General features: G+C 36.7%; 2 protein-coding genes across 5 annotated transcripts in view; both read left to right on the top strand.

Moving 5' to 3' along the window:
• Positions 1–22,823: 22,823 nt before the first annotated feature.
• Positions 22,824–104,669, top strand: LOC131079058 (uncharacterized). 2 transcript variants are annotated; one of them, XR_009113904.2, is made up of 8 exons: positions 22,824–23,190; positions 23,287–23,351; positions 23,449–23,478; positions 23,676–23,885; positions 23,974–25,099; positions 25,338–25,532; positions 82,616–83,822; positions 86,933–87,003. XR_009113904.2 is itself a non-coding variant. In XM_058016946.2 (8 exons), exons 1-8 carry the CDS (start codon positions 23,104–23,106, stop codon positions 104,217–104,219), a joined length of 1,881 nt encoding a protein of 626 aa, XP_057872929.1. In that variant the 5' UTR covers positions 22,830–23,103; the 3' UTR covers positions 104,220–104,669. The 2 variants fall into 2 exon arrangements, 1 of the variants encoding a protein (XP_057872929.1); XM_058016946.2 differs by lacking the exon at positions 82,616–83,822 and adding an exon at positions 104,121–104,669 and having other exon boundaries at positions 22,830–23,190; positions 86,933–87,001.
• A 37,932-nt stretch (positions 104,670–142,601) lies between these two features.
• The window catches only part of LOC131079111 (nuclear transcription factor Y subunit B-1), a 2,950-nt gene continuing 1,372 nt past the window's right edge, over positions 142,602–144,179 (top strand). Inside the window, exon 1 of one of the 3 annotated variants that reach the window (XM_058016993.2) lies at positions 142,602–142,769. Coding sequence is in view for 1 of the 3 variants with exons in the window: in XM_058016992.2 (XP_057872975.1) it covers positions 143,352–143,373 (22 nt within the window). In the remaining 2 variants the exon portion in view is untranslated. The other 2 variants (XM_058016992.2, XM_058016994.2) reach the window with 2 other exon arrangements.

The following is a 144,179-nucleotide window of genomic DNA, read 5'->3' as shown; positions in this document are numbered from 1 at the left end:
AAAAAAACAAGTTGAAAGTTGACCTTTCTCCTAATCACGTCTAAACCCCTATTATTAGTCTAATCACCCTTTAATGGGTTGCACATTCCTAAACCAAAGGTTGACCCAAAACCCATCAACTCAAACCTTTAATGGCTTCCTTTAAAGTCTTCAAGCCTTTAATGGTTTCCTTTTAGAGTCTTCTTAAGCCTTTAATGACTTCCTTCAAGTTTTCCAGCATTTAATGCTTTATCCCCCTTTTTCTCATTTAAATAAATTAAGATTTATTTAAATAAAATCCAAAATGCACATTCACATTCACATTTAAATAAATTAATATTTATTTAAATATCTATCCAAATGCAAGTTCCACCATTTAATTGAAATAAATGATTTTATTTTAATTGAAAATCCCAAAATTCCTCCCACTTGCATTCTCCTACAAAATCCATTTGCACACTAATCATTCTTCTAGAATCTCCTAATCCTTCTTAATTAACCGAATCCTATCCTAATCATTGTCACATTCTTAAATAAAAGGAAGCCACTTCTCAAAAACCTACAAAGTCTTCAATAACCATTAAAGGCTTTATGTCTTCAAATGGTTGACCTCTAAAGTCTTCCAAACCATCAAAGGCTCTTACATAACCATTAATGGTTAACTCACCTTTGACCTTTGGTTAGAGACTTTCCTCTAACTTAACCATCCTTTTAACTCACGAGTCTCTCCAAAGCATTTATTGCTTTGACTAAGGTAACCATTTAACCCTTGCACATTCATTTATCCCTTGGATAAAAGGAATATCCATTAACCTAACCCTAACCCAACCCCCTATGGTAGCCATCATGTCCCCTCAAGCATTTAATGCCCCTTCTCTCTCCTCTCAACCCTTCTCATGTTGACACTTGTCAACATGTGATTGGATTGAAAGTATCACGTGGATTGAGGATCATACAATCCTAGCCCTTGTTAAGATAATTCAATCTTAACCATTCGATTCCCTACTTCTTCTATAAATAGGACTCACTTATTCATTGTGAGGGATCATCCAAGTTATTGTCTATCAAGAATCCACATTTGTCTTTCTTTGCAAACTTAAGCATTTAGGAGCATTTTAGCATTAGCATATATTATGTTAGCATAATATCCATATCATAGCATGTTTAGTTTCATTATCATAGCATAGTCTTTACCATAACTAACCTTTCATTATCATATCATAGATCTTAGTTCAAACTTGTCAACATGGGACTGGGTTGAAAGTCTCACATGGATTGATTATCCTTCAATCCTAACCCTTGTTAAGATTATTCAATCTTGACCATCCAATTGCCCATTTCTTCTATAAATAGGCCTCATTTCTTCACTATCATCATCCCAAGTTTTTGCATCCAGCTTATGTTGTTTTCTTGTGTGCAAGTTATCAAGGAATCTCATTTGCTTCTCTTTGCAAGTTTGATCACTTAGGGGCATTTTAGTGTTGAAAATCATCATGTTAGCATAACATATCATGTTAGGGTAGCATATCATGTTAGCATAATCTTCATTTTAATATCATCATCTTGATCACATCATAGCTTCATCAATATCATATGAATAGATCTTAGTTGCGCTTGCATTTAGATCTTTATCAATTCATCCCTCGTTCTTTAGGTAGTCATTCTAAAAGATCAAGTGCTCAAGTAATCTGAGAACAACCTTGATTTGAAGAATCCTTGGAGATATAGAACAATGAAACGATTTTAGGAGACTAATGATTTAACTTGTTTTGTTCATTTGATCTCTTTCATGTAATGTTTCATTGGTATGCAGGTTGTTTGTGTTCTTGATTGACTAACCCTTCTTTCTCGCATACAAAAACTATAAAAAGCAAAAAAGAAATATGATTCCTAGATGAAATTCGAAGAATTTGGAATGAAGGTTCTTGTGCAAGTCTACAAAAATTAAAATTTAGACTGAAGAAGGAAATCTTGAAGTGTGAAAGAGACTAAAATTTTGAAAATATACCTCCAAATCTTCGTAAACCTGAAATTTTTTGATGAAATTCCTTGAATTGCCTAAGGGAATTACCTTGCACTTGCAAATTTTTCAAAATTCACCTTGAAACCTGAAAGAAATTCCATCTTGCTCCAATTTTCAACTATTGAGAAACAACTTGTGAGTTGAATGAATTCCAATCCTCAAGTTTATAGAGAAGTTGAATCCTTGCTTTGCTTTGTTTTTTTTGTTTTAATGGTTTATTAAAAATGAAACCATACATGTTTTGAGCATTAAATTGAACCTTCCCTTTTTCTTTCTTTTTGTTTTTTTATTTTTTATCCTCAATGGCAATCTTTTCTTGCTTTCTTCTAGAAGCTTCTCCTTTAGGTGAAGTTCATCTTGTTTTTTTTTCAAATCCAACTCTTAGCCAAAAATTTCTCTTTTCTTTCCAATACTTAGGCGAATTTCCTTTTGCTTTTAACCTTTTTCTTTAATCCACCTATGCCTTGAAAACTTTCTTTCAACACTTAGACAAATTTTGTCTTTGCTTTTGACCTTTTGCTTTAATCCACCTATGCCTTTAAAACTTTCTATCAACACTCAAGCAAATTTTGTCTATGCTTTTGACCTTTCTTTAATCTTAGCTAAACTTTTGCTTTATCCACCAAGGGCGGACTTTATTCTTGGTTTGGAATTCTTCCCTATGGATTGGAGGGTAGACTTCACCTTGACACAAGGAATTTTATCATGGAAGGGAAGACTTCACATGATCTTGTGGAAAATCCTTGCCACTTGGGCGGACTTAGCCTGCCTTCAAGGATTTTTCTTAGTCTCCAAAACACATCCAAATTTTATGAAATTTTCTCCCCTAGGTATCAACACTTAATCAATTTTTTGATTTAATTTTCTTGGGTGTACTTCATGCTTGGTTGGAGAACTTTTCATATTCCTTGTAGTGGAATTCACTTCTAGCCAAGGAATTTTCTTCCTTTCCCTAGGTTGACTTCATGTTGGCACAAGGATTTTATCTTTCTCCCTAGGTGGACTTTCTTCTTGATTGGGAATTTTCACTACATTGCTACACTTAGCCAAATTTTTCACCCTTATCTTGGACAGACTTTGCATGCTTTCAAGGAAATTTTACTCACCCAGGGTGGACTTGGTGCTTGATTGAGGAATTTTCCTCATGCTAGAGGGTGGACTTGATCATGAGACAAGGAACTTTCTTATCTTGCCTAGGGCGGACTTCAAGTGGCTGAGAAATTCTTCCATGATCCCAAGGCGGGCTTGCTATGGTCTTGAGGATTTTTCCCAAAGCATAGGGCAGACTTGCATTGAAGACAAAAAATTATCCCAATGCTAGATGATGGGCTTCATGTTGACTTAGGAATTTTCATATTTGCAAGGTAGACTTTACTAAGAGACAAGGAATTTCTTGCTCATGCCATGGGGGAACTTGCTATAAGAACAAGACATTTCCTCATCTCTAGGGTGGACTTAACATGCAACCAAGGAAATTTTCACATTTCTAGGGCAGATTTCATGTGAGGATAGGGAAATCTTTCCATGTTTAAAATGGACTTCATCTAGAACAAGAAATTTTTTCCTTAGTCATTTTTTGTGATCTTTCATTAATATTCCTAACTATGAACTCCCTTGACCTAACATTTTATCTCATTTTGGAACTACCATGGCCCTAGAAAAAGAAAAAAACAACTTTCTATATTTAGAAAAAAAGTGAAACGAAAAGGTAGGTTCCCAGATTGGCCCCAAAATGCCAAAAACAAAACTTTCTAAATTTAGAAAAAAAGTAGAAAAAAACAAATTTCCTAAAAATAGGAAGTTGTCAGAATTGATCCTCAAAAATTGTGATTTCACTCCCTTTACTTGTTTGAGCACATTTGTAGCATTAGAACACTCTTTTGACCATTCTTTCCTCTTACTGATTTTGGTGACTCCTCCAAATTTTGAAAAACTTGACTCATTTACAGAGGCTAGAGACCGGAGACAAAACCCTAAGACGCCAAAACTACCCTACAAAGCAAAAACAAGGGGGTCCCCATTTGCAATGGGGTGATGTGTGATTAGGTCACAACAGGTCCTCAAATGGAAGTACAGTTATTTTATATGCATTTGAAATCTATGGCCAATGACAATGTTGCCTAAGGCATCCTACACACAAATAACTCTATATAAGTAAATTTAACAAGTCTTGACCATGAACTTTAGCATTTTCATGTTTGATATATTGATTGAACTTTAAATGAAGAGTCAACCGATCATAGATCTTTGAAGTCTTGCCCCATTTGTTTTCTTTCTTTATGCATCAACCTCTTCTTGACTATTTTTTTCTTCAATAATAAATTAAAGTAGATAAAATTTTTTATTAAAAACAAACTATTTAGTACATCCTTTATTACACTTTTGATTGGATATATTTAATGTTGGCTAACACAATTTTAATGGGAAATTTGTGTAACTTTGGGTAAAGTTCTATATCTTAATTTAATTTCGCCGAAGGCGATCCTTATTTGAGAAGGGCGACCTGACTTTGGCCATCAACGACGGGCAACGAACGAAAGGGGATGCAAGACCATTCGAGCATTGGTAGTCGTTAGTTTTTAAAAAAAAAATTCCTATGCCGTTTTCTCCTTTCTGTGGCGGGTTGCACTATTACCACTGTTGCGAGGGAGTTTTCAGTTTACTATGCTCACTTACCGAGGAAAGTCCATAGACTAGCGTGCTAAAAGGAGAGCACTTAAATAAAACATTTTAATTTTTAACTTTTTAGATTTAGAACTTTATATTATTTTACATACGCATCACATTTTTTTTTATCTTCTATGAACACGGAAGGGATATATTTAAAAAATAATAATTTTCAAGTTTGAGAGTAATTTATTTTAAATCTTTTAAAATTTTTTGCTATTTTTAAAAGCTTTTATTAGTGAAGTAATAAATATAATATATTAATATCCGTTTTATACTTCAAAATTTTAAATAATAAATTAAATGTTTAATATTTTAAAAAGTATATTCTTATTTATTTTAATGATTATTATACAAATAATTAAGTGATTGTTACATAAAAAAATTATATGTTTTAGATTTTTGAAATTTTGGTTTTTATTCATTTTAATAATTATAATATTATAGCATCTATAATATATATTTTTATATTGCATATAAGGAAAGAAGATTATTACAAAGACATTTACGGTTTTTCAACCTGGACAACAGGTCCAACCTTCACATGTTCAACAGTTTTACCAAGAAGTACAACCAGATATGTACAAATTTATACATATAATACGTTAATGCTTAATTCAAAAAATGAGCCATTATACGGAGCATCCATCCATGAAGTATGTCAGTTATCCTTGAAGAATTTGCTCCTGTGGAGCATCCATCCATGCGGTCCAACCCCTGGGGCCCTCCATCCACATGGCTTGTTTTCCGTCAATGAGTTTTGTGAGCATCTAAATCTAATCTTGGATAGGGTCTCGTGTTCTGACCACTTCTTCTCGCAGGGTCTCCAGAGCTAGGTCCACCTCTTTTTTCCCTTTGAGTGTCCTCTTCCATTTATATCCATTCTCCAACTCATGAAGGAACATCTTTGCATTTCCATCATTTATGAATCTGAAAAACTTGTTCTTTTCTACATGAATCGTTACTGATACCTGCAAGAGAATTCGATGAAGGGTGAGTCCACGAAAAGACTCAGTAAGGGCCCTACTTGATCCCTGAAATTTATCTTCATTTCTTAATTTCTAAATGTGCCATAAAATCTCAGAAGTAAGAACATACCAAAAAAGGTTAGTGTCCTTTTTTAGATCTTTAATATATCCAATTATAACATCAAGAACAGTAAATTGAACAGGAAATTGAATACCAAATAATAACCAGATTTCTTTAGCTACGCTACAATAAAAAAAAATATGTTTAACTGAATCAAGAACCCTGCAAATATTACAAATATCACTGTTGTTATGATCTTTTCTGATTGGTAACCTGTTTAAAATCAACAACCATTTAAAACGTTTTTCTTTAGGAGCAACAGGGCTACTCCAAAGCCTATTGAACACCTTCTGCCATTGTTTAACTGAAAAATTTGCAAGCGACATCTTGTTAGCATGAGAAATTATTGTTTCATCATAGGTTAAAGTCTTATAGATAACATTAGTTTTAACATTAAGAACTGGAATGGCATTATTCCACAAAAGATCCTTACAAAATTCTATATCATTATTGCATTTCTTGGGCAAGAGCTTATCACAGGCTTTCTGTAGCATACTATATGTGCGTTTATGGGAACTCAGAAGGTTAAATTTATCCCTAAGGGTATCCCAATCCAGAAGCCTATCATCCTTAATAATATCTTTAAAGTAGCAGATGCCTTTTGCCGCCCATGCTTTAGCAGAGCACCCCTGAGTAAGAGCCAAGGGTTTGGATGAGTGTAAGAGGTTCCACCAAATGGATCTAGTCCCATGGATAAACTCCATTGTTGCTGACTCTAAAGTTGTTGATGAGGGGTTTAACACTACTCCAAGCCTTCCAGATAGATTTGAAGACATTGGACCCTTGTACCGATACCTTGAAGTCTCCAGCCACGAGGTCACAGAAAGGGAGGGATTTCCAAGTTTTGGCTTTCTTTGGTACGACCGTCAGTATATTATTCCTAACCAGCACTTTCCATGGTTCGTTCCCATCAAGAGCCTGGGAGATCCACTTTGCTGCAAGAGCAATCCCTTGGATTCTCAAGTCCTTAAGTCCTAGCCCTTCCAAGCTCTTGTCCTTATGGCACCATTCCCATTTAACATAGTGCATCTTCTTCTTGCCTTTACCATCAGACCACAGGAAGTTCCTGATGGTTTTCTATATTTCTAGGATCTGGTAATTAGAGAACATCCATACTGAAGAATAATAAATGTTGTAAGAAGATAGAACTTTTTGGCAAACCTGTATTATCCCAGCAAGTGAAAGATATCTATTATCCCATCTGTTAAGTTTTTTTTCTATTTTGGTTTTAATCCATTGCCACATTTCTTTGAGGGATGGGGATATTGCAAATGGAATTCCTAGATACCTGACTATCTTGTTGGGTCCTCCCCATTGAATCCCAAACTGCTGTAACCAATCCGGGGGCTGCTCCTCCCATCCAAGCATAGTAGATTTGCTTTGTGAAACTTTATCTCCTGAAATCTCCCCTAGAAATTTGATTTTACCTTCTAGGGCTTCCAAGTTATGTTTACAGATATCTAAAAAGAGTGTTGTGTCATCAGCAAATTGTGCATTGATCAATTCTTTCCCATTTGGAAGTAGTATTCCCTGAACTTTAGGAGAGATAGTAGAGTCTCTAAGAATGTAGAACAGGGCATCGGCTGCAATAACGAAGAGAGCAGGGGCTAAGGGGCAGCCTTGTCTAATGGACTTGCCTAAAGAAATGCTTTGAGTCAGGGATCCATTAACTTCAACTTGAGCTGAAGCATCTTTGAGCAAAACCATAATCCATTTACGGAATTCTGTTGGAAAACCAAAAGCTTCTAACATAGTCAGAATAAAGCCCCATTCTACCCTGTCATAAGCTTTTTTGAAATCTAGGAGAAACATGGCTACGTTTTGTCTTGAAGTCCTCACCCATTCCATGGCCTCCCAGCTGGTAATTAAATTTTCCAATATATATCTTCCTTTAATAAAGCTTGTTTGAGTGAAACAAATAAATTTAGGGAGAATGTTTTCCAATCTGATCGCTAGAGTTTTGGCCAAGATTTTGTAAGAAACGTTAAGGAGTGTTATCGGCCTCCAGTTTTTGATAAGAGACTTGTCCCCGTCCTTAGGAAGTATTTTGATAATCCCACTATTAATTTGTTCCCCTAGAGAGCCAGTGCTAAAGGCCTCAGTGTAGAGCTCATGCAGGTCATGACTCACCCAATCCTCATTGGTTTTATATAATTCTATTGTCAACCCATTCGGGCCTAGAGATTTGTCATTTTTCAGGTTTTTAATGGCATTTTTTACTTCTTGTAAAGTGATAGGTCCTTTTAATGCCTAAGCATCTGCTTCTGAGATTTTAGGAGGAACAATCCTTCTGCACTTTTCTCTTGCTTCCCAGGAATTAGCAGAGTCTTCGAATGAGAAAATACCTTTAGAGAATTGGAAGAATGCCTCCTTGATATCTTCCAAGTCCTTGAATTCTTTGTTTTCTACCCAAATCTTACCAATTTGTTCTCTACATTGCTTCTGCTTTAGCATATTAAAGAAAAATTTGGATCCTTTGTCCCCAAATTGCATCTAATGTGCCCGAGCCTTGATTATGGCCCCTCTGGTCTTAGTTTGCAGATGTTTTCTGAGTCTATCCCTGACCAAGGCTACCTCATGGGTGAGTTCAATAATGTTTGGGTTGTCTTGAATCTTGGCTTCACACAAGTGGAAGTTTTCAGCTAGATTTTTCTCTTTCCATCTAAAATCCCTTGCTTTCTTTTGCCCTATGGTTTGAAGCAGCACTTGCCAGCTATCCACATTTTGGTTCCATCTTTCCACACAAGATTTCAACAACTTATTCCTTCTGTTAAACATCCTAACAATCTTAACCGCACTCAACACATCTGCATCTAAGAGAATGCTGGAATTCAAAAAGAACTTATCCTTTGGAGTTTCCTAGCTCTCAGGGTAGTCCTTGAGTCTAACCTGATAGATGATAGGATGATGATCTGAAAGAGTGGTCGGAAGAACTGATACAGGACTACTATTATTGCCTAGGTCAAAGGAGAAATGGTCTTTATTAGCATAGAACCTATCAAGCCTACAAAAGATCCCATGTTTCCCGCTTTGGAAATTACACCATGTATACCAAATTTCAGAGTTATCTTTCTTTTTGCAGAACAGAGGGTCAAACAATTTTTTCTGTTTTTTCATTCTTTCCCAGTGAATTTTTTCCATCCCTTTCCATTCCAAAGGCTTACCTCCATACTTATCTTCCTGAGTTTCGACCATATTAAAATCACCTCCTACCAACTAGGGGATATCTGGCAATGTGGCTATCCAATGCCATAATGCAGTTATATCCCTGTAATCATTGGGGGCATAAATGGAACAAATTCCAAATCTGAATCCATTACTATCTAGGGACACCCAGACCACTCAGTTACATGGTGAGCATCCTTGGTTTACTATGCTTTCCTTCCATCTGGGGTTGATAAGAATTCCAACACCTCCTCTACCTCTGTCATGATTTGAGGAGATCTTGATAGAATCTTTCCATATAAAATCTAGGTTGACATCCAGGGTAAACTTTACAGCCTTGAGTTCTTGTAACATAAAGAAGTCTAAATTCTTTTGCTGATTAACAAACCTTCTGACCAATTGTTTCCTATCTGGAGATTCCAGACCCCTAATGTTCCAAGAGATGCACTTCAATCTAATATTAGAGAATTGATTTATTCTTTGGAAGCTTTAAACTTGTTAAAACATCTCGGGAGGTCTTTTTTCTCCTCATTAATCCTTCTGTTAATGGAGCCCCTATTTTTGGATCCCAGAGGCCTACCCCTTCTTCTCCTAGGGATTTCCTCAAGATTTTCAGAATTCGAATTCCAATCTCCTTCATCTCCTAGACACTCTTCTCCCTGATCTATCTCAATTATTTCAGACTCCTTCCTAATGATCCCCTGACTGGGGGTCTCCGGGGTCTCAGCACAAGACTCCAAAGCCTTCAAACTAACTGGGAGGTCTAGAGTAGCAAAATCACTAGATATTGGATAATTACCATCAGCCTTAGGGTCAACAACAATGACCTCGATCACACAGGACTCTTTAAGCTCTACAAACTTCTTAGGGGGAATGGCAAAGATCGAATCAAGAATGGGCTCAGATTGAGAGGGGAGCTCAACCTCGGAGGTGAAGGGAGGATCTTTTGATGGAATCTCCTCGAATGAGACATCCATGTTTGTCAAACTTCTGTGAGAAGTTAAATTCATCAACCCGATCTGGTCCCCTCTCAAACTCAGCTCACTACTCATACCGACTCTAGCCTTAGGGTTATGAGCACCAGGGTTATCACCACTAGCAGTTAGGCTAGAGAACTTCATTTTCGGGGGGACCTCAAGACCATCATCTTCCATAGGAGATGTTATGTTGCTGTCCATAATAGTCTTATTAGACAAATTACTAGGACCATTTGCCCTAATTTTTTCCAATGCTAATTGTTGTGCATTTTTCCTCCTTCTTTTCTTAGGGTTTTTCCCTACAATCTGAAATTCCTCATGCAGATTCTCATTTATTTGCTTTAGAGCATTTGAGATTGCAGAATGGGGGGTGGGGGGAACACTAGAGCTACCAGAATTGAACATTTTTCCATCTTCCAGGGGTTTAGAATTTTCCCCTTATAACAGATTATTGATTTTTTTACTGATACCTCTGAGTTTATCCATATCCGAGATCATTTCATGAACAGGTGGCGAGTTGTCAGATTGATTGCGAGGTCTATCTGAGCCCTTAGTTTTATTAATAATCGGGCAATTCCTGCGGATATGCCCTTCTTTCCTGCATAAAAGCACGCGTTCACCCCACCAAGGATTTCAATAGGGCAAACAACGACTTCGTTTTCAATATTAATATTAACCGTTTTGGGGAAATCACACCCAGGATTAAGTGATATCAAAACCTTAGCATCTAAATGAGGAATAAGTGAGGATGAGTTATCAACTTGAATAGCTTTGCCTATCGGTTCCAATATTTGGGGTATGAATTTCCATAGAAGTGGAGGCACCTCTCGGATTAGAACCCATCTAGGGCACGAGAGTGCAAGAATTTCTTCATTAATCGCTTCCGGTGTCCATTCTAGGGCACGAAATGTGCATTTTCCAACAGTCTAGTATTGTTTATTAAGCACTTCTTTCTGCATTTTATGATCTTTAAAAAAAATAACAAACAATCCTTTTTGAATGAGCCTACAAAACGATACCAAATAACCTAATTTAGTATTCCAAACATTCCTAATCCAATCATACATGAATTTACGAGCAAGGCATTTATCCAAATCCACAGTAGCAAAGAAAATTGCAGTATCTCTAAGTCTATTCTTTTCCATATTAGTTTCTTTACACATTAATTCATTAGGAGAGATGGAGATAGATTCCCGGGCCGAGTGAGGGTCCTTACCTTCTCCACAGGGGCTGCCATTAGAGTTCGAGACAAAACTCGCACCTTCGATGACAGAGGAAGAAGATGAAGTAACCGCATCCTTGAAAGACTTAGGTTTAAATGGGACATTGTTGTTAAGTTTCGCATCGCCACCAGAAGAGCTCTCCATTAACTAGCATTAATCGCTCACACAAGGGATGGCAGAGAGAAGCGACAATGAGAAGGAGGCCCTGCACACAAGACGATTAATGAACTTACCTACGTGGGAGGCCCGTGTACCACCCCATGTCAGCACCTACGACTCTGCATCCGAGGTCCAAACCCTAGGTCAAGACAGAGTTGCAGAGCGCCTTCTTTTCCCCCATAGAAATTTTTAAAAAATCAATCACATCTATAATATATAATTAAATTATTTGAAGATATATATATTATATGAAAATATTCAATAAATATAATATATGAATATGAGTTTATTTGGAAGTGAGGATTAAGATTAGTGAACTTATCTGGCGAAATGCGAAATCTCTGTCCTGCGAAATTGCCAAGGTTTGCGGCGGGGGGGTGCAGACAAGTCTTCGCCTCATGTCCGCAGAGCATTTCAATCTACAGTCCGCAAAGCAAGAAAAACCCTGTAACAAATGAAGTTCGGTTTTCGGTTGGCAAAGCGGGCAAGTTTGGGGAAAATGCAGTAATTAGGGCAAAAATGGATGATGCCTTGTCACTACCCTCCGACGGAAACTGGCATATCGTTCGCTCGAAAAAGGCCAGGAAGAAGATGGGCGTAAGTAGAAACAGATCTTTCAACTTCGATTGGCATAAGTCCGCAGCCTCAAACCTTTATCCGGCCACCAGGGCAAACACGGTGCCGCTCGGGAAAGTGAGGAATTTTGAGCCAAAATCCAGAATAAAATCGAGGCGAATTTGTAAAATTCCGGCAAAATTAACGGAACCCCAATTCAATTTATTTAGCAAATGTGGGGTTTTTGCAAAGTGGACGGGAATTGGAGAAGATACTGGTAAAATTATTGAGTGGTGGATGGCCCTATACCCGGGTCAGGTAAGTATATCTATCCTGGATAATAATTTTCTGGCAATTTTGTGTGATAATCAAAATACAAAAAATGATATTCTCTACGGTTCGGTTAAATTATATAAAGGTTATGGTTTTTTTCGTTGTGATTGGAAACCGAACTTTGATCCTCAATCCCATAATTTAAACAAGTACCCTAGATGGATTAGTCTGGGTACATTACCAGTTGAATATCTGAATTTTGAAATCCTAGAATATATTGGGGATCAATTCGGTTCTTTTTTGGGATGTGAAGGTCTAGAAAATGGGGTTGTAAAAATGAATATCAAAATCTTAGTTGAATCTGATATTAATTCATTGGACTTAGAACCCATCTCGCTAGTATCGAACAGCGGGGAGTGGAACATCCAACCCACTTTCTATTATGGGGCTATAATTGAATCTGATGTTAGATTGAAAACATGCCCAGCGCTGGTTAAGAGTATCGAACAAATGGATAACTCTTTCTCAAATCAGCATAAAAAAACTCCAATAAATACATCCCCTGGTCACGACAATAGTCTGACTGTGGCTTACCCTGATGAAAATAGAAACTACACCTACAACAACATTAATGATCTTGATAAAATTATAGATGAGGCAAACTCTATAAAAGAAGATGCCTTAGTGGAGATGACAAAAAGAGTCTCAAATTCGGTGGACTCATTGAAACTTCCATCTAACACAAAATCAGACGAAAAATTGGAACAAGAAAATGAGGCAGATCTAGAAGAAATATCTTCTAGAATGGCTGCTGTTCTTGAGGTATTCGATAATAAGGTAGTTGAAAATCTTTCTCCGGAAGAGGAAGCTGAGAAGAGGTTCCTAATTCAGGAACTCTTGGCATCTATGGATGAGGAAGAAAATAATGAGAATAGGTCTGGAGATAGAATAACTATTCCTGTCAATGACTTTTCAGTAGCTCAGCCCCAACTGGGAGAGGATAATGGTGAGGGAGTGATTGTGCCCCAGCAAACCTTAGGAATAAAAAACATATATGATGGGAAAAACTGTCCTGACTGTGCTAGAGAAGCCAAAAGTAGAGGCAGAAAATCTTTGAGCGAGTTAAGATTGCAGGATGGTAATGCTAAAGACCAAGGCAAATTGACAGCCTTCTTTGATGCTGGGAAGGGGAAGGGCCTTCCCACGGCCCCATGAAAATCTCTTCATGGAATGTTAGGGGCATGAACGCCCCTAACAAACAGCGTCTAATTAGACGCAACATTATTAAATGGAAACATGATATCGTTCTCATACAAGAAACTAAATTAGCCCAGGTAGAAGCTGAGGCTTTTAAAAGGAAATTAGGTCTTCTTTGCGGGGAATTTGTGGAAGCCAGGGGCGCCTCTGGTGGTATTGGAATTATTTGGATTCCGCGTAGTATTAATTTTTATCCTATAGCAGGTAATAGAAATTGGCTATTGGGAAAGGTTATAAGCAAACACAACAAATTTACTTTCACCCTTATAAACATTTATGGCCCAATCCCGGATGCCGGCAAGCGCAGAGTTTGGTCAGAACTCTCGGCTATGATGGGGCTAGATACCTCTTCCCCTGTTATTCTCGGAGGGGACTTCAATGCTATCCTGAATTTATCAGAAAAAAAGGGTGGTATTCGTAGGGAACCGCAATCCTTAAAAGACTTTAAAGAGTGGGTAGCTTATAACAATCTTATAGATATAGAAACCAATAATGGTGTGTATACCTGGTATAATAGAAGATCAGGCTTTACACAAATCGCGGAGAGACTAGATAGATTCCTTTTTAGAGGGAACTTGAGCGATCTAGCGGTTAACCTCTCTGCCTCACTACTCCCATCTTCAGGATCTGATCATTACCCTGTCATCCTCAATATTGAGGGAGAGGCTACACCGCGGTGTTGTCCCTTTAAATTTGAAAAAATGTGGATGCAAAATCCAGACTTCTATGACCTGATCTCCAGGTGGTGGTCTGAGGTAAGTTTCTAGGGATCAAAGATGTTTTGCCTTGTAAATAAATTAAAACATATCAAGTGCAAGTTACTGAAATGGAATAGTGAAGTTTTCGGCAACATTTTTGAATCCAAAATGTCATTAGAAAAAGAAATCACAGACCTTAATGAAAAAGTGTTTAGACTTGGAATGGATCAGGATAGCTTCCTCAAAGAAAAGGAGCTCCTCGGGAAATACGAGGATGCGTTATCAAAAGAAGAAATATTTTGGAAACAGAAGTCTAGAGAGAATTGGCTTCAAAATGGGGATAGGAATACTAAGTTCTTCCACAGTAGTACAAAATTAAGGAGGAACACTAACGGTATTCACAAGATCATGAGTAATAATGGTATTCTACTGGAAGATCAAACTGACATAACTACAGAAGCGGTTAACCATTTTAAAACCCTGTTCAGCTCTGAATATTCTCTTAAAGATGCCAATCTTACTATTCTTAGGAATATTCCTAAGATCATAACTGAAAATCAAAATAAAGCGCTTTGCAACAAATTTACAGAATCAGAAGTAAAAGTTGCATTGGGGCAGCTTAACCCTGATAAAGCTCCCGGCCCGGATGGATTTCCTGCTTGCTTTTTCCAAAAATGTTGGCACATTATTGGTAAAGAGGTTGTGGAAGCTTTGGAAGCTGTTAGAAACTCGGGGAGTATTTTAAGGGAAATCAACAACACTTTCATTACTTTGATCCCAAAAAAGGAGGAATCAAGAAATTTTGAAGACTTTCGCCCTATTTCTTTATGTAACACAATTTACAAACTTTTTACTAAAATTTTAGCAAACAGATTGAAAAGCATCCTTCCGTGCATTATTTCCGAGGAACAGACCGGTTTCGTACCAGGTAGATCTATCTTTGATGGCATTATTATAGCTCAAGAAGTCATACACTCGATACAACAGAATCGATCAGCTGCGATGATGATCAAGCTTGACATCAAGAAGGCTTATGACAAGGTTGATTGGAGATTTCTGTGTAAATGTTTAGAATCCTTTGGCTTTTCTAAACAATGGATCAATTTAATCTTCGAATGCATTTCATCGCCCAGGATATCATTGCTTATAAATGGTTCCCCAGCAGGCTTCTTCCAGATATCTAGAGGGATTAGACAAGGAGATCCTCTATCCCCTTTTTTATTTATCATAATGGCAGAGGGCCTTGGGAGAATCATTTCATGTGCTCGAATGAATCAGATTATCAAAGGTATTAAAATCACTAATGGAATGGAGGCCATTTCCCACCAGCAGTTTGCTGATGACACAATGCTGATGGGAAGTGCGAATAGGTCTGAAGCCATGGCTTTCAAAAGGATTCTTGACATCTATGCATTAGCCTCTGGTCAGGAAGTGAACAGGAATAAATCAGAGATCTTCTTCTTTAACACTCCGCAAAACATAGAGTCAGATATTTGTAATATCTTAGGGTTTGATAAAGGGAAACTCCCTTGTAAATATCTAGGGATTTCGATGGATAAGGGAAACAATATAAATTCATTATGGAAAGGAATCCTTGAAAAGATGGATCTCAGGTTGAATTCTTGGAAGAACAAATGCCTATCTTCGGCTGGGAGATTAACATTACTAAAAGCTGTAATGGCGGCTATTCCGATATTCCAGATGTCCTGCCAGCAATTACCTAAAGGTGCACGTTTAGAAATGATTAAAAAGATGAGGAAGTTCTTTTGGAATATGAACTCTGAAAAAAAGAAATATGCTTTAATATCTTGGGATAAAATTAGCCAGCCTATCAGTATAGGGGGTGTTGGCATCAAAGACTTGGGAGTTCAAAACTTGGCTCTGGGGGCGAAATTAGTCTGGAAAATGTACACGGACCCGGATCTTAAATGGGTAAGGATCCTCAAAGCTAAATATCTCACTAATTCCAACCCTGATAGTATTCTGAGGACGGAGTTACTTCCGAAGGGATCCAAAGTCTGGAATTTTATGTTAGAATGTAGAAAGGTGATCAAAGACTATTTGTCTTGGGATATTGCGGATGGTTCTGAGGCATTGTTCTGGGAAGACTCGTGGGGGGGTTATTCTGCCCTTGACAAATCTGGAATAAGCGTAGAAGGTATTGAACATTGTAAATCAAATAGGGGCAGGTATGTCAAGGATTATATCAAGCTGGTTTCCAATGACCCCGCATTGGGTTGGGAGTGGAAACCCCTTGATGAGATGAACTTGTCAAATGCAGACAAGGAAATCCTCTGGAATAATTTGAGGAATAGGCATTTCTCATTACATAATGGGAAAGACAAGATAATTTGGGCTGGTAGTTCTTCGGGCATTTATAAAGCCAAAGATGGTTACTCACTTTTAAAACTCATAAGAGCTGTAACCAATCCTAATATTCCGATTAGCCTTTGCTGGAATAACGTGGGTCTCCCCAAAGCTGGCATTTTCTCATGGGCAGCTTCCCAGAAGAGGATTCTTACTGCAGATTGGTTCTTGAAATTAGGATTCATGGGACCATCGAGATGCCCTCTATGCGAATCCGAGGAAGAAAACGTGGACCATCTGCTTCTTAGTTGTAGTTTCAGCCAGAGGTGTTGGGATTGGCTTTGCTCAAGCCTCGGTTGGCCGACTCCGAGACCGAGGGATATTTCAGAATGGCTGATTAGCTGGCAACCTCCCTTTACAAAGGATGTTTACCACTTAGTATGGCAAATAGCACCGACTATCCTCATATGGGAAATATGGAAGGAGAGAAACAGGCGGATCTTTAAAGATTCAAAATTGAGGGTAGTATCCCTTCTTAATAAGATCGAGGCTTCAATTGTGGAAAAAATCAATAACAAACTAAGACATACCCAGGGAAAGACTAATAATTTAACCAGATGGGATGAGGTTCTTCAATCTAAATGAATGGGTTTGATTATTCCCCCGTTCATGGGAAGTGGAGGTGAACAGTCTGTGATAGAAAGGAAGCTAACAAAGTGGACTCCCCCCCGAATGGGCTGGGCTAAGCTTAATTTCGATGGTTCCTCTCGTGGAAATCCTGGTATAGCAGGTATAGGGTGTGCAATTCACCAGGACAACGGTGTACTAATTGCTAGCATTAATAAGCCTATTGGCTGGGCCTCGAATAACTTGGCTGAGTTCTCAGCGTTACGGGAGGGATTGATTTTAGCCAAATCACTTGGGATAAAATATCTGGAAATTGAGGGGGATTCATCGTTAACTATAAATGCAGTCAGGACTAGGGTAGTGTCAAACTGGAAATTGCAAGCGGAACTAAAAAGTATTTTGGACTTGATCAAATATTTTGAGGAAACTTCGGTCAATCATATTTATAGGGAAGGAAACACTATTGCAAACAAGTTAGCCAATTTAGGGGCAGATGGGAATTCGTATGTCTTTAGAATGGTTTGACCCATGGATATTTTAGGTGATGTACGTAATTCCCCTTCATATCACTCCTCTCCAAATCCTCTCCTGGTCCCTCATTTATAAACTCTAGAAGGGTGGCCATAGTATCCTTACTACAGCATTTTGGTATACTTAGATTCAGATATATATATATATACACATATATATATATACATATATATATATATATACACACATATATATATATACATATATATATATATATATATATATATGTGTACATATTCATAGACAGTCCCATTATAAATATATACACATATATATATATGTCCATATATATAGATATGTGTATATATATACAATAGTATATATATACATATATATATTTCCTCATATATATATGTATATGTGTGTGTATGTGTGGGTGTAATTAGAAAACTTCTGAATCACACACATGCACATATACATATATATATATATTCGGAATCTATATATATTAGAGTATGTATATATATAAATATATATATATATTTATATATATCTATATCTGAACCTGAATATATGATTGATTTCTATTTTCCGAGTCCTTAACTACCATTAGGTAGGAGGTGCTAGGGGTGTTTCAGTCGTGGTAAGAGGTGACTGGTAAATGTCTGATTTCACTCTTCTGACAGCAGCAGGCTAGTCCTCCAATGCATGAATGCAATGCATGTAAACGGTGATAAGTCTGCCCTGGACAGCGAAGGGATAGAATTCAATGCAATTTAAATCTCTTCTTGTAAGGATTAGCTGGGACTGCCAGGCGTTATGTCCTGGAGCCATGGTGACTGGTTTTTTAACACTTGGTTCTCTAGTTCCTTCATTTCGGTTAGAGCTGGTATCAACTCTAACTATGGTCATCAGCCTTGTTTTTAAAATGGGACAGTTTATGCTGGTTTCTGTATCGATGTTTGCATGTTAGTAGAGGTTGTAGCAGAATTGCTTAGCATCCCACATAGTTTGTTTTTGAGGTACCCTGGATCCTTTGTGTGGTTTTCTTTCGGGTTTCTTCCAATTGTTTGAGGTATGGGTGACTGATTTATGGGGTGGTTTTGAGGAGGGCAGTAAAGGTAATCCAAGATTTAGATATGGATTCAGATTTTAGCTGGTTCTATTTACAATAAAGCTCTGGACCATTTTTCGGTTCTTCTGTGGTTTCACTTCTTTTCCCAGGCCTATTTTTTTTCTATGTGCATCTATATACTCTCAGGATCATGGTAGTTTCAATGATAGATTATTGTACATATTGGCTTTTAAAGACATAGACATATGCATAAGAAAATATTGTTTTTTTATGTTCAGGTTTTGGTGAACTAATTTTTGAAGAATTTAATGTATTTAAGTATCTGATAGAAATTGATTCTTTCCAGATGTAGGCAGAATTGTAGCCTGGATAATCTCTTAATTTGAAACCCAACGGGTTAGGAGGGTTCCAAGCTAAGGGATATCCAGGCTACAATCCTCTAACATTATTTGAAAGATGTTATTATTCTCTGAATGATCGATACAATTTATTAAGTTTACTATGCTACTAACAATTTGGCAAAGTATGTCGCTAAGATTTTGCAGATTCGGAAAACAGGACAAAGTTTATGCTCAAAGCATATGTGGATTTGCCACATATGAGAAGTTGGATCCAGCCGGATTGTGCTGAATGATATTATGTACGGACAGAATCTTAAAGGTCTTATTATGTCTGCCTACATCCTCAGATGAGGAATTGTAAAAATGTACAGTTATGTATAATTTCTGATTCCAGAAGGGATCTGGGCTAGACCGGAGGTTTTCTTATCTCCATTCTTTCCTACCGGTGCCCACACTGAATGGAGATGTAATATTTTAAAAAATAATAATAATAAAATGTTGGCTACGGCCTTTTATCGATCAAAAAAAAAAATATATGAATATGAGTTTTATATTATAAAAATAATAATAATAAATTATATATTTAATATTCTAAAAATATATATTCTTATATATATATATATAATATTATTTTTTAATTTTTTAGAAATACATATTTACGTAAATAATTGTAAGTTTTTATTATATATATTTTTAATTATATATTTAAAAAATAATTATTTTTTAGTTATATGAATAAGATTTTTGAATCTTTTTATTTTTATTTATTTTAATAGTTATAATATTATAGCATATATAATATATGACTAAGTGACTTTATATATATATTCCAATAATAATAAAAAAAGAGTGACTTTATATATATATATATATATAAATTAGTAATATTATTGTTTCACTTCTAAAAATACAAATGGGTAAATAATTATAAGTTTATAAGAAAGATAATTATTTTTTAAAATAGTAATATGAAAAAAAAAATTATGAATTGATAATTTACTTTTTCAATAGGTTTCATTTCACTTTTAGTTTTTTAAGTATTTTGAGTTTACTTATAATTTTAATATAAAAAAAAATAAAAATTGGGTATACTTGGCATATGAATGTTGACTACTACACCTTACATCTATTTCCTCCCTTATTATCATTGTTTGATGGCATCACAAGGAATTATGAGTTAAAACATATTTTAGTTATTATGAAAAATAAATATTATTTACATTCTATCTAATATTATATAATAATTTATAAATTATATTGATGTTATTTTATAATTATAGCAACAATCTTGTTGTATATAATGATATTATATTTATATTATTCATCTATAAAAAATACTATTTAAATTATATTTAATATTACATAATAAATAATAAATTAGTTTAATACTATTTTGTATTTTTCTTTTCTTAACTCAACATCATTTGTAATATTAAAAATGATATATACTTTAGTTAATTAAATATATGAAAAATAATGACATAGTTTAATTTAACACTCCCAAAGGTGAGAAACAAGTATAAACAAGAGAAATGAGAAAGAAGATACAATAGATCAATTGCAATGAAGTAAAACTTATAAATAATTTATGACATCATACATATTCAATGAAAAATGACACCTCCTATGCAATTTCTAAGTAACTTCCTTCCTTGGGCAATTTCTTAGTAGCTTCCTTTTTTGGCACTCTCTCTATACAATCCTTCAAATGAATTACGTCTTGAAAAGTATACGTGGATAAGGGCATTGAAAGATAGTGCATATGTGACGAATAAAATAAAATGAGGTTATGCATGTCAATTCAAATATTTAACAAAGGCATAGCCACCATACTACACAATTGATTTAAATCTATCACTTCCTGGACCATTATTATATAAAACAACATCATTTTCTAACTTCCTACCAATTGACCTCATGTACTACATAAATGTATGAAAACAAAGACTATTTTTGTTCCTAATTTACCTCCACAACTCTTCGGCGTATCCATTGCACACCAAGGTGCAATTGCTAGTTATATTATATTACTAGCATATAAATTGCCAATTGCTGCCTCATCAAGTTATTTATATTATATTGCTGGCAACAAAAATTAGAATACACTTTATGCTTGAATCATTTCTTTTTTGTTTAGTAGTTGGAAAGCTATTATATTAATATTAATACGCTGCAGGAAAGCTTTCTAAAATAAAAAAATTTAAAACTAATGTACATAGTGCATAAGATGGGGCCCCACTCAAATTAGTTCGGGAGTCTTCCGATGGGATTCGAGGTAGGTTATATTATTTTTTTCTAATAACACAGTAAATTATAATATTGTGGTTGTAAAATTAGTTAGTATTTAATTTTTTTTTTTTTTTTGTGTTTATATTTATTTGAATGTTTAATGTATATAAATGTATTTGTGTATTAATATTATTATAATTAAAATATTTATAAATTAATATAATGATAATAAAAATAATAAATCTTAGAATACTAATGATAATAAAAAATAATATAATAAAATAATAAATCTTATAATTATTATTATAGTATAATTATTTAAATTAGTAAATGTTCCATCTAAAGTTGAGAGATCATGTTGGGTCTAAAAAATAATTTTTTATATAAGAATATTCTAACATAATTTTTTATTGTTTGATTATATGTAAAATAATCAATAATATTATCTTTTATTTTATGTTTTGGATATGAATTTCTTATAAAGTGAAGATTATTAAGAAAATAATGAAAATTAATCTAGTTAATATAACAATCACTTCCAATATGAAAAATGCATATACAAAATATTTTAGGAGTTTCAAATGATCATCATAATCATATAAATAAATATGCAATGGAGGAGCTAATATTTTTCAAAAAAACATTGATTATATCTATCATATATATCTATAATGGGAAAAATTTGTTTGCCTTGGATGGCTTTATTTTTATTTTCCCATGCTAGATTTTGACGATGTACTTTATAAAATAAAATCAATAAACATCAACTAAAAATTTACACAATTAAATTTCAATAAAATATCACAAAAATTAATATACTAAAAAACAGAAGAAGATTTTCCCATTTGATCGTGGATTGCATGTGACCACCTTTTCCATTGAAAATAATGTGATTTTGTATATATGAATAAGATTTTTCATATATTTTTGAATGAATATATTTATCTTTTGGTATTTGTTTCATTGTATATAAAGTACCATATTTTTAACACCTCTTTACAAAGAAAAATACCTCGTCTTCTTAGGGAAACATTAACTCTGTATAACTAGATGCATAGTTGATTTGAAGTTATTGCTTACCCATTGAAACTTTTGTTGCACAAACAACATCATGGTCCAAATTAAGAACTTTGATTTTAGTGTATTTTAGTATTGCACTCTTTAGAATTTGCAAAAACTATTACATTCTTGATGAAAATTACTGCTACTTTATTACGAGTAGTTATGAAATGCATTTGACACATACCAATGATTATACACACTCCTTCCTTCTACATTTCTTCTTGGAAAAACCATCAAGATATTGTTGTTCATTACCATTATACCAAACATGTACATTAACCTTCTTACCTCTCCTCTACCACCAATACATTTCATATTCTCCTCTACCATCCAATTTTTAACTCTTCCAAGAACAAAACCTCTCTTGTTTTCAATAATAGCTTTATATCAGATTAGAAGAGGAAATTAACCTTCTAAAGATTAATTTATTAACAAGACTTCTCTTGTTTTCAATAATAGCTTTATATCAGATGAAATTAACCTTCTAAAGATTAATTTATTTTCTGGAATAGCTTATAATATCAGATTAGAAGAGGAAATTAACTTCACCTTGTTGACGGCGCCGCCTCTACTTCATTCCCATGACGAGAGGCGTTTACCCGGATAAATTATATATATTTGAAAATTTTACCACAATAATATATATTTGGAAAATTTTCCTCAATGATATATATTTGAAAATTTCACCTTCAACCCCTACAGCCATGAATTAAAAACTAAATCGTCAATATTCATAGTTCCCTCAGAGGTCTGTCCCGTTATTTTGAACCAGGCAGGAGGGAGAGCTCATTTCTACGCAAGGAAGAAAGAGCAATCGAGGAGAATGGACGCGAATTTTTTTAATCGAGTTGAGCACCTACTGCAGAACCCAAATGCAGATATGGTGAAATGAAGGTCAAATCAGCGAAATACGAGCTGCTGAAATAATGCAGAAATTCAAAGTGGAAACTACCAAGGTGCCGATGCCTCGAGAAAATGTTCGCAAGCCCAAGCCCGACAAATGGGCTTTCCTGGTTAGCCAAAATTAGAGAGACGTTTTTGATCTATTTTAGATTTCAATTTTCAAGAAATGGGTGCATAGTTTTTATGTTGTTTTGGGGTGTTAACAGGAGGAAATAGATGCCCCTCAGTGGGTTGATTTTGCTTTGGAGAGAAGTTCCCATTGCCAAGAACGGTAAAAACCCATTTCGAATTCATTATTGTTTTGTGAAATGTCAACCATTCACGGTATATTTCTAATTAATATTTTGGTGTTACCCAAACGTGATCAGGGATGATAGCTGGTTCGACACTGTGCATTCGTAAGATTTTAACCTCGTTTTGTTTAAACTTAAGCTTATTTATTTGAAAAAATAGTTGTTAAAAGCAAGGGCATCTTGATTCTTTGGTTATGGAATTTACTGTTTTGATCCACGATTTAGCACAATGGTGGTGGTTGCTCTCTTAATTATTTGAATTTATAGTTTATTATATACACAATGCTGGTGATCCCTGTCAGGTTTCATCAGAAATCATTCCATGACCTAGTGTCTGCTTCTACACTTGCTGGACAAACGAAGTGTAAGGTCAAAAAACCAGTTCATTTTAATACAGGCCTTGTTAACTCTGTTTCAAAAACAAGGGGCAGTAAGCAATTGCCGAGGAACAAGGTGGCAGGAATTTCCATAGATTTATCAGGAATGGATAAACCACACAACTGCCAGACCAGGTGAAATGCTAGTTTATAGTTGTAATAGTCTTCTTTTGTTTCATCTGTGTGACATTTTTTAATTATTTTTTCTGGATTCATCTATCAGGATAGCAGAGGATAAACCTATGCCATTCAAATCAAATGGTAATATTAATAGAGGTAGGAGTGCTTTTCTGCAGAAGTTGAGTGATAACACTGCAACCACATCTCGCTCACAGATACCTATAATTGGAAACGGACTGAAAAATTCAAGATATGAACAAGCCAAGTCATCAACGGTTTATCGTCTCAAGAATCAATCAACAACTTTCTCACAGATACCTGGTAAGGAAAATGAATCGAAAGATCAAATGGACGATCAAGTTAAGCCATCAGTGGCTGCTGGCCTTTCCAATCAATCAGACGAAGCTTGCTCACAAATACCCAGTAAGGGGATTGAAATGAAAAACCAAATAGATGAACAAGTTCAATCATCAACAGTTGGTACCCTTTCTGATCAATCAGCTGAAGCGTGCTCACAGAGACCCACTGAGGGAAATGAGTTGAAAGATCAAATAGATGAACAAGTTAAGTCATTAACAGTTTCTGGTCCGATCAGTCAATCAACTGAAACTTGCTCGCATATGTTCAGCATGAGACATGAATTAAAAAATCAAACTGACGTACAACTTAATTCATCAGAAATTGGTGACCTCAATAATCAATCAATGGCTGTTGAGATTAGAGCTCCAATGTCTAGAACTTCTGGACTGCTGTCGATGCTTAAAATGGCTAGCCTGAGGAGAAGCTGTGGAATGTTGCCAATGAGGGTGGAGGTGAAGGATGCAGAGGAACCAAAAGACAGGGATTCTTCTAATAAGGTAAGCACTGGATCTTTGGGTGGGAGAAGTAGAAAAATATCCAGTATTGGATCAATCAATAACAATTCACAAGAGGTCAAGAAAGAGGGCAAAGTTAAGATATTGAAAAATCCAGTTCAAGGTAGCACTATATCTCCAATTGAGCACAATGGAAAGAAGTCAAGCATTGGGTCATCTAGTACTATTGTAGAGAAATCCCAAATAGGACGTGAAGCAGCAGTGACTCAAAAGAAAACCAGAGGAGCTTTAAAAGCAGTTGGAAGAAAGCAAGGGCAACCAATCAGGGATGTTTCACGAGATTTGGCAAGAAGTCAAGGGCAGTTGATTGGAGGTAGAAATTGTGATGGTGTTCTTTCCACGCGAACAAAAAATGTAAGCAATCATTTATTCTGAATATCTGATCATTTGAGTTGAAAATCAAGTAGTGAAGAATATGATATTTTTTGATACTTTTGTTTTATTTCTTAGAGTATAATGCTAGCTTGATGTATCTGGATTCAGATGCTTGTAGTTTGACATTTCTCTTAACTTTGTTTCTTTCCGTTCTCTTATTTTTGGTAAGTACTTATTCCATATGTTTTCCATTTTGAACACTTTCTTTTCATGTCAGGCTTGTAGAAAACCTCTACAGAATGTACATAATGCAGTACTGTCTCAACGCAATGTTGGCATGCTTCAAAACCAGAGATTTGCTGGAAAAGAAAACAATCATTTGGGAACCATCCAAATGTCGAAAGTCAAGAGAGTAGAAGCAAAGAAGCCTCTTACAACGATCAAGGGCACTGTGCACCGTCAGATGGGTCAAGTAAATATTTTTATAACTTGTACTACTTTTTGACTAGGGCAAATAATATGGACTAACCGTCAAATCTTTTCTGACTCCTTAAGGGTTCTGGAATTTTATAGAAAAGCTTATCAATGCTCGATCATTTTATTTTTTTGGAATGGGATCTAGGAACTTTACTTTCAACCTTACACTCCATGGTGTTTCCAGGATGGGGATGGAAGCCTTTGTTTGGGGATGACAATTAAAAAAAGGGAACATTTGAAAAATAAAGGAAATCCAAATTATTCATTTTATAAGGTTTTAATCATATTCATTATAGAACCATATTACATAACATTAGAGTTGAATTGAGTTCACATGAGAGTCAACACAAATTAACAAAACTTTACTGTCTTCGATGCAAATGTGCATATCTAACAAGTGCAACAAAAGTGATGCAGGCACATCACTCATTTTGTTTTATTCCTAGATATTTCTAGATGACATGATTGAGAGGTTGTAATCTCTCCCGAATAAGTTTGTTTCAACTAAAATGTAGGAGGTTAGAATAATATGAGGGATTGTTATTTAGTTTTCTAAGTATAAAAGACAGGCAATATCATATCCTGGGGGAGAGAGAGTTTCGGTGCATTCAGCGCACAATGAATAAACTCTCAATTGTATCTGTTAGGTATTTTTGATTTGTTCTATGATATTGCTGCATTAGTTTGTTTGATGTTGCTTCGCATCAGTTGGTATCAGAGCTGTAAAGTCCTGGGACACTTGAAGTGAGATGTTTCACTAAAGTGTTTGCTGCTGCTCCAACTCGAGCAGAGGTCGCAAGTGTAGAAAAAGAATCACCCTCCAAATCAAGGAAGCCACAAAAAGATTGGAAGCTGCGTAAAAGATTAGAAACTGCCAAATTCCAGGTCACGATTAGAAGCTGTGTGAGAGTTATTAGAAGGAGAAATCGCTGAAGATTGTGTGCTGAAAGATTCAGAAAGTCACAATGATTAACTCGAGGCCATAACTCCTGGTGATTATGTGGTCCTCACCTGAACCGAAAAGATGGCAGTGGCAGGGATAGCTTGAGGCCTTGACTCAATACCATCACCCATACCTGTCATGTAGCTGCTGTGCTGAGTCACCAAAAGATAAGGTCGCTGTGCACTGGGAGACGTTGAGAAGGAAGGCCCTATTTCAGCTTAATTGAATTTTAATGATCAGACTGAATCTGTATAGAGCATGTAGACAAGTAGCCTGATTGGCATTGATGATCAAAGGGTGCAGATTTCTTATTTCCACATAGGAACCCTGTCTAATAAAGACAACATCATGGCTGCAGTGCTTTTGCTCACAAAGGTATGGAGACACTGCTACATTGAATTCAATATAATGGCATAAGATTTAGCTGCAAGAATTAGTGCGGGGAGTAGATAAAGAGGGTAGTGAGATGTGCAATATTTGTGATGAAAATAGGTTGGCGGTGAATGATCAAATTCTTGATCACTGATGGGACAAAATAGAGCAGAATATTTTCATAATGATTCTGTTTGGCTTGAAGAATAGTGCCTTTATTCATGCAAAGAGGAGCACAGCCAGCATCACAGTAGGAGGAAATTATCACTGTGAAGAAAGGCGTTGCATTGAATTAAAATTTTGGTAATGGTAAATTGTAGATTAGGCGTTAATTGTTAAACCATATTGTAGCCTATTTTACCAATAATTAGCAGCTCCTTGCAATGGCAAGAATAATGAAACAAGGGCACTAAAAGGATAAAGGACTGCTGCGTAGGTTATATTGCCAAATTGATGAACATTTATCTGCTTAAATGGGTGGGATTGCTTATGTTGTCAGAATTAATGGAGAACAATTGTTAGTATTTTTCATATGCAAGCTTAAAACTTTTCATTGGTAGAAGCTAATCTCACCAATACAAGTAGTGCATGGAAGGGTTTAGAGCTTGGTTCAAGGTTGAATTTTATTGCTTGTCAAAACAATATTTGTTTGATTGAAATTTTATACTGTTAGAGTTATCTTGTATTAGCTAATAATTATTTATTTAATTATTAGTCTATTATACTCTACGCTTAAGCTAAACTTAGGCATTTAATAATATTGTAATTATTTCTAATTATTAAATACTTTTTATCCCTTTAGGGTTGCACATCTTTAGGGTTTCTATTCTCCTGTCATAAGGATTGTATTGTAACTTTTCTTTTTCAATTCCCTCTCTGAAATGATAATCTTTTCTTCAGAGCCTTTTTTGTATTTTGTCTCCAATCTTCTCTTGTGACAGATATTTCGCTTGCAGATGCTCTTGGGATCTCAGAAGTTGTACTTTCTCAACTTCTTCATGGTATCAGGGCCATCATCTGCTGCTGCTTGTTTCTGATTTCTTTTCAGAAGATTATCTCTGGAGGCAAGGGTTTCAGTTCTTTTTTAGAGTTTTTAGTTTGGATATGGGGTATCTTTTTTGTTTCTGGGCATTTTGAGCTCAAAAGTACCTCACCATTGAGCTCAGAACACCCAAAAACCCCCATTTTCATATAAAATTTGTCCAGTTTGGACAATTTTAGCTCTCGGAATTTATTTTTTTGAGTTTGACCCTTATAGGCACGTTTTATATTTATATTTATATTTTTTAACCCTCTTTATGCCCCCCAAGAGGGTTTTTTTCTTTTTGCCATAACTTGGGCAAACGGAGTCAGATTTTCGAAAACGAATAGGCACCAGAAAACTCTTTTCGAGCCCTACTTAGATCTGGTGGTGAGATTTGCTGATTTTTTCATTTGGTACCTGTTTTTTGCCGTTCAAGTTAGCGCTCTTTTTTGCATTTCGGGAGCCATAAATTGGGCAAACGGATTCCGTTTTTGGAAAACGAATAGGCGTCGGAAAGGCCTTGGAGAGTTCTTCTTAGATTTAGAGTTGTTTTTTTTTTCAAAAAAATCACCAGGTACACAAGATAGTGTTTGTCGCATTTTCTTTGCTCTTGTCTTCTTTTCTAGCTATCAGATTCTACTGGGTTTTTGTTTTACATATTGTGGGGAGGTGTTATATTTTACTATTTTTTGTAATTTACTTCAGAAAATCAGAACACCTAAACTCAAAACAAACAAAAAAAAACCCCTTCTGCATCTTCTGTCTAGTTTGAAAGATCACTTAATTAAAAAAATCAAGAGCAAGTCCAGGTTCAGGTACAGGTGCCCATGGCAGATTCTTCAGTTGAGCTTCTTACATCCTAGAACTATCACCTTTGGAAAGCTTGTATGACGAGGCTTCTCAGATCAAGGGGGTTGTGGTCCTGTTTGGATGCGGATCAGTCGTTGTTGCAGCGTCCTTTTGAGATGCTTCAGCATCGGAATAAGATGGATGAGGCTATGGGTGTCATCTCCTCACATGTTTCAGACAACTTGCTTTTTCACCTTGATGGTTTGCTCACTCCTCAGGCTATGTGGTCCAAATTTGAAACTCTCTTTGGTACTGTCAATGAGTTTAGAGCATTACAGATTGAGACCAAGCTCTCTTCCTTGTTACCTGAGTCTTTTCCTCACATTGAGGACTTTCTGAACAAGTTCAAAACCACCAGATCTATCCTTCACAGTTGTGGTAAAAATAAGACAGACCCAGAGTGTATCTACCTGATTCTCTCTAAGCTTCGAGGTCCCCATCAGATATTTTCTTCCACCTTTTATTCTACTATGGATGCATTGGGTACACGCTTCACCATGCCTACTTTTGATGTATTCTGTGATCGCTTGACTTGTGAGCAAGCTCACCTATCTCAGTTGGACACTCTCACAGGATCACAGCCGAAAGCATTGGTTGCTTAGACATATAAAGAGAACAAGAAGCAGATTCCGAAACCTAAGAAGGATTTAACTGGCAGTGAGTGTTCCTCCAAGCCACCACCTAAGTCTGATTACAAACCGAAGTCCTATCCCAAACAAGAGCACTCTTCTAAGTCTGGTGAGTCTTCCTCCAAGACTAAGAAGAAATCAGATGAACTTTGCAGTTTCTGTGGCAAAGGTCATCTAGTTTCTCGCTGTTGGAAACGATTAGAGGCCTTGGAGGCAGCCATGCAATAACATCATATTTATCCTCCTCAGCCTCCATCTTCCTCTTCTACTAGGAAAGGACATGCTCTTTTCAACACGAGCTATTCCTTCTGCATCCACTTGGATTATTGATTCCGGGGCTTCTCACCATATGACACACTCACCGCAACTTGTTATCTCACTTGCTCATAGTAATACTTTACAGATTGCAGTTGGTGACTTAGCACAACTTTCAGTTTCAGGTTTAGGTTCAGTTTCGTTGACAGGTGGTTGTTTTCAAGATGTTCTTTTGGTTCCTGACATTTCTACGAACCTCCTCTCTGTTTATCAGATTTGTCATTCTGGCTTTGGTAAAACGCTTGAGTTCTCACCACATAATGTGGTTATTCGAGAGCTCCATGATCCTGATTCGATTGTGGCTACTCCTGATTCTTGGTTATATCGGTTTGATGGCTTTGAGAGTCCAGATGGTTTAGGTGTTTCTCTTATAGCACATGTTGATTCAGTGAGCAGACTGTGGCATGAGCGTTTTGGCCATGTCAACTATAGATACTTACAACAGAGTAGCACACAGGCACTTGTTATTGGGCTCTCTCAGATATCCTGTACTGATGGTGTATGTCGAGGTTGTGCACTTGGCAAGCATCACCGTGATCCTTTTCCTACAGGCAGAGCCACCCGTGCTAAGGCACCCTTGGATTTGATTCACAGTGATCTTATGTTATTTCTGACTCCATCTTTTTCAAGGTCCAAGTATGTGCTCACTTTCATTGATGACTTCTCCAGACACACATGAGTGTACTTTCTTAAGTACAAGTCTGATGTCTTTAATTCATTTCGATTCTTTAAGACATTTGTAGAGAAGCAGTCTGGTCTTTCTATAAAGAGGATACGCACAGATAATGGGAGAGAATATGTGAATCAGACTTTTACAGATTTCTGCACAGAGCATGGTTTGCAACATTAGTTATCAGTTCCTCACACCCCTCAGCAGAATGGTATTGTTGAGAGAAAGAACAAAACACTAAGGGAGATGGCCAATTGTATACTTTAGTCACGGTCTATGCAGCCTGCCTTTTGGGCTGAGGTAGTTAATTGTACCACTTATATTCAGAATCGGATGCCTCATAAGGCATTGTGCCAGTTGACTCCTGAGGAGGCTTGGTTCCATGTCAAGCCTGATGTTTCTTCATTCCGAGTTTTTGGTAGTGAGGCTTGGGCATTTATTTCAGATGCTCAGAGGAAAGCCATGGAGAGGAAGAGCCGACCACTCATTTTTGTTGGCTATTGTGAGGATGTTAAGGCGTATAGGTTGTTTGATCTTGATTCTCGAGAGGTCTTGTTTAGGCGGGATGTCCAGTTTGATGAGCGCCTAACTCAGATGGATTCTCCATTAGCAACTTCTCCCTCACTGCCTCCTCCCTCTTCATCTTTTGAGAATTCCTTCTTCCTTGAGGATGATGCAGATGATGGTCCACCATCACCACCACCATCCCCACCACCACCACCACCACCACCCGCTGCTCAGCCTTTGCCCAAGTGGGCCCGGTTTATAGTTGATGTTGCTGGTTCTCTGGCAGGTGATCCTACTGACACTCGTCGTACTCGTGCACAGACATCTTGGTCTAGTCTTCTGAGTCATGCTATTTCGGATGATCCTCATAAATTTTTAGAGGTGACAGGTCACCCAGAGTAGGATAGGGCCATGGATGAGGAGTATTCTTCTTTGATGAAGAATCATACTTGGGATCTTTGTTCTCTGAAGGGCAAGAAGTTGGTTCGGTGCAAGTGGGTGTATCGTATCAAGTATGCTGCAGATGGTTCTATTAATAAGTACAAGGCTTGTCTTGTTGCGAAGGGGTTTTCTCAGGTGGAGGGTATTGATTACTTCAAGACCTTTGCTTCAAGACCTTTGCTTCTATTGCCAAGAGGAATTCTATTCGTTTTGTACTTTCTCTGGTAGCTTCACAGGGATGGACCGTTTTTCAGATGGATGTGAAGAGTTCTTTCTTGCATTGAGACTTTCGTGAGGAGATCTATATGGACCAGCCTCAGGGATTTGTGCAGGATTCCTCTTTGGTTTGCAGACTTCGACGTTCATTGTATGGTCTCAAACAGGCTCCTCGGGCCTGGTATGAGAAGATGGACTCTTTCTTGCTTTCCACACTCTTTACACGTTGTCATTCCTATCCTACAGTCTACATTCAGCGTCAGGGGGATGATATAGTCATTTTTATGCTCTATGTTGATGATCTTATCATTATCGGTAGCTCATCCTCCTTGTTCAGGATATTCAACGAGCCTTGATGGAGCAGTTTGAGATGACAGATCTTGGCCTTCTGCACTATTTTTTGGGCCTACAGGTTATTCAGTCTTTTGATGGGATTTTCATACTTCAGCAGAAGTATGCTCTTGATATGCTTCACAGATTTGACATGCTTACTTGCAAGCCTGCACCCACACCATTTCCGTCAGGTGTTGTTTTGTCTCCCACTTGTTCTACACCTTCCGTGGATTCTACCTTATATTGATAGTTGGTTGGTAGTTTGTTGTACCTGACACATACGCCCCCGGATCTTTCTTTTGCGGTTGGTCTTGTCTCTCGGTTCTCCCATGATCCTCATGAGAGCCATTGGCAAGCAGCCAAACGTATTTTGCAGTACATTCGGGGCACTACTCAGTTTGGCATTCACTATACTTCAGGATCCCCTCACATTGTTGGCTTCACTGACTCAGATTGGGTTGATGCTCAAGATCGGAAGTCTACTTCTGGCTTTGTTTTTTGCTTTGGTTTTGGTCCTATCACATGGTCTTGCAAGAAGCAGTCTGCTATTGCATTATCATCTACAGAGGTTGAGTATCGAGCAACAGTGTTAGCTAGTCAAGACGTTTTATGGCTTCGACAATTGATGACTGAGTTTGGGTTCCCTCTTGATAGTCCCACTAGTCTTTGGTGTGACAATTAGAGTGCCATTCAGCTTTCCCACAACCCAGTGGAGCACCAGAGGTCTAAACACATTGAGCTTCACATGCACTTCATCAGACAGTTGATTCATGATGACTTTCTCATCTTGGAGTACATTCCTACAGAGGAGCAGGTTGCTGACATCTTCATTAAACCTTTTGCATCTCCGCGCTATCTTCAGTTGCGCTCTATGTTTGGGGTGAAGGAAGTTGTCCTTGGGGGGTCTCATTGAGGCCTTCCTTCCTTCATGTTCTTTTTTGCATGCTTTTCCCATCTCTTTTTGGAGTAGAGTTTTTTTCCATGTGGTTTTCTCTATTTCTCCGTTTCATAGAGGTTTGGTTGTGATTGGGTACCTCATCAGGCCTTGTTGCCGGGACCCAAATTTGCCTTCTTCTTGTAGTTGCATTTTGCTTTCCTGCATTTAGTGTTTTTAGCTACTTCCTAAGTTCATCTTAAGGGGGGGTGTTAGAGTTATCTTGTATTAGCTAATAATTATTTATTTAATTATTAGTCTATTATACTCTACTTTTTATCCCTTTAGGGTTTCTTTAGGGTTGCACATCTTTAGGGTTTCTATTCTCCTGTCATAAGGATTGTATTGTAACTTTTCTTTTTCAATTCCCTCTCTGAAATGATAATCTTTTCTTCAGAGCTTTTTTTGTGTTTTGTCTCCAATCTTCTCTTGTGACAGGTATTTTGTTTGCAGGTGCTCTTGGGATCTCAGAAGTTGTACTTTCTCAACTTCTTCGGATGCTATAGCTTTGATTCAAGAAAGATATTTTGGGCATTTCATCCTCCCCAAAAGCAAAGATAGTGTCCAACCTAATTGTATTAGAAGAAGATTGTTTTTCAGTTCTATATTGTTAGTGGTATCCAAAAATGAAATAGTTCCTGTAGGTGAAAGAGAAAACTTTCTTTGTCAAGAAATGGCATTCAAAGTCTGTGGAAGAGGACAAGGTTGGGGATGGCAAGCTGCAAATGCAGAAATCTTAGAAGAGATGAGACACATTCAAGCACGATTGTAGGCAATGGAACTTGCGCAAAGAAGAGGTATTGACATGGAAGATGTCAGTGACAGAGAGGAAGAACCTCAAGAAGAAGATGTAGAACTTGAGGAAGATGGATTTGAAACAAGAATCGTTAGAGTAATTCTAGGAGCAAGTTCTAAACCAAAGTTGGAAGTACCTATGTATGAAGGTAGCTTGGATGCTGAGGAATTGATTTATTGGATCAGTGCAATGAACAAATATTTTGAGTACGAAAATGTCGCTGATGACAAGGTGAAATTTGTAGTAACCCAATTGAAGGGTCTAGTGGGATGGAGTACAAGATGAAAGGATACAAATAGGCAAGCCGAAGATTAAGAGTTGGGACAGGATGGTAGCCGAGCTAAAAGGTAAATTCTTGCCCAAAGATTATCAACTTAATCTTTTCAAGAAATTGCAAAATCTTAAACAAAAAGAAATATCAGTTAAAAATTATACAGAATAATTATATAGGTTGACCATTAGAGCTGGTGATAAAGATGATCTTGAGAAAGTGGCTAAATATCTCAATGGATTAAGATACAATAGTCAAGATGAAATGAACCTTTTTTGTCCAAGAACAGTGGAGGAAGCATACCAATATGCTCTCAAAGCATAGGAGAAACTATCCAGAAAACAAACATAGAGCTCGAGAGGGAAACATAGAAGTTTTAGAGGAAGAGGATCACCAAGTGGTAGAGGTGTTGATATGTTTTGTAGGCACTTCGAACACAGAATAAAATACCAAAGTATTTTACCCTCACTTGAACAAAATCACCTCAGATACTAAATAACTGATCAACTAAGACGATTCCAAGGTTTCTAATATTAGTTCTTGACATGTGGGTAATTCAATGGCGAATGTGATTTTGTTGTATACACAAAGGAACTTACACAATTGTTCGAAAGATTTCAAACTTATCATGAATGGAATGGGTTTGCCGATAGTTTCAAATAACTTTAGATTTTACAATATAAGCTCTTGAACTACTTCTAACTAAGATTTTCAAATAAAATGCAAAAGAGGAAGGGTTTAGAAGCTCTATTCTAATCCTATCTTAAACTTAGAATGCAAGAGATAGCGAATGATTCAATGAAATTCAACTAGGCTAGGTATTGTCATCAATGAACAACTCTACACAAGCTTAGTGCAATCATTTGAGGTAATTAATAGATGTTCAAATGCATACCAGCAACACTAACACCATCATATCAATGAGCAAGTACAAATTGAAGTTAAGTTCAAATTTGATTCCAGTTGACCACACAAGGCAAGCTTACAATTAGCAAGAAGCTAGTGGTATGGATAAAATGAATTTCATATGTATGCACTCAACAATTTCTTTCATTCAACTAAAAATACTTGAAAACAAATTCTAATCTAAATTTGGAGGTATGAGAACCACACAATGCTTCAATATCTCAATAAAATCACCAAGTTTCAATGATTAAATCAAATCTAGCAGCATATAGGCGACAATTCTCAAAAATCTCTCTTACAAATGAGAGGAATGGGGTTTATATAGAGTCTCCAATTGAAATGAATGGCCAAGATTCATTTAGAATCAAGGGTCGAAATCATGTCAACATTGCCCTAATTAGGGTTTACGTAAAAAAGTGGAATAAAAAAAGGAGGTCCAATGGGATAGTCATCAAGTAGGGAATCTTCTAGGAGATTCTGGTTTGCATCCCACTCTCTAGCTGCATACTCAACTAATCTAGCTAAGATTGATTTGAGTTCCTCCATCGTTACATTTGGTAGACCTTGCTGCAAATCAATCACATCCAAGGCATTTGAGCAAGCATCGAAAATGTTTTCCCAATCCGGCATCAACTTCTGCAAGTTGTTGATTTGAATCATGAGAGAAACTGAATCATCTAGCTGATTCTTCCTTATGGATTCCAACTGTTTGAAGTAAATAAACTTCATCTTCTCCTTAAACTCTCCCAAACTCAAACTGCTGGAAGTATGGACATCTTGTCCCAATAACTCTTCAATATATGTGATTTCTTAGATTGTATCTCCTGAATTGATCCCTCCATCTCCATGCACTCTTGCTTTGCATGATCAAACATTGACTTTCTCATGGCCAAAGAACAATACCATCCATGAAAATCATACACATTACCTTCCTAAACAACTCCCTCCTGGATCAATGTAGAAGTAGGAATCCACTTTGACACCTTGAGGTGAGGAATAGTCTTTTCTTGCACCAGTTGGAAATCTTCCCATACTCCCTCCAAGTATTGCATCTTGAATATGAGCAGCGCTGCCTTATCATATGCTTGGACGAACTAAGCTAGGAAATCATCCGCTTGTCTTGAAACATCTTCTATCCATTTTCCAACCTCTTGATATGTATTCCTCATTGTCTCATGATCAAAGGGAGATCCATGAGCAACAACAATAGGTGAGACTGTTAAAATTATAGCATCGACAGATAAAGAATCAACAATGAAATATATCCGTTTACCACCTCACTATTAATTATCATGACCGAATAAAGAATGCTTTCGATCTGCATGAATTAATATCATATTGATTTCATTATCGATCGAGTAATGATCGATCAACATTGCTTACATTGTATATACGTTGAATACCTTTCTTATCGGCATATTAAACATATGTTAGTGACTACTAAACTAATAGTAAGTGACCGTTCATAAAATGGTATTCATATTACTGTTTAAGTGCCATCGATGAGGAGGCACGTCTTGAGCGGACATGCCTCCACTTTGTGGAGACATGTCCACTCAAGACATGCCCCCCCGATACAAGTATATATGCAGACACGATAAAGCAATATTGAGCAATCAAAATCGAACATTCTCAGCTTTGTTTGAACCTGCAAAACACAATCTTCATTAGAATCATAAATCACATATATTCAGAAATATTAAATACAATCTATCAACTATCAAATCTGAGAGGAGTACAATCTGCATTTACATGGTATCAGAGCCAGGTTAAAGAGGATCCAAACAGCGATCAAACTTGAGATATTCAGATTTAAATCTAAGTACATCACATTCCTCTATGGCGGGTGTAATCAGATTCGAAGATAGGCTAGAAGGAGGAAATAACTTCTCATCATGGAAGTTCTGGATTATGATGATATTAAAAGAGAATAAAGTTGAGTCATTTGTGAAAGAAAATAAAGCAGGACCGAAGAATGATCTCGAGAAGACGACATGGATTGAAGGAAATGAAAAGGCCATGAAAATCATAGTTGATGGAGTTAGAGATCATATCGTGCCAATCTTGACAAACCATGAGACTGCATATCATATGTTTAAGTCACTTGAAAGCAAATACGAAATAAATAATTCCAGCAGGACCTTGGCTCTAAGGAGAGAAATCAATCATATAAGTATGAACAAAGGAGAATCTATCAACGCATACTTTATGAGAATATTTGCACTAAGGGATCAGCTATCAACACTTGGATACCAAATTGAAAGTAAGGAGCTAACACTTATTGCCTTAGATGGTCTACCAAATTCTTGGGAGACATTTGTTCAAGGCATTAGTGCAAGGTCTAAATTTCCAAAGTTTGACCGGCTAAGATCAGACTGCCTTCAAGAGGAATCGAGATAGACAAAGAAAGGATTCAATCAGAAGAATGTAGATGAAGATCTCCATGTCTTGAATGCTAATTCTCACAAGAAAGGAAAGAAGAAGCACTTCAAGAAGAGAAAAAGCCACCATGGGAAGGGTTCATCCAAGAAAGATTTTTCACAAATCCAATGTTTTAGATGCGATCAATATGGGCACTATGCAGTCAGATTTCCTGATAGAACAAAGCAACAAGCATCATTTGCCAAAGTAGGAAAGTCTAAGACAGAGCATGAATCCGAGAAATATGTATTCTACTTTGCACTTTCAAACCAAGTATCAAATAAATCCAACACTTGGGTTATAGATAGTGGATCATCAAGACACATCACTGGGTTCAGGGAACTCTTAGACTCCATGGTAGAAGAAACTGATGAGGAAGTGACAATTGGAGATGACTCTACACATCCAGTCAGAGGTGTTGGAACATGTATCATCAAATTGAAGTCCGGTATCTCTATTCAACTCACCGGAGTATTGTTTGTACCAGGTATCAAGAGGAACTTGGTTTCCATATCTGCACTTGAAGACAATGGATATAGGGTTACTGTTGACGTGTTTTTTATGACCGCGTCTAACACAGAATAAAGTTGCCTAACGGTCACTTCACTCTCTCTTGATCAAAGTACGATTGCATGCTAATATTGCACGAAGTTCAAACAATTGACTCCAAGGTTCCTTCAATGCGTGGACGTGACTCGGTTGGTTGATGTGATTGCTTGTAATCCAAGGGGCCTTACGTGTGCATCGTTCTTTCACTTTTTTGTTGTGGCTGGAACTCCATCATCGGATATGACAATTTTGTGATGCTGCTGCTTCGAACGGACTAAAATGAACTGAAAGAAAAGGGAAAGGGTTAGAAGGATCTAAATCTACTCCTAAGGGCAGTGATAACAATGAATAGTGCTCCGGTGGACAAATTCCAAATAAACCAAGCTCTGCTTTGCCAAGATCAACTACAACTCCGCAAGAACTGGTGCAATCTTCTGAGGATATTGAAGGATTTTCAAATCAGGAAAGTGCATTTGAATACCCAAAATGGCGCAATCCAAACAACTATCCACAACCGAACTTAGCACAAGTTTAGTGGCTCGGGCTAACTTTACACTGCAACTTACAATCAGCAAGATACAAAAAGTATGAACCATGGAAATTCATCAGACACCATTACATTCTCTATTGAAATCAAAGCACTTTACTACTTCTAATCTAAGTGAGGAAGGTGAAACCATGCAAGTTTTGAAAAAATAACTCAAGTGGACACCATCAGAGAACAATGTTTCACTATTATCTTCTCAAAAACTTATCGCAACAATTTCATACAAAGCTCCCTCTCTTTTTCAAATGAGGGGGGTCACCCCTTATATAGGCTTCAAGCCCTGGCTACATGCAAAACCGTAATTAGGGTTTGCCCAAAAGATTCTCCACACATGATGCAACAAGGTGGGAATCTCCAATTAATAACCCATCATGCCCATATACAATTAATTCAAAAGTACCCAAAATAGCATCCATTGTGCATTAAATGCACCGCCTCTTTCAAATTCGTCCAACATGCGTTGAATATTAATCCATGCAAAAATCACCCCACTATGTCATAAATGATCCATCATTTCCACATGCGGCGGCTGCATGCAAAAAGAATCTGCCATAAATTCAACATGCAATGACCGGGTCGCCATTTGGTCAAATATTCCGGTAATGAATGCGCCACTCTACTGCCACGTGTTCAATAGATCCTCGCACATTTTCTTGAAGTCTCTTCAACTTTCCTTGCTCAGAGAAGGTTTTTCATCAATTCTGCACATTTCCTATTTTTTAGGAAAATTTCCAAATTAGGGTTCCATGGTCCAGGAGAGAAAATTCTCCTACGAATTCAAATCTGTAAAACTTTTGAAATTTGGATGTGATTTGATTCCCGAGAATGGATTTTTCAAATTTTATTCCCCGGAGGGGAAATTTCTTGTTCAGTTCATCCCTGATTCCTTCCTTGCCTTAGAAATTTTATGTTCAATTCATCCTTGGGTGTATTTCTTCCTTGCTTGGAATTTTATCTCGAAGGAAGGAATTTCCAATACTTAGCCAAATTTTCATCTTTCCAAGAATTTCGTCGTGAAGGAAGGAATTTCAACCACTTAGCCAAATTTTCACGTTTTTCAGGAACTCTGTCATGAAGGAAGGAATTTCCAACACTTAGTCAATTTTTCACCTTTCCTGGAATTATGTCCTGAAGGAAGGAATTTCCGACACGCGGCCAATTTTTTCACTTTCTTGGAATTTCTTCTTCTTGGGCAAAATTTTGACTTGGTGGAGGATTTAGTGAATTTGTGAATCCTCCATGCCTCCTTCTATTTTTTAGGGATCCTCCTAAAATTTAGGAGCTAGGTTCATTGGATGAAGAATTTCACCCCGATTCTGAATCTATAAAATTTTCCACATTTGATCGGGATTTGGTGTCTAAAAATAGGATAAGCGAAAATTCGCCCTAGCGGAATTTTGCCTTTTATTCCTCCTTGACTCCTTGGATTCCGTGCCTTCGGCAAAATTTCAATTTTTAGCTTGGGTGAAATTTTCACCATGCCAAGGATTCATGGATTTCCCTCCTGTGAATGCCTTCTTGAATTCAGCGCCCCAGCCCAGTCTTGGGCACATCTTAACCCTGTCCATGGATACATGGAATTTTCCTCCTGTGAATGCATTCTTGGTTTCAGCGCCCCAGCCCTGACTTGGGCGCATTTTGGAGATGTCCATGGAGAGGTGGAATTTTCCACTTGTGAATGCATTTCTCATTTTGGCGCCCCAGCCCTGACCTGGGCGCATTTTCAACATGTCCATGGAGAGGTGGATTTTTCCACTTGTGAATTCATTCTTGGTTTTAGCGCCCCAACCTTGACTTGGGCGCATTTTCAACATGTCCATGGAGAGGTGGATTTTTGCACTAGTTCCAGGCTCTTCGTCAGGATATAGATATGAAATATAACATTATTGAAGATACCACTTATACTTTAAGTTATATTTCATATATATTGTCAGGATGTTTGAGAGTGGTTTCAGGTCCATAGGAATCATAATGCAAATTCTGGATTTTGGAAGATCTTTCAAATTTCCAGACTTAGTCAAATTTTAGGCCATTTTCGAATCAGGATGACATTGGTGGATTGATGTGAATTTCTGGACTTGGATGATTTTGCATGCTTTCTTCTTCTGGAATAGGAGTTCCAAACTTAACCATTTTTTGACCCAAATTGTCTGCCTTTTGACTCTTCCGGATTTAGAAATGGTCTTCAGGAACGTTCAGTCTTCAGAGATATTCAGCTTTCAGTGTTTTCCTGCCAAAAATAGATTTTTCCAAATAGTAAGTGTTTCAAAATGTCAAGGTTTGGGCAAAATAGGTCAGAAAAGCACTTACTAAAAATAGAACTTACTAAAAATAGTAAGTTTAATTTTTGGCAAAATTAGACCAATTTGAGACTTAGTAAAATCCCTAAAAATAGGAACTTTCTAAAAATAGAAAGTTGCTCCGTTTTGGCTCAAATTTTACTGGGAGGTTCCTTGAAGGGTCCTGATTCCAGTTGTATGTTCAGTTTTTCCAAAACCCTAACAGAAACCCCTAAAATCTAGGACAGAAGGCAAAAAACCCTAAAATTCACAAAACGAGTCCCAGACTTAGCCGAATTTGCTCAAACAAAAAGCAGATTTGACCAATATGACCCCCACACACTTGCAAAGAAGAGAGACTGACGAGATTGTTGCGAAAAGACCCCAAAAACGCAAGCCAAAAGATCGGGAGGGCCTAAAAAGTAGGGGGTCCCCATTTGCAATGGGGCGATGTGTGAAAATGTCACAACAATTACCTTCATGGATAGTAAAGTGTTGGCATGGCCAAAGAACTCTACTATTAAGAAGGCTCAAACCATAGGTTATAGACAAGGATATCTATATAAATTATGTACTGAGCCAAATCTTGCCCTAATTCATGAAATTGCACTCTAATGAAATATGTCATAGGAGATTAGGACACCTCCATTTCCGTGCCCTATCTTCTATGGAAAAACTAGTCACAGGTTTACCCAAACTCAAACAATATCATTCAGGGGCATGCAAGGGGTCCGCCTTAGGGAAAAACACAAAGGAGTCTTTCCAGAGTAGTTCTAGTAAAACAAATGATGTATTAGAATTAGTCCACTCAGATTTATGTGGACCCATGTCTGTACCTTCTTTAGGGGGTTTCCTATGTTATGTAATTTTTGTTGATGACTTCTCTAGAAAGACCTGGATCTATTTCCTCAAATGTAAAGAATCTGAGGAGATCCTTAGAAGGTTTAAGGAATTCAAATCCCTTACAGAGGACTCTTTTGGGAGGAAAGTTATAACATTAAGGACAGACAATGGGAAAAATACACATCAGATATTTTTAAAGAATTTTGTAAAAATGCTGGGATTAAGAGAGAGTTCACTGTACCCTACAACTTTCAACAAAACGGGGTTGCTGAAAGGAAAAATAGAACCATTGTAGAAGTTGCTAGGGCAATGTTACTTGATCAAAACATAGAAACATCACTTTGGGCAGAAGCCTCTAGTACTGCTGTTTACATACAAAACAAATGTCCTCACTCCCATATTGATGGCAAAACTCCTGAAGAAGCTTTCACTGGTGTAAAACTAGACATCAGTCACTTGAGGATATTTGGTTGTCGTGTCTACATTCATGTGCCCAAAGAGAAAAGAACTGAGCTAGAACCTTCTAGGAGAAAAGGTTTTTTTTGTAGGTTATAGTGAAACCTCCAAAGCCTATAGAATATATGTGCCTGGTCAGAGACAGATTGAACTAAGCAGAGATGTAATTTTTGAGGAAGACACAGCTTTTAAAAGAGCTAGAAATTCTATTGAGTCAGAAATTCAAACTTCCCCCATAGACCTAGAAGAGGATCTTGCCCTTGAGATTCAGAGGGAGTACCCTGAGGAAGATAGAAATGAAGAACAAATCACATCATTGGAAAATCCCAAGGAGAGCCCACTCTGGGCTACTAAGACAATGAAAGAAGCAAAGACTTGTGCAGCTTAGTCAGGGACTTTTAAAGAGAGTAAAAGACCTAAGAGATTCTCTAGTTATGTAGCTTTGATGAGTGAATTCATCAAATCAGAACCTGCTAATGTTACAGAAGCTCTCCAGCACCAAGTATGGAAGGATGCCATGACAGAGGAGTATCAATCCATCTTGAAAAATGATGTGTGGGAGATAGTACCTCGGCCAAAAGAGAAATATGTTGTTTCTTCCAAGTGGCTATTCAAAATCAAGCATGCTGCTTATGGCAATATAGAAAAACACAAAGCAAGATTTGTAGCCAAAGGTTTTTCACAAAAGGAGGGAATTGATTATGAAGAAACTTTTGCACCAGTTGCTCGCTATACCTCAGTCAGAGCAGTTCTAGCCATTGCAGCAACCAAAGGATGGAAAGTCCATCAAATGGATGTAAAAACTGCATTCTTAAATGGGACTATTGAAAAGAAGAGGTCTACTTAGAGCAACCTAAAGGATTCAAGATCCACACGATGCAGAGTCACATGTGTGAAGAAAGCCCTATATGGACTTAAGCAGACTCCCAGAGCCTGGTATGGAAGAATTGACAGTTACATCATGGGATTAGGTTTCTCGAAAAATGATGCAGACCCAAATCTCTACTTCAAGAAAATCAAAGGTGATATGTTAGTATTAATATTATATGTTGATGATCTATTGATTACAGGAGTGGATCACCTTATTGATCAGTGTAAGAAGGATTCTCAGAGTTTGACATGAAGGACTTAGGTCTATTGCACTACTTCCTTGGATTAGAAGTCTGGCAGAAATTAGATGGCATTATTCTGAATCAAGGGAAGTACACCCTTGATATATTGAAGAGATTTGGAATGATGAATTGTAGATCTATGTCATCTCCCATGGAAACAAATCTTCATAAATTGAAGGAAGCAGCAAGAGATTCTCATTTAGCAAATCCAACTCTCTACAGGCAGATGCTTGGATCTTTGATGTACTTGGTCAACACTAGACCAAATATCTGTTATGCTGTGAATGCTTTGAGTCAGTTTATGTGTGAGCCCAATGAGATACATCTTGTTGTCGTGAAGCATATAATGAGGTACCTTCAAGGTGCCCTTAATTATGGTTTCAAATATGGAAAGGTTGATTTAGATCTTCATGGGTTCACAGATTCAGATTGGGCTGGAAGCGTGACCGATCGGAAAAGCACCTCAGGTTGTTGCTTCGGTTTAGGATCGGCTATGATATCGTGGATAAGCAGAAAACAATCTTCAGTGGCTCAGAGTTCTACAGAAGCCAAATACATTGCAGCTTTTATGGCTGCAAGAGAAGCAGAATGGCTCAAAAAATTGCTTGTGGGATTATTCGGTGAGCCTCTGAAACCTATCCACTGTGATAATCAGAGTTGTATTAAGCTTTCAGTGAATCTAGTATTTCATGATAGATCTAAGCATATCGAGATTCCTTATCACTATGTGAGAGACATGGTAGAAAAGAATGTAATCCAGTTGGAGTATATCAGTACAGGAGATCAGACAACAAACATACTTACCAAACCTCTCTCCAGAGTGAAAGTTGAACACTTCAGAAAGAGTCTTGGTATGATTGAAATGTAAGTATTATATCTATCTGTACTAATATATAAGATGCTTAATGTGTAAACTTCTTTTGTCATATGTGTGACTCTATGACTTTATGGGCCCCACCCCCCTGTGTACATTTCTGAAAGGTGACGATCTTTTAGATAATGAGCACTTGTATTTGACACTATAAGGTGACGATCTTATAATGTTCAGTAGATTGATATCATGTGACTTGATATCATTATTCATGGATTTGTTATGGTAGACATTATGTGACTTAATGTCAGTGCACATACCATAACTAGGGTATATGGGGAGAATGTAATGTTCTGGAGTATATTATATCCTTTAGTATCACGAGACAAGTGATACTTCATATCACGAGATTAGGTGATAACTCTTATCATGAGTTATGTGATAGCTATTAGTTTGGTAATGTACTCTCAGAGTTCATTATAATATTCTTACTCTTTATCTTCCCTAGCTAAGAGGGAGTGTTAAAATTATAGCATCCACAGATAAAGAATCAACAATGAAATATATCAGTTTACCACCTCACTATTAATTATCATGATCGAATAAAGAATGCTTTCGATCTGCATGAATTAATATCATATTGATTTCATTATCGATCGAGTAATGATTGATCAACATTGCTTACATTGTATATACGTTGAATACCTTTCTTATCGGCATATTAAACATATGTTAGTGACTACTTAACTAATAGTAAGTGACTGTTCATAAAACGGTATTCATATTACTGTTTAAGTGCCATTGATGAGGAGGCACATCTTGAGCAGACATGCCTCCACTTTGCGGAGACATGTCCACTCAAGACATGCCCCCCTTGATACAATTATATATGCAGACCTGATAAGGCAATATTGAGCATTAAAAATCGAACATTCTCAGCCTTGTTTGGACCTGCAAAACACAGTCTTCATTAGAAGCATAAATCACATATATTCAGAAATATTAATTACAATCTATCAACTATCAAATCTGAGAGGAGTACGATCTGCATTTACAGAGACAATGGTGGGATCCTCACGCCTTAGGGAATTCAACCTTTCAATATGCTCCTTGAGTCTCCTATTCTTAGTCTCTAGCATCTCTTTCTTTTCTATAACTTTGTCTAACCGTGCCTCAATTGCCTTGATGGTATCATCTAACTCTTCGAACTCCTGTTTCTTTGTTGTCGGCCCAAGGTCAATTGTGGTGGCCTGATAATCCATAGGAGTGATCGCATCTTTAGTTTTATCATCTATTGGGACTGCCACTTGTGCAATGCGTGCACCCATATTATCTCTAGTAATCCTAGAGAACATCTTCGCCTTCTCTTTATCCTTGCCAATCCAGGCTAGGAAGTCATCAATATCTTCTGTGGGCTGCGGCTCTATCACTTTCTTCTTCTCCATGCTGCTTAACAACCAATTGGGAATTGTAGAGAATTCTATCCCATCTTTGAGTTGTTGATCTTCATCAAGTCCTCTCAAGGCTGAAATAACCTCATCATCTGCTTTATCCTTAGTCAAATCCAACACATCGTTGCCCAAATGGACCTGAAGCTGAATTGTGGGAGATCTTGGTTGCTCTTCATCATCCTCATGTGGTGCCAATTGTGCTCATGGATGTACATCTTGATCATTCTCCGATATGATCTCCGTGTTGGAACCCTGCTCGAAGTTATTGTCCTTCTTTGTCATATCATTCTCCCTCACGGATGAGGAACCTATGGTAAATTGAGGAGTTTTAGACTTATGCTTATTGTGCCTTAATTCGTGGCTAACAATCTCCTTGCCTTTTGTTTATGATCCTCCAGGCATACCTTTCTTTCTTTTAGGAGCTTAAATTTCCTCATCATTGTGCATTCTAACATTGCTTATTGTCCTTTCATCATCATTAAGAGAGGACTCCTCATTTCTCATCTTCTCATAGGTTAGGGTGACCTTTTGTTTTCTCAACTCATTAATCTGCTTGCCCACCCATTGTCTGGAGCAATTACTCACATCTTTCATCAAAATGCTCAAATCTACCAACTCATGTTGCGACCAACTAGGCAATGTGATAGTTGTCTTTCTCCTTTGCATATTGCGGATGGATATGACCCCCATTATCCTTCACCTGATCTAGAATAGAGAAGAAGTTACACTTCCTCATGAAGTCCACTGACATCCGAGACCACATCTTCCTTCTTACTCCGAGCTCATCCATAAGATTAGCCCAATAATCGTCAATGTCAATCTTGTGTGCAAATTGCCCTCCCTTAGTGGTTAAAATTCTTTGAAATGGATCAAACCGATCACTGGCTTTATAAATTCCAAGATGAAAGAACTCTAGTTCTTCGTTAATTGTCTCTGCTGTTGTTGTGGTGGGGCATACCTCCATCATCTTCCCAAGTGTGATGGGAAATTTAATCTCTTGCCCGTGCTTCGCCTTTTGGATGCAATCAAACTCTAAAAGCTGCCTCACTACCTCAAGTAACACCATCTTATCTGTAGGATACCTAAGAAGCTTGTATGGTTCTAAAGTGAATCCTTGAATCCTTAGGTATGTGAAGGTAGGAAACTGAATATACCATGATGCATACTTCTGAATGAGTGACATTGCCTCCTTGGACAATCATTTATGTATTCCACCTTGCAGCAACCTTGTGATGTACATGGTGAAAGCATCGTTCACCCTTCTATATTGATCTATCTCATGTAGGTGGAGTTGTGGATAGCACTCGTACACCTTGTATTGTCTGGGCTTATTTCCAACTTCGCCCTTGCATATCAATCCTTTGTAAACTATATGCTTTGCTAGCAATGTAGACCAGGTAGGAAGTCATGTAGAAAGTCTTAGTCCTTTCCAAACTCCTCAACTGGATGTCTAGGTTGTCACTTATAATTTTCGCCCAGTTGATCATCTCTGTTCCTTTTGCTATCTCTTCAATAAAGTAATACATCCATTTCTCAAATAGCACCCCTTGAGGTGCTCCCATAACTTGGTTGAGTAGAAATATCAAATCACTGTACTCCTCTTTGAAGTCAGAACATAGGAGTCTCTTGGGTAACTTAGAGTGGTGACGCCTTGTCTCAAGGACCCACTCGTTATTGATAACTATCAAACTTGACTTTGAATCTCTTTTCAAATTTAGCTTGAGCTTCTTCCTTGGTTCTCTCTTGCATGTCTTGATATATAGGATTCTAAATGCCTCCTCAATTGACTCTTCAGCTAGGTATGCAAGCACCAACCCCTTAGGTGATTTGATTGTTCTGGTTTGTGGATCATAGTGCCTTGCACTCTCAACCATGAGCTCGTTGCACTATATAGATGGTGGAAAACCAGCTGTGTGGTAATTTCCACTCTTCATGATATTGGTCGCCAAAGAAGACGGTAGATGATTATTTGTTCCGTACATTCTCCGCTTCATCCTCTTTCTTTCTAGGTATTCTATGTTTGTATCTCCAATCTTCTTCCATTTAGAAGATATCTGTGACTCTGGATAGTAACCTTCTTGTACATTGTTCAATTGAGTCTTCCTCGCAGCTATCCCTGCCTTAGTTATAGCGCCTGTATGAAGCTGGAAGTCAATAATATGTAAAAATATCTCAAATAATTAATTTTTAGAATTACCCTAAGTTCTGATTTTGAATGATTTTCATGTTTAAAATCAGAAATTTGACATTTCATAACATAAATTCTGAAAATAATGAAAATTTAGATCACAATGTGGTCATTTCAACCTCTAGAAACTTGAGTTTCCGACTAAAAATAAGTGTGATTGCAATGATTAAGTCTGAAAACTCCTCTCTATACTCAGAAAATGAAGTGTCTTGATGTCAATAATGTTGTCTCAGCTCTGATTTTCTGAGTACAAGGTCTGAAAACACCTCTGCAAACTGAACTTCAATGGCTGGAAGCCCTCATAATCATGGCGCCACACCAATACATAAAGCAATTTCACTTAATCAGCTGAAAGTCACTACATTTTGGGCATAGACAATGGCTGGAAGCAACGTTTTGTCTCTAGGAGGTGGCTGGAAATAACGTGCTTCAGATCTGGTAATGGCATTTTGGACCAGCAATGGCATCTCAATGATGTTGCAATCCTCTTCAACAATGGCGATCTTGGTGCCTTAGGCACAAAATTGCACCTCTCCAATGATAGTGCCCTCAGCCCTTCCTATTCCAGCCGCCCAAACATCACATCAGCCACTTGATAATAATAAAATAGTCGCTGGGCTGTGTCTTTTATTCACATTTTTACCTTCAAAAGTCACCACACAGCCAATGTGGGATAAAAATTTACACATACCAGCCACATAGGAAAATCAATATGCATTGGGATGTGAACACTTAGCTTTATTTTCACCTTGTTTATCCACCAAATGCCAATGGTGGAAAATCAATTTCCATTGGGACACATTTGTCCCCAAAATTTCACTTAAATCTGATTTCCAGTCCTTTGGGGAAAATCGTGGGTCATTGGGACACTTGATTTTCAATTAAATTTGTCCCATTTTAATAATTATGCCTTGAGTGGAAAATCGACCCTCATCTGGACTTTAAAATTTCATCAAATCCATGTAAAATACCTCCAAATGGAGATTCGCCCTTTTAATCCCCATTCATTTTCCCATCAAAATATCATCAAAATTCATCATAATACCATCTAGGGGAAAATCGAACCTCATCGGGACACATCAACTTTGTCATTTCTTCACATTTTTGTCCCAAGTGGAGAATCAACCTCCATCAGGACACAAAAATTCGTCTTCATTTCAATCATTTCCCCCTCTAGTGGAAAATCGAATCTCATTAGGACACTCAATTTGCATTAAAACTTGGTCATTTACCCCTAAGTTGAAAAACGTGGGTCATTGGGACACACATTCTTCATGCATTTTGCTCTTGTAAGCGTGGTGGAAAAACGACCTCCATTGGGACACATTCTTTTCCTTGAGTGAAAATTCCTGATTCATCGGGACTTTCCACAAAATCACTTGTAAATTGTGTCCAGGAGTGGAAAAACGCACCTCATTGGGACTGAGTCCATCTTCATCATTAAATCAACTCTTTTTTGTTCAAGATGGAGTGGAAATTCATGCTCCATTGGGACTCTCATCATTTTCATCTCTAAAATTCAGTGGAAAAACGCCTCCCACCGGGACTTTCCTTTTTCTACCTCAATTTCATGGTGGAAAAATGTTTCTGTAGGATTTTGCCAAGATCAAGGGCACAATGAAAAGCATAAAAAGAGAGACAATAGAATGATAAGAACAAATTGTATTCTCATCAATATGCAAATGATCAACTGGATTAACCAACACAATGAATATAGGCTTGCTTATATAGGCAAGGCCATATGGATGTATGAGCACACAATTATGACATGTGGCTCAATGAGAAACAAGGGTAGGTAAGAAATACTAAGGGTTGGTAGGAGAAATAATATAATATTCCACAAGAGGTGGATGACCCACCGAATGTGGAGTGTAACAGCAAAATAAGACCACAAAAGGTGGAATTTCTCCTACAAGCTCCATCCCTATGTGCACACTTCCCTAAGTGTCTCAAATCCAAACTACGAAGAGATGCATTATCCTAAGTTAACTTAAGTAAAGTGTAATAATATCCATAATGAATATTTATTTACACCAACACCCCCCCCTTAAGTGCAACTTAGGGAAATGAAGACTCAAGTCAACAATGCAAGATGGGTCCCGGCTACTAGGCCATGATAGGTACCCATGAACAAATGCAAGCAAAAACCATGCAATGCAATCTCTCACAAACGGAGAAAGGGAGAAAACCCAGTGGGAAAAAAAATTCCCCCCCAAAAGAGAGATGAATGTACAAAAGACTCCCAAAGAAGGAGGACAAAACCTCAAAGAGGAAAAAGTCCCCCCCATAAGAGAGGAAGAAGTTAGTTGACCCCCCCTAATGACACATCCCGCACCCCCAAGAGAGCTCGCAACTGCTGGAACTTACTCTTGGTGAAAGGTTTGGTGAATATGTCAGCAACCTGCTCTGTTGTAGGACAATACTGCAAATCAATGACCTGCTCCTGGATGAGCTCTCGGATATAGTGCATATGAATCTCGATGTGTTTGGTCTGCCGGTGTTGGACCGGGTTCTTCGAGATTGCAATAGCACTCTGATTGTCGCAATGTAGAACTGTCGGCCGTGGAGTGGTGAATCCAAACTCTGTGAGAATCTGCTGGAGCCAAATGGTCTCAGTCGCTGCGTCAACGCCTTGATACTCAGCCTCAGTCGAACAGAGAGCAATAGCATGTTGCTTCTTGCTCTGCCAACAAATGGGGCCCGAACCAAGGTGAAAACTGTAACCAGAAGTAGACTTACGATCATCAAGATCGCTAGCCCAATCGGAATCTGTGTAACCAACCAAGCGAAGTCCTGTGCTTGCTGCATAGTGAATCCCATAGTGATGTGTACCCTGGATGTAATGAAGGATGCGTTTGGCGGCTTTCGAATGAAGCTCATGTGGTTCCTGCATGAAGCGGGAAACCATGCCAACTGCAAATGAAATATCAGGGTCTGTATGAGTCAAGTAGATGAGACTACCCACAAGCTGACGATACAAAGTGGCATCAACTGGTGGAGAAGAACACTGGGCCTCAAGCTTGACTCTTGAAAGAAAGGGAGTCGGGGCAGGCTTACAATCAGCCATATGAAAGCGTGCAAGTAGATCAAGAGCATACTTGAGCTGCGATAGTGTAATCTCGGAAGGTGACTGTGAAATCTCTATCCCGAGAAAGTAGTGCAAAAGACCCAAGTCAGTCATAGCAAATCTGTCATGCAAAGCAGATTTGACCCTGCTAATGATGGATGAAGTACTCCCTGTAATTATCAAGTCATCAACATAGAGCACATGTATCAAACGAGAGTCATCCTGTCGCAAAATGTAGACATTTGGATCGGAATGACACTTGGTGAACCTTGCGGAGAGAAGAAAGGAATCCATCTTGGCGTACCAAGCCCTGGGGGCCTGCTTAAGGCCATAGAGAGATTTCCTTAGTCTGCAAACCAAGGAAGTATCCTGGATGAAACCCTGTGGCTGCTCCATATAAATCTCCTCATCAAGATCACCATGAAGAAAAGCACTCTTCACATCCATCTGATGTACAGCCCAACCATGAGCTGCAGCAATAGCAAGGGTCAAACGAATGGAGTTCATCTTGGCTATGGGTGCAAAGGTCTCAGTATAGTCAACACCTGCAACCTGCGAGAAACCTTTCGCAACAAGCCGAGCCTTATACTTATCCACACTACCATCTGCTGCAAACTTGGTCCGATAGATCCACTTACATCGAACCATCTTTCTCCCCTTAGGGAGATGGACTAGATCCCATGTGTTGTTCCTCATCAAGGAACTATACTCTTCCTCCATAGCTTGGTCCTACTCAGGAACCCTTGATGCTTCCCTAAATGTCTGTGGATCGGAAGCGGTAGCAATGAATGCATGTGGAAGATCCTGATGTTGTAATCGAGTCCTCTGTGTATCTGAAGGATCCCCAACAAGAGAACCCATGGACTCAAGTGTCTGTCGAGCCCAACGAGGTCGAGGTGGAGGTGGAGAACGAGGCTCCTCAACTGCAAGTGGACCTTGCGGAGGTGTAACCCTGCGAGTCGGAGTTGAAGGAGTCTCATCATTTGAATCACTAACATCACTATCCACAATGGAGGAAGGTGGAGGAGGTAGAGAGGCTAAGCTAGGAGAGCTTTCCTCAAAGTGAACACTCCTCTCAATGAACACCTCATGTGTCTCAGGATCCATCAATCTATATGCCTTAACACCCTCAGGATATCCAACAAATATGCAAGGCCGACTCTGCGGTTCCAATGCCTTGCGTTTCTGCGGAGGTATGCGAGCCCATGTTGGACACCCAAAGACTCGAAAATGTCTCACAATCGGTTTCCTACCAGCCTAGGCTTCAAAAGGAGTAATACCTTGCAAAGCTTTGTGAGGAACCCGATTCTGGATGTGTGTGGCACAACTGATAGCCTCTGCCCAAAAGGCGGGATCAAGAGAACGTGCATGTATCATACAGCTAGCCATTTCTTTGAGAGTTCTATTCTTGCGTTCTGCAACCCCGTTCTGCTGTGGAGTGTATACTACAGAATGCTGAAGATCAATCCCCTCAAATGTACAAAAATCCTCAAGTCTTTTGTTCACATATTCCCTTCCATTATCTGTGCGAAGAATCTTGACCACTTTCCCTGATTGCTTCTCCACACGAGTCTTGAAGCCCTGAAATCTGTCAAATACTTCACTCTTATGAATGAGAAAGTAGACCCAAGTGAAGCAGGAGTAGTCATCAATGAAGGTGAGGACATAGCGGGCCTTACTAAATGAAGCTACTGGAAATGGACCTGCTACATCGCTGTGAACAAGTTGAAGAACTTCCAAAGCTCTCCAAGCTTTCCCCTTATCAAACTTTTCCTCGGGATGCTTGCCCATGGAACAACCTGAACATACACCCTCTGAAAAACTGATTTGAGGTAGACCTGTGACCATGTCTTTAGTGTTGAGCTATTGAAGATAGCGATAGTTGAGGTGACCAAACCGCTCATGCCATAGCTTACTTTCTGATTTTGAATGAGTAAGCAAGGCCCTAGAAGGTGAACTTGGCACAAAGTGGGAGAATGAATAAAGCCTTGAGTTGTCATTGACTTGTCCCACTGCTACCAAGGCATCATCATCAAGTTCCTTTACCACAACTGAATCTGGTGTAAACTCAACCTTTTTCCCATTCCCATAGTGAGTGATTTGGTAGATAGAGAGAAGGTTGGTAGACAAGTTAGGAACATAGAGAGCATTCTCAAATGTTCCATCATCCATGTCAACTGAACCTTTCCCTTCAACCTCTACTTGTGTATCATCACCTATGTAAATGTGAGGTACCTTAGATGGCTCCAATGAAGAAAACTGCTCCTTTGTAGAACCCATGTGATATGAGGCACCTGAGTCAAGTATCCACTGCTGTGAAGAACTTGTTGTAGCCACAAATGCTTGCCCTTTTCCCTTAGACTGTGAGGAAGAGGAAGGAGATGAATCCTTCTTTGTGTAGGCGGATGGCAAGTTGATGTTGTTTTTCTTAAGAAGATTAGTTAACTCATCAACTTGCTTTGTGTGGCATCGATGCTCATCATGACCATACTTCTTGCAATATGCACAAGTTGGCTTATCCTTCTTAGGTGGTGTCCCCTTCTTGGAAGAGGATGAAAAATCGCCTTGTGATGGAGAGGATGATTGTCCTTTTTCCTGTTGTGGCTGTGACTTAGATTGCTTCTTCTTCTTGTTGGAATCTTTGCCTTGACTTGCTTGATTCCCTTGATTAGCCACCAAAGCCTTGGACTTTGAAGACTTGAGAAGCCCCATGTTCAACAACTTAGATTGTTCCAATATCAACATTTCTGTGAAAGCATCAAATGAAGGCATAACATATGAACTCCCCACTGTCAAACGATGAGTTTGGAAGCTAGACACAAATGCTGCATATTCTGGTGCAAGCTTGTCCAACAAGTTGAATATCAACTGAGCATCCTTTTTGTCAATTCCACAATCCTTAAGCTTTGCTCTTAGCTCATTTGCTTTGGTGATATAATCTTGGATTGTATCAAAACTCTTGGGATCCAAGTTGGTGAGCTCATTGTCAATCTGATAGCCTTTGATTTCATCAACTTGACCATACAATTTCTGAAACATATCCCAAGCCTCTTTGATTGTTTTACACTTCTTAATGTGAAAAATGAGGTCATCTGATACATACTTGCGCAAAGTTCCAAGAGCCATGCAATTCTTTGTGAGCCATTCTAATTGAGCATTTGGATCAGCCTTAGTATCAGGTGGTGCTGTTATTGTTCCATCTATGTAATGTGTGAGACCCTTTTCCATTAATTTACTCCATACTTTAATTTTCCATGATGCATAATTATGTGGAGTTAAAGGTGGAAATTTATTAGGACTCATTGCAACAAAAATGGAAAGGGCACAAAGAGAGGCACAATCACACAAGACACCCCGCCTAATTCACTCAATCAAAGAACCCCCCCCCCCAAAAGTGATGATTTGGCACTTTATAATTAGTGCGTATACAATGGGCCACTTGCAAAAGATGGCAAAGTGGACTTCTGATTACAATTTTACAATTGCCTTAATAAGGCCAAAAGAGACTCAAACTGATAATGCAAGAGATCTAACTAAGATCCAAGCAATTTACATGTACCTAATAGGCCAAATAAGACCAATGTCTGAAAGTACAATTTCCACTCAAAATCTCTGAAATCTGATCATAGATTATGAAAGTAGACGAAAAAACATGCACTTTAAAAAAAAACGGCACCTGAAAAGGAGTTCGTATGAGCTAAAACGAGGCCTTTGAAGTTGCAAAATTGAGGATTGGACGGGTACAGCTGAGAGAATCCGAAAATTCCGAAAAACCTGTGCATCAAAATCAGAAAATAACCACACCACTGCGAAGATCACAAAATTTTAGCCCATTTCAAAAAAAATTGCACCAAAAAAGGAGCAAAAATGAGCAAGATATGGCCTTTCAAAATTGGACTGCAAAACTGAAAAGCTCAATGGAGAGGGGTTGAAAAAATTTCAAAAGTTTGCTGATGTGGTGTTGACATCACCAGTTTACTGTTTTAAATTTGATGGCCGTATGACCGTCGCGAAAACTTCGCCTCCCTGCTGACTGGGTGTCCGTATCGTACGGACTACTGACTGTGCAAGCTGATGTGGCGTACAGATCTGACAATGCGTACGGATCTGACATGGCGTACGGATGGTCTGCGCGTGTGCCACGTGGCGGGGTCCCGGCAACTGACTGGGCTCCGCGTGGCGGCCGGCGGTGACTGGGCGGTGCCGGAGGTTTTGGCCGGCGACGGCGTTGGGTCCCGGCCGGTGGGAGGAGGTCTGGGCGGGAGCCGAAGTCGCCGGCGGCGGGAGCGGGCTGCCGGAGAGTCGGGGCTTGGTGGCGCGTTTCCCGGCGGCCCAAGGCTCGGCGGCACGGAGGAGATCGCGGCGGCGGGACTCTGCTGCGGTACTCTATCTGCAGCGCCTGCTGTACGGCGGCCACGTGAACCTGCAACAACGTAGGTACGAAGGGCACCGAGGGGGGGGGTCTGCGGACCCCCCCCAAATATATTTTTTTTGTTTTTTTTTTCTTCGAAAATAATTTTTTTTTGAAATTTTTTTTCGAAATCTGTACAATAATAGCCAAAATGGGAAAAAATTTTTTCTCACCAAAATAAGTTGACTTTATAGTCAAAATTTATGGAAATAGCCTCCCGGATTCAACGGTGATGTCCAAATCGCTGTACGACGCCCCCAAAAAATGAAGATCCCCAAATCCGAAAATAAAAGCCTCCAAAATGTCTCCAAAAATCTAATCAATGAAGCCCCAATAGCTCTGATACCATGTAGGATTTTGCCAAGATCAAGGGCACAATGAAAAGCATAAAAAGAGAGACAATAGAATGATAAGAACAAACTGTATTCTCATCAATATGCAAATGATCAACTGGATTAACCAATACAATGAATATAGGCCTGCTTATATAGGCAAGGTCATATGGATGTATGAGCACACAATTATGGCATGTGGCTCAATGAGAAACAAGGGTAGGTAAGAAATACTAAGGGTAGGTAGGAGAAATAATATAATATTCCACAAGAGGTGGATGACCCACCGAATGTGGAGTGTAACAGCAAAATAAGACCACAAAAGGTGGAATTTCTCCTACAAGCTCTATCCCTATGTGCACACTTCCCTAAGTGTCTCAAATCCAAACTACGAAGAGATGCATTATCCTAAGTTAACTTAAGTGTAATAATATCCATAATGAATATTTATTTACACCAACAGTTTCCTATCGAGACTGATGATTTTCACATTTTGAAAGCCCAAACTTATCAAATTTTATCATTTTGTGCAATGGGAATTCTATTTCCATCATGACTTTTAACATTTTGGCTTGATTTGAGGGGTGGAAAATAGGAGTGCATAGGGACTTTGTGCATTTCTAACTTATTTCACCTCCTAGGATTGGGAAAACGTCTCCTATAGGGACTTTTCACGCTTTAGCACAAAAAATCACACCAATTTGCAACATTTTGAACACATTTCACTCACTTTCTAAAGCAAGTTGCAACCTCAAAACTTAGAAAAAACTTAGGATCATCTAGAAATTTTAACATTTTGGTTCTATTGACTTCAAAACTCAAAAAATGACATTGCTTGCACATTGAAGACCCTTGGGCATGAACTTATAAAAAATGAGACTCTTGCATGAAAGCTCAAAATTGCCACCTAACTGCCAAAAACTCTAAACTAACAAAAGCGGAAAGCAGGAAAGAGGGAGTCCCTGTTTGCAATTGTAATGTCCCCATTCGGGATTCTCCTTCATTTAGTCCTGAAACAACAATTCTAACTTAAAGTGAGAGTTGTAATACATTAATAAATATGATTTTATCAAAATTAAATATATTTCATTATAATATTCAACTTAAAATTTTAAGGCTAGATTGGGAAAGTAGTACTTATCTTATAGATTCTCCAATATGAGATATGTGTTTCTATATTCTAAACATCCCCTTAGACCATCTGATTGATATCTCACAATTAGTGGAGAATGGGTAGAAAACACAAATAATTTTCCCATACAAAAATCTTCAATCTTCAACATGTTGTTGACTCCTCTTAGACCATTGTTAACCTTTTGGAAATGCTGATTGTTCAAATCACAACCAATAATCTGCAAGGCTTAAGTGGGGTTAAAATAAAAACCATAACCCATATTCAGAAGGCTTCCGAGTGGGTCCCATTCCCCTTAGTGGAGTTGCTGCTAAAAAAACAATAATAATTGTGTAATCTCCAAACCTTTCTAATTGCTGCAAACACTGTTTAAGAATTCTTTTATTATAGGAATCTTGAATAATTATTGTGTGGGCCCACAAAGCACTTTGTGACAACTTTATTCCAATACCAATAAATCTGAATTTCTATTGAAGTCTCCTTTAATTCTGATATCTATGTCAGATCAAATGATATTCCTCTGATTTGTATACATGACATATATGCTTCAATGTTATAAATTGTTGCTACATATGATCTCCTTATAGATTAGCCTTCAGTCTGGTGTTTAGATGTTATATATATATTATCTGATTTATTGCACTGTCTTCATATAATTCTCTTTTTATATAATATTGAGTTCTTCATATATTATTAAAGCACCATCCATGCTTGATTGAATGTGTTTGACGCCTTCTTATACATTGCAAGTGGATGGGATGTCTCCAAGAGTCATGTTTGATGTCCCTTACAATACCAATTAGTTATAACTTGTGAGCACTGTCGTTAGTCACCAAACTCGTGTCTCTTCCAGATTATATCGATTAGTGTATTATTTTGACATGCTTGTGATATGGTAATCGATGTCATTAATTAAAGTACAAGTTACTGTTGCTTACCTTCCATTTATTGATAACTTAATATTATTACCGGCAGCTAATCCTTGCATTTAACTTGATAATATAAGTTGCTGTTTACCTTCTACGTGTGGCCTTAGTTACTTTTGGATTCTGCCATGTCTTTGTTTATGTGGCTGGCAATACGTCTTTGTTGCACATAATTATGTTCTATATGTGCTTGCCCTGTGTTGAACGATTCACTGCATAATTCCAAACAGATGAGCATGCTCAGAAAAAGGCTCGATAAACTCCCATTTATATTTGTCAACTTGATTTTCTTGGTCGTTATTGTTAATCGCTGTACTTGGATACATTACATCTTGTCTTTATTATTCCTTGGTCTCCCTACTTGCCAATGCTTATCGTTACTATGCTGATCTGTATATCATACCAGTACCTATTAATTGTCAACCATCATAAGTATGATCAATATTCATGATCATTGTTTGCTTGGCTTTTGTTCTTCATAGAAACCGATTCATTAACCAATCGCTTTTCTCATGATATCTATGTATTAACTAGTATTAACGATGCTGTTGACCAATTGCAGATTTGGCTTATAACAACTCTTTGTTATTAATTATCGGTGCTTGTCATTAGTCATGACTCTTATTCCTTTTATTTCTAAGGAAAATCGTCCTTTTTATAAGACTTCACAATTTTTTTTGAATGCTAATGATCCATTCTTAAGCTATAGGTGTTCAAGGTCTTGATCCCACAATTGTTCATTGTTGTTATCTTTTTGGGTCAAAGATGGGGACATGACAGCAATGGGGCGATGTGTGAAAAGGTCACAACAAGGGGTCAGTGGCAAGTTCAAAAAGAAGCCAGAAGCTCACATCAACAGGAACAATCAGTCTGAGGTAATGATTCTATTAGGGGAAGAAGACCTTATTCAAGAGGAGCGGTAGAGGATTTCTTGGCAAATGTTTTGAATGTAATAAATATGGTCATAGATCTTATGAGTGTCTAGAGAATCCTACCACAAGCCAGAGGAGTGCACATATTGCTCAAGCTGAAGAGGAGAGTGCAGTGTTAAAACATGAATTAGAAAGATAAATCTCAAAATCTGAAACTAGAAAAATTAATAAGAACAAGATACACGAAAAATTTATCCTGGGAAAACAAGTTTTATTGAAGGCACAAATTTAAATACAGAGCTCTCAAGCTTAACAATCAATCATCTAATCATGATTGATAGCACTTAACAAACAAAAGAAGAAGCTGACAATATCACAGCTAACTGAAGGCTTTTACAAATCTGCTAACAAATAGAATTGCTGAAGAAGAAATGAACCAAAATCTTCACACATGTCGACGAAATCTTCCTTCTGAACTTCACCCGTCTCCTGAAAAACAATCTGCAATACTCGATAATGACAAAGAGCGAGCCAAATATCAATAATGCCAAGGAAGATGAAGATTCAACACTTCACGTAAATAATACTAAAAAACGACAGTTACATTGTAAAACGATTCATACACCAATATCAATCGAGCCACTGAGGCAAAGAAAATTGAAACTCTCGACTGATAAGATACGAAGAGAAAGGAAAAACAACTCTTTTCCAGCTAGCACTCATGATGGTGACGACAAACAAGGAACTTGATACATATACTGCTGTAATGAAGCAAATAAGAAACAAACAGAAACATTAAGAACGATTAAGGAAGACAGAAATACAACCAAGCAAATAAAATGAAGTCTCCTGCAGCTACAACCGTTAACATGCAGAATCACCTATTCGTGAAGATGCACCCGAGGTTGGCGAATCCTTGCTCATGAAATGAGTCTTGCTAAAGTCTAACAAAGAAATTCAAGAACCGCCTCAAAGAAAATCATTGTTCAGAACTACTTGCAAGACTACAGGTGAATGTTGTAAAGTTATTATTGATAGTGGAAGTACTGTCAACCTTGTGTCTATCGAAATGGTTGATAAACTAGGGCTGAAAAAGACAACACATCCAACTCCGTATAAGGTATTGTTGATGCGTCTTTCATGCACATGCGAACACAGAATAAAATACCAACGTATCTTATCCTCTCTTGAACAAAGTTATCCTAATGTTGAAGATTTGCCTAAGGATCAATCGAAATAACTCCAAGGTTCTTATATGTAGGGTCTCTACTTGTGGATAAGCTCAATTTGGTCTGATGTGATTATGTTGTAATCACAAGGGCACTTACATTCGAATGCCTGAGCGTCCCCTCGAATTGTTTTTCATACTTGGGCTTACTTATGATGATTTGTAGCTCTTTGTTCAACATCTCAACTTGATTGTCCTCTTCAAGGATGCTATTTGAAACCTCTTGCAATTCACTCTCAATGATCTCCTTTTGTAGCATGAATGAAAACTTTTCGAGAAATTCCTTTTCTTAAAAGGGATGTGAATCATTGTCTTCCTTGACTTGTTTTTCAACACTTGGATCTTCCTTTATCACTACTTGAGCATTCCCAACTGCTTCTTCAACTTTCGTTTCATGGCATTCTTCTTCAGGTGCAAGGCATGGTGAGCTACTTATTGCAATACATTGATCATCAGGTGCATTTGTATCGTCGACGTGCAACTGGCTTCCTTCACAATCAGGTGGTGTAGTGATATCTTGTTCGTATGTTCTTCTGAATTCAGCTGCGAGATGTGCACCCCCGGATTTGTTCACGATGCACTCTTCTTTGGATAAGATTGACATTCCAAATTGATACCTGACTTGGTTGATGGCCATTTCACACAATGAGCAAGTAAACTCGGAGTGAGGTGCATTATAAATCCTACACCACAATGGTAGTAATATGTTTTCTAATCGCATTTCACCATTCAAAATAAGCTGACTCTTGATCATCCACCAAAAGCTCGTAAGAGGATCCTTGCTCTCTGGGACACTAAAGCTGCCTTCTTATGCTTCTCCCCTGGGGACATCCCAAAAGATGATTTTGCCCTGCGCTGCCGATTCCATCCTTGATAAGTATTTCAAGCAATGCATTTCATCATGTTCATCCGTCTCATGGATTCGACATTGCCTTGGCCTTGCAAACTTGGACAATCGGCGTGGATAAAGTTGTGTATTCAATCTCCACCAAAGTTGAGGAATATCAACTTGTTGCTCATCGTGAAACTATTGTCGCTCCATTGAGAAATCTTTCTTTTTGATTTTTTGATTTTTTTTGATTTTCTGGAATAAGAGAGATCTTGAAATCTCAAATTTAGCTTTGAAAGCTCAACTGGTTCCAACTGCGCAAATTGTTTCCTTTCTTCACAAGTCCAATTGACGACTTAGCGATCACCTTCCTTCTCTGTTCCACTTCCGTCGAGCGTTGAAGATGGCTTTCCACTGATCTTCCTTGGATTCAAGAGTTCACATTCGCTCACCTTTCTTTTGCTTCTATTTTGTTGAGTGTGAAGAGGGTAAAAAGCTCTGGACATCTCCTCTAAATATGACTTAATAAAATCTGGATTTCAGTTGCTCAGTGTTCATCACGATCATGCCCTCCCTCTAGCGCCAATTCTGTTGATGTGTCTCATATCCACATGCGAACACAAAATAAAATACCAAGGTATCTTATCCTCTCTTGAACAAAGTTATCCGAATGTTGAAGATTTTCCTAAGGATCAATCGAAATAACTCGAAGGTTCTTATATGTAGGGTCTCTACGTGTGGATAAGCTCAATTTGGTCTGATGTGATTATGCTGGAATCACAAGGGGACTTAAATTTGAATGCCTAAGCGTCTGATTTGCTAGAACTCAAGTCCTATCTACTAGCTGGAAGATAAAGAAACATCAAAAGATACAGGGCTCAGAAAGTCTACTCTAAGACCTAGAATGCGAGAAGATGGATGAATGACTAGTTGGAGTCCTGGGTTGGGTCTCACCATGAGGCTAAGCAATTCAACACCAACTTAGTGCGATCTTCTAAGGGATGCTTTGAATATGTTCAAATCGTACGCCATCAGGCACTGATCACCATTCAAGATAATGCATGAACAATAGACGTGTAACGACTCGAGATTAAGCTCATTCTATGCCAGTTGACCACGCAGGGCACACTTACAGTCAGCAAGAGGCTAGTGGTTTGGACTAGGTGGATTCCACGCAATGCATTCAATAACTTCCTTTATTCAATCTAATTAACCATCATCTAAAATGAAGATTCAATAAGAGACCATGCATATTGCAAAGAAACGACACATTTCACCATAACTTCAATGAAAATGGAGTTCATTTACAATTTAGGCAACAATTTCTTGCCTTTTCCTCCTATGCTATTCTAGTTGCTATTCCATTTTTACTGATTATTCACTATTGACTAATTTCTAACTATTCACTATTCTCTATTAGCTAACTATTAACCTTTACAAATGAAGATCCAGAGCTTTATATAGAGAGCTCTTTACATTTCAATGGCTTTGATTGATTTACAATCAATGGCTAGGATTACAAGATGAAAACCCTAACTAGGGTTTGTTACAACAAACTCTCTTAGCCAATGAGAAAATCACATTTAAAATTTAAGAACCAATAGGAAATAGGGGTAGGTGCTTCGAAGTTTGTGTCATCACTGGTGAGTCAGGTACATTGAATCTGGACATGCTGAGGTGGAGCTATCAGACTGGAGGAATAGTGACTGGGACGCCACCTTGCCTGGTACTTGCTCGTATCTCTTTGACACTCAATTTGGTGATGCCGAGAAGCTAACTTTGATTAACTCTTCTGAAACTATCTGCTTCTTCAATGTACCTTTGCACTGATTTTGGTTGATCCTCCTTTGTCCTTGATGTACCTAATGAATAGCGTACCTCCTTGACTCCCATGTGTTTGATTTGGCCTCCTCACGGTCAAGTCACCCCTTCTCTGGTAGCATACTTCGCCTTGAAGTGCTTGTAAGATCCTTCTTCTCTGTCATCTTGTGATTTTTCCATGTGGTAAAATGAAGATCTTGAGGATAGCTTACAACTCCTTGAACACTTGAAGTCTTCCAACACTTTAGAAGCACGTTAAGTCCTCCATGCATTTGAGGTGTCTTTAATGATGATGGAACTTGAATAGGTCGCCGTTGTTTGTTCTTTCTTCTAGCCCAATCTTGTTGATCTGCAAAACAAACAAAAGATGATTAAGAATACATGATATATATTCATTCTAACATGGCATTTCTTACCTTAAATCATCAATAAGAAGATATTTGAATCAATTTCCCTTGAAGCTAGGAGGAAAAGACACACTTTTAGAAGAAATTCGCTTCTGTACCTTAGAGAGGGTCAGGAGCGAATTTGACATTTGTGGATAAATTCATCAAGTTTACTCATTTCTACTAGTTCAAACCATGATTATAGGTCCTTAAGGCTTGGATGAGGTCATTCTTCCTTATGCAAAGTTCTTGAACCAAGGATTCTACCCAAACTGGAGGTGAGATGTAGATTTTGAAAGAATTCGCTCTCGTACCTTTGGAAGGGTCAAGAGCGAATTTGATCCTCTAGGCTCAATTCATACTCCTTTCCACTTAGTCTTGTCTTAGACTTGACCTTTCAATCCCTCTCTCCTGAAGACATCATTGATTTGACCCCCAAAAAGGCCTAAAAGAAGAATTTCACTTTGGACCTTGGCCAAGGACAGGGCCTATAAGGAATTTCGCTCTGGACCCTTTGGAAGGGTTAGGAGCGAATTTTGTGATTTAGCTTCAATTCTATCATTTCATTGCCTCAAATCACTTTTCAAGGGCGAGTACATATCAATTCTTTCCCAACCATGCCTTAGAAATCAAGATCTTGGTCTCAACAAGGAGCAAATAGAGGTTTTAGGAAATTTCGCTCTGGACCCTTTGGAAGGGTCAGGAGCAAAATTTGCATTTTGACACCATTCTTCTTTTTTTCAAATCTTCCTCCATCATCATCAAGTGAATTTGCCCTCAATTTAGCCTAAAACAAGATCTCTTGGGTGCATTAGATGAAATAAGGAGGAGTCCTAAGGATTTCGCTCTGGACCCTTTGGAAGGGTCAGGAGCTTAGAAAGAATTACGCTCTGGACCCTTTGGAAGGGTCAGGAGCTTAGAAAGAATTACGCTCTGGACCCTTTGGAAGGGTCAGAAGCGAAATTTGCATTTTAGGCCCAAATCCTCCACCTTTCACCCCTCAATTGCTTCCAAGGCATGATGACATCCTAACTAAGGCTTCAAGGTACAAAATTAGTTCAAATTTGAAGCAAAAGGAGGATTCTATAAAATTTTTCTCTAGACCCTTTGGAAGGGTCAGGAGTGAATTTTGTCTTTTGACCTCAAATCCATCATTGCCTTTACTTCCATTGACTTCTTAAGGCAAGTATGTATCCATCTTCTCTCAACCATGGCTTAGGAACTAAGATTTTGACCTCGAACAAGGAGAAAATAGGTGTTTAAGAAATTTCGCTCTGGACCCTTTGGAAGGGTCAGGAGCGAAATTTGTCTTTAGGCTCAATTCACACTTCTTTTCCTCTCAACTTACCTCAAACTTGACTTATCAAATCTCGTCTTACCATAATCAAGTCAATTCGCCATATATTTAGCTTAAAACAAGGTCCTTTTAGTGCATTAGGCAAAATAGAGAGTCTTGCTAGGAATTTCGCTCTGGACCCTTTGGAAGGGTTAAGAGCGAATTTGCTCTTTTGGCTCAATTCATGCCCCTCTTTCACTCATCTTGCTTTAGACTTGATCTTTTGAATCCTTTCCTTGCCATGTATGTCCACTGTTTGATGTCCTTAGTGAAGAAATAGGTCTTTTGGGGAATTTTGCTTTGGACCCTTTGGAAGGGTCAGGACTGAAATTTGCAATTATGTTCAAATCCTTAGCTTTTCTGATTTCCTCAATTTTTTATTTCAAAAATTGGACTATCATATAGAAATTTTTGTTAAAAAATGAAAATTTTTACTCTATGGCACGCTTCCCGAGGCAGAAATTCGCCCCATCCTTGGACTGGATTGATCGTTGATCCATCCCCAAGCTACGTTTCGAATTTTGTCGCGTTTCGAGTCCGTTTGCTATGTTTTTGCTTCAATGTGGGGGAATTTTTCGATAATTACCAGTAACTGGTAATTTGTTTTTCAGAACCCCCTTGAAGCTTTTTGGCTTGTAGGGGAATTTTTCTCCAACTGCAAGTTTTTATAAAACTTGTAATGAGGGTTTTAAAACCCCCATTACCAGTAGTTTGACTTTAAGTTAAAATAAAACTTGTAAAAGGGATTTTAAAACCCCTTTACATGTCTTTGTAACTTAAAGTTATTTTTATAATGTTAAAATAAAACTTGTAAATGGGATTTTAAAACCCCTTTACATGTTTTAAGTGAAATCACTTGTAAAGGGAATTCTATTTCCCTATTACAAGTAATTTAAGTTGTAATTTCTTTTCTAAAACCCGAAATTTGCCTTAAGAGGCAAAAAGAACATTTTATAAAACTACTTGTTTTGTTTCCAAAACCCGAAATTCTTCCATACCATTGCAAGCTGATTTGGGTTCGAATTTTTTGGACGAAATGTAGCGATTCCTTCCAAGTGTGGATTTGCTGCAACTTTGAAGGATTCAAACCCATTTTCCATGCATTCATCAAACCATTTTTTCGCCATTTGTCTTATTCAAAGCGTTTTTTCTGAATCATGCATTTATGCGATTTGCCATGGTTTGGGGGTTTCAATCCATCTATTTCTAAGGCGTTTTTAACTCAACCATAAATGCGTTGGATTCTAAGCATTTATCAAACCATTTTATGCCCATTTTTGGTTTCGGATTAGCAAAAAAGCCCTAAAAACCAGTCACGTTTTTTGCCAAAAATGCATTCTTCACCTATAAGGTATGCTTTCAATCTTAAATCGTTTTTTCTTTGTCTTGTATTTAATGATGAATGAAATCAGTTTCGAACTACTTCCTTGGCATTTTTACATGGCATTTTTATAGCAAATCGGTTTTGCTTTTGTCACAATGCATGGCTAAATTTTTTCCATTGTGTAAATTCTATTTAAAGGGCATCATCTTCCATGCTGGGTTGATTCTCCAAGTTTGGATTTCTTCTCAACCTTGCAAGGTAATTTTTTATTTTTGTATTTCTTTCTTATTTCTTTCCTTGCATTTTCTTGTTTAGTTTTAGTTTTGTTCATGTTCATAACGGGTTTATGAGAGGAAATTCCCCATTTTACAAAGAAATTTGTAAAGTAAAGTTGTTCTTCCCCTTTGTAATTCTCCTTCTTTACTTGCATTCGGGTTTTAGAAACCCGATTGCAAGTAAGAGGAAAATTTGTGTTCTTCCCCTTTTTGAAAAAAAGACTTAACCTTCTTTGGTGCAAAAAAAATCAAGTTTCAAAATAAGAAAGATGTGCTCTTCCCAATTTGCAATCTTCCCAATTTGCAAAGAAATTTGCAAGTGTGAAAAGTTCTACCTCAAGATGTGTTCTTCCCTTTTTGGACAAATACTTAACCTTCTTTAGTCCAAAAATCAAGTTTCAATGACGAAAAAATCAAGTTCTTCCCAATTTCGGGTTTTGAAATCCGGATTGCAAGTTGCAAGTTCTTCCCAATTTCGGGTTTTGAAATCCGGATTGCAAGTTGCAAGTTGTTCCCATTTTGGCATGATAAAGTTCCAAGTGATCTTCTTGAAATTCATTTTTACCCATCCGTTTCCAATTCCCTCATCCGTACTTATTATCCTCGCCATTTCCTATCTGCCTAAACACCATTTTTTCATCCATTCCTTCGATTTTCAGTTTGTAAGTAAATTTGCATTTGGATTTATAAAACCAATTGCAAATGTGTTCTTCCCAACTTCCAAACTGAAAATTCATTCTCCTTCCATTTATTCATGCTTCGTGTTTTGCAAGTATAATTGCATTCGGAATTTGGAAACCCGATTGCACGTTTGTACTTCCCTCTTGTGTACTTGCAAAACATGTTTCAAAACCCGACATAAGTCAAAAACTTAACTTTCCACCTCTTATATTTCCTCTCACAAATCCAAAGTACTAAAGTCGAACTTTCCCATTTGGAGGAGTAAAAATGTCTAAAGATACTGACTTTGATGTTGCCTTGATACTCTTGGATTTACATTGCAGCATTCCCAGTTGTTTCCAGATGACAGATGTATCATCATCTCCCACTCCAAAAAAGATGAAATATAGGTATGATAAATACCAAAATGAAGTTCCGCAATCACAGGTTTCCTCCTCCCTTGATCATATCAATGATACTGAGATAGGGCATGTTGACATGTCCGAATTCATACAAAGGATTGAAGATCCGAAGGAGGGGGATATATAACGGTTGCTGGACAGCCATATCCATCATGCTGCATCCTTTCCAGTTGCTGCCCTAGAACCGGAATTTGTTCTAGCATGTGCCCATCATTTTGATAAAGAGACACGAGTTATTAAAAATGATGATGGAGAAGTGATCATTCGTTTGGATGCAGAAGCTATAGAGAAGGTTTTCAAAATACCTTCTGAAACCATTTATATAGAGATCTCCAAGCAAAGTGTAGTTGAATACTTTGCCAAAAGGGAGAAAGTCTGTAAGCATCATATCAACAAATGGATTCATGAACCTCGCACTGCGCTTACCAGATGGGCAAAGTTATGTCGGTCTGATTTCAAAAATGAGATCCATGATACTATTACTCTTCTGAGTCGTATGATGGGATTGGAACATTCCAATGTTTTTGAACCTTGGATGTACCAATTTATTATGTTAATAAGGTAGTCTCAGCACATCTGTTGGGGTGAGATCATCAGTGATGCTTTGTGCGAACAACTTGCAGTCATCTCTACTACTTTCACCTTCTACATGAATTCATATCTCGTGTATATTGCTGCATCACTTAGACATTTCCCAGGTCTTTCCACCAAGGGTGACCGCATGCTTGTACCGGTTTGGGAATACTATGATCAGTTGCCTCTAAGATCAAGTAGGTCTCATTTCAGAAGGGTTCAGGACGCTTTCTTTGGTCATTACTTGTGTCAATTTGACAAGAACCTGAAGAACAAAAGAGTCTCAAATGAAGCATGGGAAAAGGTGAAATAATATGGTTGTTTGTTTCTCCAGTTTCCAACTTTTACCTACATGAGAGTTGGATGCTATGGCGGGCAGCCTTACATGCTCCCACGATACCCAACAGATAAGATTATTCTCATGGAATTGGGAAGACAGATCATGGCTGTGCATACACATCAGTCAGTTAAGCACAAGGTTGGCATGGGTATTTCTTCCAACAACCCATTGAAGATTGGTTAATATTCTCTAATGACTTCAATCAAGGCCAGGGCTATGGAGACCGAGTTGCAGGAAATTAGACTCAAAAGATTCAAACCTAGAGCTGATTTCGATTACTGAGGCATGAAGGAGAAGATCAAGAAGACCTTCATCCACGTGCATCGGATAGAAGATATCTGGGTTGATCTCCGTACCGAAAAGGAGATACGCAAGATGGATTACTGCCGACTCACTGCAGAACAGATTGTGGATCTAAACCTCGTGAACGTGCCACAAGGGATGATTGATGATGGCAACATTCTTGATCCTGAGTTTGTCAATCAGAATGTTGACGAGGCTCCACTTCCTTCTATCCACTGGTCCCATAAGGAAGGCACTTCTATCCTGGATAGATTTCAGTCAGTTCTTGCCAATACCAATATCTGGCTTAAGAACAATGGTGTCGAGCTCATTAAGATTAAGGTTGGGAAAGAAGATGATTCTACAGGTCCTCTTGGGCGGAAGTCTGAAATTCAACTGGACAATAAAGAAGGTGCATCCTCTTCTAGTACAAGGATCAAACTATGAGTTAGTCGTGCAATGGTGCTTCCTCCCCAGGAAATAACAGTCCAAGGTAAGGAGAAGCCACGGTTGGAAATTTATGTGATTGATCCTGAAGCTTTAGAGGAAGAAACTCAATCTGATAGTGCTCCTCAGTCGTTTTCTATAGAGTCCCCACATAATTCTCTTTCTTCACTTCCTATTGAGGTACCCATGTTTCCTCCTGTGATAGATGTGAGCTCTCAATCTGCCCCTTTAGTTTCAAAATCTCCGCAGAACGTCCTTCCACTTTCAGCAGTAGAACCATCTCAAGGTCGTTCTCAGGAAAATTTGTTGAATATCTTTTCAGATGATCCTTCATATGTACCTGTGTCTGATATTGATACTTCTATGACTTGTTTTGATGAGTTCATGACATCTTCATCACATCCTGTCGTCACTCAGTAGACTATGGTGGCTATCTAGACGGACACTTCTCCCAAGATCACCACAATTGTTCAAATAGAGACTACTTCTCCCTCTATTCTAGAATCAGAGTTAATGGCTTTACCTCCATGGCTCAGTTCTTTCACTACAAAGAGGAAGAAGCAGGTGATCTCACTTGATGCCTTTGACTACCAACAGTTGAAACAATCAAAACCTAAAGCTATTAAGAGGGCAAAGACAGTTTTGAGGGTGATCGTTGATGAAAATTGGATGAGAGTGGTAGAAATTGCTGAACCAATATCAGATAAACCGGTTGAAGAAATGCAAGCAGCTGATTATCGGATCACAAAAGTGCAACTGGGTAAGCAGACTCATGAGGTTGTCAAACATGATGCTCAACAAATAGTGGCTACATTGGTACAACGATATGATGAGGTGTTGACCAAGAAAGATCAATTGGAAGTAGAGAATCAAAGACTCATGGGAGCCATCCAAAGTATTACTCTACCTTCAAATGGAGAAGGCCAAGTGCCTGTTTCTTCCAAGGCCGGTGAACCAATCCAAGGTATTGAGAGAGCCGCCCAAAATGTTCAAGCCTTAGACACCTGGGTTGATCAATTGCATGACTTATGTTCACAAGTCATAAGACAGGTATTTGAAACAATGGTTAAATTGGAAACCATTGAAGATAAGTTGAATCAAATCTTGTGTGCTTTCAAATTAAATTTGGAGAAGGCTGAGAGAAATTTAGTTTCTTAGCGAAAGATGCCTCAACATCAGTTGGGCGTTCTTCAGGTGCATGACGTAATTCCTTCCAGAGTCATGTACATTGAATATGAGGAACTTCTGGAGAACAAATCTCTTGTTCTCAAGTCACTCATTGAAGAAATTGATGAGATCTTAAAGTTGCGTGAAGCAGTCTTTCAAGATGTTACCTCCCGTTGTAAAAAGGCATCCTGCGACATTTTAAATCAGAATGATGAGTTGCTGCCCGAGGAAGAAGTTCTTGCAGATCTGCAACTCAAGATTCATGATGAATGGAGAAGTGAGCAATTCTCAGTCGCTTCCATTCAAATATTGATTAAGTATCAAACTGAGTTGCAGGAAATCCGGTCCGCATTGGAAAAGGGCAACTCCATGCTATGCTAATGCCATGATGTTGTCGTAAAGACTAGGGTGGTGGCTATGAACACTCATGAACCAGATCCTGATGAATTGCAGAAAGTTATTCAGAAGTTCGAATTGTTCATATCTTCAAGAAGTGCAACTTAAGTGTTTTTAACACTTGGTTGTAAATTCGAAATTATAATTTCAAAATTGTAGTTTCCCTTTCGACAAGTTTACTAGTAAAAGCATTTTTGTAATTGCAAGTTGTCATCACTTGCATTTTTGTAATTGCAAGTTAACTCCTTACTTGCACTTTTGTAATTACTTGTAAGGCAACTACAAGTTGTGTCCAATTAGGACTGTAGTTGGAATAAGTCTTAGTTAGTTAATGAAGTCATAATTAGTTGTTGAATAGGTCTTGGTGGTTGAGGGAATTTCTCAAGTTAGTTAGGATCCTCCCACCTTTTTCTCAAGGCTCCTCTCCTATAAATAGAAGAGAGGGTCCTTTGTAATCTTTATCTTTTGGGAAAGCAAGCAAAAACTCTGCCAAATTTACAGCAAGAAGTCTTTGAGCTACAAGTTTGAGTTGGACTCTTTTTATTTATTCTATGCAAAGTGTTTCTAAAGGAGCTTAGTCCAATCTGATTTGAAGTCTTTGAGCTGCAAGTAGAGAAGATTCATTAAAATAGGAAATCTCTAGAAGGAGCAGCAAGTCTTTGAGCTTGCGTCTATTCTTGAGGAAAAATTATTGTTTGATAAGAAATAGCAGCAAGTCTTTGAGCTTGCATTAGTTCTTGTCTTTGTGTTAAAAGAATAAATTATTCCAGTCTTTGAGCTGTTGTCTTTTATTCATTGTAAAATTTAATATAACAAAGGGTAGATAGGATTTCCAATAGTCAAGTCTTTGAGCTTGATATTGTTGTCCCGTCCCGAAGGAAGTGACGGAAGTCTTTGCGCTTTCAGGAAACTTCATTTCCTTTCTCTCATTTTACTTAAAAGTGGTTACTGCTGTTCATATTCAATCGCTATCCTTTTCTGTGAAGAGAAAAGGATATTGTCTTTCTTGAAGAAAGAAGGAAGACTGCTGTACCATCTTGTTTTTATTTCAGTTTTAGTTAGATAGGGGGAGCCTTCTCTTAATTAGGAGAGTTTTTACTTGTGTGCTGTAGTTGAAACCACAATTTTGTATATTTCCCCATGTGTACAAAATTTTCAACCAACAGTTTTTTGGCGACTCTGCTGGGGATACGGACGCATTCGGAAGCCTCACGCTTCTGTTTGAGGTCTAGTGTCTTGTTGTTTTCAGAATAACCTTTCTTTTGTTTTTTGCTAGGGATTGAGAGAGTTGAAGTACTTTGGTAATTCTATCTTATAAATCTCTGATATAAATTTGTTTGGCCCATCTGAAACACCAACAGATTCTTTTCGAATCTGCTAAGGACACAGACGCATTCGGAAGCCTCATGCTTTCGTTTGAAGACTAGTGTCTTGCTGTTTTTAAAAGAAGAACTTGGAAATACTTTTATTTCTCTAAGGTGGAAAGTTTGCGTGTTTACGTTCGTCGGAAGAAAGGCGAATATTCTGAAGAAATCTCTCCCGCTGAAAGAGCTAGATTCTTTTTGCTCACTAGTACATCTTGCCTTTCACGAACCACAAGTTATCCTCCTTCAAGGAAGAAGAAATCTATCCCAAGTGAAAATTCCTCTTTCTTTTTCAAACCACTGATTCCTTCATTATCTAATATGGCTAATCCACCTCCGCTTCCTCCTCCTGGTCCATGGGGAGTAGCTTTTGGTTCTTTGGCTTTAACCCCACCTCTTCATCCACTTCCACAAGGTTCTCGTAAAAATCTTCCCAAATTCTATGGCGATGGAAAGCAACACCTTGATGAACATGTCAAGTCTTTCTATATGGCATGTGGTGTTCTTGGAGTTGAACATCAAGATTTTGTTGTTCGTTTGTTTATAGAGACTCTTCAAGGTATTGCAGCAGATTGGTTTTTCAATCTTACTGCTGGTTCGATTGTTTCTTGGAACTCGTTGAGAGACAAGTTCGAGGAACGTTTTAAGCTTGCGGAAGATGAACACGCTTTGTTGGCCTAGTTGACACAAATGAAGAAGGACACGCATGAAGGCATGCACGAATTCATTGCTAAATTCAACAAATTAGCAAATCGATTTCCTGTCAATTCTAAACCTACTCCTGAGAACCTCAAGTATTTTTTCATTAACACTGAGTTGCCCGAGGTCAGCTTCTTCTTAAGGCGAGCATCTCCTACTGATTTAGAAGTTGCTCAATCAATGGCTACTGAAATTGAGGACAATTTGATCCTCGCTGGTAAGATCAAAAAGGATTCTAATCGGTCCAAAGGATGTTCACATATGGAGGGTTCATTTTTTGGTTCTATCGATCCTATGGTGCAGAAATTAGCAAATGAACTTTTTGCTTTAAAGAAGCATCTCAGAATTCCTACCCCAGACCATACAAGGATATCCCAAGAAGGACATATCCTAATACTGCTGCCAGTTATGCTGCCAAGAATCAACCCAAGGTGCCTCCCCCTCCGGAGAGACTTGCGCTTGAGCCACCTCCTTCAAAGGCAGCGGTTGGCTATTATGAGACTGATCAAAATGAGTCTTCTTATTTTGATTATCAGTCCGACGAAGTTGCTCTTCCTCGACAAGAAGAAGAAGAAGAAGTGGCTGGCGACTCTACTATACGTTACATGCACTATGATGACTCTGTTGTTGCCGAAAGGACTCATAGCCAAGCATTTGCTGTAATGACAAGATCCCAGACCCGGTTGGCCCAACAAGAAGAAGCCGAAAAGATCGCAAGTGATTTACAACCACCTGTTATTATTGCTAAAAGTTGAACACCGCTGCCCTATATTTCAAAGGATGCAGCGAAAATCCAAGTAAGTAACAAAAGTCCTACTCTTGCTTCATCTGTTGATCCCAAGCCCAGTATGCCCAACCCCAAACCACTATCGGACAATGTTAATCCCTTTCTAGCTGGTTCATTTCAAGCTTTTGATATTATTGACCATGCTAGGAAGACTAAGATTCAAATGTCTGAAGTTGAGTATTTACAAGCTAATCTTGATCAATTTGATAGATTAGCTGATTTTGTTAAAAGTAAGGAGACTCGTCCTATACTTGAAAACACCATTCCACAAGAACCCAAGAATTTGCCCAATCATTTGGTGACCATTCCATCCGCCACCCAAGGAAAGATAGAACCCTTTTACTTTTCTTTGTTGATCAATGGTTTTCAATTGAGCAATTGTGTTTTGGATTCTGGTGCTTCTGATAACGTCATGCCCGCAAAAGTTGCTCAAGCTTTGGGGCTGACCTTGACCAAAATCTTTGGTCATTGTTATTCCATGGCGAACAAACAAGTGCCTCTTATTGGGCAAATCAAGGATGCTCAATTTGCATTTGCTGCTTTTCCGGATAATAAAATAAAGATGACTGTCTTGGTGGCTGACGTTCCTGCATCATATGGAATGTTACTTGGCCGTAATTTTTGTAAGGATGTTGGAGGTGAACTCAACATGGATATGACGGAAGCAAGAATACTTGTCAAAGGTGTTGTGCAGAAGTTAATTCCTGAAAGAGAAACCAAGTACATGGTTGTCAAGTCTAATGATCCCCATGCTCAGATTCTTTTTGAATCTTCAGGTTTCGGGAATTATTATTTACATATTGATGAAATTTCAGAATTCGCTGAAGATTATTCTTCTAGCAGCTCCGACATTTCACTACTTTCAGCAAATGAAAAGTTTGTTGATACTGATCAGGATCAAGCATCAGAAGATGGGTCATCTAGTTCATATGTTATGGTTGAAGAAGTCTCATCTCTTGTTGCTGATGAAAGTATTTCATTACCTTCTCAACAAGATGAGTCTCACTCGTCATCTACTCAAGAGGAAAGTTCATCTTCTCCTATGGAGGAAGATGACAACTTTTCTTTTCATAATGCACCCGTCTCGGATGAAGTCAACTCTAATCATTCCAATGAAAACAACAGTTCAAATGATGTGTGGACTCTTGAATTTGATGGCAGCTGCGCTACAAATGGATCCGGAGCTGGTGTAGTTCTTATATCTCCTAAGGGAGAGATCTTCCCTTACTCTTTCAAGTTGCAATTTGCTAATACTAACAATACGGCTGAATACGAGTCGCTTTTGTTAGGGATGAGCGTTTCTTTGAAAAGAGGAATCAGAAATCTTCATGCCCTAGGTGATGCAGAATTAATTGTTTGTCAAGTGAGAAATATATATCAAACTAAGAATGACAGACTCAAGCATTACCGCAATTTGGTATGGGAAAATATTGAAGATTTTGATTCTTTTAATATCTTAGTTGTTCCTCGTGAATACAATGATAGGGCTGATTCTCTTGCTGTTTCAGCTACTTCATTAATTCCCCATCTTGACTTCGGTCAAGATAAATATATTATTGAGATAATTTGCAGACCTAGTGTGCCTGACAATTGGGATCATTGGCAGATCTTCAATGATGACAAGCAGATTAATAATTTCTTGCAAGCTGAGGATGGTTTCAACAACCTGTATTTTGAAGGAAGTAATTCTCCTACTTCTTCGCCATCAGATTCAATGTCTGAAACATCATCCGAGTTGAATGAAAATATCCTTCAGCTGAAAGGAAATAAAATTCCCAAGGGGTTGGTTTCTCTTGAAAAGCTTTTCGATCAACATGATCATTATATCAAGAGACGACAACAAGAAAGTGTTGATTCTCCTATGGGATATGAGAAATATAATATTGGTTTTGGTGAAGATCCAAAGTTTGTCAATATTGGCAATAACTGCACTTCAGATGAGAGAGATTAGTTTATTCAGCTCTTGCGCCAATACCGTGATGTCTTGGCATACTGATATGATGATCTAAAATCCTTTCAACCCAAGGAAGTGCAGCATGACATTCCTCTTAAGCTTGGTGCAGAACCTTTCAGACAGAAGCAACGCTAGTATAATCCGAAGATTTCAGGTACAATTCTTTCTGAAGTTCAAAAGATGCTTGATGCTCAGATTATTTTTCCCATCCATCATTCAACATGGTTGGCGAACATAGTGCCGGTGCGTAAGAAGAATGGAGAAATGCGTATGTGTTGATTTCAGAAATCTTAATCAGCTATCACTCAAGGATAATTATCCATTGCCAATCATGGATCAAGTTTTGCAAACGGTGATAGGTTTCGAGATGCTATCTATGCTAGATGGATTTTCGGGATACAATCAGATTGAGGTTAGTGAACTTGATCAACATAAGACTACATTTACTACTCCATGGGGTACATTTGCCTATCGCAGAATGCCTTTTGGGTTGATCAATGCAGGGGCCACTTTCCAACGGGCTATGGACTTGGCTTTCCGTGGTATTGTGGGAAGGTATATTGTAGTGTATCTTGATGATCTTACAGTTTTTTCTAAAGATCGTGAGAATCACCTTTTTCATTTACAAGATGTACTTGAAAGATGTTGTAAGCACGACATCTCTCTCAATCCCAAGAAGTCAGTTTTTGGGGTGACGGAGGGAAAACTTCTTGGTCATATTGTTTCCAAGGAGGGTATAAATGTTGATCCTGAGAGGGTTAAATCTATTCAGAATCTCCCTTTGCCATCCAACAAGACTGCTGTTCATTCCTTCTTTGGTAAGGTAAATTTTCTGCGAAGATTCATTCCTAACTTTGCAGAAAAGACTCGTCATATTGTGGATATGATGAAAGGAAAGTTTGCTTTCCATTGGAATTCAGAAGGAAGAGCAACATTCAATGATATCAAAGATGCAATTGCTCATGCACCCGTCTTGGTTTGTCCCAACTACACCAAGGAGTTCAAATTCTCTAAAATGCTCAAATTCTTGACCTTTCTCCAAATTTTCAAGTCCAGACTTGATCATTAGGTGTTCTCCAAGGATAAATAGGCCAGTTTCACATCAATTAATGCCTAGAACTTCATCATTCATCAACTGGACCAATCTCAAACCCTCAAAGGGAAAATCCTTGATGATACTCACTCACAAACCATTCACTTCCTTAATTCAATGACACAGGTCAAAAAGGCAAGACTCCCAGTAGGATATAAGGACTTCGTCAAACTCAATCAAGACTTAACCTAGAAACAAGAGCAAAGGCCTGACCTAGAGAAGGCCTTTGAAGAGACCCTGACCTGGACCACCTACTGGCCAATTTGAGCCTAAGCAGACCATCCTATCCTAACGAGCCTTCTGACAATTCTCAAATGCAAAGGCTAAAAGCCAAGACCAGACAACTAAGCAAAGAAAACTAACCCTAGAAAGGAAAAAGCAGGGGTCCCCATTTACAATGGGGCGATGTGTGAATACGTCACAACAGGTATCTTGGCTGCAAAAAGGACATCAGATGTTGGTAAATGAACAATGTCGAGTGGAGTTACAGATAGGGAGTTACAAAGACCAGGTAATATGCGATGTTATGCCAGTGGATGTTTGTCATGTTCTTTTAGGTAGGCCTTGTCAGTTTGACAGGAAGGCAATTCACGACGGAAGATGTAATACATATACTTTTGAAAAGGATGGAAAGAAGCACACACTCATACCTCTTAAGAATGAGAACGCAGTTGAGGAAGTTAGTCTTAAAGTATTGATGGTAAGTGGAAAATAATTCTTACATCAAATCAAAGATGAGGAGGTAAGTTTTGCACTAACTGGTAAGCCAAGGACAGTTATTACTAGCACAAAGTTGATTGATTTGCTTGAAGAAATTCAAAATTTGTTGAATGAGTTTGTTGATATTGTCGTGGATGACTTACCTAATGAATTACCTCCAATGAGATGCGTTAGCCATCATGTAGATCTCATTCTAGGAGCCTATTTACCGAACAAAGTAGCTTACAAGATGACTCCAAAGGAAAATGAAGAAATCAAGAATTAGGTACAAGAGTTGTTGAACAAAGGACTAGTAAGAGAAAGTTTGAGTCCTTGTGCTGTTTCAACAATGTAGAGTCCAAAGGATGGAAGTTGGAGAATTTGTACAAATTCAAGAGTCATCAACAAAATCACAATCAGGTATAGATATCCTTTGCCTCGAATTGATGATTTGATGGATTGTCTAAGTGGTTCAAGATATTTTTCTAAGAGAGATTTAAAAAGTGGATATCCTCAGATAAGAATCAGAGAGGGTGATGAATGGAAAACAATATTCAAGACAAGTGATGGGCTCTATGAATGGCTACTGATGCCATTTGGGTTAACAAATGTCGCAGGTACCTTCGTGAGACTCATGAATGAGGTACTAAAGGAATTCATAGGTAAATTTGTTATTGTCTACCTATATGATATTTTGGTTTATACTCATTCAAAGGAGGAGCACCTTAGACATCTCAAAATGGTTCTAAATCGGTTACAAAAAGAGAAATTGTTGATTAATCTTAAAAAGTGTACTTTCATGAAGACAGAGTTGATCTACTTGGGATTTGTTGTATCACAAGAAAGTTTGAAGATGGACAACGACAAGGTCAAAGCCATAGTAGAGTGGCCAACTCCAAGGAATGTCTTTGAGGTAAGAAGTTTTCATGGTCTAGCTATCTTTTATAGGAAGTTTATAAGAAACTTCAGTGAAATTTGTGCTCCAATTGTGGAAACAATTAAAAGGGAAATAAGCAGCTATTCCAATGGTCCAAGGAAGCTGAAAGAAGCTTTCAATTCCTGAAAAAAAGGATTATAGAATAACCTATTCTAGCTTTACCTGATTTTGCTAAACTTTTCCAAGTGGAATGTGATGCTAGTGGGGCTGTTATAGGTGCTGTCCTAAGTCAAGAAGGTAAGCCAATTGCTTACTGCAGTGAGAAACTCAATGATGCAAAAAAGAAGTATTCTTCATATGACAAAGAATTTTATGCTCTTGTGCAAGCTTTGAAGAAATTGAGGCATTATTTAATGCCTAAAGAATTTATATTGTACATTGATAATCATGCCTTACAGTTTATTAGTAACCAAAACAAATTAAATCAAAGGCATGTAAAATGGATTGAGTTTTTGTAAAATTTTACCTCTTTTATCAAGCATAAGAGTGGCCAAACTAACAAAGTTGTAGATGCTCTGAGTAGAAGGAGCTTGATCATGCAGGAATCCAAAGTAAGTATATTGGGATTTGATGACTTGAAAGAGATGTACAAGGAAGATAAAGACTTTAAGGGGGCATATGAAGCATGTGTGGATCCTCTTATCGGGGATAGAAGTCCTTGGATGGATTTCATGATACAAGAGGGTCTACTGTTCAAAGGCAGCCAACTTTGCAGTCCAAGAAGTTCCATGAGAGAGAACTTGCTAAAGGAGAAACATAGTGGCAGCTTGGCAGGGCATTTTGGGCAAAACAAGACACTAGCCCAATGAAGTGCACACTATTATTGGCCAGGTATGAGCAAAATGTTAAAGAAGTTTGTAGAGAGGTGTAAAGTGTGCCAGCATGCCAAAGGGAGCAGCCAAAATGTATGTTTGTATCAGCTGTTGTCAATCTCCAACAGGCCATGGGATTTAGCATGGACTTTGTACTTTGTCTACCAAGAACTCAAAAGGGGCATGATTCAATCTTTGTGGTAGTTGATAGGTTCTCAAAGATGGCTCATTTCATTTTATTTACAAGGACAAGTGATGCTATTAACATTGCTAATTTGTTCTTCAAAGAGATAGTTAGATTACATGGACTTCAAAGGAGCATCGTATTTGATAGAGACTAAATTTGTAGGAAACTTTTGGAGGACTTTATGGAAGAAGTGGGACACTAATTTGAGTTTCAGTTCAGCTTACCATCCTCAGACTGATGGTCAAACAAAAGTAGTCAATAGAAGCCTTGGAAACATCTTGAGAAGCTTGGTTAGTATGCATCCAAAACAGTGGGATTTAGTGCTTGCACAATCAGAATTTGCATACAATGACTCACCTAACAGAAGTATGGGTATGAGTCCTTTTCAAATCATGAATGGTATGCATCCTAGAGGAGTGTATGAACTAAGGAATTTGGGTAAAATGGAGATGAGAAGTGCTGATGGTGAAGAATTTGAAAGTGCAATTCAAGACTTGCTTGTATAGCTGAAAATGAAGCTTGAAGAAAGTACGAACAAGTACAAGAAGATAGCTGATCAGAAGAGGAAAGAGGTCAATTTGTTGGTGATCTTGTTCTTGCTCATCTGAGAAAAAAAGCTTTCCAAAGATCTCTCTGTCCACAATAGATCTCTCTGTACTCAATTTTAATTTCTAAGTCTTTGCTCCATAGATGCAATTGTTAGGGGGGATGAGATTGATTGTTGTGTTTGGGGAGGTGGCTGCTGGTCTTTGAGTGCTTTCCAAAACCTACCTCCACAATGATAGAGAGTTGAAAAATGAGCAGCTAAATGCTCATTGAATGTTACATTTCTGTATTTGAAGGGCATGGAGAGTCCTTGTAGAAGCCTCGAGCTTCAATAATTAGTTGCTAGGCAAGAATAGTTGAGGAATGGGCCCCATTCTTTGTGGGCTGTTAGACCTTGATTGACGTAGCATATTAGACAAGTCATACTACTATAGGAGGAAAGTATTATAACCTTCTGCCTTGATGTCCTAGAAGCATGCAACATGGCATTTGTTAGGAAGCCTCATGGACAAAACACAAAAGGAAATGAAAGGTGGTGCTCTTTGCCAACAAGGACTTTGGCATTGTAAAGTAAGTGACTAGCATGCCACATTGATGTGTTGCAACATTGGGGATCTGCTTTAGAAACTCTCCATTGCAAACGATAGATCCTTGTTTAGATGACAAATGATGTGGTGTGATCATACACACCTATTGCTCAAACTTTCAAAAGCTTTTAATTATATCGGAAAAAGGATTTTTCCATTTTTAGTGAAGTTTCACTCTAGTTATGGCAACTTGCAAGGGTTTTTTTGTATGAGAAAGAGCAAGGAACCCAAATCTATGTTATCCAATATTTTTGTATAGGCATTTCAATTTTTTTAGTGCTCTAAAGCAACGTTCTAGCTCAATAGTTTCTCTATAGGAAATTCCTTGAACCTTGGCCGTGCTTGTTTGAATGAGTGCCTCTAACTTTGTTAAGGGCTTGAAAATTTCTTGCACATCATCGATAGAGGGTGCTTGAGAACATCCATGAAATGTTGATTTTTCCTTGACCTGTGCTTTCATTAGCTTAAAAATTCACCATAGATCAACACTCTAGCTTGCAGCGAGTGGTGAGGGTAATCCTTGTTGCTCCAATTGAGCAATGCCGACTCTCATACCCACTATTGTTTGCCCCAACATAGCCAATTGATCTTCACTCTTTTGGACAATTTCATCCTTACACAAAATATCATTGATCTTTTAGGTGGCATGGATTTTGCGCATTATTCCTATCGAGACCAACTTGTACTACAAGATATTGTAGAGCTTCTTCACACAAACTTTGTCACTTGCAAACATTTGTGAGAGATCTATTGATGCATTATTGACCTTTGCTTGCACTTTGATTCTCAAATTTTGAGCTGTCTTCATGAATTGCAATGCTAGGACCATAGGTGTTGTCGCCTCTATTATAGACCTTTAATATGGTTTGCATAGGGCCTTGATCAATTCAAGGGAACTTGTGGATGGCTTTAGTTCTCATAGCTGCTTCATTAAGTTCACCATCTCCCCCTTGGAGGTTTTTAGTCTGATTTGTAGGTTTGTTTCTTTTTCCCTTATGTCTCTATATTGTTTGTTGCTGATTATTCATTGTATTTTTGAGCTTGGAGATCTCATAGTTTTGAGGGCTTGAATCTCTATTGTTTGCACACCTACATTGGCTTGTTCTTGGAAGAGCTTTGTCTTCAGATTGTTCACTTGTTTTTGCAAGATATACTTGGTGGCTTTCTTGGTTACCATTTGGTTGTTCGTTTGTGCCAACTTTATTTTTGCCTTGGTAAGATTGACGTGTGCCTCTTATATCTACTTTGGCACCACAACTTATTTGTTTGCTAACTCAAAAACCATATTTGATATGGTAGTCATTTGGCCTTCTAGTGACTTAGCTTTTAGCTCCATGACCTTCAAATTCAACTTGACTTGTTCAAGATATGCATATTTCTTCTTGAGCTTCCTCTCTAATAAAGTCAACTTGGAGGACACCACCTCAATCTCTTCTTGTTGTAGCTCTATCTTGTCATCCATCCATGTGTCTTTCATATTATCATTGTGATGGCTTATGCCTCATAATTTGTGGCTTGCATTTGGGTCTCAAGCTTGTTCACCAAGGGTGTGAAATGGTGAAATGAATTTCTTCTTTCACTAGGTTTTCTTTTGTCCTAACCCTTTTAGTTGCACATGCAACATTTTGTTTACTCTTCCTCTTCATTTCTTTCCTCTGCACCTTTACTTAGACTAGTTGCATTTGTTGGTGATGGAGAGTAGATTCTCTAAGTGCAGCTGATCTTTTGTGTGAAGCGAGTGGCACTTGGGGAGAAGATGGGATGGGGTAGTGCCAATTATTGTGTAGGATGGGGAGTGGTGATGGTTTGAAAAGTAGGATCTTGCATAGACTTAGAAGGGGTGGAGGCAAGAGGACCCAAGGGTTGGAAAACTGAAGGGATTCCAATTTTATGAGGGGGAGGCACTTGTTAAGTGCGGAATTGATAGGGAAAGGCTACACCATCTAATATTGACTTGTTGGAGGAGGGTAGGGAGAAGGGAAGAATTGAGGAGGAAATTAATACTAGCGAGCAGGCTGCACATATTGTTGCATTGCTACCCAAGTGACACCTAGCATGCAACTTACTGTTAAAGGAAGGATTGGGAGGTTGCTTATTATCGGGTGAAGGGAGGAACAATTTTGGAAATAATTGTAGTGGGAGGAGGGGAAGAAGAGATACTTATAGTGGGCTTGTGGTTTGTCTATGTTTTCTTTGGCTCTTGGTTGCTTTCATTTTTCCTTTGCCTTTTGGGGAGGATCATTAGCCTTTTCAGTTACACTTTTTTTGCTCATCAGAATCATCATCCCCACCCTTGGCATTTTGGAATAAACTTTGTTTGGCAATGGCCACATGCTGGGATGATGAAGAGTTGTTGGCTTGTGCCCTTGTGGTCCTTGCTGATTTCCTGACTTGCTAGCTTGAGAGGACTTGCTTGGCATTGTACTGACTACAATTTGCCTCGTCATTCTTTGGGTGAGGGTGTGGGTTTGAGTAGGCATGTCTGGAGTAATTACATGTCTTCAGTTTCTCTTTTTTGGTTCCTCAGAATCATCATCCCCGCTCTTCGCATTTTGGAATAAACTTTGTTTGGCAATGGGCACATGCTGGGATGATGAAGAGTTGTTGGCTTGTGCCCTTGTGGTCCTTGCTGATTTTTTGACTTGCTAGCTTGAGAGGACTTGCTTGGCATTGTACTGACTACAATTTGCCTCGTCATTCTTTGGGTGAGGATGTGGGTTTGAGTAGGCATGTCTTGAGTAATTACCTTTGGCTTTTGTGGTTGTTGTTGTCATAGTAGTATATGTTACTACGTGCCCATGCTACTCCCAATAGTTGGAGGCTGCCAAGTAGGTAGGGTGGTGGTGACTTGTCATCATTGAAGTGTATTTCTGCCAGATATATTGCTGTTTAATTTTGTTTTATGTTTTGAGCATGAACAATGAATTTTCTGCCAAACCCTACAAACAAACAAACTATTAGCAAACTGAGATTTCAGATGAGCAAGTTAATGCTCTTTATCAGTGAAGGAATGCAAACTGTTTGACTATATGCCTGAAAACCAAATCATTGAAAAGTGAAAAGGGAGTGCAAAAAATTGTAGCTACAATAGAGGTACCATATTACATTGGACACTAATAAATTGACTCTAAGTGCAGGGAATGTTTAATAGTGAAATAAATTGCCTTTAGGAGATACAAAGCTTATTTAAATTATAAAGTGATTTTATATTGTGTTTTTTGGAATGTTCTTGGGTTGGTTATAAAAGAAGGCTGGGGGTCTCTTTTGAAAGACAGAGAGATTCAGAGATTTGAAGATTTGTGCCTGTGTCCAAAACTCTGACAGGTGGGACAAAAACCCCAATGGTTTTTAAAGCCGAGGACAAAAACCCTTTGTCTTCATCAGAGTGGTTTCATACAGGGATCGATAGAGTGCTGAAGGTTTTGAGTGGGGACAAAAACCCTCATTCATTGGTGTAGTTTCAAAGTCAGATCCAGACAGGGTTCACATTGGTCTTGAAGACTTCAAAGATAAGTTATTATTTGAATTAGTATCAAATTTTGTGTGTTTGGTAACATTTTCAGTTTTGAATGCCATAGTTGATGAAATATTATATATTGGGCGATGGTTTTTTGGAGAGAGGTTGATTGAGTTTGGTGATATTGGTGTGGTGTGTGGGTTTCTTATTTGGGCGATTGTGGTATCTTAATTTACATGGGAAAAAGACTTGACATTGGCATGGGAAATAGGTGAAGGTCGAAGCTTTTTAGCAAGGAGGACAGGTCTGTAGAGGACGTAGCCATCAAAGTCCTAATAAGACAAAACAAAATTTCAACACAACACTTTGTGGTAATCCCAACTGGCCATATAGCTTGCCTCGGAGGAAATTGTAACCTTTGAGGTAAATATTTATTGGTTATGACTGCCGCACTATTCAAATAGGGAATTGTGCCATAACAAGTGAAGTCAAGTGTGTATCTTATTCCAAATCGAGGTTTTAGATTATCAACATCAGATATAAAGGGGATGTGTGAAGCTAAATACTAATTGTTTGGCTTCATTTCTGGTGGGCATTGGGAAAAATCCTTGCATTCCTGTGAGTGGCGATTGAGTAACCAATATATTCCAGATATTGGAGTTGCCATTACTCAAGCTAGGTGTTTATGAGGCAGGTTGTAGAGTATTCTGTGTATTGTGTGGCGTGGGATTGATACAGTCAAGTCCTGACCTCCAGGGGAAAACAATACCACTCAAATTATGGTGAAAACATTCTGCAATAAGAGCATATAAGCTGCTCACAACAGAGGATTCATTGCTGGAAAGGTTGGGTGAATCGCGGGAAGCTTTGTAGTGTCCATATTGAAGTTTGAATGGGTCTGAAACAATTCTGAGGTCTCAGCAATCCATTGCATTCTTGGCCATGGAGATTGGAGCTCATTGAGAGCTTGTTGCATATCCATGTTTGAAGAATTGAAGCCACTGTTAAAGGAACCTTGGCAAGTTGAGTCATTTGCAATCTGCTGTCAATCAATTATATCTGCTTCAAATAAAGGTCAGATTTGTTTAACTTATATATATTTGTTATCTGCTATATTCTGGACATTTTGCTGCTCAGAACAGCAGACACATCTGTTTGCAATTGTCGTTTTAAAAAGAGTATTCAATTTATTATATGCTTAAATCTATGAATGTGATTTTATTATGGTTGAGAGCATATTTCATGAAAATAAATGTTTAAACTTAAACCAAACATCTCAGAAACCATTGCAAACAGAAAACAATTGCTTTCATGCGCATGCATACAACTGTTTGATTACCCACATTGAACATTTGGGAGAGTTTGCCTTTTTGTTTTGTTTTTGGAACAGTTTAGGCATGAGATCTTTACATTATCAAGATATTCAATAGGATCTTCGTTATTCATTATTAACAAAGTAGTGAAAGACTTCTTAAATAAGAGTTACAAACGATTTATCCGATAAGGATAAGATCGACAACTAATAGAAGTAGAAGACAACTAAGAGATTAAATAATATTCCTTAAGTCTATCCTAATGACTTAATTGACCATTATAAGTAAATATTACAATATTTTAATAGTGTCTACTTGCTGTCAATGGTCTTTTAGTATGCTTATTTTGCTTGTACTGATATGTTATGTCATTTATCTTTTATACTTCACGATATGAAAATTTTAAAAGTTTTTGATTTTTTTTGGTCATCTATACCCAACACTTTTATAGTGCTTGGCTCACATAAAGTGTTGGGTTTTGTAACTTGATCTTTGTAACTTGATCTTTTTATATATATAAATATATATCTTTTATTCTTTTCAGTATTTAAACAAATTTTGAGAAACATTTTCATCATTTGAGCATTCCAGTATATAAAAGTGTTGGGTTTTGTAACTTGATCTTTTTATATATATAAATATATATCTTTTATTCTTTTCAGTATTTAAACAAATTTTGAGAAACATTTTCATCATTTGAGCATTCCAGTATATTCATCTCTCTACATTGCACTTAAGTTTGTGACCAGGATAATTTGTAGAATGATTGATCTCGATTAGCACGTTTAGAATCACTAAAGCCAAACACAATGCTCTTGATGGAAATTTCTTTTCAAGTATGGTTTTCTTTTGGGGAAATGGACACTGACTAGTAAAGCATAAACAATGTATACAATTTTTTGGTCAGTTCAGTCATAAGTTTTATAATCAATAATATCACTGTAAATCAGATTTTATGTAACGTCCCCTATTAAGAGGCTGCCAATTCCTATAGGGAAACATACATTACTACCTACCATGTTACAGTAATTACGAATTAATGACTAGAGTTCAGTACAGTTAGGCATTGTCCTTATTCAGGCCTAATCTTAATCCCCTTCTAATTTCTAATCTTGGATGGGAGACTTGCTTGTCTAGGGCGTGATGATACCATCTCCCTAATGCAGCCCAGATTACTGGAACCTCAGTCCATTCACCCTTTGGGCCTGCAGCCCAGATTTAAGGATCATGAGTTCTTTCACCTTTGGGGCTTATCTATAATGAGATGGTTTTACTCCGCCTCCCCCTAACGGCATCACACCACTCCTTAGGAAAAAAGGAATCAGAACTGGTTAAGGCATAGGTCTGTAGATAGGCCAATATCTTGTTTTACTATGAATGTATTTGAAATTAAGTATGACTGTCATACATATTGCAGTGTATATTAATTTAAATTCTGCATGAGAACATTATCGGGCTTCATATATTAAGCACATCCCCATGCATACCACCAAGAACAAGGATGTTACTGCCTGTAACTTAATAATAGTTCTGATCCGATCTGATCGATGGTGATGTCACTGGATGCTTTTGATTCCTTTCCTTTATATCTCTCAATGTGAGGGAGAGGTCACACCTCTTCATCATGTATGCCCTTTGGCAAGAGACACACCATTTCACCATTAGCACCCTTTGAAAGAGTGCAACTCTTCATTATTTCTGCCCTTTGAAAGGGACATAACCTTTCACAATCAGATCTGCACTTCTGATTCCCAAATTATCCCCCCTGAAATGAGGTTCTCTTCTCCCTTTTATATCTCATGTTTGAGGGAGTCACAACTTTTCTTTTTATGTCTTTTGACCATTCATTAACTTAATTAAATATTAATTATATTTAATTATATTTTTTTATATTTTAATTTAATTTTTAATATTTTAATTTAATAATTATTATTTATTATTAAATTCTATTTCAAAGTGGGGACATTACATTTTAAATTGCCACAATCAGGCCAGTCATTCAATGCTTCAATAAGATAAAATACTTTGCTAGCAGAAGTCCTGACGATTATCTATGTGAGGAAGAATTTTGCCAGAAGCAACCTTGGAAGCAGGGAGAAACAATTTGCCGATGCATAGCTGAGCTATTTGCTGCTGTCAATTATGAATTCAATTACTGTCAATATTGTGCAGTTTTTTTTTTGCAGTTTTACATATATTAATTGATGATAGTTAAAAATTATATGAAATATGAATCATGCAATTGGTAAAACATGGATAATCAATTTCAACAATCAAGATTGATTATAGGTTACCCCAAGTTTCCGGGACGGGGAGATTGGGGGACATGTTTCTGTGATGCCAATTTTTCAGGCCAATTATAGGGATGACTAGGGGACGGCTATATAAAAATATATAGGGAAATTTAAAATATTCATATGAAAACGTGGATAAAGCATGCACATATACATTATAGAAGCACATATAAGGAATTCTTATGCCAAATTTGTGTTAAATTGAGAGTCAAAGTCAAATTGCTTATGGAATTCATTGTCAAAATTTATTTTCAAATTGCAGAATTTATAGGGATGTCCCATAGGCGCCCCCTGTCCCCGGGACGTCCTGGGGACAGAGACGCTTCAAAACAAAGCCTGGGGACGCGTCCTTTGGTAACTCTGATTATAACATACTAATGTGTAAAATGATTTATTTGCAATACTATCAATGTGGCAAGAGTGAAATTCGTCTTTATTATAAACATCAAACCTTGTTCACTGTTTTAATGATGTACATTTATGTTCTGTTCTGCAGATTGGTTGTTAAATGACATGGCATATTAAAAAATTCTTTTTCCATTGTGATGTTGACTTTCCTTTTTACCTTGAATAACAGGAAGAAATTATTAGATCTGCACAACCTAAGATCGAGAGCATGATTCATTCAATTAAGGACATAAAACAGGTATAATGATTTTTATTTAGCATTTTCAGGAATGAATTACACAGTGCTATATCTTTTAATATTTGTTGTAACTGAATTTGAGATTGATGATGCATATATGTTATTGTGTTTGTTTTCTCATCATATCTTAGATATTTTAATATTATTATTTTGCTGCACAAAATATATTTATATTGCTTTTTGAATGTGACTTTTTTCTGGAGTAATCATACTCAATAATCTCTCTCTTTTTTTTCCCTGCTATTTGAATTGGCCGTATTCACATTATGATTCTGTTTTTGTGATCACTTCCTTGCACATATTATAATTTTGAATTGACTTGGGAATTTGGCAGCCTGATAATTACTACTATCATTGTAATTATATTTTTTCATTCCGAAAAGTTCCCCATTTAATAATATTCGAGTCACAATTGGATTGTCAAAAATCAAGTCTGCTTTCAAGTTGATTTGTAGAGGCTGAGAGTTTTCTTTGGATCACCTTGATTCAAAGATTACGTTCAGAAAAGACCTGTGGTATTCATTTTATAATTTGATCAATTTTAATTTTTAGTTACAATTAGTTAAATTTTAGTTGCATTGGGTTAATCAAATAAAGTCTTAGCATTAGTGTAATGATATACATGAATCTTATATTAAGTTTACATAGGAGGTTATTTTATTTCCTTTGGTAGATTTAGGAATAGTGGGCACTTGTCATCAAGTTGAGCTCGCTTGACTAAAGTGCTGCATCAGGTTAAGTGACTCCATTAGTTCACTTGTGGCTAGCTCAACTCCTTTGAAAACCTTTCCCTTCTGACTTGTTCCCCCATAGCCTACATATTACATGCCAGTTCCTTTGTTTTGAATCAATGGATCATTCTCTTTTTATTTTTCTCATCCTTGAAATTGGATTATAGCTGATATTTGCATTCTAAATAATTTGTTTTCATCTAGCTTTTTGTAATTTCTTCATTCGCTTAGATCTAGGCTTGTTTGGATTCTCATTGAATCCTACAATTAGGAGTCTCAGATAACTCAAATTTTTGTTTTTTCTTTGCTTCTGTGCTTCATGCAACCTAAAGCAAGAAAATTAGAACGTAAATTCCTTTGTTTGTTGAACTTGTTAATTTTTAGTAAGATTGGGATAATAAAAAATGTCTTAGTAGTGACTAGTTTTAGATAACTTGAACAAGGATTGCAACTTTTGTGTATTCTCAACTTGTACAACCTAGAGTGAACAAATAAAAAGATAAATACTTATAACTTAAAGTCATCTACGTAGTAAATACTAGGTTTCAATTTCAATTAATTTGGCAGTTTTAGTATGAGTGCCTATAACTTCAGTGATGATGATGAGGAGCTTGGGAATCTAGAAATTGGCAATATTTAATTTGAATTGCCCTTCTAAGATGTTGAACATTTTACCAACAATAAGAAGACCCCTTTATGACTATTCACAAGAAGACTAGATTCCAACAAAATTGCTAATTTAGGTGGGAGTTCACTTATAAAATGCCATTTTCGTGCCCTTGAATGCTATGGCAGCATTACAAGAGTGAATGCACAACTACTTAACATCACTAGTAAGGCAATTGGGGAATGTTGTAGTTAGTCAATTCAATAGAGCAATTATAATTTATAATGAAATTATTTAATGCTACATCTCAACACTTATTGGTACCTCCACACAAAACCTTCTAGGACTCTTACTCCTTGACAGCCATAAGTTCCTCCATTTTTCATCAAGTTCAATCATAGACAAATCCAACTTGAAAACCAATCTTTCTTGACCAATTCCCCCACATGCAGCACACAAGATGGTGTAATCGTTTTGAGTACAATCCAACTATGATAGAATGAGTAGGCAACCACCATGATCATGCGTAGGTTGATAAGACAAGCTATCACAACCTCTGTAAAAAATCTATATTCATTTAACAATGAACTTGATTGTTTAGTTTGATCACACAAAGTGCCCTGCAATCAGCAAGATACTAGAGATATGAACATTCAGTTTAATTCATCCAATATTGTATGAACTTACATAAAATATTATATAATAGTTGAGGTCAGATTGGAAAACCAAAGATCAAAATAGAAAGATAACAATTAAGCCAAAAGAATGAAAAAGCATCCTTTGATTAGCAACCCTTTACAATGTCAAGTTTTGGGACTTTTATAGGTTTCCCAGGAGGAGAAGCTGAAGAGATTCCCCTCCACATTTGAATTTTATTTACTATTATAAATAAGCAAAAACGCCAAAATTTCAAAATAGGTTTGTACAATTTGACTTTGAATTGCCCTATATTTCCACTTTAAAATCTCCAAGTTTGTCTTCTTTTGAGTAGTCCTCAAATCATACGAGTTTTGTGCAATGGCTTCTTAAATAGGCTCTTGTGTTTCAGTGACCAGCACCCACGATCCTCTTGGTGTTGTATAAATTCATGTCAAGCTTTCAACATCATTTGAGTGACTGATAAGCTCTTTCTTGAATTTGGATAGCCTTTGTCCTTCTTTATATGAACATTTTTAATGCAATGGTTTTGAGCAGCCTTGTTAATCATTAAGATAGATTCAGCAATACTTTTGCTGTGCTCCAAGTATCTTAGTCATTATCCTCCACATATAGTCAGTCCTATAGAATAATATGTTCATGTTGACCAAGCAGCTCACACAGGGGAGCAACGTGTCAATTTTTGAGTGACTGCTAAGTTCTTTCTTGAATTTGGATAGCCTTTGTCCTTCTTTATATGAACATATTTAATGCAATGGTTTTGAGCAGCCTTGTTAATCATTAAGATAGATTCAGCAATACTTTTGTTGTGCTCCAAGTATCTTAGTCATTATCCTCCACATATAGTCAGTCCTATAGAATAATATGTTCATGTTGACCAAGCAGCTCACACAGGGGAGCAAAGTGTCAATTTTTTTGAAAAAAGACTGGGATTTATCATTTATCTAACTAGAATTGACAAGTACATATATGCTAAATTTAAAGGAAAACTCTATGAATTTTGAATAACGAACTTGCTCATTTGCACTCGTCAATTTTCTTATAGTTTGAAGGGAATTCCTAAGGTTGAAATTATGCTCATATTCTCACACACAAAGGATATCCTCTTCGTTTTCTTTCACTTAGTTTGTCATGATTTTACAATGTAAAGTGATTATATCACCGCTGATTTACAATAGACTATGTTCCCATATCAAATTCTCTAAATTCAGCATTAAGTTCTTTACCAGAAAGATTATAGCCCACAATGTAATGATAACAATGGGTGAACATATTTGTGGTTCTGATTCATAAGCATTCTTTGATATACACAACCTCATATAGTTGATACCACTTCCAAGTCCACAAGGGATGGGCCAACGACCAATGGAGACCTTTGAATTTCACAAGGGACAGGCTAACAAACTGCTGCCTATACTACACCTAATCGTCAAATTAAATTGCATTGGGTGCTTCTAGTTGATGGGCTAAGTCATGGATAATCAATGACTACTTTTGTTCCTATAAGAAAAATCAAGGGCTAGTGTTTGATGCATAAAAGAAAAGTGTTGAATAAAAAATTAGCCATTGGTGCTATTTCATATGTTGGCCCTTACATTTATACTAGCGAGTAGTGAATGGGTGAGCAATCTCTCCACTCTCTGTTATGGAGGGGTTTTGTTGGCCAGTTTCTTGGTTAATGATGGTCTATAAATGCCCTTAGCTAGGATTCGAAAACAAACACTATTTGTTCAATTGTAGAAACCATGAACACATAGGTTGATTATAGAACTTTACCATTTTCACCTTTCCCATGCCCACATGACAACATGCAATTGGTTCTTATGTTACGTCCCTTTCCTAAGCACTTCAATTTAGTGAACTGTTAGCATATTCTGTGTATTCTTGTAGGCTAATGAGTTAGGGTTCGGGAACTCATGGTGACAGTTTATCCAACAGGTTGGCAGTGTCAAATGTTTATTTGAGCTCCAATGGCTAAGAGGTAATGTTTATTTCAGGAGTGGTTTTGGATGATTTCTCACATACTATTTTTTAGTAAGTTAGTTTCAGGCATTGATTGAGCTAGTTGTCACCATTGCTATTTTTAGAATTGTTGGTGGATGCAATTATTGGTGATATCTCGATATTTGATATAGTCCAGTGGTTTTAAATTAAATAATGATAAGTCATTAATTTTTAAGTTAAATTAAAGATTTAACTTTATTGTTATTTTAATATATTTAATAAAGGACTATATGGGCACCCAATATTATAAAATTTAATGAATGGGCCTTTTTGAGATTGGACAATATATTGATAAAAGTGATTTAACATTAAATTAAAAGGACAAGGAAAAAGGGGCATAGCCTTCTGTTGATTTATAGCTAGGTCGGATTCCTAGCTTGGGCCGACCTAGCTCTCTAAATTGGCCTTTTGGCCTTAGCAATTTGTCATCGTGTTGACTGGGCCCTATTTGGGTGATTTATGTTAAATACATATGTAACGTGCTGTGACTTGCATGTATAACGTGTAAACATTATGTAAAATATGGCTTGGCACCAAAATTATGTAACTTGTAAATAGGTCACGACCTATACTTGTAACTTGTAAAATGAAATTATTTGTTTATATTTTGGCGGGAATTTTCAAATGGCCGACCTAGCAAAGTTAAGGCATTGTAACTCATATAAAGTCAAGGCAAGTTGAAGCCTTTCACATAGATTTGAATTATCTTGAAGATCAGCGAGTCCTTCTGCAATATCAGTGAATCTTCCTTGGAGGTCAGCGAATCTATCCAAGGCTCAGCAAATACATATTGAAGGACAGCAACCATATCTTGAGATCTGCGTAATCCTTAAGAAGACAAGCGATCAGCAGAGCAGCGATCAGACATTGGACATCAGCAGCAAATGTCATCTCAGTTGAGTGAGTTCATCCAATGTGCAACTCTGGAGACCTCTGATCAAGTATTCCCTACTTGGTGGTGAATTCTGAGTAAAGGATATCTGCCCTAGAGACTGCCCTATATGTGATTGGGATTTGGTCAAGTTCTGATCAGAATTTGTAATTCAAATAAGTTGATTTTCTCAAGCCCTAGGTGGGTGTACTTGTAATTAGTTACATTCTGACATTAATATAATCAGATCTGAATAGTGTTGCTGGGTTTTTCCTCCAAGAGGGAGGTTTTCCCAGGGTACTGCTGTGTTCTTGTGTGTTGCTCTTATGCTATGATGTGTTGCATTCTCAGTTTCTGTTATTTACCCTCAGTCTGATTACTAAAATTAACATCTTCTAGGGAGATATAAAAATAAGTTTGAAGAGCTCATTTAGGATGCTTGATTTGATTTATTAGTATTCTACTTTGCTGGTTGAACTTGTTCTTCCTGTGGGTTTTTGAGGATGAAATCTCTCGCAGGCAACATCTTCTACATTGGTGGGAGACCCAGTCTGGAGGATTTAGTGGCGGTTTCATACAAAAATCACAGTTTGTCTTATTGAGATTTTATATTTTAGTTTGCAGAGCTTATTGTTTATCAGACTTTCTGAGGGTTGATTTGGAGGTGCTTTGAGGAGATTTATAGCTGCTTTTATCTTCCATAGTTGGTCATACAAGCTCCTTGGTTAGTCATCTGTTTAGTCATCTGTTTGGGGACGTGAGACTTGTAGTTGTACTTGGCACTAGGGTTTTTGTGAAGATTATTGCTGCTTGGGTGGTGTGAAGGGTTGGAAAGTTGATTTGTGAGCATTTTATGATATTCAGATCAATTTGGAGACTGTGGTGCCCCATTTTGTGCCATTGCTGAAGCTGGTTGCCATTGTGGTTGAGTTTCAAAGTCAATCAGATTTTTTGGGTATGTTTGTAATGGATTTGTAATGTAATTTCACAAAGTAGGTTGTTCATATTTTATCTACAATACTGAAATTAAATCTGAGTTGTTTCAAATTTGTTGGGTTTCCTGAATATTTTCATTTTTTGAGTTGTTTAATTGCTGGAAGTATTTCCATTATCAAACAAATATTTTGTGCATCTATCTTTTCTATAAACAATTGTAAAACAAAAACAAAACAAGGGTGCATATTGTAGTGGTATCAGAGAAGTGTACCCTACCATCCTGAAGGGTTCAACATAAAAGAATGGTGATATGTTAGGAATGAATAAGCAACCTTTCACTCATCACTATAACATTCTCAGGAACTGGTCTAATACAAACTTGGTTGTAGAAGAATATAGGGCAGTAGAAGGACAAAATACACGTTATATGGGTGATAGAAATCCAAGAGATCAAGGAGAAGAGTGTTTTTTTGAACTTGTTGGATGCTCTGGTTAGAGAGCAATAAGCTGCTGAACAGAGAGCGCAAGAACAAAATCAACGATTGGGACTTTTGACAGAGTTAATGGCTTGGCAGTTGGGAGTGAATATAGGTGCAAATATTGGAAGCAATAATGGTCAAGAAGAGAACTTAGTTCATGGTGGGAATGCAAATCAGTGAACAAGAACAACAGCTTCTTGGTCTCTTATGCCTATCTTTCTACCTAGGGCTCAACCACAAGTGGACAATGCATCCCAAATAACATTCCAGGATCACTTTAGGCATGATTGGGATAGTGGAGGTCCAAAGTTTCAAGCTGCCATTTCATTGAGAGACTACATTGATGTTAGACTGAAGCATAGACCCAGTACTGATGGTAGAACACAAAATTATGATTTGTAGAAAAAGGTTGGGAAGTTACCTCTTCCTTAGTATGATGGCTTAGGGAAGGATTCAGCTTGAGCTTGGGTGCCAAAGCTAGATATATATTTCCAGCTCAACCCTATGCTAGAGAAAGAAGCCTTTGAGTATGCAATGATACATTTGGATGGCATTGCACATCAGTGGTGGCACCATGGGTCATGATTAGATTACCTCCTCTATAGAGTTTAGAAAGAGATTGATTGAGAGGTTTGATAAGAAAGATCTATAGTTGCATTTTAAGGAGTTGGTGCAACTAAAGTAGTGGGGTTTTGTAGACACATTTGTAGCTAATTTTCAAAGACTTGCAATGCTAGTTATAGATTTTTCAGAGAGGAGACTCCTGATACTCTTTATGGATGCCTTGACAAATCCCTTGAGAAGTTGGATTAAAGCCCTCAATCCAACAAGATTGTAGGAAGCGATAAAGAAGGCTAGAGACATGGAGGCTTCTACTTCTAGAAGCAAGTTTCAGTCAAAGGGATTCCCTCATAAGAAGGATAAGGACAAGAAATAATTTTATAGGGAATCAAATCAACCACGTAAAAGGTTCTAACAGATTGGATAGTGAGTAGCTTAATGATCTTTAGAGGAAGAAATTGTGCTTCCATTGTAGAGAACCTTGGGACCCATCTCACAAGTGCAATTTGAAGGCAAAGGCTAAGCAATTAGAGTACTTTTTATGCTAAAAAATCTGCATCAAGAAATCAGATTTAGAGAGCAAAAAATGATGGTACCATTGCTTTACTCTCTAATGTACAAAAGGTAGTTACATTTAAGGTGCGAGGTGTGTTACAGGGGCAGCGAATCATAACTCTTATTGATACGAGAGCCACTCATAACCTCATTCATGATGGCTTTGTGGCTAGGAGAGGCTTGCAGACAGATGAGCACAATGGATTTAAGGTCATGGTAGTTGATGGGTACAAACTCTTGTACTTTTAAAATTTCTAATTTGAGCATACCATTTGGTTATTATAGGTTGAATGATGAATTCTATGTGGTTAATATTTGGGACATTGATGTGGTCTTAGGGATGCATTGGATGTTATCTCTTGTAGAGTTCTCTTTCAACTTGCAAAAAATGGAAATGAAGTTTGAATCCAATGGGAAGAAGATAGTGCTGAAAGGACTATCAAATGGGGTCTTGTTGATGTGTTTTTTAGGACACCACGAACACAGAGTAAAATACTAATTATTCTATCCTCTCTTGAACAAAGAAACCTCATTTGTTAAATGATGTGATCAAATAAGGCAACTCCAAGGTTTACAATGCGAACAATCGACTTTATATTTTGGATAGACTCAGTGTATATGATGTGATATGCTATTAACACAAACGGACTTACGTTTTTGAATTGTAGTTGGAACATGGAGTCTTACTCAACTCACTTGGAAAAGAAAAGACAAAAGGATGAAGGGTTGAGAAATCTAATCTAAACCTAAGGACAATGATGATAAAGGATAGTGCTTAGATAGATAGATTCCATAATCAAGCCTTGCTTCGCCATGAGGAAACAACTACACAAAACTGATGCAATCTCCAAAGGAAATGAAGGGTTATCATATTGTAAACTATCATCAAATACCCAAGACTGGCACAATCCAAATGAATATCCACAATCAAACTAGTGCTAAATCAGGTTTAGACGAACCATACAGTGCAATTTGCAATCAACAAAATCCAAATGGTATGAACTGGAATTCCATCAAATATCATCACATTCCATTATAATCAATGAACTTCAACTAAATTTGAGAAGTAATAAGAAGATCTCTCATATCTTCAATGAAAATTATGTATTTATTTCAACAAGTCTTGGCAACAATCTCTAGCTTCCTCCTACTCTATTGCTAACTACTAACTATCAACTTGCCTATTAACTATAACCTTTACAAATGAGAAGTAATGCCTTATATAAACATCCCATTACAAATGAATGGCCCAAATTGATTTGAAATCAGTGGATGAGATTACATGCTATAACTCGTCTTTGACCAATGTGAAAATTACATTGTATTGGACACATGTCCTTCCTTGACTTTGGACCAATGAGAAATGAGGTTAGGTATATTGAATTTGGTGCCCTCCACATGTGTAGTTGTCCTCATAGGATGAGTAAGGTTCGTTGAACTTGGACACCTTGACTTGGAATTATTTGGTTGGTTGAGAATGATTAGTTGCCACATCAGTATACATATCTTGTAGATCATCACAAAGAAGTGTTTTTTTTGGGCAATATCTCTTGATACTCAATAGTTTTAATCCTTCGACGAATGTGTGGATCATATTCCCAAATTGCATCATCTTGGTGATCAAGTTTCTAACTTTGCTTAACTCTTCTGAAACTATCACAATGTCCTTGATCACATTTCACGTTCATGAATGGGAATCTTCCTCTATGTGGTGCATTTCCATCCTCATGTTAGGGAATTCACCGTATTCTTTCCTTGATGTTGTTAGACCTTGAAATTCCTTGTCTTGTACTTGGATTCCTTGGTAGAGTTCTTGACTTCATGATGTCTATGCTTGCTCCTCTTGTGCATGATGTCCTTGGCCGGGATTGCCTTCTTGTTGTACTGACCTTGATTCTTGGATTTCCAAAGGAAATTCAAGATAACTGTAAAATTCTCTCATCCTACTTGTGATGTCTTGAATATCTTGACATTGTAAGGACTTTCACCTTCCTTGTGTTGTAGTGCAAGCCTTGAATGCTGTGATCTTCTTGAACACTTGAATCTTGATGTTCTCCTTTGCACTTGCAATGCTGAGATGTTATTCATCTTGTCTCCTCCATTAATGTCTTGAATATTCATTGGTGAGTCTTTGTCTTGATGTGATTGAATCTTCAAGGTTGCGATGATCTTGACTTGTCTCATTGTCTTGAGTTTGAACTTCTCCTTGTTTTGATATCCTTGAGATTCTTTGTCTTTGCTTTGAGTGTGTTGATGTTGAATTCCTCCATGTGATGGAACCTTTATGTTACCTTGAATGCTCGTCTTTCCTAGCCTGACTCGGACTTTGATCTTGCATTGTTAAGGCTGATGTCCTTCATCTTTTGGAATTCATGTGAAGTCTCCTTCATGTTTGAGGTAGTCCTATTGCATCAGTCCTTGCAATGAAACCTGAATGAAAACACTTGGGAATCAAGAAGAATGTAGTAGTAATAGAATGAACTCCTCAATGAAAATAACACAAACCCCTCATCAATCAAGTGCCAAACCCTCCCTTTCAGATCTGGAAATGATAGCCTGGAAATTATGATTTTGACTAGGAAAATGATGGAATTGCCTTCAATCAGGTGTGACCTGAAAATCAGAGCCTGGTCTGCCCAATTCACACTTAGGGCTTTTGGAATTTGCTCAAAATCTGCTTTAAAACTAATAAAAATGTCCTCCAAAGTTGCATCAATCAGGATACACAAATCCAATCTGCTGTCCAAGCTGATGAAATCCACTGTAATTGTAAGATAGTTGATAAGAAAGTAATCTCAGATCTGACGTCTGCCTCTTATTCGCAGGTCTGCTCCTTGAAAATGTATTTGTTTTGATGTTAAAATGAAGATTTAATCCCCTCTTTATATCATTACACACCCCTTAACTCACTTCTCACTTTATTTGGCTGACTAAGGCTTATACACCATTCGTTTAGCATATTAAATTTTGTATCTCCTCCTTGAATAAAGTAAGGGGGTCTTAAAGACTATGTCAAGTGCTGATCTCATATTGTCAAGGACAATGTTGAGTCGGCCAGGTTTATGCATCTGATTCATTCTTTTTCCTTTACAACATCAGGTCAACTGTGCTTGAGAAACTCATTGCCTGGACACATATAAATAAAGAACAAGTTACCCTGTCCAAAACACAATCTCACCGAATTCTTCCTTTGCTCTGCTCTGCATAAGCGAATTATATCTGCACTTTCAGGGTTTTAACTCTGATTTTTTATGTTTTTGGGTCTGATTTTAGGATTTTTAGGTCAGATTCTGATTTTTGATCTGATTTGCACCTGATTCATCATTATTTTGAGGTCTGATTGCAGGTCTCATTTAGAGATATCTTAGGGACAATTAGGAGCGCATTTGAGGTGTTGAGAGGGACAAAGTCCTCTAGGCAGATTTTAGAAGGTTCAAAGGACTAGGAGATAGGCACAGTTAGGGCAATGTGAAGGACAAGGAATGGACCAGGCAAGGCGGGATTTCAATCGGTGAAAGGACAAAAACTTGAGTGCATTTTCTCCTGGGGCAGGGACAAAGACAAGGCACAGCTCCAAGTTGCTTATGGACTGGACCATAGGCAGGATTTGAAAGAGTGCAGCGACAAAGACTAAGAATGCTAGGCAGATCTGAGATAGTCCTAAGGACAGGGACAAGTGCAAGGCGCATATGAGATATCCTAAGGACAAGACACCAATCACAATTCCCTGGCAAGGTATGCAAACCTTGGGAGCATTGTAGATGATTTGAAGGACAAAGATGACCGCCATTCGAATGTAGTCTAGAATCGTAATGCTAGGCAACAATGCAATGCTATCAGGGATGGGCGCAATGTCCACATGTTCACGGACAAATTTGAAGTACAAGGGTGGGATTGAATAGTCCCCAAGGACAAGGAACTAGCATAGGGCCCAAATTAGATAGTCCTAGGGACATGTGAAAGAGTGCAAATCGAGGGATGCAAGGACTAGGGACAAGTATGAGCGAACCTCCCTATTGGATAAGGACAAAGTGTTGAGTGCAGGTGAGGGTCAATCAAGAACAAAAAATGCATTCCATCCTTGAAATTCCCAAACATAAACAAGGGTTTTCATCATTCCCCTCGCTTCATCCTTACAAGGTCGGAAAATCCGACTTGAACAAGGAATTTTCCTTGTCAAAACATTGAATTTTCAAATATTTCAAATTTGACCAAAACTTAGCATTTTCAGAACCACTTGACAACTTGCAACATTTTCAACTATGACAAGATTTTTTGCAACATTTTCAACTATGACAAGATTTTTTGCAACATTGACAACATTTTGCAAGTTTGACAATTTTTGACGTTTTGACAATATTTTACAACTTTTGACAAAAAATGACAACATCTTGCATCTCAACTTCAATCCTTGGTCCTAACACTTGATTGAGGATTCCGAACTCAAAATATGACCTCCTAACCTAACTAGACCTTCACAATAAGACATTGCACTCAACACTTACCCTATCCTAGACTAATAAGACATACCCTTTCTCACAAGCAAAAGGCTAAAAGACAGAAAAGTTATTGCTAAACTAAGACAACTACCTAAAACGCCTATGCTAACAAGCAAAAAGTAGGGGTCCCCATTTGCAATGGGGCGATGTGTGAAAATTTCACAACAGGTCCTAGAGTTGTATCCTTCAAGTGGATGGAGCAATTGATGGAATAGAACATGTCGGAGATGGAGGAGGGCGCCAAAGTAGTGATTACTATGCCATACAAACATCCTAAGAGACATATGGATGAGATAGAGGAAGCCATTAAGGAGTTATTGGAGATGAGGTGTTGGTGTAGTTAAGGTGTTGTACCTTGTTAGTTCTTCACCTAGGTCCTAATTACACGTTACTTAAGCTTACTTAGGGACTACATAGGAAGATTTCCACTTTCAGTGGTATTATCACTTTCCACCTTATATGGAACTTCCACTTTTAGTGGTTTTATCATGTTATGACTTTTCCACCTTAGGTGGGTGATCCACCTTTAGTGGATGTATCACATTATCAGTTTTATACTTTAGGTGGGTGATATCTTATCACTTTATGTATAATGTCATAATATTAAGACACTTATTATAATCGTATGCCTTCCTATGTCTCGCCTTGGGCTACTTTCTATGTACATTCACCCATTGCATAGCATTCTTGATAGAAATACAATTTGTTCTTGTCATATTGATTCTCTCTTGTTATTGTGCTTTCCATTAGGCTTTTAGATCTTGGGTGGCTACCTTTATAGCCAAATCTTACATGGTATCAGAGCTTTTAGAGTGCCATTGGTTAGTCTTTTTGACAGATTTTGGTGCAATTTGGGGGTTTTGTTTTTTGTGGTTTTTTATTGCAGGTAAACATTGGAGCTTGTTGGGTCAAATCTAGGTCACCATTGGATTCAAATCTAGGTAAACAATTTCACTTTTTTAGTTGAGTTTTTTATTTAAATTTTCAAGAGCATTAAAGGAATGACCAATGTTCCATGGGGATGCATCCCCTCCCCCCTCGAAAAAAAAGCTTGGTGTTCTAGGGACAGGGACGTTTCCAAGAGGTGGGGACATCCCAACTTTGTCACCAAGATGCCAAGGATGTCAAGGATAGTGGGACGTCCTGGGGACGCCTAAGAATCTCTGGTGGCCCTTGTTGGGTCAAATCTAGATAAACAATTTCACCTTTTTAGTTGAGTTTTTTATGTAAATTTTGGAGAGCATTAAAGAAATGACCAATGTTCCATGGGGATGCATCCCCTCCCCCCTCCCCCAAAAAAAAGCTTGGCGTTCTGGGGACAAGGACGTCTCCAAGACGTGGGGACATCCCAACATTGTCACCAAGATGCCAAGGATGCCAAGGATAGTGGGACGTCCTGGGGACGCCTAAGAGTCTCTGGTAAACTCGAAGCGAAAACAAAAAATGGTGATGAAGTTGTGAAAATGACATTTGTAATGAAGGTTTTTGGGGTTTTGGAGGCCTTAATTGTGCTTTCTTGTAGGGGCTCTACCCCAATAGGTAACATGCTAAGGAGACCACAAGGGGCGCTATCCTTGGACCTTGGGAGTGCCACTACACCAAACCCCTGCAAGGGGTGCTGCACCTTGACCCCTGCAAAATTGAACATTTTAAAACCAAAATCTAAATACCTTTTTTTCTTTTGTGCTCTCCTTAATCAAACATTTAGGACTTAAAAACTCTCTATTTTAACCCCTATTGAAAAGTTAGAAAGTAGAGAGGTGGCAAATCTTCTATAGACGTTAACAATAAATTCAAATGCCATAATATTCTTTCCCATAGAAACGAGACTTGGACTCAACGCGGACTCTGTGAGGGTAACTTGACTTGGGACTTAGCAAAAAATCTTGGCATAGATTCGACAAGTGAAAAATCCAAGAAATTGAGAGATTTTTTAAAGGATTTAAAACTTGTTTCATGCACCTTTTATTAAACAAACCTTAAAGACACAATAACATCATCAAGTAGAAGCTAATTTGATCACATACACAAGTATACATCGGTCACATAATTATAAACGCAAATTGTAGTTGAAGGACATAACACACATAGAAATTTAAATATTGTCAAATGGATACAAAACTCATTAAATATGAAATCCATTACATCAAATGTTCCAAACAAATATCAAAACAATAACTAGAAGTCTATGCCCCTCCTACGAAGGTATCTAAGGTAGGTCCCACGAACTGGTAGGCATTTGGGAGTGGAGTCGCTAGTGGGTTTGAGGCATAGCAATGATAAATCGCACAAGGTGTGATATGTGAGAGAACCCCCCTAGAGAAAAAGAGAAAAGAGTGAAGAGAGCAAAATGATCTTTGTATTGGGCGAAATGATGCTTTTAGGGATATTTTTGGGTTTTTGGATGCAATTTTTTTCTGAAAAAAATGTTTGTCTTTGTTATTTTTTGAGATTTAAAATAAAAAAATTGATTTTGGCCAAGTTTGGGCATCGGGACTTGCCGGTGGTTGCCCAAGGTCACCCGGCTGGGGACTCACCGAGTCTAGGTGAGTCCCAAGACTCTGTTCTCTCCACTTTATAATCAATGGCTAAAAGATAGTTAGAACACAATGACAGAAATATACTGGGTGGGGTGAATCGATATGATGCAACATTTTCCCAATTTAACACCTTATCAATCACAATAACATCATATACTCAACATCAAGAATCATGCACATGAGAAGAACACAACGACATAATATTTACATGGAAACCCGTATGGGAGAAAATCATGGCACAATATTGCTCATGTATAAAATCGTCTTACAGCTTTGTAAGCACCAACTCACAGGAGACACCACTCCCCTTAGTTCATAGGCACCAACCTCCACAGCTAAGCACCAACTTAGCAAGCGACACCGATCTCTCCTATATGACACACTGATCTCTACAATATCTGCGATTAATGACAGCTCAAAATCTGCTCCAATATCTACTCTTATGTCTGCTCCAATTCTGTAATTACGTCTTCTCAAATCTACAATGTCTGCTCCAAATCAGATATAAAGTCTGCACCAATTCTTCTATGATATCTACTCCAAATATTTGTTCCAAAACTGCACTTATGTCTGCTCTGAAATTACCAATAAAGTCTGCTCAGAACTGCACTTATGTCTGCTGCAAAATCATCTTTGAAATCTACTCAGAATTGCACTTATATCTGATCCCAAATCATCAATGATGTCTTCTCCAAATTGGCTATAACATGTTCTAAATCAGGTATAAGATCTGCAAGAATTGTGCTATGAAGTCTGCTCCCAGTCTGCAATAAAGTCTGATATAATCTACTCCAAATATGCCCTTGTGATTTGCCTCAACATGCTCTTATGATTTGTTCTTACATGTTTTTCAAGATTGCTCTTGCATAAGTTTGTTCCTTCTCTAAAATACATCTGAATTGCCCTTAATAATTTTCTGATCTAGATCTATTGTAACTTTGCTCTTATTCAAATTTTATTGCATTGTTCTTTTAATAGAACATCCCACTGTAACTCCTATTTTTTTTTTCTTCATTAGCCAAAGAAGGCGATTATACCATAGAGGTCAGCCTCTTCTAAAAAACAATTATTATTTTATTTACAACTTCAACATGGGTTGACCACAATATAGGTCGGCCTCAAAATAAATATTTCTCCAATAGCAGGTTGGCCTGTGACAAAACATGATAATTCTTTGTCTTTTGAATTGCCAGTCTCCTGAAACAAACAAGGTGGGGTAGCAGTGTTTGAAACAAGATTATGCTCCCACGGGTTCATTGTAAACTCAAGCTGGGTGAAAACTAAATTCATTCTCACTAGATCAATTGCTGAATATGGCCCATTATTATGTATGTAACACATTTGAGCTTACTTTTGGTCAAGAATTGGTATATCAAATGAGCTTACAATTGGTCAGCCTCCAAAGAGATCTGGACGAATACACACCTTTCGTAAGTGCATCAGAATATTAATCAACTCAAGAAAATTGTCACTTGCCAAGGTATATATGTTTCTCATACATTGTGACCAGCACTTACAATGGTTGTCATCCGACCTACCCATGTCATCGTATGTAATGTCTGGCTTATCATTGTGACATTCATTTCCCTTTGACATCAATAACAATCTCACTTTGACGTCAATGACAACACAGTATTTCGAACACCCTTTTTATACCTAGCAACTTAAGTTTTTTTGTTATTTTTATTAAAATTTAATTTGAAAGGGGAATATAAATTTGCATTTGTAAAATATCTCTAGTAAATAAAACCACTACAATAAAGATGATGTGATTTTGTTTATATGTGGGATTAAAAAAATTTCTAATTACAATATTTGTGGGATTAAAAAATAATTTACCACTGGATCCTTGTACTTGTGTACTTGAATCCTTGTACATGAAACCAAACTCAAACCCAAATCGGTAACTTAGCTTATAACATAAAATGATTAAACAAGTTGAAATTGCTCAAATTTCCTAACTTTCAAGCCCTTGCTATATTAATTTTTAAGTTTCTTGTTTTTACAATTAGTTTAGAACCATATGCGCCATTCTTAGTCACTTAGACCCCATGATATCTGTTATTCCAGATATCTTGACAAAGCAATGACAATGATTACTTATAATGCCCTGCATTGTGCAAATGAGGAAACCTGTTTTCTCACTGGTAGTGAGCAAGCTACAATCAGCAATATTTAGTAATTCTTTGTTAGTACAGAAGCCCAAGGTGAGAGAGTTTTTAATAGATGGCATACTTTTTCCTAGCTTGTTTCCCTTTTGGCCTTAAACCATTGTCATATCATGTTGGCCCCCTACCATACAAATTGCTGGCCGTTGTTTGACCAAGTTAGAATGCACTATTCTCAGTTTCCTGCTACAACAAATATTTCTTATGAAGAATATTTATTATTAACTATTTACTTGTCAAGGCCAAGGTCTCTATTCACATCTTTCAAGAAGCCACTATAATGTTGCAGGTTATTAGTAAGACCCAGTCAATTGATGTGGTCATAAGTTGAATTTCTTGGTATTCCACTTCCTCCAAAAGTGTCCCTATTTTCTGCTTGCTGCACCTGAATGGCTTTTAGGATGCTAGCCTTTTGTTCTGGGTACTGTGCTAGCTGATAAGAACGATTTTGGTTATTTACTTTGAAGTCATTTGCCAAGATGTCTAATCTATCTTCTGTTGCATATATCAGTGGGAAAAGAGCTCTGGGCGCTCATATTTCTACTTGAGCCAGATGCAAAGAGATAAAGCAAACAGGGAGATCCAAATTTCAAAATCTCGATATCGGTAGATTTCATTAGTAATTTGGCCTCATGTAACCTTATGTATCATTAGTGATTGTCTTATATCTTTCCTCTCTGGTGCAAGATGTTTGTTATGCTTTCACTTATCCCTCAAATATTTGGGTAACATGAAATGCAATTGTATCATAATGGTCTCTGTGCAATAACATTGGATGGATTAACAGTCAAGCTGAAAGATAATGCTATTACAGATACTGTGAATGAATTTCTGCTATAATTTCTAATTGCTGTACACAAGCTGTAGATTTTATTTCTGATGTAAAGGCTGGCTGAATGATTAGTGATGTATGATCAACAGTGAAGCAAAAACTCCTAGCATTTATATAACCATACAATCCAGCGAGATCAGCTTGGAGAAAATGTATGCGCCTTTAATGCAGTAACTACTATTTTTCTTAAGCAATGGATCCAATTTACTATAATCAATTTTCAAAACTTTTGTACTTGTATACCATGGTGACAAATTTCTTTATTTTTCAATACCTATAATGAAAAAAATAGTAAGATATTTTGTATCCGCCTTTAATGCAGTAACGACTATTTTTCTTAAGCAATGGATCCAATTGACTATAATCAATTTTCTTAACTTTTGTACTTCTCTTTATTTTTAATACCTATAATGAAAAAAATAATAAGATATTTCTTTATTTCTTTATCTCTTGTTATTGTTTGTCTTTTGTTTTATTTTCTTTTTGTTGTTTTTTGTTTAGTTGTTGTTTATATATATATAATTTTTTTATTATTTTTTATTTTTTCATTTATAATTATTTAATTGCTTTCTGTTTTTTTATTTTGTTATATTCTTTTGCTTCTCCTTTTTTTGGTCTTGCCAGCCTTCCTCAATTTTTGTGCCTCCTCCCTCCCTCTTTTTCGCAACCATGGTCTGCTTCTTGGACATTTTTTCACTTCTGCATACTCTCTATTTTCATCCCGATGATGGATCACGGAGTGTGATCCGAAACGTTGATGAAAAAAATCACACACAATCAAATCCGGAAACAGTTGACTAATAAGATATTTTTTCAATTTGTGGCAATATATCTAAGCAGGCAATACTGAAAGAATTTCTGTGAAAATAAGGTATGTTTGCTGATTTCTACCCTGGGTAGTTCTCCATGAGGTAAAATCATTATAATCACTTAATGATTGATCTAATACTCATGGTCTGTGTTGGTTCTGCACAAAAAAAATTAGAAATTTTTGATGTTAAAAGGAGGTAGTCTAATCCATTTTAGTTACGAGAATGTACATTTGTTTTTTTTCATCATGTTTAAATTTTTATCTTTTGTGGACTATCATTCTTAGCATTGATTTGATTGTTCAACTATTAATTTCAAATACTTAATTCCTTCATGTTGCAAGATACACACACTACCATTTTTTGATGATGTAAAACGTTTTATAGTTTCTAACAAGTTTTATACATAAATTATAACTTCCATCTTTCTAGCATAGAGACACTGCCATATTAGTATACTATCAATCTTATTACTGAGTTGTCTTTCTAAATCAGACTTAATTCTACACATTCTTTCAGAGGTGTCAGCCACATTTTTTAATCATCTCGAAGGACTAAAGTAACAATTTGAAAGACGTGTAATATGTTCATTGATTATATGTATTCCTTATCATCATTATTACTTTACTTGGTTAAATCCAAGAAAAAGGGACTGTTCAATTTGTTCCATGAAGATTTATAGATTTCTATGGAAATGGGGTCTTGGTCTTTCAAATGCTCAAATCTGTGCTAAGCCTGTAAGCTAAGCAGGACGTCTTGAATGTGGAAGCAGTCAGAAAGAAATAGAAAAGCCAGTAAGCTAAGCCATCTGTGTACACTGAAACTGCTGTGTAACTATTTAACCTTTTTAATGAGACGCCTTAACCTTGATGTGTATCATTCATCATTCTAGTTCAATCATTGCCCCACACCTTTTCCTTTGTCAAATATCATGCTTCGAAGGGTCCATCCATTTCTGTATCCAAGTTTTTGCAAGTTCAACCACATAATTACTTCGTGGGTGTTATTATTTTCTATTTTCAGGAAGTGGAGAAGTGGGATACATGAAAAACAAAATATTTTAGCATCCAATGGTGGGGGCGTTCCCATTTTAAAATTCAAGGAAATTCTCGAAATATCATGTTAAACCACACCATTAGTTAGTGGGTGTTTTGTTCTAATATTTAACAAAATGATAGTGGACTTTTCCATTTTAATATTGGTATAGTTTTTCAATATTAAGTTTAACTGATTCTACTCAAAAATAAAATTAAACAATTGTTTTTTATTAAGAAAGCAGCAAAACAAGGGTGCGGATCTATTATACAACAGCCCATAGGCAGCAAAAAGAGAGACGACAAATCAAGGGTGCAAACCCCGAACAAAACAAGGTTAGATAGGCCAACAGTAAAAAAACTTGTCAAACCTGCAACAACCCAAAAGTCAACTCGGGAATGGGGAGAAACACCCAAGCCTTGACGATGAGGGGTTTGGCGGAGGGGGGGGCAGGGGGTGGGGGGAAGACTTCCCCTTCCGCTTGTGAAAAACCACAATCCAGGCAATATTGTCACTTCCCCGTCCGCCTGTGACAAACCACAATCCAGACAATATTGTCATTAGGACCAACAAAAAAAGGATCCAACAATGAGGACTCCGCAGAGTTTCTGTCAGTAACAACATCAGGCTATCACTGCAAAACAATAGTAGGTTGTTGCTGCTGCAAAACAACAGTAGGCTGCTGTTGTAGAACAACATCAAGAGCAGATTCGGTAGGAGTAGATTGGAGTTGTAGAATAGGAGCAACATGCGTGGGAGCCTTAGGGATGGAGGAGACCACACTAGTAGTAGCGAAAGGGTCAACAGAGGCTTCAACAATAGTAAGTGGCACAACTTCATCACGAGAGGAGACATCATCCTCCTGAGAGGAGGCAATATAATCAAAATCAGAATTATAAGTATTGACAGTCAAGCGATCAGCACTAGCATCCTTCCACCAAGTAGTAGCACCTTTGTGACGTGGAAGAGAACAATTCAAAGCTAAATGATTGGCTGAGAAGCATTTCCGGTTGCGAAAGGGGAGGCTCTCATAATCCAATGGTTGAGTCCATGGCCTATCCCCAACCATAAGAATCACAACCCAAGGAGAGGCGAAGAGATGTCAATATCGATTAAAATGTGAGCAAAGACCCATGGAAGACGTGACATCATCCACCTATAAGAAACAACCTATAGAGTTACCAATAGCCTTGTAACAAGAGTGCTCCTTGAAACAAAGACCAATATTTTGCTTTTGTAACATTAAAATAATAGTATTTATTTGTTTGATGGTAATGAGTTGTAGCATAGCAATTTTGAGACAAATAGATTAAATTGCAAAATAATTATTACTTTTTTGAGTGATGTTGATTTCAAGTTTGATTTGGGAAACACATGTAATTAAATCTCTTCATTAGAATCAATATTTGTTAAATTTTGATGAAGTAATGATATGTTAGTAAAGAATTGTAGAGTGACATTGTAGCAAAAATCTATGAATTGATATTGGGAATAGAATCTGAAAAAAAAACATGAAATATGAGATTGTTGGAACCTAGGTAAGCACTATATTCATTAATCATATTTTCATAATTTTGATCAATAGATTTATTTTTGTTTTATTTTAATTTTTGAATAGTTCTAACCAAAATTCTTACTTTTATTCCTAATTCTAATTATAATGTTCTTAATATTATAATAAGTAGTAATAATTAAGATTATAATTATAGTTTAATAGGTCATCATAATAATTTTAGTAAATAAAAAGATAAGAATAATTCAATGCTTGTAATGAAATAGTTTAAGGTTTAATTTAATATTAAATATTTAATTTTTATTTTAATAACGTGAAGTGAAATCTCTATAAAACAAGTAATATGTTTTATTATCTATAGTTTGATAAATAAAGAATTAAAAAAAATTATGTATCTATATAGATTAATTACCTTATTTACAATAATATAAATTAAATATGAAAAAGGTATTTAAAATCATTTTTATATATTATAGTTAAAATTTTCAGATATTAACTTTATAAAATTTAGTTTTATAAAAAAATAAATAATTAAAATTTTATAATTGATAAGAAACCAAAATATAATAACTAAAGTTAATTTCTTTTTTTTAATATAAATTTATAGCTCATAATAATAGCTTCTTAAAAAAAAAATAAAAAAATGTCTACATTTCAATTTGTTTTTTGAAATTAATAAAAAATATTAAAATTTTGGTAGTTAATATTGTTGGTATGGGAAGATAGAATGTTGTGTCGGGTCTTAGGTTGATTAGAGAGTCTGTAGTTATATGTAATGAGAATATGTAATGAGACTGAAGATCTATTTGTAAGCTTTGATGAAGTAATATAGGGAGCTATCCCCATTAAAGATATCACTTACCATTAAAAAAAAGGGAAAAGAAAAATTAAAATTTTGTTAAATATAAATTTAAAAATTTAAAATAAATGAGAGATAGAATATAAACGATTCCCTTGGATAAATGTGTGTGCATGTGTGTGTGCACGAACATATAATAAATTCTCACACACAAAAAAGTAACAATAGTTATTAAAATGATGGTAATTGGTAGGTTTTGTGCTCAGTTCAAGTGCCATCGATTTATTTGGTAACACTATTATTGACAATTTATGTATACTATAAATAAAGTTTAGTTGTTTACTTTTGATTTTTTCTCTTATTTTCCATTTTATAAGGAAAACATTTATAATCTTCAATTTTAATATTGTAATTTAATTGTATTGAATTTATATGGTTATGCCTTTTCTACAGTTATTAAGTTTAATAGCTAAATAATTAATAATAATTGTACATTTTGTCTACATTAAAAAGATTAAATACTTATATATTTTTATTAGTCAAAATTGATTTTTGATTCTTGAATCAAATGATGATTAAGAATAATTGCATTTAGCTATTGTTAATACTCATGAAGAAGAAGAGTTCATCATATAGCACATGTAGTCATATATTCTATTTGATTGATGTTTATAATAACAAGGATGATGTAATATATTTTTAAATAAGTGTAATTTGAAAATAATTCAACCAACTAGATCTTAAGGTATTTGTGTCATATAACTAGCACTTTTAACATGATGAGCACATTAAGTGGGCTTTGCACATGTTTTTTATTAGGAAATTAGGGTTTTCAAATGACCTAGAACCTTGTACAAACAAAAAAATATCATGAAGCACCATCAAACACGAAAGAATAGTCAAGAAGAATAATTAAGAGACTACAAAAGGTAAAGCATTATATAGTCTTACAAGATCAACCAACCCAAAGTTAGGGTGGTTTAAAAAAATGTTCCAATGTTTTTGCTTTATCATAATGTAAGGGTCCTTCTCTCCAAATCTATTTTCCTTGAGCAAAGGAGAAATCATAAGATCACTTGTCGATCTTTCTTCTAATATCGAAGCAGTCCCTTTCATTATCTTCATTTTGAACATCCTTATAGGAAGTAAAAAATTGCTTCATAGAAGTTGACATTTCTTACTTTTTCTTTTAAAGAAAATGGTGTTTCTTATTTCTCAAACAAGTCGTGGAGGCATGACCCATTGTACGACAAGAATATAACAATCATATCTTATAGGACATCAATTACGCATTACATTTACACATCTTAAATACATAAATCACTGGACTCCACATGCACATTACACATCACTACATGTTGTACATTACACATCACAACAATAACAGTTAGCAAGATAGCCTCTCCATATAGGCTAGGTCAGAGATATAGGTTCCATCACAGGGCCACCATACTATCCCCCCATCCCATTGGCCATAGGTACTTGCACACTTGAATTCAAATATTAGTCCATCGTGATAGTAAAATAGATTAAGCAACAATCATCAACAAGAAACATTCACATAAACCGCATCTATCTACTAATGCTAAATCTTTTCATCTATGAACAAATTTGCATTAGTAGTCTTCATACAAGCATGTAGTAAGTTCCCATGTCAACTCATATACGAATGAACGCATCACAGATAAGAAATTGAATTACATACTACATCCTAAATGAGAATCTCTAACAATCCTTACTAGTGATATCATCCATCATGTGGACATATTCATCTTTGATACTAATTAATTTTCATATCATGTTAGAATACCATAACTATTTAAGTCATTCATATAATAAATATCCATTAAGATCACTAGCATAGTTGTCTAAGAACACACATATGCCATTGTCAAGTACATGAAGGACCAACACATCACAATGTGACATATCCTTGTATATAATTTTTAACACATTCTCTATAAGATGCTTTTATCCTCGTGAGATTAATGCATTCATCAATACAATTTTTATTTATGTAGTCCTGGTTCCTAAATCACATGAAGTACATCAAAATCTCAAATCATAAAATTAAGCTAGACATAAAATTGGCAAGGACAATTCACAATTAACATCATTAAATCTTTCAAGTGTAATCCTTACTAGAATACATACATACCATGGATCTCGCTAGCTATTCTTGATCAATTGTTCATGACAAAGCTAACAAAGATCAATACTATTGTTTCATGATAATGATGGACATACTCCTCCTAGGTATAAGCATACATAATCGTCGTTAAAAGGTGGGTCTCACACCCTCCCCCTAGGATTGTACTACCTCCTAGAAGTCGTTTGAAGGTAAGCATCATGAAGTAAATCACATCAACTTTCATGCAGGCATATGTTTGTGTTTGAGTTTTCTACGTGTTGTCATGTTAGTGAATCAATACTCATGATTACATCTAAAGAGAATTGTATCATTAACCTTCAATTAACCATTGCAGATCTAGGGTATACCATCCAAAATTTACTTTAGAATTTACATTTCCCACTTCAATTCAATTCAAGGTTAATTCCTAAACCAAGGTTTGACCTAAGGAAAACCCCCATCAACAACCCTATTTCCTTCTTTTTGTGTGTAGGAAAATGTCTCAGGAGCTATAATCAAGGAATCAGGTAGAGTAGACGATGGTAATTGAACTTAGCTTTTGAAGGTGCAAAAAGCAGAGGACTAGAACAATCAACACCCCTTGGTCCAGGGAATTCTTGACGTTCTTATGACAGTAGATTATGTGCATCATCTTGATCCAAAAATCATTAAGCTCGTCTGCCCCTGATATTCAGAGAACTAGGACGGTCCACCCCTTGGTCCCAACAATTATGCCCGAACTTTCTATTACATGTTTTGATCTATTTTCCATTCTTAGATCTAAGTTTACAACTTTACATAATATTTGGAATATTTTGTTACTATTATTTTATGTCAATTTCTCATTGCTTGTCTTAGATCTAACATTGTAATCTAACCCTAATTCAAATTTAGTTTCAACTCAAACAAAGAGGATTAATTTGATCTGTATTCAGTCCTTTTAGGATTGGATCAATCAAATTCAATTCCCTCCTTAATGTAAGGTTTGTCCCAAGTGAAGTTAGTGGCCTTATCAATCTAAGTAGTGAAGCCGTAATTCCAACACCTTAAATTTTGGTGAACTTGATGCTTTTCCACATTTCTAATTTGGTATTTATAGATCCGATTATTCATAATCGAATTTGAAAAATCTAATTGATTTTCTATTTCACATGTGATTACATTAAGTATTAGCTATTTTTATCAAAATCATGTGTTGAATAATAACTTCTTCAATTTCATATTGCTTGCATTTTTTCATACCACTTTCACATATTGCATAATAAGGGTTTCAACAATACTTTCTACTTATAAATCATGGTTCAAAGCTTTTATCCATATTTCATGTGGTTACATGATGAAATTATTAAAAAAATTGATGGAATATGTAGATCTCATAAGGCATTTAGTACACAATATTCATGATAATCCTCGAGATGACATTGACATGGCTAACACTTGTACCTCTCCTAGGGTATCTTATGTCAATAAGGATAGAATCAATATTCCTATCAATGATCTCTCTAATGGAGAGGAAGTGTTGAAGAGAAACATGACACCATCCTCTTTGTTGGAATCCAAGAACACTGTGAGGAAGGGGGGGTGAATCAGCGTTCTACCAGAATGATCAATTTTAACCTTATCAAAACATGCATTCACCAGCCGATGTACCGATACATATAAGATTGAAAGAAGTAAAGCAATCAATAAGCCAATCACACAAATGAATACCATAACACAGATAATTATACATGGAAAACCTCAAAGAGGAAAAACCACAGTGGGATTTGTGGCCCACAATATCAATCCACTGGCCATATGAAAAGATATTACAAAATATAGGGGCCTGCACATGCAAGAAGGCTTACAGCCTAGAGCACACTACTCATCACAAAAGAGTCTCACTGACTACATACAAATCCAGACTACAATTCGGAGAAATGAGTGAGCTACAAAGATAGCATCTCCTATGCCTGAATACAGTTCCGGTTAAGCTCTGTTTGTTTCAGTCTAAAACTCTAAATCCTTACCGAAATAACCTCTTACATAAATGTCCTCACATACATGATCTCTCTTACATATTTCGCATTACAAAACATCATCACATTCTCCTATATATCTCAACATATCTTGCATCTCATAATCATGTCACAAAATGATCTAATCAACTGACCTATATATCCTTACAAACTTTCAGGCCTTATGTCGGCTTACATAGATAATTACAAAATAAATATACAAGTCGACTCAATTACATAAATATCAAAATTAATTGCCGATGTCGGATCTCCCAAAGTGATGTCGACCTCCAATACCGATAACCTGAAGAAGTCATGTCGACCTACAATGCCGGTACCCAAAGAATTCCTCCTATCGGTGAAGATACCTGCTGGTGCCAGTGAAGTGTCTGCCAGTAATCAACCAAACCAAAATATGAAAGCCAGAACATGGTGCCATCAATGACACCATATTGAAACCAATCAAATGAGTGTCAATTGCCAACACTCTTCTCATAAAGCTACTTTAGTGCAAGGGGAGAAAGGTAGACATGTTGGTATATCAATCTCTATAGAGCCTCCTTATTCTCCTAGAGATTATCTTGATCATCAACATATTTGTAGGTAATATGATGTTATGCACTTTATTCATGACCTATCTCCCAATATAACATCGAGCATAGATGAAGCCTTAGACGATGAGGATCCTCCTTCCCAACCTACCAAAGAAGATATGAATAATGATGAGAGAAAGGGGAATCTCTCTGCAAAGTATATCCCTTCTTCATCTATTCATCTAATTTGTCCTCCGACATGCCCTTACACAACAAATTTCAAATGAATTCACAATGAAAGCCTTTCTCCTTCACAATTGAAAACATCCTATGAGGTTGGCTATTATATGATTTCTAAACAAAGCTATAGAGGACAAGGACTTGGAAAACAAGAATAAGGAATCAAGTTCCCTATAGATCCTCCCTCACAATCTACTACAAAAGGTTTAGAATATCCCAATTCATGAACATCTATGGAGTACTTTGCAAAACAAAAACTATTATCCATCTAAAAATTATTCTTCATTAAACAATTTTCCTCCTTTCTTGCCAATTCTTTTACCACAAGAGAACAATCCTTCTTCCTCCACTAGTATGTACCTTGCACTACATCTCAAGTGACAAGACCTATCCATATTGACAATCAAGAAATACTAGCTACAAGAATCTTTTGGAGGTTGAAATATAATAAGAATGTTACTTTTCCTTTCATAAGATATATCAATAATTATAAGAACAAAGAGATGACATGTATTGTCTCTTACATCATAGTTGTAGACACCTAAAACTAACACAACTAATTAAATGGATTTTATTCATTTAATCATCATTAAATCACCTATTAATTAAATTGAGATTTAATTAATATCCCTATTCTTCTAATTGATCTTTTTAGTTAAATTAAGATTTAATTAATATACCCTTCTTATATCTAAACCATTTAATTAAATATCCCCCCTCTAGCCATTTTAATTATATTCACATTTAATTAAAAATATCAATTTATTCACTTTCACATTTAATTAAAATATCCTTTACATCTAAAATAAATCAAAATTTATTTGTAAATCCCCCCCCACACTTGCAAAATCCTACAAATACAAGTTGCATCCTCTTTTGGCTAAATTAAATCTTTTTAATTAACTAAAATTCCTATTTTCTTTGACCCACTTGCCAAATCCTACATTTCCCACTTGCCCTCCTAATTTCTTCTAGAATCCCTCTAATCCTCCATTAATTAGCCTAATTTTTGCCATCATGTCCAATCCCTCAATTTGGGGGAGTCACTTCCCCAAATTTGGAGAAAGTCTTCAAAATGCATTTAAGACCTTTCAATAAGGTAACTTGTTGAATCCCCCCAAATTTGTAAGGCTCTTACAAATTTGTCCCCTCTTCCACTAGTGGTTTTCCTCTTGAAGCAAGTTAGCCTCCAAAGTCTTCAAAAGGCATTTAATGCCTCTTACAAGCCCACACCCCTAACCCATGATGGTTGTCCACTTGACCATCCTTTATCCTTGCACAAGAGTTTACCTCTTGGACAATAGCCCGCTTCCTTGGATAAAAGCATTATCCAATGATGTCACCCCTTGAAGCCTTCCCTAATTCTCAATTAGCATCTCTCAAGCCCTCTCAAGATGACATTTGTCAACTTGGGATTGGATTGAATCCCTCACATGGATTGATAACTTTCAATCCTAGCCCTTGTTGAGATTGTTCAATCTCAACCATCCATTCTCTATTTTCTCTATAAATAGAGCCCATTTCCTCAATCTAAGGATCCATCCACTTCTATTGCATCCAAACTATAGTCTAATTTTGTTGTGCAGGTTATCAAGGAGCTCAAACCCTATCACCAAGCATTTAGGCCATTTTAATTGCATTATAGCTTAGTTTGTTTATACATGTTAGAATATCTTGCTAGCTTAATTCATATCAGTTTCATAACATTCTCATAACTAATCCTCATATTAGCCTAATTAGTTCACTTAATCTTTCAATTTGGAACTCATTTCATATCTTCATCTTACATCTTTATCCATCATCTCATCTTAGCTAGGATCATAGTTGTTTGCATTTTGATCCTAGAATCATCATTCATAACTCGTTCTCTAGGTTGTCATCTTGAGGATCAAGTGCTCTTCCAAGTGAGGGCCACCTTGAATCTTAGAGATCTTTAGGGATAGAGGAGCATGGGACGGGCTTAGCAATCTTGAGATTTCTCGGACTAACAATTAGATTAGTTTGCATTTTCAATCTCTTGATTCCACTAACGTAATGTCTTATGTGTGTGTGTGATTTATGTTTTCTTGCAGGTGCAGGTATCCCCCACATTTTAACCACAAAATAGTTATTCTCATTCTCTTGGAAATTGTGAAACTTTTAAAGAATTTATTCAAGACCAATATGATAGAGCTCATATTACTCTTACAACTGATCTCATGCTTTTTATTATTCCAAATTTGGAAGTAGTGCCTTAGCACTCCATTTACCTTATTATGTTCCTCCTTATCCTATGACATTAGTAGTTTACCTTTATTGGGGGCTCTTTGTCATATGTGGTGGTACAAAATTTCTAATCATAGTTAGATAGCAACATAATAGTCCTTCCTTATCTCTATGCTTGGGGGCCAAGAATAATATTTCAATTCTCTCTTTTTCAAAGATTGCCTTTTCATTTGAGTTGCATTTTTCATAACTTGAGGTCTTTTGTTACATAGGGTGGTCCTCCATACGAGTACATATATGTCCCTCGGTAGCACTTGTTCTTTGTTTGCATTGGTGTGTCTTCTTATGAATGATGTCCCCTTATTGAGTATGTGCAATCTTTTACTTAGAATCCACTTTTTCGTAGCAATGGGAGGTGTGTATTCTTAGTTTCCTTCTCCTTTTTAAAGACGTTATCTTTATCAAATATCCCCTCTATTTTTAGAGGTGAATATTCTTGGATAAAGATCACTTCCTTTGTGCATCCCTCAAAAGGATCCCTTTACACTTGTTGCAAGATATCTCTTTTACAACTATATTTTCCTTGCTTATAAGAGTTATGCCTCCTTAGCTTGGAGCTATGCACATTGTTGCCTAAAGAATATCTACTTGGTGATGAAGGTGTGTATCCTCATTTCAATCTTCCTTAAGATATCAACATAGGGCTATGTTGACATCTTAAGGGGGGGGTCATACATCACGACCTCCTTGAACATATATTCAAATTGTGGATTTCCTTGCATAATGCCTTGCTTGGTTATCCTTTTTCATTTCAAGTTGCAAATTTACTTGCATAATGCCTTGCTTGGTTATCCTTTTTTTGCATATTTCCTTACATGATGCCTTGTTTGGATATCCTTATTGCATGTCTTATACAAGTTGTTTCATGCTTGAAACTAGACCAAACTCTTAGACGAGATGCTTAATTCCTAAAACAAAACAACAACATAGTAGGATGTCAATTCATCCTTCTTTTTCAATTTCTTTAAGGTAGGTTGACTAGCATGAAACAATTGGCCAAACATTTCAACCCTCCTTGTGTTGCATTTTTGGATGAGTGGAACTAGCATAAGACAACTCGCTAGACTATTCTAACTCTTCCTTCTTACATGGATCACACAACTTGTTGTCCCATGAGAATTCATGATTTTGCAGATCACCTAGCATAACACAACTTGCTAGCCCATGGAATCCACATTTCTTCTTGCTCTCTCTCATGGATCACCTAGCATAACACAACTTTCTAGCCCATGGTGTCCATGTTCTCTCCTTTCTTCCCATGAGCTTATAGCTTTTCTAGTTGTTGGATCATGGTTCTTCATTCAATGCATGCTCTTTCTCTTTCCATGTGACCAATTGTGTTCTTGTAATAGCATTTCGAGAATGAGATTAATGGCTGAGACATTTTGATCATCGAGTTCTCTTCAACTAGTTGAGTTGGAGCTTTTTGCTTTAGTACTAACCCCTTTTGCTGTGTGTCTTTTGTCTTTGATTGTCTTTGTTTTTCTTTTGTCTTTGTCTTGTTTTGTGTATCCTTGCATGTGGTTATACGAGTTAATATCCTAGGATTGGGGCCTTGATTTCTCAAAATTAGTAATTTTTATTTCTTTGTGATCTCACTCCTAGTTGCTCCTCTAACTCTCTCTCTTCCTCATCTTTCTACTTTACCGTGAGTATTTGCATAGGCTCATATTCCCATTAAAGTGGGGGCTAAATGTAGCATCATAAAGTGTAACCTGGTAAAATTGATACCTTATTCTTGTGCCCCTTCTTTAGCATGTCCCGTCCTAGTTCTCCCCTAGGTCCATTTTGGCCCTTTTTAATCCAAATCTGATGTCACCTTGTTGCATGACTAAGTGGACCCCATTCTAGGACTGTGCAATCCTATTTGCCTTCTTGTTTGCCATATTTTGGGAGGACAAGGGCGCTCCTAACTGGAGTAGGGCACCTTGGTCTCCCTTAAACAAGTCCTATTTCAAATAGGGTGAGGTACTTTTTCTCCCCGATGAGTTTTGGTCCTTGTGGCTTAGTGTGAACATTGGAGGTTGGCCTAATCGATAAATTACCTAGGGAACCCTATATAAAGACATCCTATCAATTAATTTTGATCTAAGAATCATTATCATCAATTTCATACCATAGCATTCACACATCCACATTAAGAAAGCTTAAGCATTCAAGGCAACATTTCATCCCACCATATCCTTCAAGCTTCATGGAGTAAATGACATCAACTTTCATGCAAGCATATGTTTGTGTTTGAGTTTACTATGTGTTGTCATGTTATTGCAACAATACTCATGATCACATCTAAAGTGCATTGCATCATCAACCTTCAATCAACCATTGGAGATCTAAGGTATATCATCTAGCATTTACTTTAGAATTTACATTTCCTACTTCAATTCAATTAAATCTTGTTTCCTAAACTGGGGTTTGACCTAAGGCAAACCCCCATCAACAATCCTATTTCCTTGTTATTGTGTGCAATAATTATCTCAAGAGCTATGAGCGAGGAATTTGGTAGAGTAGACGACGACAATTAGACTTAGCTTTTGAAGGTGTAAAAATCAGAGGACCGAGATGGTTAGCCCCCTTTGGTCCTAGGAATTTTTGACGATCTTTTGACAATAGATTATATGCATCATCTTGATCCGAAAAACATTAAGTTTGTGTACCCCCTATATTCGGAGGACCAAGACAGTCCGCCCCTTGGTCTCAACAATTTCACCCGAACTTTTAGTCACAGGTTCTGATCTATCTTCCATTATCATATCTAATTTTACAACTCTCCATAATATTTGGAATATTCTATTATTGTTATTTTATGTCAATTTGTCATTGTTTGTCCTATATCTTGCATTGCAATATAACCCTAATTCAAATTCAATTTCAACTCAAACAAGGAGGATTAATTTGATCCCTCTTTAATGTAAGGTTGGTCCCAAGTGAAGTTACTGGCCTTATCAATCTAAGTGGTGAAGTCCTAATTCCAACACCTTACACTACTATCACTCTCTTTTTCCAGTAGTTTGATTATCACTAGTACATTCGGGTCAAAATTTCGATGGCAAATCGTCGGGATTCCGACACAATTTCGTTGCACTATCGACAAAAAAAGTCGTCGAAAACTTTGTGTCAGAACTTTCGACTATCCTTGTGGTCATCGCAATTCCGACATCACCTCCAACCTTTCTGACGGCCACCATGGATGCTCATACCCTGAAAGAATACCGTCGCGATCTCGGCCTATCGTCGAAATTCCGACTCCAAAGGGTAAAATTTCGATAGAGGAGTAATTACGACGGCCTCCGGGAGAGTTTCGATGAGGATGCTGTGCATTCGATGGCACTCTTACGACGACCTCCAGGGGAGTTCCGACGAGGATGCTGTGCATCCGACGACACTCCTCTGTCGGAATTTTACCCTTTGGAGTCAGAATTCCGACGATAAGCCGATTTTTCAGAATTTTTTTTTTATAGAAAAAGATTGACATTGGTATCTCTTTTCTATCTCTCTTCTCTATCCCTCTCTACTATCTCTCTTCTCTCTCCCCTCTCTAGGTCTCTTTCTCCATCCCTCTCTTCTTCTTTCCCTCTCTACTTCTCTTTCTCTACCCTCTCCAGGTCATTATCTCTTCCTCTCACCCTCTCTCTCTCTCTCACCTCTATAGGTCTCACCTTCCATTCCTCCATCATTACCCATGTTGTCAAGTTGCAAGATATTTCCCAAAGTACTTGGTTGGTAGGGTTGATTTGCTTAAGTGTTGGAGTCGGAGTTAGATGAGACCTGCATGATTAAGCTGTATTAAGTGATCAAGTCACCAAGATCTCAATTGTAAACATGACTAGGTTCTAGGGTTTTAGGGTAGCATAGGTCAAGATTGAGGTATGGTGGTCAAGAATTACCTTCCAATGACAAAAGACATCCAAATGATGAAGAATGAAGGCGATGAACTCATAGAAGTTTGGAGGAGATAATTTGAATAAGTTAAAATTTTGTTTAAGTCATGGTCATGATACTAGCTTGCTCATCAAGAGCAATTTGTGCGAATGAACCCTAGAAATGTGCCCATGCTAGAGAAGCAAGAACTCCAATAAAACCTAAGGCAATGCTAGTAAGGGGTCAAAATTAAAGAATTAGGGTACAAAAAACAAAATTTGGCTAAGTCAAGATGTTGCTCAAGGATGACCTAAATCATGGAGTGTAAATCAATCATGAAACATGAGAATGGATAGGTCTTGACCCAAGCAACGTAAGTCCCCCTTGTGATTCCAGCAGATATCACATCACAATCATTGAGTCTATCTGCAATATGAAGTCAACACCTGACTATTGGAATCTTGGAGTCATCCCATTTGATCACGTAGTTTAGCACTTGGGAGGATTTTGTTCAAGAGAGGATAGAATACTTAGTATTTTATTTTGTGTTGCATAGTGCATAAAAAACACATCAACATAAACCATTGAAAGGTTTGGTTAAAGCCTTCGAATCACAATCTCTACGATAAGCTATCAAGAGTGCCCAGAATTTGGAAACTTTAGTATCCAAGAACATAATTCATAAGGCACCACTTTTAGAGCAACCAAAGAAGCCTATCAATGTAATATTTTATTTACCTTGGATATGTTTTATCCAAGTGTGATATTCCACTATTAAAAAGCTTAATTAGGTAATATTTTTACTTAGGTAGAATAAGATAATGAGTTGCACATTCTCCTTCTTTGATTGAGATTCTACTTTTTCCTTGTCACAAATTTGGAAACTTGGATAAGCAATTTCTTTTTGTGGTTTTCTACCTCTTCATGATCCTCATGGATTTGGAATCTTGGAAGCTATATATTGTAGGTTTTTCCTCGATTAACATATCAAATGAAACTATTGTGAGCTTTCATATCTTAACATACCAAGGCTTAAGTTTGGGGACGACAGGGGGATGATGAAGGGGGCGGGGTGGGATGCAAATATATATACAACTTAAAAAATTAATTATAAAAGGATTTGTATAGAATAAGTTTAACAACTATAAATAAAACTTTGCCACACTATGTAAATTTTACAATAAACATTAAAAATATGTCAATGATTGCATTGAAATTTGAACATTAACAATGGTGGTAGAGTTTTGGAACTTTGGGAACAAACTAAGAATAAGTATAAGAATTGCAGATGAAACTTTGGCATACTAAGTGTTTAAACTAGTCAACATAAAAAAAATGGAAACAATTGCATTAACAATAAGAATGGTGGGTAGAGGTTTGGGGTCAATGGGTAGTGCCCCTTGTGGGGGGTTTGGGGCAGAGCCCCCATCAAGGTTAGGGGGCATTGCCAAACCTTTAATATGGATGACATTTTCACAATAATTTCACCATTTTTGTTTAGAATTGGAGTTTCTAATTGGGGGCCATGGGAGACTCATAGGCATCCTCAAGATGGTCAAGAGACTCCTTGGAGTCCCTAGGACGTCCCTAAGTGGTGCAGCAAGGGGATGTTTCCCCTAAGTATTGCATCTTGAAAAAATAGGGATTTTGGAGGGGGGGAAGGGGTCCCCATGTTTCAATGGTTTCAAAAGATTCTAAGTTTTTTTTTTATCTTGTCATAACAAAATATACTCCTCTTGCATCCTTGGATGATTTGAAAATTGAAAACAATTTGACAAGAAAAAACTAACTTCTAAAGTTTAGACTTAGTTTTCTTTTTTTATCCAAGTCACTACAACATTTCAATGATTAAAGTAGCTTTTTTTTGGTGGTTTTGAAGCATCCAAAAGGCTTGAGAAATTCAATATTATCTTTCATTCCTCCAAAATTGGAGATCAAGAAGCATGCTCACAAACAAGGATTTGTTTGTAACTTAAGGCAATCAACTAGTTTTTGGGCCATTTTCAGGTCTAAAGAACCTACCATTGTGTCAAAAAGGCCCATAAGACCCCATTTTCATCTAAAACTTGTCTCTTTTGGTCGTAGAAGCATTTAAGGAAAAAAAAAATCACACAAGCAATGATATGCCTATACCATACATATTTGAGTTAAAATAAAAATAAAGAATTGACAAGGTGTGGAGACCATTGAACAATTTGGGAGATTGCTAATACATACACTCAATTTATAAAGTCTCAATTTGATGTACTTAATCTTCGAGAGGCCTATAGAAAAGCATTTTGTAATTGTAAACTAAGATAAATTTCCATTTTTGGCAGTTTTCATCATGGATTATGGTATTAAATTCCGACATTCTATTGTCAAGATAAATTTAGAGAACCATTTGTACTCGAAACAAGGGATAGTGAAAAATTACATTATGTAGGATCTCCTACCCTATCTCATTGAATTCATTCCTACACCAAGTGACTATGAACAAAAGCGTAGGTATTTAACAACAATGACATGGTCCATGTACTAGTGATCCTCCTCTTGATACTCCATCTACAAATGAGAACATCTCTTATACACGTTGCTACTTCAGAATTAAAAGTTGCTTCTTCTAGAACTTTCCATGATTCTTTGCAATAGGATTATATGTCTTCAAGATTCACCCCACTAGGGCACATTCCTATCAAGCATCTTTACTTTTTTGAAAAGTAGACCACATTTCAGATCTAGATGACACCATAATGACTTTGATTTCCTCTTGCAAGATATTCCTCCATCATGTATTACTTCATCGAAGTTCAAATTTGCTTCTTCAAGGGCTCTCAATGATTCTCTATATAGGATTATTCGTGTCTATGAGATCCACTTCATTGGGAGGCCTACTTAAACATTTCACATCTGTTTGTGGACTCTCACCTTTCAAATATTGATGAAACAATTGAGAATATTTGTCTTCTCATTGATGACAATGCCCATCGAGTTACATCGTCTCCCATTGTAAATTCACTTGTTCTATCCCCACCATATCATGCAACATGACACATTCTATTTCACATTAATTAAAGTCTCACACTTCAATGATTGTAGTCCCTGGATCTTCTATGGAACAATCACAGCTTAACATCAACATCTAGACACATGAGTTGCTTCAAAAACCATACATCTGAATTCCTTTCTACATTCCACTTGAATGTGAATTCAACAATTTGACAACTCAAGATTTCCATATTGTGAAAGGAAGGTGCATCATTTGTTGCAAATGAACCTACTACAAAATTCACCATTGAACATTTTGCATTGCTTTTCTCTCTTCTTTGTGGAGGCACCAACTTTAGGGGATGGGGTGGGTCTATATTATCCTTCACATATGTCACTTGGGATGGAGTTTTGTCCTATGGATTTTCTAGTCTCTACTTCAAGAGGGTACACTCTCTTTATAATTTGGGGTTATTTCATATTTTACATGGATACCTAACCTTGTGACCCATTTCTTCTTACCTCAATTGCACTTAAGGGGGTGTGCCAATGTACCATTTTATTCACCAAGTGGATATGTTTTATCGTAAGTATGATATTGCATTTGTTTGTTTAGTTTACTTAAGTAATTTCTTTTAACTTGAGATAATGACTTGCACATTCTCCTTCTTTCATAGGATTATGTTTTTTTCCTTATCCTCAAAAATTTGGAAACTTGGATAAACAATTCCTTGTCTTTTGGTTTTCTATCTCATCCTCATCTTCATCCTCATGGATTAAAAATCTTGGATATCGAGTGAAGATATTGTGAACTTTTTCATTTTCTCTCTTATGAAATCAACTATGTTATGCTATTTTGATTTTATTATCATTTATATTTAACAATTTTAAAAATGTTATCACTTACATTAATTTCTAGGTTAATATTTATTTTGTAGATTCTAATAGAATTGAATACCATACCCAAACAATATCTAGTATGAACTAGTTAGTTACAGGATAGGTTCCAAGCGTACTTGGTAACACAATTTTTGAGCTTGTGTTTGTTTATGATTTAACGATTGATGCATCTAGCTTTGCTACACATCTACTTTGAATACAATGAGAGGGTGATTTTGTCTAAGCCAAGAGACCCTGCTATCTAATATCACCCAAGAAAGATACTAATATTTTACCTTGGAAATATAAGCCTTTTGTAAGTATAATTCAATGAATTGTGATAATAACTTAAAACGAAGTGAATTAAAATTTGATTGAGTTCCCCATTGTATTTTAACAAATCACCTAGGAAGATGTTCATTCCTAACAATTTCCAATTCTCTTTCCAAAAGGATGAAAAAGAAGAGAAATGAACTAATTAATGTTGGGACAAAATTTAGAAGACCTATGTTTTGTGTCTGAAAGCTACTAGCCTAGAGAGCATGGAAACAATCTAAAGTCATGGGAGAGAGTTTCAGTTCTATCTCCAGAAATTATGTCCAGTACTCTTGTATTGAATTTTTAAATCCTTCTAAGTTTAAATGTTCATGAGGAAACTCTAAAATTTTAATAAAATACATAAATGAAAACCAATTTTGTTTTCGTCGAAATACTTTTGAAAATCACATCACCTCAGTAATTGAACTGTAACAATAAGATTGCATACAAAGTGCAGGTTTGCTATGAAACATGTTAAAAGGGTTAAACTGTTTCAATTAATACAAACACTGGAACTATTAAACAACAATAGCTTGTTGGTAATCAAGATTTTGGACTATACCCACATTTTACATTTTACACTGGAACACCCTCTAGATCCTTTGGAGTTGAAATACGAAATGTTACATTAATCAATACACCAATTGTAATTAAATTTGTTTAAAGGAATAACAGTGGTCCTCTTTACCTGATTGGGGAACATCACGTTCCTGATGTTGTCTACTCGGATCATGCTCCACTTGGTCACCACCGACTACATGCTCTAAAATATTAACAATAAAGGTTACATTAATTACTACACTAATTTTCAATTTAAGATGTTTAATTGTATTAATAATTACATAAAAAAATTTGAATAGCAAATGAATACCTCCACTACTAGGATGCACATCCGGACCTTCATGTATAGGTTTTGTTCCACGATTATCATGCTGCATTCCAATGTCACGCACAATGTTATCATTGCTTGCTTATTTTAAAAAAATATAGTCACTTTATGTTGAAACTTAACATCAAATAGATTATTTGTTAAGTATTCAATTTGAAATAATTTTCATTTAGCTTATTTACCATTGTGACAGATGCATCAGAATCTCGTGTTTGCCCACTCAATTCTCGTAGCCCTTTAGCCACGGCTATATAGCCTTGCTGGTAGCCAATTCTCTTGTCATCTTCTGTGGGCGCTCCATTGAATTCAGAGCCCTGCATTTTTGCTTAGTATTGTGAATTTTGCTTGTATTGTTTGATCAAAAAAAATTGTTTACAATTTATAAATATTTTGATGTGATACTTAATTTACTGATTCTTATAATTTGTGCGGCAAGTTTCATATAACCACCAAAGCCGAGTTTGTGTTGCCCATGCTTTTCTTGTCTTGCCTTGGTTGCCTTTGACGTGTCACTCAATCTATGAAAAGTTTGAAATATGTTAGATTATATAAATATAATGAATAATTAGTACATATTCACATTCTTAATAGTATCGCATACCTTCTTCTGGTGTCTGGTGGTGTATTTCCTTTTTTCCTTTCAATTCTCTTCTTTGCATCCAAAATCAGGTCCTTCCACTCCCTCTCTGGAATCATGGGGGGATGCTCATACTTTACGTTCTTCTCTAAATGTGTCCTGTATTGGTCCCTCACATACTTTAGATATGTGCCAGCTTTTTCCAGGAGCTTAGTCTTGTCGAATGTGTCATTTCCAAACAACCCTACCATACGGTTTGTGAGTTCATCTTTTAACTTTTTTTCTTGGTCATTCCACCTTTAAAGCATAAACAAACTTGTTCGATTTAGAAAGAAACTGAAGCTACCTTTGATATAGTTCAAGAAATGGATAAAAGGAAAACTATTCTAGCAATGATATGAAATCAAAATAGTGGATAAGGGTTAGTTCACGTATGATGTTCCACCTTTTACGTATGGTGGGCCCAAATATCTACAATGTACTGTCATTAAGATTTTTATAAAAAATATCATTTCTTGCAAAAAAAACATGGGATCATTAGTCCAAAATGAGTGATCAGTAAGTAAATTACAATTAGACTATATGTAATAATAATTTTAAAGTACCTGGAACCTTCTGTATCTTCAAGGGAATCAATTCTTCGTCACTCACCACCAATGTGGCCTGCAACGTTCCTGTACTAGCAATACGGGAAGATCCAGGAAATGATGGTATGTTATCACCAGTAGTCGCCTCTAGCGCATCCTCATGTGCATCTCCTGCCACAATAAATGAATCCACTATGAAATGCCTCTAAGAAAGAACACTTCAAGGGTAATAAACACATAACGAAAGAGAGAGAAAAAGAGGGATCTACCAACAGTGGGCGGGTCAACACGAGCCGGTGCAACAAACGATGTCTGCATGCTACGTGTTGCCGACATTGCTGTTGACAATACAGTTGGGGTCGACCTCAGACCCATGTCAGCACTTGAAGAGTAATACATTAAATATATAAAACATTAAAAAAGCAAGTTCACAAGTCCAAAGGAGTGGTTTTAATATATAGAACATGGTCATCACCTGAACTACTCGCAATACCCTGATCATCACCACTAGGATGATGAGCCCTTATAAATTTCTGTAAAAACAACACATACATATTTTAGTTAATGACATAAAAGAGAAAAAAATATAAACCATTATTGAACTTTTGTTATGATTAAAGCTTTCATTACTACTTACTTGCAAGTTTTCCACTATCCGCAACAATAGTTGCACCCTCTCTGTTATCTCATTAGTTTGAGGGCTTATGGTTGCTAAATCAACAATCTCTTGGCTAATTTTTCTAATATTCGTTTGTACCAATTGTATAGGGTTTGTGCTAAGTGCGATGTCATCAACGCATAACACTGTCGAGCACCCCACATCCCTATGGAGGTTTTGAGGTACTGCAGGTTCCTTTCCCTTATCTTGAACATCCGTCTGTGACAAGAATATAATTAACACTATCAAAATTACTTCAAAACACTCAAGAAAAGATCATATTGTAACAATTTTCTTCTATCTAATTTGTACAATTACAATGAGGTTTACCTGCTCCGTAGAAGTGTCAGGACCTACACCCCTATCTGTGCTATGTGGTGGATCCATGTGGCCCTGTGACAAAGAAAAAATATAAAAACGTTAGCGAAATGAAACCAATAGACTTAGCAAAAAAATTTAATAATACAATGGTTTATTGGATTCATTAATTGGAAGTTGGCTTAAATGGTATATATATAGTACGTACCACCCCCATGATAGTAACTTTGTTTGTATCTATACGATTCAAATTGTAATTGATTAGCAACTCTTCCCCTGCACTTATTGATTTTATCGCACATAAAAACACACAATTTCCCTCACGTGCCTCAAATATGCAATTGGGTTGCTTATTAGTTGACCCAGGTCGTGTACTATTTATAAAACCTGCAATATTCCCTGTTGCTTTTGGCCTTCCATCAATGTATACAGCCACTCGTTTACTTTGATCATTATCTTTTTGTTGTATATAATTGGCAGACAGTGCATACCTACGCATACTTTTTTTATATCGAACAATCTGCATCCAATCATTATAATTGTAACAAGGTCCAACAAACTCCATCAATTCAACAACTTTGTTGTAACAGACCTTTATGTTGTCCATGGAAAATAGGCCCAAACCATGTAACGATGAAGGTGCTATGCGATATATCCTCTCATTAACACAAAAATCAGTGTTTATTGGAGGAAGTTCCTTGGGTACACATTGTTTCAGTAGATGTTTGTACCTCATGGGCACCTCAATGTCGCCTTTGGTCTCATCATCATAAGAACATGACCCCCCTTGAGCAAGAAAAAATTCCATGCGTTTATTGAATTTTCTTCTAATCTTTTGACCTCTAGTTGATCTCCCTATTTGAGATCTACTACATGTCTCACTTTCCTCTTCTATTCCTACATTTCCCTCACTCGAGGAAGACACATCTGACAAATACCTATTTGGTGATACCTGTGCACCATCAAATGAGAGAGTTAGTTGGTAATGAGAGAGATATTTTGCAAATGAGGGTAATATTGATGAAGAAGTCGGCCATAAAGTTGATGTTGAGATTAAAATTTGAGTAAGTCCAACTGGGGCCTCAAGTGTTGATAACTGTATTAGATTTGCTGCTAATGTTGAGGTTTGAAAAACTGAGGAAGTTTGTTTTTCTTGTAATTTTTTTAAAATATATTATTTCTATAAGGTGTATTGACTTATACCTGTCGATCCATGAGACTGTGCAGGATCCTCGTCAAAGGGGTTCAGGTTCCTGCACCAACAATTGAGCATCATAAGCATTACATTTGTAATTTGATAAACAATAAATACTGCAATATCATAAGCATCATAAGCATCACATATGTATCATCATATATGTAATTGAGCATCATAAGAATCACATATGTATCATCATAAATATGTAATCCATCACATACGTATCATAAATCACCATCCATCACATAGCTAATAAGTAGTCCACATTCCATAAATAAACACAAAGTTCAAAAAATGTCACATGTATCATCATAAGCATGTAATCCATCACATATGTATTTTAAATCATCTATCACATAGCTAGAGGTGCATCATGAATTAATTAAGTAATGACATTAGAATTCAAAATATATGAATTATTTATGTAACCATATAAGTCAAATCAATTTCTATCAAGATATCAATATTAAATAGATAATATAATAATCACATCTCATACATTTCATTCATGTCATTGATCTTCTTCTTCATCCAACTCATCATCATGACCATGATGATGATGATGATGATGATGATGATGATGATGATGATGATGATCATCATCATCGTCGTCGTCATTGTGTTCGTCATCGTCATCGTCATCACAATCACCATCACCATCACCATCACCATCACCATCACCATCACCATCACCATCACCATCACCATCACCAGCACCAGCAACATCATCATTAGCTTCTTCTTCATGTACATTTCCATCAGGAACATCATCGACTAACTGTCGATCGTGATCATCATCTATATCATCTTCTACTTCTTTGGTATCTTCTTCTTCCATTACATTATACATTATCGGCCTTCCTCTTGGATCATGTCTAACAACAAATGACCAACCCGGTTTATGTGGAACCTTCGAGTAAAATACCTGCTCACATTGACTTGGAAGAACATAGGGCTCATCCCCAACTCATTCAAACGACCTTGTATTAACCATTGTAAATCCATTATCATGTTCGATAACAGTTCTATCAGGATCATTTTTATTCAGTCGTAGCCTATACCATTTGACGACGAACAGAACTAATTTGAACGAATTAAAGTCACACTCAAGTATATCATCCAAAATGCCATAGTATCGATTTTGAGACTCTTGAGGATGTATGTCGTTTCTAGATGAAATATTGGTCACCTCAAAGACTGCAGTTATCCCAGAATCACAAGTTTTTTTCGTGTCATCCAACTATTTGATGCAAAATTTGTGACCATTGCAGCACATAGCCTTGTGGTGTTTGACCTACAATATGTCTAACATATTAAAATTATTGCATCATGAGTTGATAAACATATGGGTGATTAATAAAATTATACATACTTGTTGATCTCTTAAACCATATGCTAAATCAATTTCCCTTTGTGTAACATTGGAATCTCCATTACAATGAGCTTCTTTAACCAATGAAGCAACACCATCCCATGTTAATGTGCGACCAGAATGTTGACATCGTTCAATCCACACCGTCATCCAATCAATATTGTTTGCAATATACAAATGTAGCGCATCCCACTCTCGACCAACTGTATAAATAATTAATAGACCACTTACAACTGATTTATTTAGAAGATGAAGAATTAATTTACTTCAATAACATCTTATAATTACCTCTCACTTTCTTCAATCTACCTTTCCCCATCAAGTGCTCCCCTTCGAATTTATTAATGGGGTTGGGATCCCAAATGCGATCTACGTGGATTTTTGCTGCAAACTTAGGAAGATATTTAGTAATGTACACCATAGTTTGATATACCATATATCCCTCCACCATAGAACCCTCAAGATGTGCTCTTTGTCGAACCAAATCCTTCAAAAATTTCAAGTGCCTCTCAACCATCCACATTGACCTAGTGTGTACAGGTCCACACAATTCGATCTCCTCAACTTGGTGTATGAGGTAGTGTTCTTGTGCATTGAAAGAAGTTGAAGGTAGACACTTTTGCATTTCACACATTAGATGAGGGATTTTTCTCTTCCAATATTTTATATCTTCCTTGTGGATTTCTTTAGATGACAACCACCTAAAAGAGATTGAAGATGCAAAAATATATAAACGAGACTTTACAAAATAATATACAATATATTGCATAACAAGTAAAACAAATGGCAAATATAATATCTATACAACAAATTGAACAAACATCACTACTTACCTCATGTATTTTCCAAGATCATATATGACTTGCTTGATATTATTGTCGAAGTGGTCTGGGAGAGATAGAGGTAGAACGTACTGCAACAATTATAAAATAATCTTTTCATTGTTTTCTAACATAATACAATGAAAAGTACATGCGTAGTATACAAATATATAGTAAATACACAAGAATGCGAATTACCTTAATGAAGGTATGCCAATCATGCGTTTTCATCCTTGGCCCAAATTCACTCTTCTTTGATATGAGATTGTTTATGTTCGCAGCAAATCCTGTGGGAAATCGAATTTTTCGTATGACTTCTTTTATAGAATTGCTTTGCTGCTCCGTTAATAACCAAGGAAGGGCACTTATATTAATCTAATCTCCATTTCTATTTGATTGAATGACATTTTTCATTGCATGATTGGATTCCACAATGTCACTACAAAATTTTGACAATTTTTTCTTTGTCACGCCTTCCATCCAATATTTTCCATAATGTCTCTGTTATATTCTTTCCAATATGCATTGTATCAAACAAATGCACAATTTGTAGCTTCTTGTAGTAAGGCAACCTACTGAATTGTCTAGGATAACTTTTTAGTCCCTTTCGAAGGTGGTCATCCATGCCTTGACGACCTTCAGTATCATCAATTACATCATCAGTAAACAAAACACGATAGAAAAATTCAAACTCCAAACATAAACCATTAGATGGAATGACATTACCTTGACGATTAATTCTATTATATTCCAACTTCCATAAGTGAGGAGTCATTCTTCGTGGCTTTGATGTAGTCTCTTCTTTCCCATTGAAAAGATGTTTTTTAGTATTCCGGTACTTATGATTTTTGTGAAGGAAGTGCCTATACTCATCAAACACCTGCTTTCCTAAACTTTTTGAATGACGGGATTTCATCTTTGGACCACAAACTGGACATGCAAATTTTCCCTTTGTTTGAAGACCTACAAGATAATGTATAATTCTATTAAATCTATTAATTTTTATAATTATAATTATCATGCGCAACTTGAACACTATAACGTACCACAAAAATGTGTTAGCCCTGGGGCATCATGTATTGTCCATATAAGCATTGCATGGAATTGAAATTGTCTTTGTCCTATTGGTCTAGAGATGTCATACATGGTCACACCATTCCATAACTCCAGCAACTCGTCGATAAGAGGCTAAATATATACATTCATATCTTTAACTTGGTACTTGCCTAGTGGAATGAACAAAAACATTACATAATTATTATGACCATTTTATTGCAATATTTATAATTAAATGTAGATGACTATTAAATGATAAAATACCTGAAACAATAATTGCCAACATTATGTGCTCCCTCTTTATTGACATCCATGGAGGAATATTATTGTTGATAACAAAAATAGGCCACACCGAGTAAACAGATCTCAACTCTCCAAATGGATTGACACCGTCCACTGCCAATGAAAGCTTGAGATTACGAGGTTCTTCTTTAAAGTGTGGCCACTTTTCCTCTATGTCCATAAATGCTGAACCATCCACAGGCATTTGAATAATGTCATCTCGACTTCTATTGCGTGCATGGTAATCCATAAATTGTGCCAAGCTAGTGCACCTGAATAATCGTTGCATACGTGGAATAATGGGAATATAACGAAGAACCTTGCAAGGCACCTTTTTTGTTATTTGATCTATTCGATATCTACTGATATGACATTCAGGGCATTCTGTTCCAAATTCATGTTGTTTATGATATATAATATGATCATTGGGACAAACATCTATTGTTTGATACTCCATTCCAATATCTTTCATAATGGCAGATAATTCTCGGTATGAGTGAGGTAGAATATTTGATGGTGGTAAGAAAAACTCACCTATCAATCTACAACAAAAAAAGAAGTTTGAGGTGTTAATATAAAGAATATTAATGGTACATGATTCACCATTTATTAACTGTAATGACATGTATGACACACCTTAACATACGTGAGATTGTTATGTTGGATAAACCATTCATAACCTTCAAGTTCACCAACAACAATACAACAGAGAGAAGAGTTGTTTGGGAGCCTTTGTAAAGGGGCTCATATGCCTTCTCAAGAAGAGGTAAATCATGAACATCAAGATCATCCTAATCATCATGATCAGCTGTGCCAGTAGTAAATGTGTCATGGATCAATGTATTTGTACCATCATCTTCAATTGTGTTTTCTGGTGCATGATCGTCATCTTCCATGGGATCATTATCTTCAGCTTCGATATTCACACCTCCATGTTCCTCCACTTCGAAAACCATATTCTTCGGGTTGTGTTGGTCCATATCATGTGCCCTGGGGTGCTTGACCTATATAAAAATGATCAACATAAATAAACCATGATCATGATCTCATTATCAAGTGATTTCTTATGTATATAAATTGTTAAAACGATATAATGAACAACTTACCAGTGGATGATAATCATGTCCCCCTTCAATGTGACCATGCTGCCTACAATGTTTCTTAGCTGTTTTGATTAGAAGTCTTCTAGTCTTTAAGCCCTTACAAATTTTGTAGGGACAATAACATTTCCCATCACCTTTTCTTTTCAAGTTAGACCATAATCTAGCAATTGTCTCCTTATTTTGTCCTTCACTGATATTATCTGACATGGTCTTTCTTCACAGGCAAAAAAATCAGGCTATGGAAACTTCTGTGCAAAAGCTTCACAAAAATTGCAAATCGAACCAAAACCATTTAACTCTTCTTTTTCATCTTAAAACATTGAACTTAATAGAGAACGTATTTAATGTAGCTGATTGTGTGAATTTCTGAGCATTGTGTCTGCAAATTCTTACTAAAAGTTTGCCTGTTGCAGACTTTCTGAGAGACATTTTTGAGTATTCTAAGCCTTGGTTCTTGTATTTTCATTGGTGATAAGTTGGACACTTTATGGCAGACCTGTAGCCAATTGATCTAATTTTGACAAGTTATACACCAAGCAAACAAGCATCTAGAACTAGCATTGTTTGCAGGTCACCCCTACCCTATGCCATGGGTATATGACTACCCAGAACTCCAGTTTAAGCATCAATCTGGAAATGATCGGTATATGACTACCCAGAACTCCAGTTTAAGCATTAAGTTACATCATTATTGACCTTACTTTGGGATGCTATGTATGAGATTGGAACCTTTTGTAAGGTGTGATCAATGTGCTATCATAAATGCAAAGCCAAAACCATTTTGATGAGATCATGATCCCACTAATACTATTTTGCCTTGTTAATTTTGCACCCACAAAAATGATAGAACCAGATATAATATGCCATCAATGCCCATATACCGACAATGCTCAAGATGAGCCACTTAGAGGTAGAGTTTAACCACTTTCCATATAGGTAGATTATCTCTAACCTCATTTTCCCTATAGGTAACTGATTAGGTTCATTTTAGAGTCTTATTTTCAAATATTTACCTCTATGTTAGCTTTTTGCTTTATTATTTGCCTGTTTATGCTTAATCTTGTCTATTTTGCATAATTTTACTTAGTTCTTGCATCTTCAATGAAATTATATCTAATCATATCCAATCACATCAAAATGGAACAATTAATCATATTGTTGGTCTCTCCTAGAGGAATTAAATTGAACCAAATTGACTATTCCCCAATAAAATGTTTTGAAATGGTGAATGTATAAGTTTGTAGTTTACTTTCCTAGACTAGGACCCCATTTCGTCAACATTTCACTATGAAAGCATAAATATTTTTTCTTGAAGAGAACATCTTACAGATTATGCTTCAATGTATAACACATTTTCATAATCAATCATTCGACTTCACATGGATAAAAGAATTCACATATTCTAAATCATGATCTGATGATGTGAACAACTCATATGCAACTATATGGCATGCAAAGCATTTATTTTAACATACACTTATTCATCCACATTACAGGGATAACAATACAAGGCTCACATATTGGTCTAAGAGGATGCCATGGTCTCACAAAGTAACCAAGAACCATATGAAATTATGGTCTTGAATCCACACACAACTAGGGAGGATCTATACGATTATGTATGACTTCCCCCTTGTTTGTTTAATGGGATTATCCTCGAAGACATAGCCGTCAATAATCACTAAGAATGTACAAGTGGATCGTAGCTACCCATACAAGAAACACTTACCCCTATCCTCAAATTTTCCCAATGTTTGATTCCTTATATACACTCATCCAAGGTTATCTACATTGATCTTGGTGAGGAATCACATCACAACAAAGAAGGCAACATTTAAAAATAGCAAGAGTTTCACTAAACTACCAAAGATCATAAATATTGAAAGAAAGAAAAAATAGTACCAATAATAAGTCAAATAAATGTGTTCAATTTCAATAGAAAATCAAACATAGCCACAATAACTACACAATAGAGAAAACTCACAATAGTGATTAAACTAATTCAAACAAGATAAAATAAAATTGTTGGCCCATGCAACAAAGATGAGAGATCATCAATAATTGAAGGAAACTTCACAATCCTTAAAAGTGCACATTACATAACTATACGACTAGAAATTGTGGCTTAATAGAGTGAAGATTCATCATGACTCCAATAATAGTCCCTCGTGTGTGCATTTGTGGCATGAACACAAAAACTCCCACATGGCATGGCCATGTACCTAATGGAGAAGACATGCCTAGGCTACATGCCCAAAAAACATGACTATAATAATAGTCCCTCATGCATGCATTTGTGGCCTGCACACTACAAATCCTAACATATCATGGCAATACACCTCATAGAGAAGACACACCTAGGGCCACATTGCACATAGCAACGTGCCTCACAAAGAAGACATGCACAGGGCACATGCCACATAGCAATGTGTCTTATGGAAAAATGTGCATGCATGTCACACACCAAAGATATATGTATACATCATGAGGCACATTCATATGTTATCAAACACAACCTATTGTATCTAACATGAGTTCCTCTCTACATGTGTGCAAATCTTCGAACACTAATCGCCACTAAGAAGGAATAATATAAAATGCATCTTCAAATATTTGTGTGTGTGTGGAATTGTGTCTTTGAACCCAAATCGCTACCATCAACAACATGTAACCATCACCTACACTATATCAAAACATAAGTATGGTGTGACATCATATCTATTTGCATAATGTCAAAACACATGCAAACATGAAAATCATCATAGCATGACAAAAATTAATCTCCACATGTTGGAACAAAGATATAAATAAGATAATAGGGTAAGAGGAAACCCGTACCAAGAACCACATACCAACTATCGGCAATGCCATCAAGATAAATGTAGGATAGGATACCACTATGAGCCATCCAATGGTCCATTCTATGAGGAGAACTAGGGGATACTATCTTTGAAAGGTGTGGTCAATAGAGATAATCCCTACTAATGCCACAATATGTCACCATAGCTTCTTGAGTTTTCCATTCTTCTACTTAACACCACATTTATTGAGTTCCTCAATAGCGAGGTTGGTTCTCAATAGGATGCACAAACATGTAAACACACAAGAATGGTTTCATCATACTTGTACAACAATACAAATTCATTTTTCTAGTTAATTACTTAGTGTAAAAATAACTCCATTACATAACATAGGGCAATAATCACCATAAGTTTTCAAATAAACTGCCCAAACATCAATTGGAGTTACCCTTTCTAAGGTACAAACATAATTTATTTATAACTTCAAAATTAAAAAAATCACAATACATCCAAATAAGTTCAATAGTGCATGGAAATAGACAACATGATCCATAATTAAACCCATAAATTACCCTAATTGGATATGCTAATAAAATGGTGTCTCAAATAATAGAGATTATGTTGGACCTATAATAGAGATCTGGACTTTGTTTCATCATACACAAGCATGGTTTCATCATACTTGTATCCAAATACACCATCCATAGATAGGTACTCAGTACCACAATCTCATGGGTACCCTTTTAGCTGAATTTACCCTATATTTAGGTGAATCTACCCTTGTATCATTCCTTGATCTAGTATGCCATTCCACCAATCAATAATTTTTCCATATTCTTGGGAGAATACACTATCCCTTAGGTGAATATGCCATATCCTTAAATGAATCCTCCTTGTCATCATCCTAAGTCCTCTTTTTGTTAAGTCTTATCCCTTCATCTTTAGGAAAATCCACCTATCCTTATGTGAATCTACTTTCTCTTAGGTGAATCTATTTCACATAAATCATTTATCTTATCCATCTTTCTTATGCAAATGGTGAATTTTTCTTATCCTTAGATGACTACACTCCCATTTAGGTGAATCTATCTAGTTTTAGTCTCCTTCCATTATTTTGTCTAAATTTGTATCCTCTAGTTTACATGAATCTACTTATTCTTAGGAAAATCAACCCTATCATTCTAAGGAAAATTCACCTTGTCATCATCCTTAATCATCTACCTTTCAAGTGTATAGTCCATCCATCCTTGGGAGAATCTAACATATTATTGGGAAAATCCACTCCCTCTTAGGTGAATCCACCTTTTCCACCTTCTCATTAATCTATTATTTGTTCTAAGAAGGACACAAAAGTGGATAGAAAACAATAGAGGAGATAGTACTCAAACAAGTACTAAGGAATTGCATTAGTGACATGTCACAAATGTGAGTTATACATGTTCCAAATTGATTGATTCTCATGAAGGAACTAAGTTATCTACAATAAATAGCCACCCAAGAAACCCATTTGCTTTAGGCAAACTATCTTCTTAGTAGTAGCTTAATTCTTGAGACACTTGATATAGATATGATCTTGTAAATGGTGTTAAAAAGAGTAATTAGTCACCAACCAACCAAACTCTTCATTTGTATATTTAAGAATTAGTTTGGTCAAACCTTGATTGTAACAAGCATAACCAAATCCTCCATGATAAAGTTAACAACAAATATATTACTGCATGACCAAATCTTTGTGGTGGGTGTGTTCAACAAATATATTATTGTGTGAATTGCTTTTGTCCAAAATGTAGGAACTTGATCTACATATCCATGAAGGCATGATTAGGTCTCTATACAACACTGTTTTGTTGATGCATATATGTAGTGGTTAGTTGCTTTCTTTTAGTTGTGGATAAACCATTTTGAGTGAATTTCTCATTTACTTGAGCATTTTGCATTTAGAGAACAACTGGATGACCATTCAACAAGGGGTTTAAACTCTTTGAACTTCACAAATGCTTGAGCTTTTCTTGTCAAGCAATGTACCCACATCTTAAAGACACCAAATTATGAAAGATGATAGTCCCAAATCTGCAAATGACTGTCACAACATAGTGAATAAGGGAAATCCATAGATACATTAATGAGTAGCCCTAGATCAATACAAAGAGAGCACATGCATGCTAAGGGAGCATTGAACAAGCCTTTTTCAGGATAATATAATGGTAGTAAAAGAAATCAATAAAGAGCATAAGTTCATCAAGAACAATTCTTAGCCACAAAGATCTAAGGTAATCATAGAGGAGCTGATAATAAGTGAGTTCAAGAAGACACACTCAAGCCTTCATCACATTCCATAAAAAGGTATATAAAAGATCTAAGGTAATTGGAAGGAAATGATATATTGCAAAGATTACTATGAAGGTCTAAAATAGTAAAAGAGATGAGACTAATCTTTTATTTCTACTTACAACAGTGAATTGGTTGAGATATACTCATAGACAAAGTGAATGACATGTATGAGAACAACCTCAATAAAGGTAAAAAGGACAATAAATAGTAGTGATAGATGACAATGCATTGAATGTGCCAAGAAAAAGACAATGGAATCCATGGAGAAATCACTATAAAAAAAAGGCATTAAATAAAACTATGTTGGTGCAGCTTGAGAAGCACAGTAGAACAATGAAAAAAGAACACTACTTGGTCCTTGAAAAGCATGTAGTCGCAATGATTGAAAACCACAATGACAACATAGAGGGCATGAATGTTTGGAGTATTTCCATTCTTAAGAATCTCATGATAGTCCATTATTAGGACAGGTGAAGTGCACTATGAAAGTGTCTTAAAAAAGCTAATATAGCCATAAGTGATAGTGCCAATGCTTTGAGTTCAAATCCTCATGAAATACAGTCATGTTTATCTCAATGCAACGTTTGCCAGCATCCTCCCTGCGTGTGCCAAAATAGGACCTTTGGAACAAGGTATGGACATCCATCAAAGCATAATCGAAGGGGGTTTTTTGTCAGAAATTAGTTGCAAATGCTCCAATAACAAAAATCGCAAAATGGGGTAGCATACACACGACATGTGAACTGTATGACGGAATACCTCAAAGAGATGTCATTTCATGGAATTTTAAGATCGTAGGATATGCACAAAATGGATTAATTCACAAAAAAAAACTAGTTGCCCTTGATTGCGAAAAAAAATTAGTTGCCCTTCATTGAAAAACAAAGAGTTCATTTGATTGCAAAAATAAAATTACCTTGCTTGGGGGGGGGGGGGCGCAGGGAGGCAAGATGGTCGCCGCTTGCTTCGGTTTGCTTTCAAAATGAAAATGCGTTGTGTTTTTTTTTTTTTTTTAAAAGCCTGAGGTCGTCAGAATTTCGACGAACACGGGCATTTTAAAAAAAAAAATCAAATTTTCACACAATGTTCCTTGTCCATCGGAAACCTCCGTCGGAATTTGACCCCAAATGTATTAGTGTATTAACTTAAACAAAATGCTTTGGGTATGGAAAGGAAATCAAAGCTTATCAATTTTTTTCCTACTCGATGTATACTATAGTGAAAGAAGAATACATATTTCTATGTTCCTAAATTGAAGAATAAACAACATAGTTGTTTGTACTACAGATATACTTGAGTCAATGCTCACTTGTGCCATTGCATTTATATACATAATCAACATGTTCTTACTTGCCTTAGTATCTTCTTGTTATCTCCAGTAAGTTTAAAAGAAGTATAGAATACCCATAGGCACTTGTTGTAGTGAAAACATTCACTCTTGGATTTCTTCTAACCATTACTAAAACAGAGCATGAATATTTAGACTAAACCTCTAGTTATCATGTATTTAATCAATAAGGGTTTCTTTCTAATTATAATAGAATAGAATAAATAGATTTATATTGATTTTTAACAACTATTTCAAAGTGCATTAGTATTTATTATTTTACACAATCTAGCTAGGACTAGTTTCTCAAACAAGTATCTGTTATGACAAGAAAACCAATTTCCTTTCTATCAAATGAAAAAGACACATTTTTATGCACTATTGTAACTAGACAAAGTTTCTATGTGTTTTGACTAAGAACATGAATCCTTTACGTCCACTTTAGTATGGCATTCATATTACTCAAAGCAATTAAGATGTGTAAGAATATTTTATAGAACAAATAAAAACAAGAGTGGTTACATTAAAACTTGGGGATGACCATAAACATATGCATGGTTACCCTCCTCTTTACATTCTTGTGCTCACATGCACACATAAAATTCTCTACTGAACAGGTACACAAACACAATCATTTTTATCAAGTCAATTTGATTTGTAACAAGTACTTCACAAGAAGTTTTGGTTGGCATGGTTACAACAAGATGTATACACAATAGTTTTTCCCTTCTTCACTTGACCTAATTCCAACATATTGGGTCACCATACTTAGACCATTAAACATGCACATACATAGGAAAGAACAAAATTCTTCTTGGACCAATGGGAGATCATTTACCTCCCAATCGTAAGGCTAAAGAACAATCCAACCCTGAGCTTCAGGAGGTAGCAAGGTGGCTGGGTTATACAAGCTTTCCACAAGAACATTATCTTACACAACATGACAAGGGAAATACAATCTAACTTGATTGCAACTACAAACCACCCAAGGGAAATTCTACATAAAGGTTGTCATTTGAACCACAATGGGGAAATGAGAGGAACACACTTGTGAGGGTGAAACCCAGGCTCACATTTGGATGTAATAACTTAGTCCCTCTTCCATAACCATCATTTCACTAATGCCAAACTCACATACCCAAAATCACAACACCACAACCAACAAGTACATGCATGTAACTCTCCGCGACATGTGGGTACTCTTACCCAATAGAATCTCCTTAAAATTAGATAGGGGTACTCTTACCCATTAGAATTTTCTTTCGACAAACATGTAGGTACTCATACCTAGACTAGGACACTCACCATAGTGCCTCATATTCTCACAACCCCAACACTTGGAGAGAATTCCTCACTAAGCGAGTTCATCTCCAACCTAGTATCCCACCCTTCACAACATAAAATCATCAATAAAATGCATAAACCGACCTTTAGAATACAACAACAATTGATAACAACAATGGATGCAAGAACACAAACAAGAATAAGAGTGGAGAAAACATAAAACATCAGACTCCACATTTACACATCTTGAATACATAAATCAGTGGACTCCACATTCACATTACACATCACAACCATAACAGTTAGCAAAATACCTTAGCCTCTCCATATAGGCTAGGTCGGCAATATAGATTCCATCACAAGACCACCATGTTAGCCCCCCCATTCCATTGGCCATAGGTACCTGCACACTTGAATTCAAACATTAGTCCATCATCATAGTAAAATAGATGAAGCAAAAATCATCAACAAGAAACATTCACAAAAACCACATCTATCTAATATTGCTAAAACTTTTCATCTATGACCAAATTTGCATTAGCAGTCTTGATACATGCATGAAGTAAGTTCACATGTCAAATCATATATGAATGTGTGCATCATAGATAACAAATTGAATTACAAACTACATGCTAAATGAGAATCTCTAACAATCCTTATGACTGATATCATCCATCATATGAACATATATTCAACTTTGATGATACTAATTAATTTCCACATCATGTCACAAAACCATAACTATTTAAGTCATTCATAGAATAAACATCATCAATATCATTATAGCATAGATGTCTTAGAGCACACATGTGCCATTGTCAAGTACACGAAGGACCAACACATCACAATGTGTCATATCCTAATATATCCTTTCTAACATATTCTCTGTAAGATTCTTTTATCCTCGTGAGATTAATGTATTCATCAAATACACATTTTTTATTTATGTGGTCCGAGTTCCTAAATCACATAAATTTCTTCAAAATCTCAAATCATAAAATTAAGCTAGACATAGAACTGGCAAGGACAGTTCACAATTGACATCATTAACTATTTCGAGTGTAGTCCTTACTAGAATACATACATGTCATGGATCTCACTAGCTATTCCTAATCAATTGTTTATGACAAAGATAATAGAGATCAATACTATTGTTTCAATAGCGATGAAAATACTGCTAGGTACAAGCATACACAATCATCGTTAAAGGGTGGGTCTCTCACATGACAACATTCGCCTATATATATGTGTGTATTACTTAAAAAGTTTACATATAAATAATTTACTAAATAAAGAAAAACAATCATTTTCAAATCAAAATTATATATTATATTAAGTGTAAATTTTAAATTTGTATAAAAAATATAAACTACCAAAAAGTAATCACTTGATTATATTAAAATTAAAAAGTTTGGGGCTTGATTAAAAAATTGATTATTGTAATGTAGAAATAGTATCATCCACTTGATTCAATAATAATAAATGATTTAATCTAATTAAATTTTTAAGAATATTTTGTTAAGTCAATGGACTCAGAATTTTTTTATCTTTCTTTTAATTTAAGAAGTTATTTAAATATTATTTTTAATATAAAAAATTTAAAAATAAATTATGAATAATTAATTATTTGTCAATAAAGAAAATTAAAAAAATAAAATTTGGAAGAAAATGAGAAAAAAAATTAAAATCACACAGCCTCCTGACATATTTCTCGTTCCATAATTTCAGCCCCATTTTATCGCAGCATAATTTTAATTCCTAAAATTTAGCTGTTAAAATATAATAGAAAAAGATCCTAAATTATGTTTTAGACTGAATTCAAAATTTACATAAACCATTATGCTGCTCAAATTTAAACAATAAATCTAAATAAATAGCTGCACAGAACAGAAAAAATCATCCGAACCAGTGGGCAATCTAGCTTTGGAAAAATTCGACCCTACGATCAGGATTCAGAATTAACAAAATCACTGCTTTACCGTAGATGAAAAAACAAATCGCACATTCTTTACGAACATCGAATATATTCACATTGATCACAATATTGTATTTTGAATTTCAAATCTGCGAATATCACGTCAAAATTTGTCCCCGAATTCTCAGATTTAGAGTGCCCCGCTCTGCATTTAATTGGCATTCATAATTTCAAAGTTCGAATAAGCGGAGGGAGGAATTTGAAAGATTTGAAAATCAGAATATTGATGATCACGTCCATGCACTACACGACTCTTAGTTGGCATTAACTCTGTCAATTAATTTCTTTTATTACAATTAATGGGGAGCTATGATCTATGCTTATGCGTCGGTTATAAGTAACAAATATCTCTTCTTTTTCCCTGCTTTGTTTAATGGTAAACTTCAAAGAGATTATTCTTAGGTAAAATCCGCTGCCTTTTTTTCATTAAATGAATTTGTCACATTGATCTTGCTCATATTTTTCCTCTGTTTTTGTTATTTTCATACAGAATTTGTTAGAAGTCTGTACTTCCATGTGAAAGATACAATTTTTAGATAGGTGTATTTAGAAATGTAGGTCAAGCAAATTTGGTAGTATAAATATCTTTCATTCTTTGGTTCTCAGTTGAAGAAATGTAAGATTATGTTTTCATCTTTGTGAATAATATAAAATCTTCAAAAAAACAACACAGTGAAATGAAGAGCACCCATTAGACCTTGGAGAAAGCTTCAAAATTTGAACTTTGATAGAGTACGTTTGAACAAGCCCAAAGTTCTCTGAAGACCTTTTGCTATAAAGCTTAAGAGTTACATTTGGGGTCATCATCAACCTTAGGAGTTTGCCAGGAAAGCTTTGAATAACACTTTCTTTGGACCCATGGGATGTGATGGATAATCTTCAACGTTTAGGTAATGCATCAAGCTTCAGGGTTTGCTATACAAGCTTTGAATGGCTCTTGGCATTGCATACAATGCTCGTCAAAATTTGGGCCCATAAGATGTGATGTATAGTCTTCAAATTTTAGGTAATGCATCATCAACTTTTCAATACCTTTTTGGTTGAAAGAATGAAATACCAAACCCAGAATGTTTCTGGTGAATTTGTTTCTTGAAATAGCTTGATCATCATGACAACCACTCTCTGACTTGCCATTATACTACAATTGAAAATACAGTGTGTAATCTTTTATTTTTTATGATTTTCTGTTCAGCTGCCTATATTTAGTGTTTCTGCATGCAATCTGAAATGTATTCCATTTTGTTGTTTCTGAAGCACATTTGCAAGGATACTGCACATTTGCCTCATTATCTGGTGAGTATGGTCTGTAATCTTCGTTTTTCAATTTTTTTTGAGTTCTGCATGCAACCAAGGTGGTTTTGAACTCGGTCATCACCATAGCGAGGCAAAATCAGCCAGGCATTTTGATCTGAACCATTGTCACAGCAATCTGTCTGCTGTGCTACTAACCCATGCGCAGCAATATGACTCTGTATCCCACACGTGAAAGATAAACATAATTTAGGGTTACAGACAGGAAAATAACTTTCGCTATACATAACAATGCCCTATTATATGAAGAATGAAGAGTTATGAATGACTTCGGTCAGGAATATATTGCCATACCTGGTGGTCCCGTGATGTTGGGGGCTTGATGATGTTGGACTTGAGCAATTCTCTAAGGGGATTTAGGATCTAACTAGAGAAAAATGGTTCAATTAAAACTAGTAACCGAATGCTGCAATTTGACCTAAAATTTTCTAGCTCCTAGAAGGCTAGAACAAGTTGCACCTCAAATGTTCCTTTAGGTAAAAGATTCTATATTTTGCAATT

The sequence above is a fragment of the Cryptomeria japonica genome, chromosome 4 (assembly GCF_030272615.1).
Source record: "Cryptomeria japonica chromosome 4, Sugi_1.0, whole genome shotgun sequence".
In the NCBI taxonomy this organism is placed as follows: Eukaryota; Viridiplantae; Streptophyta; class Pinopsida; order Cupressales; family Cupressaceae; genus Cryptomeria; species Cryptomeria japonica.
Note: the sequence above shows the minus strand (reverse complement) of the source record. Positions and strands in the feature narration are given on the sequence as shown.

Excerpts from the sequence above, each read along its gene's own strand:
- LOC131079058 (XM_058016946.2), top strand. The coding sequence starts at position 23,104 with ATGCAGAAATTCAAAGTGGAAACTACCAAGGTGCCGATGCCTCGAGAA. Across the intron at positions 23,191-23,286 it reads CCGACAAATGGGCTTTCCTG|GAGGAAATAGATGCCCCTCA; the intron begins GTTAGCCAAAAT and ends GGGTGTTAACAG. Across the intron at positions 25,100-25,337 it reads TTTCCACGCGAACAAAAAAT|GCTTGTAGAAAACCTCTACA; the intron begins GTAAGCAATCAT and ends TTTTCATGTCAG.